The 118,252-nt window shown below is 52.7% G+C and overlaps 5 protein-coding genes and 1 pseudogene across 16 annotated transcripts; 4 read left to right on the top strand and 2 right to left on the bottom strand.

The window, feature by feature from the left end:
* The first annotated feature begins 15,899 nt into the window (after nt 1-15,899).
* Nucleotides 15,900-31,733, top strand: PLXNB3 (plexin B3). Of its 7 annotated transcripts, none has more exons than XM_087860333.1 (36): nt 15,901-16,035; nt 17,457-17,580; nt 19,142-20,185; nt 20,388-20,567; nt 21,228-21,356; nt 21,445-21,545; nt 22,034-22,163; nt 22,349-22,505; nt 22,601-22,709; nt 22,788-22,902; nt 23,012-23,137; nt 23,209-23,325; nt 23,630-23,723; nt 23,807-23,976; nt 24,199-24,350; nt 24,631-24,736; nt 25,340-25,470; nt 25,735-25,911; nt 26,017-26,212; nt 26,340-26,579; nt 26,665-26,826; nt 26,913-27,064; nt 27,229-27,329; nt 27,409-27,632; nt 27,773-27,951; nt 28,247-28,313; nt 28,602-28,884; nt 29,004-29,107; nt 29,182-29,275; nt 29,603-29,781; nt 29,973-30,133; nt 30,251-30,398; nt 30,620-30,684; nt 30,752-30,827; nt 30,946-31,020; nt 31,311-31,733. In XM_087860333.1, exons 2-36 carry the CDS (start codon nt 17,521-17,523, stop codon nt 31,413-31,415), a joined length of 5,709 nt encoding a protein of 1,902 aa, XP_087716459.1. In that variant the 5' UTR covers nt 15,901-16,035; nt 17,457-17,520; the 3' UTR covers nt 31,416-31,733. The 7 variants fall into 7 exon arrangements, 6 of the variants coding, with proteins under 6 accessions (XP_087716459.1, XP_045658381.2, XP_045658378.2 ...); XM_045802425.2 differs by having other exon boundaries at nt 28,557-28,884; nt 30,946-31,007; XM_045802422.2 differs by having other exon boundaries at nt 28,557-28,884.
* Nucleotides 31,734-33,272: 1,539 nt separating this feature from the next.
* On the top strand, nt 33,273-37,997 carry SRPK3 (SRSF protein kinase 3). Of its 2 annotated transcripts, XM_045802426.2 has the most exons (15): nt 33,273-33,409; nt 33,480-33,610; nt 33,775-33,883; nt 34,013-34,100; nt 34,302-34,389; nt 34,797-34,903; nt 34,984-35,149; nt 35,252-35,277; nt 35,916-36,045; nt 36,140-36,379; nt 36,499-36,599; nt 36,973-37,080; nt 37,150-37,219; nt 37,300-37,392; nt 37,534-37,997. In XM_045802426.2, exons 1-15 carry the CDS (start codon nt 33,273-33,275, stop codon nt 37,716-37,718), a joined length of 1,779 nt encoding a protein of 592 aa, XP_045658382.2. In that variant the 3' UTR covers nt 37,719-37,997. The 2 variants fall into 2 exon arrangements, with proteins under 2 accessions (XP_045658382.2, XP_087716274.1); XM_087860148.1 differs by having other exon boundaries at nt 37,150-37,392.
* A 31-nt stretch (nt 37,998-38,028) lies between these two features.
* IDH3G (isocitrate dehydrogenase (NAD(+)) 3 non-catalytic subunit gamma) lies at nt 38,029-47,584 on the bottom strand. Of its 2 annotated transcripts, XM_045802427.2 has the most exons (13): nt 47,377-47,584; nt 43,676-43,714; nt 43,309-43,320; nt 42,983-43,080; nt 42,212-42,324; nt 40,907-40,967; nt 40,676-40,808; nt 40,402-40,535; nt 39,974-40,076; nt 39,738-39,884; nt 38,680-38,774; nt 38,537-38,597; nt 38,029-38,228 (listed from the first exon to the last, which is right to left on the bottom strand). In XM_045802427.2, exons 1-13 carry the CDS (start codon nt 47,569-47,571, stop codon nt 38,127-38,129), a joined length of 1,293 nt encoding a protein of 430 aa, XP_045658383.2. In that variant the 5' UTR covers nt 47,572-47,584; the 3' UTR covers nt 38,029-38,126. The 2 variants fall into 2 exon arrangements, with proteins under 2 accessions (XP_045658383.2, XP_087716275.1); XM_087860149.1 differs by lacking the exon at nt 43,309-43,320 and having other exon boundaries at nt 47,377-47,583.
* Nucleotides 47,585-47,712: 128 nt separating this feature from the next.
* SSR4 (signal sequence receptor subunit 4) lies at nt 47,713-51,771 on the top strand. Of its 2 annotated transcripts, none has more exons than XM_045802429.2 (6): nt 47,713-47,901; nt 49,821-49,936; nt 50,678-50,752; nt 50,947-51,036; nt 51,344-51,409; nt 51,602-51,771. In XM_045802429.2, the coding sequence occupies exons 1-6, from the start codon at nt 47,835-47,837 to the stop codon at nt 51,704-51,706; spliced, it is 519 nt and encodes a 172-aa protein (XP_045658385.1). In that variant the 5' UTR covers nt 47,713-47,834; the 3' UTR covers nt 51,707-51,771. The 2 variants fall into 2 exon arrangements, with proteins under 2 accessions (XP_045658385.1, XP_045658384.1); XM_045802428.2 differs by having other exon boundaries at nt 47,720-47,901; nt 49,818-49,936.
* A 3,109-nt stretch (nt 51,772-54,880) lies between these two features.
* Nucleotides 54,881-83,545, bottom strand: PDZD4 (PDZ domain containing 4). 3 transcript variants are annotated; one of them, XM_045802430.2, is made up of 8 exons: nt 83,171-83,545; nt 60,593-60,846; nt 59,526-59,616; nt 58,931-59,029; nt 58,048-58,110; nt 57,496-57,597; nt 57,093-57,203; nt 54,881-56,942 (listed from the first exon to the last, which is right to left on the bottom strand). In XM_045802430.2, the coding sequence occupies exons 1-8, from the start codon at nt 83,228-83,230 to the stop codon at nt 55,425-55,427; spliced, it is 2,298 nt and encodes a 765-aa protein (XP_045658386.1). In that variant the 5' UTR covers nt 83,231-83,545; the 3' UTR covers nt 54,881-55,424. The 3 variants fall into 3 exon arrangements, with proteins under 3 accessions (XP_045658386.1, XP_087715525.1, XP_087715526.1); XM_087859399.1 differs by having other exon boundaries at nt 60,611-60,846; XM_087859400.1 differs by lacking the exons at nt 59,526-59,616; nt 60,593-60,846 and having other exon boundaries at nt 83,171-83,541.
* Nucleotides 83,546-89,313: 5,768 nt separating this feature from the next.
* On the top strand, nt 89,314-89,477 carry LOC123795572 (small ribosomal subunit protein uS14 pseudogene; annotated as a pseudogene).
* The last annotated feature ends 28,775 nt before the right edge of the window (nt 89,478-118,252 follow it).

Below are 118,252 nucleotides of genomic sequence, written 5' to 3'. Positions count from 1 at the left end.
AGAGAGACACTGTGGGAAAAGCAGCGAGCTGCGAAGTGGGCTGGGGAGCGGCCACAGAGGATGAGTCCCGACCCTGTGGGGTAAAGAGGAACAGGGAAGAAGTAGTTCTAGACCTTCTGCGAAGAGGGATCACTTGCACAAAAGCCCAGAAGTGAACCAGGAGCAAGACACAAGATGTCAGTGTAGTGCAGAGGGCAGAGGAAGGGAGGTACCAGGGCCATGCCAAGGAGCCCGAACTGACTGCAGAGGCAGCGATGGAAACAACGTGCAGTTATGCCTGTGGCAGGCAGTGTGGAGGGTTGTTTGGAGGCTCCTTGTCCACGGGACCCAGCACGTCACTCCTGGGCTTGAACCCAAGAAAACTGAAAACAGGTGTTCAATCAAAAACTTAGACGTGAATGTTCGTAGCAGGGCTGTTGGTGATCATCAAAAAACAAAAACAATCCAGAAGTCCATCAGCATGAATGGGTAAACCAGATGTGGTCTCTCTATACAACGGAATGCTATTTGGCTAAAACGAGAGTGAGGTTCTGACCCCTGCTGCAACGTGGATGAACTGTAAGAACGTGACACTGAGTGAGAGAAGCCAGACACGGAAGACCACATACTGTGTGATTTCATTGGTAGGAAACGTCCAGAAGAGGCAAATCTATAGAGACACAAAGCAGATGAGTTGTTGGCAGGGGCTGGGTTTCCTTTTGGGGAGATGTTCTGGAACTGTAGCGGTGATAGTTACACGACATGATGGCTGTAATAAATATCACCAAATTGTGCCCTTTAAAAGGGTTAATTTGATGTTATGTGACTTTCACCTCAAAAAATAGATCTATAGATAGTAGATGACAGGTACATTGATTGAGTGAGTGAGTGATGATAGCTAGATGATACATGACTGATACATAATAAAGAGATGATATATAAAGAGAGATGACAGGTGATAGAGGCGGAGCAGCCCAGGCAAGATGTCTGAGGCTCAAAATCCCAGGTGTATTAGAGAAAGACTAGAAGAAAGTCAGGAGGGGGGGGTTCAGATTCTGGGGGGAGTGGAGATGGGTGTCAAGGTGACCCTTGGGCTCTGGCTTAGGTGGCCAGGTGGGCAATGGCACCCTTGGCTGGAGGAGGGGCAGCTGGTGGTTGAAGATACAAGGAGACAAGCTAAGGAGGAGGTGCCTGGCATTTCATCTGGGGGATGGGAAGTAGCCTACATTTTACTTAAATTTGGGGGTTAGGATTTCTTCTTGATCCCAGGAGAGGTGTCAAATTCAGAGGGCTAGGAACTGTTTCTCCTTTTCTTCCCAAGATTGTTGAAGTTGTCCCTACCTGATGATAAATCCTTTTTTTTTTTTTTGACTTACATAGTTAGGGTGGTTCTGTGGTCTGCCACCAAACCGTAATTGATACATATGGAAAGATATAGCCGGCAAATACTGTCCACAAGGAAGTTAGTGGAGAGAAATTAACATCAGACAAAGTAGACCTCAGGGCACAAATGATTATGAGGAATAAAAGAGGCCACTGCATAATGATTAAAGAAATAATTCATTCGAAAACATTAGCCATTGACGTGTGCACCTGCCTAATGGTAGAACCTCAAATGTATATCAAACAAAAAAGTAGCAGTAAAAAGAAAAATTAATTAGTACATTTGCCACAATAAATTACAGCGCTTCTCAATGCACATGGTAGCTCAAGAAGACAAAGCTTCATTAATGGACATCCCCAAATTAGAGACTACAGATTCTTTTCAAGTTCACCTTGAACATTTAAGAAAACTCACTATGTCCTAGGCCACAAAACAAATATCAACAAATACTGAAAGAATTGGTATTGTACAAAATCATGTTCTCAAACTGTGATAGAATAAAATCCTAAGTCAATGATAAAACTAAAATTAAGTCCCCTCATACGTTTGGAAATTTTAATGTACAAACGTAAATTTTAAAATACACTTCCAAATAACTGGTGCAAGAAGAATTATATTACAATGAAAACACTACATATGAAAACAAATAGGGGCGCCTGGGTGGCTCAGTCGGTGAAGCGTCTGCCTTCGGCTCAGGTCATGATCCCGGGATCCTGGAATTGAGCCCCACATTGGGCTCCCTGCTCCACTGGGAGCCTGCTTCTCTCTCTCCCTCTGCTCCTCCCCCGCCCACTCGTGCTCTCCCCTTCTCACTCTTCTCTCTCTCTCTCTCTCTCTCTAATAAAATCTTAAAAAAAAACATATAGGACATAGCTCAAGCAGTGCTTAGGTCGAAATGTATAGCCTTAAAAAGAATAAGATGAGCACCAATTCAGGAAAAAAAACCACAGCAGAATAAACCCGGAGAAAGTAGAAAAAAGGAAATCACAAAGACAGCATAAATTAATGAAATGGAAAAAAGAAAGATCAATAAAGCCAAAAGTTTGTTCTCTGAAATTAGCAAAATAAACCAGTCTCTGGCAAGAATGAAAGGAGAGAATGTACAGCTAAGCGATCCTGGGATGGAAAAGAGGGATATAGCCACAGATACAACAGCCACGTCAAGTACAGTGTAAAGCAGGGGAGCTTGAACATCTGTGCAGTCCTTGCTTCTAAAAGCACCATGAAAATGACAGCAAGGGGATGACAAGTGTAAAAAGGAACAAGTTCACCACAGAAAATAAGAGGAGTGCCTACCGAGAATGTTTTAGAAGGTGGGAAAGAGGTGGAGGAGCACTAAGTGATGTAGGAGACCAGAGCAGGGGCGCCTGGGTGGCTCAGCCGTTACGCATCTGCCTTTGGCTCAGGGCATGATCCCGGAGTCCTGGGATCAAGCCCCACATCGGGGTCGCTGCTCCACAGGGAGCCTGCTTCCTCCTCTCCCACTCCCTCTGCTTGTGTTCCCTCTCTCGCTGGCTGTCTCTATCTCTGTCAAATAAATAAATAAAATCTTAAAAAAAAAAAAAAAAGACCAGAGCAAACTTTCCAACAGCAGGGAGGAGGCAGCCAGGAGCAGGGGCTAGCTTGCACAAGAGCTGGAAGCACCGGATATCTCCAGAGAAAATATGTACGTATGGTGGTGGGGGTGCACAGGAGGATTGATGGAAAATCTGTGTAAGAAGCTGCTAGATCACACACACACACACACACAAAGAAGCTGCTAGATGTTCACATCTCTGCCCCACCTCTTGTAGAAGACCAGACCTTACTGTCCATCAAGTTAGAACAGAAGTTCTGTGGAACTGCAGGGGCACCTGGGCGGAGCGGTTGGTTAAGCACCTGACTCTTGGTTCCGGCTCAGATTGTGATCTCAGGATCATGGGATCGAGCCCTGTGTCGGACTCCACGATCAGTGCAGAGTCTGCTTAAACTTCTCCTTCCCCGTCTGCCCCTTCCTCTCTATCTCTCTCTATATGTAATAAAGAAATCTTTTAAGAAGAAGAAGAAGGAGAAGGAGAAGGAGAAGGAGAAGGAGAAGGAGAAGGAGAAGAAGGAGGTCTGTGGAAATGTAAATCAAAGTCAAGGTGAAATATCCTTTTATTCCCAGTGATTGGCAGAAATGAAAAAGTCTGACGATCCTGAGGATTGGCAGTGATATGGAGCAGCAGGAACTCATACACAGCAGGGGAGGGGGCAGTACTCTGGAAACTGGTATAACCACTTTGGAAAACAATCTGGCATTATCTAGTAGAGTCGAAGATGTACATGTTTATGACCTAACAGTGTCACTCCTGGGCACATCCTAGAGAAGGTCGTTTACAAATAAACCAGATCACATGTACAAATAATTCACGGCAGCATTGTTTACAATGCACCAGAGGCAAAAACAAGCCATCTTCTCTGTATAATTCCAATTCTAGTACATGGGCTGCCGAAGCAAGCACGCCACAATTAAGAGTGGGTAACGTATGGCTGAACGCATCAACTTGGATTATGGCACAAATATAATGTGGAATGAAAGCAACAAGTTAGAGGAACATATATCTGCTTTGATCATTTATATAAAGTTCAAAGGATGCAAAACTAACTAACATTGTTTAGGGATAATGCATATTTGGGAAGAGTATAAAGAAAAACAAGGAAAGGGTAGCTGTGGCCTCTGTTGAGGGGGAAGGAGGGGACACAGGGACTCCAGAGGCTTTGGAGTGCGGTCGTCCAGCTGATGGCAGGAACACAGGTGTAGTGCTTTATGGTCATTATCTAGACAATTCGTCAAACCGCTGTGTGCTCTCATGTATGCATGTGGTTGAATCAGATGAACCTGCCATTTTTATGGGTCAAAATAGCTGGCGACTAAGCAGTGTCATCTGCCTTTTGGCCAACCGAATTTCCCAGTGAAACAAAACCAAAGACTTTATGCTAATAAGTGTAAACTGTGATGAAATAGGCATGCTCCTAAGAAAATATTGTTAAAAACTAACCAAAGGTTGGGGCGCCTGGGTGCCACAGCAGTTAAGCGTCTGCCTTCGGCTCAGGGCGTGATCCTGGCGTTGTGGGATCGAGCCCCACATCAGGCTCCTCTGCTATGAGCCTGCTTCTTCCTCTCCCACTCCCCCTGCTTGTGTTCCCTCTCTCGCTGGCTGACTCTATCTCTGTCAAATAAATAAATAAAATCTTTAAAAAAAATAAACTAACTAAAGGACACCTGGGTGGCTCAGTCAGTTGAACGTCTGCCTTTGGCTCAGGTCATGATCCTGGGGTCCTGGGATGGAGTCCTGAGCTGGGCTCCTTGCTCGGCGGAGAGCCTGCTTCTCTCTCTGCCGGCCGCTCCCCCTGCTTGTGCTCTCTCTCCCTCTCTCCCTGACAAATAAAATCTTTAAAAAAAAAAAAACTAACTCAAACTAGAAAAACTCATCCAAAGATTCATATGGAATCTCAAGGGACCCCAAATAACCAAAACAATTCTGAAAAGGAAGCACAAATTTGGAGAAGTCACACTTCTGAATTTCAAAACCTGTTGCAAAGCTACAGGAACCAAGACAGTGTGGTACCGGCATGAAGACAGACAAACAGACCTATAGAACAGAGTAGAAACCCAGAAATAAATCCCGATGTATATGGTCAAATGACCTTTGACAAGGGTGCCAAGACCATTCAATGGGGAAAGGACAGTCTTCGCAACAAATGGTGTTGGGACAACTGGACAGCCACATGCAAAAGAGTGGAATTGGACCGCTATCTTACATCATATACAAAAATCAACTCAACACCACTTAAAGGCCTAAACATAAGACCTAAAACTATAAAACTCCTAGAAGAAAACATAGGGGGGAAAGCATCATGACATTGGACTTGGCGATGACTTCTTGGAAGTGACACCAAAAACACAGGCAACAAAAGCAAAAAGTAGACAAATGAGAACCTTCAGTGCATCCAAGGACCATGCAATCAGCAGTGCAAGACCCCCTATGGGATGGGAGAAAATATCTGCAAATCATACAGCTGAGAAGGGCTTAACATCCAGAATACATAAAGAACTCCTATAACTCAACAACAACAAAATCAAATTGCCCAATTTTTAATTGGGCAAAGGGCTGGAGTAGACTTTACTCCAGAGATGACATACAAATGGCCAAAAAGTATATGCAAAGACGCTCAACATCACTAATCATCAAGAAATGTAAATCAAAACCACAATAAGATATCGCTTCCCACCATTAGGATGATTACTATTTAAAAGAACAGAAAGGGGGGCGCCTGGGTGGCACAGTGGTTAAGCGTCTGCCTTCGGCTCAGGGCGTGATCCCAGCGTTCTGGGATCGAGCCCCACATCGGGCTCCTTCGCTATGAGCCTGCTTCTTCCTCTCCCACTCCCCTGCTTGTGTTCCCTCTCTCGCTGGCTGTCTCTATCTCTGTCGAATAAATAAATAAAATAAAATCTTAAAAAAAAAAGAAAAGAACAGAAAGGGGGGCTCTGCGTGGTGCATTCAGTTGAACATCTGACTCTTGGTTTCAGCTCAGGTCATGATCCCAGGGCTGTGAGGGAGTCTGCTTGAGGATTCTCTCTCTCTGCCCCATGCATGCTCGCTCTCACTCTCTCTCACATAAATAAATAAATCTCAAAAAAAAAAAAACAGAAAATATCACATGTTGGCAAGGATGTAACGAAGTTGGAAACTTGTGCAGTGTTGGGAATGATAAAACGGTGCAAGTGTCACGGAAACAGTATGGAGGTTCCTGAAAACACTTAAAATACAACTACCTTATCGTCCAGCAATCCTACTTATGGGAGATATATATATATATATATATATATCCAAAAGAATTGAAAGTAGAGATATTTGTGGGTTTTTTTGGGTTTTTTAGATTTTTACTTAAATTTAGTTAATTAACATGCAGTGTATCATTAGTTTCAGGGGTAGAATTTAGTGATTCATCAGTTGCATATAACACCCAGTGTTCATGAATATCACGTGCCCTCCTTAATGTCCATCACCCAGTTATCCTATCCTCCCACCCACCTCCCTTCCAGCAGCCCTCATTTTGTTTCCTAGAGTTAAGAGTCTCTTATGGGGGATGCCTGGGTGGCTCAGTCAATTCAGCCATTGCCTTCAGCTCAGGTCATGATCCCAGGGTCTTGGGCTTAAGTCCTGAATCAGGCTCCTTGCTCAGTGGGGAGCCTGCTTCTCCCTCTGCCTGCTGCTCCCCTGCTTGTGCTCTCTCTCTCTCTGACAAATAAAATCTTTAAAAAAAAAAAAAGAGTCTCTTATGGTTTGTTTCCCTCTCTGATTTCATCTTATTTTATTTTTCCCTCCCTTCCCTTATGATTCTGTTTTGTTTCTTAAATTCCACATGAGTGAAATCATATAATTGACTTTCTCTGATTGACTTATTTCGCTTAGCATAATACCCTCTACTTCCATCCGCATCCTTGCAAGCGGCAAGATGTCATTTGTTGATGGCTGAGTAGTATTCCATTCTGTGTGTGTGTGTGTGTGTGTGTGTGTGTGTGTGTGTGTGTGTGTACCACACCTTCTTTATCCATTCATCTGTCGATGGACATCTGGGCTCTTTCCATAGTTTGATTATTGTGCACATTGCTGCTATAAACATTGGGGCGCAGGTGCCCCTTCAGATCACTATGTTTGTCTCTTTGCGGTAAATACCCAGTAGTGCAATTGCTGAATGGTAGGGTAGTTCTATTTTTAACTTTTTGAGGAACTGCCATACTGTTTTCCAGAGTGGCTGCACCGGCTTGCATTCCCACCAACAGTGTAAGAGGGCTCCCCTTTCTCTGCATCCTCGCCAACATCTGTTGTTTCCTAAGTTGTTGATTTTAGCCATTCTGACTTGTGTGAGGTAGTATCTCATTGTGGTTTTGATTTGTATTTCCCTGATGCCCAGGTATGTTGAGCATTTTCTCATGTGTCTGTTGGCCCTTTGTAGGTCTTCTTTGGAGAAATGTCTGTTCATGTCTTCTGACCATTTCTTGACTGGATTATTTGTTTTTTGGGTGTTGAGTTTGATAAGTTCTTTATAGATTTTGGATACTAGCCCTTTATCTGATAAGATATTTGCAAATATGTTCTCGCATTCTGTCGGTTGTCTTTTGGTTTTGTTGACTGTTTCCTTTGCTGTGCAGAAGCTTTTTATCTTGATGAAGTCCCAATAGTTCATTTTTGCCTTTGTTTTCCTTGCCTTTGAAGACGTGTCTGGCCAGAAGTAGCTGTGGCCGAGGTCACAGAGGTTGCTGCCTGTGTTCTGCTCTAGGTTTTGGATGGATTCCTGTCTCACATTTAGGTCTTTCACCCATTTGGGTTTATTTTTGTGTATGGTGTAAGAAAGTGATACAGTTTCATTCTTCTGCATGTGGCTGTCTAAATTTCCTAACAGCATTTGTTAAAGAGACTGTCTTTTTTTCCATTTGATATTCTTTCCTGCTTGGTCAAAGAGTAGTTGACCGTAGAGCCGAGGGTTCATTTCTGGCTTCTCTATTCTGTTCCATTGATCTATGTATCTGTTTTTGTGCCAGTACCATGCGGTCTTGATGACTACAGCTTTGTAATATAGCTTGAAGTCCGGAATTTGATGCCACCAGCTTTGATTTTCTTTTTCAACATTCCTTTGGCTGTTTTTTATTCCAGCTCTGTGAAAACTGCTGATGCTATTTTGACAGGGATTGCATTGAACATGTAGATTGAAAGCAGAGATACTTGTATATCAGTTCACAGCAGCAATATTCACAATAGCCAACCCGAGCATCCATCGACTGATGAATGGTTGAACAAAATGTGGTCTATCCATATAATGGAATATTATTCTTTCTGGAAAAGCAAGGAAATCCTGCCATTTGCTGCTACAACATGGATGACCCCCGAGGACATTATGCCAAGTGAAAGAAGCCAGTCACAAATGACAAATACTGTATGATTCCACTTCTCTGTAGTATCTAAAGTTGTCAAATTCATAAAAATGGAAAGTAAAATGATAGGTGCCAAGGGCTGGAGGGAGGGGCCAAAGACGAAAGTTTCGCAAGGCGAAAGTTCTGAAGATCTGTTTCATAACAGTATAAGCATACTTAACACTACTGAACTGTACACTTAAAAAGGTCAGGATGGGAAATTGTATGTGATGAATTTCTTACCACAAAAAAAATTGACTCAAGAAAAAACAGAAAACCTGAACAGTCCCATAATTATTAAAGAAATTGGATCAGTAGTTTAAAATGTATGGATAGGGGCGCCTGGGTGGCACAGCGGTTAAGCGTCTGCCTTTGGCTCAGGGCGTGATCCCGGCGTTATGGGATCGAGCCCCACATCAGGCTCCTCTGCTATGAGCCTGCTTCTTCCTCTCCCACTCCCCCTGCTTGTGTTCCCTCTCTCCCTGGCTGTCTCTATCTCTGTTGAATAAATAAATAAAATCTTTAAAAAAAATAAATAAAATGTATGGATAGAGTGGCAAGAGACTGAAAACCAAGGTTTGTAGATGAATTCTATCAGATCTTCAAGAAATGAATAACCCCTCTGTCGGATAAATTGTTCCAAGGAACAGAAAAAGAAAAAAACACTCTCTCAACACATTTTATGATGTCTCTATTCCAAAACTCAGCAAGGGTAATACAAGGCAGAAAGAAAGAGAGGGGAGGGAAGGGAGGAAAGAAGGGAGGAAAGAAGGGAGGGAGAAGGGAGGGAGGGAAGGAGAAGAAAGAAAGAAAGAAAGAAAGAAAGAAAGAAAGAAAGAAAGAAAGAAAGAAAGAAAGGAAGGAAAGAAGGAAGGAAGGAAGGAAGGAAGGAAGGAAGGAAGGAAGGAAGGAAGGAAGGAAGGGTGGAAGGAAGGAAGGAAGAAAAGAAGAAAAAAAGGCAAGCCAATCCAGAACTATATATGAAGAAAATGCGCCATGACAAGGTTAAGTTTAGCCCAGAAAATGCAAAGGTGGTTTAACATTAAAAAATCAATTAATGTAATTTGCCATATTAATGGATGAGAGGAAGAAACTCCTGTCACCATCTCAGTGCACTGGGGAAAATTATTTGATAAAATTCCACACATAGCAAACTGGGACTGACAGGGAACGTCCTTACTCTCATAAATGTGTCTACCAAACACCGCCCCGCAAACACTATACTTAACGGGTAAACATTGAGAACATTCCCTTTGCTTTTTTTTTTTTTTTTTTTTTGCCTTTTTAAAAAGCTTATTTATTGATTTGAGAAAGAAAGCTCGCGCACGAGGTGGGGGAGGGAGAAGCAGACCCCCCTCTGAGCAGGGAGCCCATAATGACGACAACGACTCGGGGCTCAATCTCAGGACCCCAGGATCGTGACCTGAGTTGAAAGCAGACGTTGAATTCACTGAGCCACCCAGGCGCCCCTCCCTTTGCTCTCTTTCAGTGTTGTACTATCCAGGAAAGTAAAGTGAAAAAAAAAAACAAACAACTGTGGCTAAGTTCATCAGAGATATTGGTCTGTCATTCTCCTTTTTGATGGGCTCTTTGTCTGGTTTTGGGATCAGGGTAATCCTGGCCTCATAGAATGAGTTTGGAAGTTTTCCTTCCATTTCTATTTTTTTAAACAGTTTCAGAAGAATAGGTATTAATTCTTCTTTAAATGTTTAATAGAATTCTGCTGGGAGGCCACCTGACCCTGGACTCTTGTTTTTTGGGAGGTTTTTGGTTACCGTTTCAATTTCCTTGCTGGCTATTGGTCCTTCAGATTGTCTATTTCTTCCTGTTTCAGTCTTGGTAGTTTATAAGTGTCCAGGAAGGCATCCATTTCTTCCAGATTGCCTAGTTTATTGGCATATAGCTGTTGGTAATACATTCTAATAATTGCTTCTATTTCCTTGGTATTGGTTGTGATTTCTCCCCTTTCATTCATGATTTTATTAATTTGGGTCCTTTCTCTTTTTTCTTTTGGGTAAGTCTGGCCACAGGTTTGTCGATCTTATTAACTCTTTCAAAGAACCAGCTTCTAGTTTCATTGATCTGTTCTACTGTTCTTCTAGTTTTTATTTCATTGATTTCTGCTCTAACCTTTATTATTTCTCTTCTCTTGCTTGGTTTAGGCTTTATTTGCTGTTCCTTCTCCAGATCCTTTAGGTGTAAGGTTAGCTTTTGCATTTGGGATTTTTCTAAGTTTTTGAGAGAGTCTTGGATGGCTATGTACTTCCCTCTAAGGAGAGACTTTGCAGTATCCCATAGGTTCTGAACCGATGTGTTTTCATTTTCATAGGTTTGCATAAACTGTTTAAGCTCCTCTTTAATTTCCTGGTTGACCCATTCATTCTTCAGCAGGATGCTTTTTTAACCTCCAAGTGTTTGGGTTCTTTTCAAATTTCTCCTTGTGGTTTAGTTCCAGTTTCAATGCATTGTGGTCTGAAAATACGCAGGGAATAATCTCAACCTTTTGGTATCAGTTGAGACCTGATTTATGACACGGTATGTGATCTAGTCTGGAGAAAGTTCTGTGTGCACTTGAGAAGAATGAATATTCTGTTGTTTTAGGATGGAATGTTCTGTATATATCTACGAAGTCCATCTGGTCCAATGTGTTCTTCGAAGCTCTTCTTTCTTTGTTGATCTTCTGCTTAGATGATCTGTCTACTGCTGTGAGTGGAGTGTTGAAGTCTCCTACTATTAATGTATTACTATCAATATGATTTTTTATTTTGGTTATTAGTTGGTTTATGTAGTTGGCTGCTCCCATGTTGGGGGCAGAGATATTTACAATTGTTAGATTTTCTTGTTGGATAGACCCTGTAAGTATGATATAGTATCCCTCTACATCTCTTACTACAGTCTTCGGTTTAAAATCTAATCTGTCTGATACGAGAATTGCTACCCCAGCTTTCTTTTGAGGTCCGTTGGCATGATAAATGGTTCTCCATCCCTTCACTTTCAGTCTGTAGGTTCTTTAGTTTCAAAATGAGTCTCTTGTAGACAGCATATGGATGGGTCCTGCTTTTTTATCCAATTTGAAACCTTGTGCCTTTTGATGGGAGCATTCAGCCCATTCACATTGAGAGTAGCTATACACAAAGATAAACTCCAAATGGATGAAAGACCTAAACGTGAGACAGGAATCCATCAAAATCCTAGACAAGAACATAGGCAGTAACCTCTTTGACATTGGCCACAGCAATTTCTTTCAAGACATGTCTCTAAAGGCAAGGGAAACAAAAGCAAAAATGAACTTCTGGGACTTCATCAAGAAAAAAAGCTTCTGCACAGCAAAGGAAACAGTCAACAAAACTAAGAGGCAACCCATGGAATGGGGGAAGATATTTGCAAATGACATTACGGATAAAGGGCTAGTATCCAAGATCTATAAAGAACTTCTCAAACTCAACACCCAAAAAACAAATAATCCAGTCAAGAAATGGTCAGGAGACATGAACAGACACTTCTCCAAAGAAGACATACAAATGGCTAACAGACACATGAAAGAATGTTCAATATCACTGGACATCAGGGAAATACAAATCAAAACCACAATAAGATACCACCTTATGCCAGTTAGAATGGCAAAAATGAACAAGACAGGAAAAAACAAGTGTTGTTGCCAAAGATGCAGAGAAAGGGGAGCCCTCTTACACTGTTGGTGGGAATAAAAACTGGTGCAGCCACTCTGGAAAACAGTATGGAGGTTCCTCAAGACATTAAAAATAGAGCTACCCTACAACCCAGCAATTGCACTACTAGGTATTTACTCAAAAGTACAGATGTAGTGAAAAGAAGGGGCACATGCACCACAATGTTCATAGCAGCATTGTCCACCATAGCCAAACTGTGGAGGGACCTGAGATGCCCTTCAACAGATGACTGGATTAAGAAGATGTGGTTTATATATACAATGGACTATTACTCAGCCATCAGAAAGGATGATTTCCCAACATTTGCATCAATTTGGATGGAACTGGAGGGGATTATGCTAAGTGAAATAAGTCAAGCAGAGAAAGACAATTATCATATGGTTTCACTCATATGTGGAACATAAAGAATAGTGCGGAGGACCACAGGGAAAGGGAGGGAAAACTGAATGGGAAGAAATCAGAGAGGGAGACAAACCATAAAAGACTCTGGACTCTGGAAAACAAACTGAAGATTACAGAAGGGCAGGGGGTGGGGGGAGGTATAATCAGGTGGTGGGTATTAAGGAGGGTACATGTGGTGATGAGCACTGGGTGTTATCCACAACAAATGAATCATTGAATACTACATAAAAAACTAATGATGTATTATATGTCAGCTAATTGAACATAATAAGAAAAAAAGAAACTAGATAAAAGGATGGAAAAGAAGAAACAGAATAGTCATTGGTGGCAGATGAGATGATTGTGTAAGTAGAAAAAGGGACATAGGGTCTCCTGAGTGGCTCAGTCGGTTAAGCATCTACCTTTGGCTCAGGTCATGATCCCAGGGTCCTGGGATCGAGCCCTACATTGGGCTCCCTGCTCAGCGGGGAGTCTGCTTCTCCCTCTGCCTGCTACTCCCCCTGCTTGTGCTCTCTCTCTCTATCAAATGAATAAATAAATAATCTTTAAAAAAGAGAGAGAGAGAGAAAGGAAGAGAATCCACAAAAGGAATCCAAAAAGAATCATTAGACTTTATACCAGTGACACAGTCGGAAAGTCATGGAGAAAGAAGACAGACAGCATTTATCGTAAGTACAACAAATGAGGTGCCAGTCCTCTAGGGAAACAATGTATATAAAGGATCTTAATAAAGAGAGAAACACATTATGTTCATAGATGGGAAACAATATTTTAGAGATAGGTAGTCTCCAAAATGATTCAGAATTCAACAAAACCTCTATTTACCCCTTCAAAGAAATCCCAACAGACTTTCCCAGAACTTGACAAGCTGTTTCTTAAATTTTTAAGGAAAACTAAAGGCCCTAGAATAGGCAAGATAATTTTTGAAAGATTATGAGAAGGAGAAACAAACCAAGGGGGAAAGCAAGGAGAAGGAAAAGGAGAAAGAGAAGAAAATTAAGCTTTAAAGCTTTCGTAAGTGTAGCAGGGGCATACAAAGACACCAAAGGGACCCAGAAGAGAGAGCTGCCTGGCCTCCTACGCCTGGGACAGGGCACGTGACCAAGGGCTCAGCGCACCTCAGTGACTGGATAGGCTGACCACTAGGGCTAGGATGACAGCCCCTCACGTGGAAAAGGAGAAAACATAACCCCTACCTCACATCACCCGCGCACAAACCCATTCCAGATGGATCGAAGAGTCCTCGAACATGAAAACCTATTAAAAATATTTAGAAAAGAGACCCAGGAGACAATTTCTATGGTCTCGGGTAGGGGAGGATTTCTAAAGCAAGACAAAAAAAGGACAAAGCATAAAAAAGAAGAATGATAAACGCAGTTATATCTAAATTAAGACTTGTTTCCCAAACGACGCCATAAGCAAACTGAGAAGACAAGTCACGGGCATGGAGAACACATAACACACCGAACACTGGTATCCAGGACATATAAAGAATCCCTCAAGATAGTAGGGAAAAGACAACCTAAATCAAAAAATTGGCCAAGACCTGTTTAGGCATTTTGCAGAAAAGGAAACATGAAGCTCGACTCGAAACATAAAGAAGTTCCCTGCTGGTAGTCAGGGGACGCCATTTGTTAAAAGCCCAGCAAGGCATCGCCATCTCAAACCCACAGTATCGACAGGAAGGACTAAGGCAAAGCCCTAAGTGTAAGTGTCGGTGAAGTTGCGGAGAGCAGAAATAAATGTCTGTACGGCGGTTCCTGTGGGACACCAGCTTGGCAAACGATTCCTCCACGCCCGGCAGACTCAAAGTGCACATGGCCGGTGACCCAGTGAGCCTCTTTCCAGCATCTAGGACCCTTGCACTCAGTAAGCAGTCAGTGTCAGCACAGCACCCCTGGGTGTTCAGGCCAGCAGAGGCCGCCTCCCCACCTCTTCCAAGGACACTGATAAGTGGGTGATCTGTGAGCATCGGTGTGAGTACATCTCCAAAGGGCTGTGGTAAGGGGAATAATTTATTTTCTTCTGTGGAAAGGTAGGAAAAATGTTCTCACTGATGAGCTTGAAGATGTCTGTCTTTCCTGAGGTTGCCAGGGACATATGTGTGTGTTAGCTGTAGAGGTGGACGGACGGATAGGGTTGGGGAGACAGGGTCAGCTGCCTATGGGGTTGCTAAGGGACAGTCCTTCCAGTCCTATTGTCCAGAGTCCTCCACCACCCCTCCCCCACATTGTGCCACCCCAACAACCTGCCCCTCCTGGAGCTTCTAGATCCCTCCCTGGCCCCTTCTTGGCCCCTTGAAGGGTACATGGATGGAGGCAGTCACATCTATATTCACATCTCCTGGGCCTTCAGGCGCTGGGTCGCTCACCTCCCTGGACACCGCTGGTCTCCCTTTCAAGCCCCCTCTAGCGGCCCACACCGGTCCCAGTGCTCCAGCCACCCTGGGCGGAGCCTCTCACACTAAGACCCCAACAACTCCATTGGCCGTCTCCTCTATCCTTATGGACCTCTCAGTCCTCCCATCCTTCCCTGCACTCCCCACCCCTCCACTGGCACCCCTGCCCTGCAGGGAGCGATGCCCCAGCAGAAAGGGCCCAGGAGTCTCCTGGATTCTCTTGCCTCCATTGCCTCCACCCCACCCAACACGAGGTCTCCAGGATTCTGCCCCCTTCACCCAGGGCCACCAGCTTACACTTGTCCAAATTCAAAGCTATTTACAAGGTCATGGTGACATAAGTTCAGGTTCTCCCTGATTTGCTCACCTCCGCACCCACCTCAACCAAGTCTGTGCTCCAGGCAGGAGAAAACACCTGTGGGCATGTCACCTGCAGGCCATCTCCCCTCCTGCCCAGTGCCTGCCTTGGTTCATAGTTCAGGGCCACGTGGCCTGATGGTTAAGTGCAGGGGCCCTGCAGTTGACTCTTAGCCTGGCCACTAACTGGCCATGCAATTTTGTGCAGGTTTCCTAACCTCCCGTGCCTCAGTTTCCCCACCTGTGAACTGCAGGAAATAACTATAACCTCTCCGGGGTCATCCGAAGGAGTGAACAAGTTAACATGCACAGAACACTTAGACCAGCCTTGGTTGTCAGGAAGATACCAGTAGAGGCAGAACTGTGTGGTTCAAGGTCAGCTTAAATATGCCTTTCTCTGTGAAGCTCTCCCCGAGACTTGGCTCCCCTCCTTGGTGCCTCACTGTGTCCTTTGGAGATGGGCTCTTCTGGCAGTGGAGCCTCATCTGTTGGCAAATAGTTCCGCCCCTGAGGCCCCGGAGACTCTTGGATCAGGTGGCTGTGGGCTTTGTCTCTGAATGGCGCCACCGCAAGGCACTTAGCGGAAGGCTACGGAATGTCCCCCTACCTACCCAATGGGAGGGCACGCCCCGCTCTCACCTGCTCCAGCCAGGTGCCCACGGCCAGCCCTCCGGCGTGCCCACCATGGCCGGCAGAGGGCAGCAGCGCCCGGCCCTGCACCATCAGGCAAATGGGCGGGCGGGGAGGGGCTGGGCAGCCCGGCCGGCCCCGCCAGGATAAGTCGGGTTGGGCGCGATTGCATTGTGGGGAGGGAGGCCGGGGCTCTGCTGGGACGCACTTCTGGCACTGCCAGCTGCTCTTCAGCCCCGGCCAGCGGCCCACCCAGGTAGGCAGGAACTGGGGCTGGTGAGGGTGCGGGGTGCAAGGGCCGCTGGGCCGTGGGGCACCGCCTTGGGGCGTGCTGGGACCTGGGAGAAGCCAAGGGTCTGCAGAGCCACCTAGCCCGATAGGGCAAAGGCCCTCAGGCACCAGTCCAGGCCCTGAGACAACAGCTCCTGATGCCTTAGGGACGTGCTACCCCCTGAGGCCATGGCCCCGGAGCTGGGAGGGAGGACCCCAGGTTTCTAACCCCAAATGGGAAGAAAGCTGGGGGGGCTGGGGGCAGGGCTCAGGGTAGGGAAGAGGCCCGCCTGGCTCCCCACCCCCACAGCCACCCAACCGGCCCAGCCAGGTGGCAGTGAGCCCCACTGCTGCCACCTTGCCCTGGAGCCAGGAGCCTGCCGCTGGAGCCTGCTGCAGCCTGCTGCCACGGTGCACGATGGAGAAAGCGGGAACCCCCAACCCGAGTGCACCTGCCCCTGCCCCACAGGCCGGGGCCCCAGCTCTGCCAGCTTCGCATGCAGATGGTGCCCTGTGAGGCTGGCAGGAGAGCCAGCTGCCAGTTGCCACTCCTTCCCCCCCCCCCCCGTCAGCACCCCATGCACGGAGGGGAGCCCCAGGCCCATCGTAGGGTGGTGTTTCCCTGGACGAGGAGGAAGGGAACAGCCGGCAACCAGTTGCCCCACCCCGTCCTGTGCATCCTCAGCAGCACCCTCCCCTGGCACCTCCCATGGCCATCAGGCTGTACCTGGCACGACTTTACGACCCCTGGGGTGGGGCTGGATGGAGACAGGTCGCTTGCTCTCTGGCCAGTCTTATTCCAGGCCAAGGGGGGTGGAGGGGTAGAAGGTCTCCCGGACGGGCTGTCTTTGTCAGCACCTCCCTGCCCCCAGTCTGGACAAAGGCAGGCATTGAGGGCCAGGACTGGCACTTCAGCCGGGCACCAAGGCTACTAAGGCTGAGGCTGGCTTTGCAGGGGCTCAGCACCCTGACCTTCCCGTGGGGGCTCAGCGGCCTACCCTGTGCCCTTCACAGGGACCCGGGAGGGGGAGGACACAGAGAGGAGCCCGCTGGCTGGCACGGGGTGGGAGTGGGGTGGGGCTGGCTGTGTGGGTCTCATTTTTCTGGCTAGAAGAAACCCTGTCCTTTGTCCCCAGGTCCTAGGGGGTGTCTCTCTGGGGGTGGGGAGTGGCAGGGAGCCCCCTGGCCAGAACAGCCCGGGTGGGGGTAAGAGCACCAGATAGTGAGTCCCTGGCCGGGGCCTGTGGACAGAGAGGACATTGTTGGGGTGGAGGCAGGGCTGCCTTGGCCCAGCCACTACTGACAAAGCTGCCAGCTGTGGCAGAGCCCAGCCTCCAGGCCCTTGCCCCCCGCCCCGGCCTCCCTCCTCCCCCGGGGCCAAGGCTCAACGGTCTCCCTCCCACTCAGGACAATGCCCCCCATAGCCGTCTTGTGCCCGTCGCCACTGCCCTGGGCCAGCTGAACAGAGGAGATGTGCTTCCCTCGGTGCCACACTGCCCAGGAGACCCCTCTGTTGCTCCCCTCCGAGGCGGTAAGTGCCCGGGGCCCCCATCTACAGAGATGTCCCCAGGAAGGGCAAGGCAAGGCAAGCCAAGCAGTCCAGGGGAGCCTGGGCCTGGGGCCCCAGATGCTGTCCCTCTACCCCCTCAGCCACACCCCCCAGACATTGCTGCTGATATCCTGGGTCTAGAGGAAATGCCCCTGTCCCCAAGCCAGGCCTGACCTTCCTGTCTGTGTCCCTGAGATAAGGGGCTTGGCGGCCTTCCTTGGGGCTCTGCCTCCAGCTGGCACACCCGCCACGGCCCAGCCTGGCGTCTCCGCTGCCAAGCTGCAGGCACCGAGGGACAGTGGGCCTGCTCCTGGCTGGCACGTGCCCACATGCCGGGCTGCGTAAGACCCTAGCTCAACCGAGGGCCTGGCTTCTGTCCCCTTCTCTGCCCGGTGTGGGGTCTCTTTCTGTGCCTCTCTCGCCTGATCACGTCGGTAGCCAGCTGGGGCCCGAGGTTGCTGAGAGGTGGGGTGGGGACATGCAGCAGGGGCCCCACTCGAGCCTTTTCTGGAGGCTTAGGGCCCCCACCTGGCCCATGGCAGATAACTGTAGTCTGAGCTCTGAATGGCTGCATGTGGGTAGGTCGGGGTGCCCATGCCTTGCTTCCTCCCCGACTGCCCTCTCCTCAGTCAGGCTCTCTTTTCTCTCATGCCTCCCCTTCAACACCCCCAGGGGCTGGGGCCCACAGACCAGGGAACAGACCTCCCCCTCCCCACCCCCACACCTTGTGTTGTCTCTTGGTGCCCCCCCACTGCCTCCCCCAACCCCCACTCTGTCTGGCTTTCGGGTCTCCCCCAGCCCCTGCTCTGACCACCTCCCAGCCCTCTGCGACCTGCCCTCTACTCTTCTGCCCTGCAGTTCTCTGGCTGCCTCAGTTTCTCCCTGGCTTTCTCTCCCTCCCCAGCACTCCTTCTCCCTTCTGCCAGGGGTCCCTCTTTACAGCTGGCCCTGCCTGCCCGGGGCGAGTTTTCTCCCCCTGCCCTTGATGTCCCTTGTGCTATGGGTGTCCCCCCTTGCCTTGCACGGTGGCCTTGTGTCTCTTCATCGTTGGGTGGCAGGCACAGGATCCCCGTGACATGGCTTCCACCAGCGTCCCTTCTCCTACCTCCTTGTCTTCGTCCTTGTCCTTGCCCCCCTTCCCCCTCACCTGGGTGCTGCCCATCCCACTGCCTCCCCCCCATCTCCCCCCATCAGCACCACCTGCTTCTCCCCTGCATGGCCCTCCTCTCCTGCCCTTTCCTGTCTCTGTCACTGCTCCTCCTTCAACAATCTAGACACATAAAAAGTAGGAGATGAAAGCAATTCTCTCCTTGGGCACACATGTGTGCCCCCCACCCCACCTTCTCCCCATCCCTTGGATACTCTCTCTCTCTCTGTGTCTCTGCTTCTTTTCTCTCTGTCTCCCTCTGTCTCTTTCTCTGTCCTCTCCCTCCCTTTCTATCTGTCGCTCTTCTGGATTCTTCCCTCCCTCCCCTCCCTCCGGTGCTCTCTCTCCACCCCCTCTTCTCTTGGGCCTCACTTGGCTCTGTTCCCCCCACCCCAGGTGCCCGTGATGGCTCCCCGGTGCCCCTTCAGTCCCCGCCTCCTGCCCATGCTGCTGCTGCTGTGCCTGCCGCTGCCCCTGACTCGGGCCCATCGCTTCTCCGCACCCAACACCACCTTCAACCACTTGGCTCTGGAGCCGGGCCGTGGCACGCTCTTCGTCGGGGCGGTGAACCGTCTCTTCCAGCTCAGCCCCGAGCTCCGGCTCGAGGCAGTGGCTGTCACCGGCCCTGTCTTCGACAGTCCCGACTGCGTGCCCTTCCGGGACCCGGACGACTGCCCGCAGGCCCGGCTCACCGACAACACCAATCAGCTGCTCCTGGTGAGCCCCCAGACCCGGGAGCTCGTGGCCTGCGGGCAGGCGCGCCAGGGCGTGTGCGAGAAGCGGTGCCTCGAGGACGTGGCGCAGGTGCTGTACCAGGCCGAGGAGCCCGGGGACGGGCAGTTCGTGGCCGCCAACGCCCCGGGAGTTGCCACGGTGGGCCTGGTGGTGCAGGCGCCGGGCCGGGACCTCCTGCTGGTGGCCAGAGGCCTGGCGGGCAAGCTGTCGGGCGGGGTGCCACCCCTGACCGTGCGCCAACTGGCCGGGCCGCAGCCCTTCTCCAGCGAGGGCCTGGGCCGCCTCGTGGTGGGCGACTTCTCCGACTACAACAACAGCTACGTGGGGGCCTTCGCCAGCACCCGCTCCGCCTACTTCGTCTTCCGCCGCCGCGGGGCCCGGGCGCAGGCCGAGTACCGCTCCTACGTGGCCCGGGTCTGCCTGGGGGACCCCAACCTGTACTCCTACGTGGAGGTGCCCCTCGCCTGCCGGGGCCAGGGCCTCATCCGGGCCGCCTTCCTCACGCCAAGCGCGTTGCTGGGGGCGTTCGCCGCAGGCCCCGGCGGGGCCCGGGCGGCGCTGTGCGCCTTTCCCCTGGCTGAGCTGGACGGGAGCATGGAGCACGCACGGCGCCTTTGCTACACAGCCGGCGGCCGGGGCCCGGGTGGCGTGGAGGAAGCCGCCGTGGAGTACGGAGTCACGTCGCGCTGCGTCGCCCTGCCCGCTGTGAGTGGCCCCTCGCCCCCTCGGCTTTGCCAGCCACGATCCTGAGGCGGCTCCTGCCGTCCCTCTCGTCCCTCTGACCACTCTGCCCTGGGCCCCCCAGGGCTCTCTGGCCCTGCCCTCCAGCCTCGACTCGCTCTGGGCCCCCAGGGAAAGTACCTCCCACCTCTCGCTGGGACTGATTCTCCCCTCCCTGCCCATCCAGGACTCCCCGGAGTCATACCCCTGCGGTGATGAGCACACCCCCAGCCCCATTGCGGGCCGCCAGCCCCTGGTGGCCGAGCCCGTGCTGCAGCTGAGACAGCCCATCAGTGCCGTGGCCAGCCTCCAGGCGGATGGGCACACAATCGCTTTCCTGGGGGACACCCAGGGTCAGCTGCATAAGGTAAGGTGAAGGGGCTGCCCTGGTCCTGGACCCCTGACACCTAGGTGTCTATGCTGCGGGGCACGGCCCAGCCTTGCTGGCTTGACTGGGTGTGGGCCTGCCTTGCTGCGGCTCGGGAAGCCCCAGGTACCTTCCACCTCTCGGGCTGTGTCCCGCTGGCAGGTTGAAAGGCCGTGTCGCACACGGATGGCTGGCCAGGTGCCAGCTCCTGGGGCTCCTAGTCGCATGACTTAGGATGACTTCCCAGGAGGCTCCCGGGCAGCCCCAATTTCTCCAGCCAATAGCGGAAGCTGACGGTCAAGGTGGGCAGGAATGCCACGGGGTAGGGGTGGGCAGTGCCTGGTCCCCAGAGCCAGCCTGGCCCCAGAAGTCTTTCCGAGGCAAAGTCTTGCCTCCTCCTGACCTGCTTGTCTCCCTGCAGCTGCCCTCCTGCCCAGAGTGGCTGGGTAACGGTGAATGGGGGAGGGGAGGGGAGCAAAGCAGGATGCCCAGGGGCCTGCCCCACCCTCCATGGCATGGCACGGCCTCCCTGGTCCAGCAGGAAGGAGAGCTGGCTCTATGGGACAGGATGTTCCCTGGGAGTCCCAACCAAGAGGATGGCACGTGCCCTGAATTGTCGGCCTGTGGCCATCTTGACAGCAGGCCTTGTCGTCCCTCCAGGTCTTTCTCAATGGCTCCCAAGGCCAGGTGTACCACTCCCAGCAAGTGGGGCCTCTGGGCTCAGCCATCAGCCCAGACCTGCTAGTAGACAGCAGTGGCAGCCACCTCTATGTCCTGACTGCCCAGCAGGTGAGGCTTGTCCCCAGGGGTGGGAGTGGGGGTCACATGAGACCCGAGTCCCTGCACCCACTGCGTCTGTCCCTCACTGCCCATCCAGGTGGATCGGGTACCCGTGGCAGCCTGTCCCCAGTTTCCTGACTGTACCAGCTGCCTTCAGGCCCAGGACCCACTGTGTGGCTGGTGCGTCCTCCAGGGCAGGTGAGCACAGGACCTGTGCCCAGACTTCGGCCAACAGGTGGTGTGTGCAGGGAGGGCGCACCTGAAAGCAGTCCTGGGCCTGCCGGGAGGCCAGCTCGGCAGCTTCCTGACGTGGAGGTGCAGGCCCGCCATGGAGTCCCTCCACCCCGCCCCACTAGGCCCAGGCTGCTCCCTTCTCATTTCCCAGCCCCACCCCCGGTCAGGCCACGGTCGCCTCTCCCAGGTGTTCCCTGGCCCACTTCAGCTCCAGGAACCCCTTATGGCAACCCTCCCCTCCGCAGCAGTGGCCCCCCTCTTACAGTCAAGGCCAAAGCCCGCACTTTGGCCACTAAGCCCTATCTGCTTGGCCCCTTCCTCTCGAGCACGGTCCCTTTCCCTCCTCCATCCCCACCCCCACGCCAGCTGGGCCATCCTCCCAACCCTCTTGCCACCAATCACCTGGGGAGCCTGAGACCCGCATGGTGACCCAATGGGCCCCTGCCCCACAGGTGTACCCGCAAGGGCCAATGTGGGCGGGCAGCCCAGGCGAACCAGTGGCTGTGGAGCTATGAGGACAGCCACTGCCCACATGTCCAGAGCTTGCTGCCGGCCCACCGCCCCCGCCAGGAGCAGGGCCAGGTGAGCTGCCTGCCACTGCCTGCCCATGGGGGCTGCCCATAAGCTGCTCCCTGTCCTTTCCCTCCTCTCCTGCTGCCTCTGCTCCTACCCCACTCTGCCCAAGCTCCATCTCCTTTGCTGAGACATACCACATCCCCCCTACCAAGAAGCCCCTGCCTGCTCTGTTTTCCTTGCATGTGTCCCAGGTCACCTTGTCTGTCCCCCGGCTGCCCACCCTGGCCATGGATGAATACTTCCATTGTGCCTTTGGGGACTACGACAGCTTGGCTCACGTGGAAGGGCCCCACGTATCCTGTGTCACCCCTCCCCAAGACCAGCTGCCGCTTAACCCTCCAGGCACAGGTGAGGGGCCCCTGGGGCAGGGGGCTGGGGGCTGGAGCGGGAGCTGGAGAGGCAGGAGCCATGTGACCCGCCCTGCCACCGCCATCTCCTCCCAGACCACATCACGTTGCCCCTGGCCCTTATGTTTGAGGATGTGGCTGTGGCTGCCACCAACTTCTCCTTCTACGACTGCAGTGCTGTCCAGGCCTTAGCGGTGGCTGCCCCGTGAGTGCTGGGCCTGGCTGCTGGGTAGGGGTGGCAACCCCCGATGGTACCCAGCCTGAGCCGCCCCTGCCCCTCCAGGTGCCGCGCTTGTGTGGGCAGCCTCTGGCGGTGCCACTGGTGTCCCCAGAGCAGCCGCTGTGTGTACGGGGAGCACTGCCCAGAGGGCGAGGGGACTGTCTACAGCACCCAGGAGGTGGGTGGGCCCGCCCCCCCCCCCCCAACCGCTGCTGCAGACCCGCCCCACGCTATACCCTGCCCAGGCCCCTCAACTTCTGAAGGGCTAAAGGGTCTCCTCTCCCCAGGTGGATGTCCAGGTGCGTGGCCCAGGGGCTTGTCCCCAGGTGGAGGGCCTGGCAGGTCCGCTCCTGGTGCCCGTGGGCTGGGAGAGCCGTTTGGCCCTGCGTGTGAGGAATCTTCAGCATTTTGGAGTAAGCAGGGGATGGGGATGGTGGGGGGTGTGGCTGACTGCGTCCAGGGTCCTGATGGCGTCCACTCCCAGAGCCCGCCTGCCTCCTACTACTGCTGGCTGGAGTTGCCCGGAGAACTTCGAAGGCTGCCGGCCTCTCTGGAAGAGATGGCCGGGGACGTGGGCCTCGTCTACTGCCAGGCCCAGCAGGTATGTGCCCACCCCACATCCTCACCTGCCACCAGATGCTTTCCGCAGCTTTCAGATGCCCCCCACACTCCTTGCCTCCCGGGTTGTTCTAAGCCATTAGTGTCCTGTCATCACTCACAAGGCAGGCAGGCCCCGGGCATGCAGCAGGAACATGGCACCCCCAGTCTCTGCCCTAGGTTTGCAGTCTGGTGGGAGACGTGGGCACTGAACAATGGTACCCATTCTGGGAGGAGTGGCCTGGTGGAGACAGGGGTCAGGGTTGTCCTGAGTTGGGCCCGGCCTGACCCCCACCCTCCACCCACAGTTCCGCCCCTCCAAGGCCCAGCAGGAGATCCCAGTGCCCATCTACGTCACCCGGGGCAAGGGTCAGCGGCTGGACAATGCGCACACTCTCTATGGTGAGCTTGGGGGCGGCAGGGCAGGTAGGACAGGGCGTGTGGCAGAGGGGAGGTGCCTCAGCGCCCTGCCTGACCTTCCCTAGTGACCCTGTACGACTGCGCCATGGGCCACCCCGACTGCAGCCACTGCCAGGCCGCCAATGGGAGCCTGGGCTGTGTGTGGTGCAGCCACGGCCAGCCTACCTGTCGCTATGGTCCTCTGTGCCCCCCCGGGGCCGTGGAGCTGCTGTGTCCCACTCCCAGCATTGACACAGTGAGCCCCCAGCCCTCCCTCATGGCCCAGCCTCCCACTTCCTCCCCATCTGCCCTGCCCCCCCCCACCCTGTCCTAACCTCACCTACGTCAGACCAGCCCTGCTCAGGCCCCCAAGCCCTAGCAGTTCTGTCCCATCTCAGGCTGGTCGGCTGGTTGGGTCACGCCACTACAGAGTGGATGTGGGTTTGGGAGACTCCATCATCATCCTTCCCTGCTGCAGATCGAGCCCCTGACTGGGCCCCCTGAGGGTGGCTTGGCCCTCACCATCTGGGGCTCCGACCTGGGCAGGGACTTTGCTGAGGTTCAAGATGCCGTGAAGGTGGCCGGCCGCCCCTGCAACCCTGAGCCCTCTCTCTACCGCACCTCTGCCCGGTGAGGCATCCGAGCTGCCAGGGGCTGAGGGATGCCCTCCCAGGGAAGTCCTCGGAGAATGGCTACCCAGAGACAAGGGGGGCTTGCAGCCAAGAAATGCGGGCCGGGTCAGAAGCGCCAAAGGAAGACAAGCCAGGGGAGGGAAAGAGAATGAAGCTGGCAGCGAGAGGGGTGGGGGGTGGGGGTTCTGGGCAGTGGCTGGCAGGTGGCCCATAGCTCCTACTGAAGACGGGCCTGGTCCACGGGAGCCCTGAGCAGCTCCTGGGCCTCCATTCCCCAGGATTGTGTGCGTGACATCCCCCGCCCCCAACGGCACCACAGGGCCAATCCAAGTAGCCATTAAGAATCGGCCACCAGGCATCTCAACCCAGCATTTCACCTACCAGGTCAGTGCCCACCCCAGGGTGGTCCCCATGCAGGGTATAGTAGGAGGGAGGGGCAGGAGGGAAACCTAGGTGAGGATTTCAAAGTTGGCCTAGGGGTAGCAGGAAGAGCTGCCACAGGTACAGGAGGAAAACCATGTGATCTGAGTGATCATCCCGGCGGCCGAGTGGAGGATGGACTAGGGGCAGCAGAACGACCGTGGAAGGAAGCGGGAGGAGGGCGGTGGAAGCAGCCAGTGCGGCAGGCTGGCAAGGGTGGGGACTGAGGGAGAGCAGGGACGCCTCCAGGCACTAGCCGAAGCCAGGAAGCAGTGGGAGGCAGGGGCAAGGTAGCATCAGAAGTCCTGCAGCACCCCAAGTTGGCGACTGGATCTCAGGGTTTAGAGCTCAGGGGGCCTGGGAGGTGTAAGCCGTGACGGAGGAGGAGGCCGTCCTGAGGGGCAGAGAGGCAGTGAGGAGAGAAGAGCCCCCTCGCAGGGCAGAGGAGAGCTGTGAGGCTTCCGGGAGGAAGGTGTGGTCCTCTGTGGCCCATGGGATCAAACCCCGGTGCCTCACTGGAGGCACCGGAACCTAGGTGAGTAAGTGCCAGACTGCTCTGTCCCTCAGGACCCCATCCTGCTGAGCCTGAGTCCCCGGTGGGGCCCCCAGGCAGGGGGTACCCCCCTCACTATACACGGGCAGCACCTCCAGACAGGAGGCAACATCAGTGCCTTTGTGGGTGGACAGCCCTGTCCTATGTGAGTATCTCTCCTCCCGGTCCCAAGCTGCTGGCTGTCAGCTGGGGGTAGCCCCTGTGGGCCTCGTTATCCCCTCGTGTACGGGGGGGGGGGCAGGGGGAGTGGACTCGGCTCCCGAAGGCCCCCATCCAAGTCCGAGAGAAATGGTCCCTGTGCCCGCCCCTACTGGTCCTTGCCCTCGTGGAGGGAGGCAGCGTGGGTCCCTGGTGTGGTAGCCAGGCCCAGGCTAGAGCCCAAGATGCCAGACCCCTCCCCACCCCGCAGCCGGGAGCCGGTGTGTCCTGAGGCCATTGTGTGCCACACCATGTCCCAGGCCAGCCCTGGAGAAGCTGTGGTTCGGGTGGTCTTCGGCCACGCCCAGCGCACGCTGCTCGGCAGCCCCTTCCGGTACACTGCCAACCCCCAGCTGGTGGAGGCGGAGCCCAGTGTCAGCTTCCGGGGGTGAGGACCTAGGCCGCTCCGGGCGGCCCGTGCTCCCGGCTGGGGAGGGGGGCTGGGCCCGGCTGCCTGCTACCCCCGCCGCGGCTCACCGCTATCCCGACGCAGGGGCGGGCGGCTGATCCGGGTCAGGGGCACGGGCCTGGACGTGGTGCGGCAGCCCCTGCTGTCTGTGTGGCTGGAGGCCGCGGCCGACATGCGGGCGGCGGGGGCCCAGCCCCAGGACCCAACCCCGAGGAGGAGCTGTGGGGCCCCTGCCGCAGCCCCCCGGGCTTGTATCCCGCTCGAGGGGGGCTTGCTGCAGGTGAGCGCCCCACTGGTAGGCGGCAGGGCCGGTCGTGCCCAGTGGGGGGCGGGGCCCTTTGTCCCCTGGGAGCGAGCGAGGAAGCCCCAGCTCACCCCTCCTTGTCCCGGCTCCTGCTGCCTCGCAGTGCTCCACCGTCTGTTCCGTCAACTCGTCCAGCCTCCTCCTGTGCCACAGCCCTGCTGTGCCAGACGGGGCGCGCCCGCAGCGGGTCTTCTTCACTCTAGACAACGTGCATGTAGACTTTGCCAGCGCCAATGGGGGCCAGGACTTCGTGTACCAGCCCAACCCCCGTCTGGCCCCCCTCAGCCGTAAGGAGCCCACCCGCCCCTACCGCCTCAAGCCGGGCAACGTCCTGGACGTGGAGGTGAGGGCTTCTGCCGGCTGGCTCTGTGCAGGGACCGTACACGCAGGCCAGGTGTCCCAGCTCAGGCCCCTGGTCTCTCTTCCAGGGTCAGGGCCTCAACCTGGGCATCAGCAAGGAGGAAGTGCGCGTGCGTATCGGCAATGGCGAGTGCCTGGTGAAGACGCTCACGCTCACCCACCTGTACTGTGAGCCGCCCTCCAGGGCCCCACAGCCCGCTAACGGCTCCAGTACCCTGCTGCAGTTCGTGGTGAGGCGGGGCTCCGGGCGCAGACGAGGCTGGGCAGGCAGAGCCCGGAAGGCCCGCACTCAGGAGCCCTGCCCGCCTCCCCCCAGGTTCAAATGGGCAATGTGCACCTGGCCCTGGGCCCCGTCCTGTACGAGACTGAGCCCACTCTGTCTGCCTTCCCCGTGGAGGCCCAGGTGGGCCTGGGCATGGGCGCTGCCGTGCTGATTGCCGCTGTCGTCCTCCTCACCCTCATGTACAGGTGAGAGGCTCCTCCCAGGCATGCACGCGCCTACGCAAACTTCCCTCTTTGCTTTTGCAAAGGTGCCCCATGGCAGGCCTCCAGGCAGCTGGCCATCCTGGCTTGGCGGCCTCAGGCCCCAGCAGGCTCGGACCTGTGGCTAACACCTGGTCCCTGGGCTGCAGGCACAAGAGCAAGCAGGCCCTGCGGGACTATCAGAAGGTTCTGGTGCAGCTGGAGAACCTGGAGATTGGTGTGGGCGACCAGTGCCGCAAGGAGTTCACAGGTGGGGAGAGGGCGGTGGGGAGGAGGACAGAGGGCCCACCTGGGCCCGAGCCCACACGTCAGTGTCTCCTGGCCTGCAGACCTGATGACCGAGATGACCGACCTCAGCAGCGACCTGGAGGCCAGTGGGATCCCCTTCCTGGACTACCACACCTATGCCGAGCGAGTCTTCTTCCCAGGGCATGGCGGCTGCCCACTGCAGCCGTCACTCGAGGGGCCTGGGGAAGAGGGCCACCGTGCCCCCGTGCACCAGGGCCTCACGCAGCTCTCCAACCTGCTGAACAGCAAGCTCTTCCTCCTCACAGTGAGGGCCGCGGGGGCGAGCAGGGGGCCCAGACGGGCATGGAGGTGGGGCTGGGCGCAGGCAGGGCCGGGCAGCAGGTGTGGGCACAGAGGTGGGACGATGCTCGGGGCTCCCCTGAGTGCTGGCGCCCGTCCCCCCAGCTCATCCACACCCTGGAGGAGCAGCCCAGCTTCTCCCAGCGGGACCGCTGCCACGTGGCTTCTCTGCTGTCCCTGGCGCTGCACGGCAAGCTGGAGTACCTGACGGACATCGTGAGGACGCTGCTGAGTGACCTGGCTGCCCATTACGTGTGCAAGAACCCCAAGCTCATGCTGCGCAGGTCGGTCTGGGCCCGACCACGGGCCCAGAAGCGAGGGTGCTGGCTCCACACTGAGCTGCACCCCTCCCCACCTCTGCCCAGTCCCGGGGTAGGCAGGGCCAGGAATGCCCAGGAGGTGGGCTAGGACAGAAGCCACTGGGAGGGAAGTAGACGGGCCTCCTTACCAGGGACGTGGGCACGAAGGGCTGACAGGTCGAAAAGCTCTGCCTTCCCTCCTTTGCCCAGCTCAGCCCAGGGACGGGGGCGGGGGCGGCCCGCAGCACCACCTCTCTGACCTGGGGCTGGCTCCCCACAGGACAGAGACCATGGTGGAGAAGCTGCTGACCAACTGGCTGTCCATCTGTCTCTATGCCTTCCTGAGGGTGAGCGGCCACCCTGGCCGATACCTCCTCCCTTCACCTCGTTTCAAGGGTGCTGCCTGTGGCCTCACTGACCTGGGCGGGCCCACATTTCCCCAGAGGCCCCGGCGTATGAGGGCTTGGAAAGGGGAAGGCTGGGTGTGAGGCGGAGGCTGGCTGTCCTTGTCCTCCCTCCATGCAACTGACTGCCCCTCCCTGCCCCGTCGCACCCGCGGCGCCGACACCGGCCCATCCCGACGGTTGCAGGAGGTGGCTGGTGAGCCCCTGTACATGCTTCTCCGGGCCATACAGTACCAAGTGGACAAGGGCCCCGTGGACGCCGTGACTGGCAAGGCGAAGCGGACCCTGAATGACAGCCGCCTGCTGCGGGAGGACGTGGAGTTCCGGCCCCTGACGCTGATGGTGTTGGTGGGCCCCAGGGCCACTGGGGCGGCAGGGAGCAGTGCTGCGCAGCACGTGCCCACCCGAGTGCTCGACACAGACACTATCACCCAGGTCAAAGAGAAGGTGTTGGACCAAGTCTACAAGGGCACCCCGTTTTCCCAGAGGCCATCAGTACACGCCCTAGATCTCGGTGAGAGAACCTCCCTGCCCGTCCGTGTGTGGGACTGTCCCCACTGGCAGATCCTCAGCCCTGCCGTGCAGACTCGGGTAACAGGCTGCAGGCTAACCGGCTTCCCTGGGTGTCCCCAGAGTGGCGCTCGGGCCTTGCTGGCCACCTAACCCTGTCAGATGAGGACCTGACCTCGGTGACCCAGAAGCACTGGAAGAGACTCAACACTCTACAACATTACAAGGTGCCGGGCGGGCCAGGGCTGGGGGGCGGGCTCAGCCAGGGAAGGGGCCCAGCCACTGCTCACCTTCCCACCAGGTCCCGGATGGAGCCACTGTGCGGCTCATCCCCCAGCTGCACAACGGAGGTGCTGTCTCCCAGAGCCTGGCCCAGAACTGCCCCTTGGGGGAGAGTGAGTCCTGTGGCCCCAGAGCTCGAAGCGGGCGGGCAGGAGTCCCAGTCACGCCGTCTGCCTCGCCTGGGTGTCCCCCACACCTTGTCAGGGGGCAAGCCCAACCTCTAGGCCGGGCCGAGGACCTGGGGTGGAGGAGGGCAGCAGTTCGTCCTGGTCGGGGAGCTCTGGGACCATGGGGTGTTGGGCTGAGCTCTTTTCCCCTGCTCTCCTCGGCTCCCGCCACCCTGCCCCACCGGGCCCGGTGAGCAGGCTGGGCGTCCCCAGCCAGTGGTGTGGGATAGGGGCCAGGGGTGTAGGCCTGAGGCCAGACTTCTGGGCCCTCAGACATTCCCATGTTGGAAGATGGTGAGGAGGGTGGGGTCCACCTCTGGCACCTGGTGAAAGCCACCGAAGAGCCAGAAGGAGCTAAGGCACGGCGCAGCAGCCTGAGGGAGCGGGAACGGGAGCGGGCCCGGGCCAAGGCGATTCCGGAAATCTACCTCACCCGCCTGCTCTCCATGAAGGTTGGTGTGGCTGCGGAGCTGCGCCCCAGGGGAGCCACCTGGCTGGGAAGGCCCACTGTGGGGGGGGGGCTCCATGACTGAGCTGGGGGAGGGGGTGGTCCTGAGAGGTAGAGAAGTTGCCAGAGCCCCTGATGGAGCATGGCCCTGGCCCACACCTGCCTCCCACACAGCCCCCCCTCCCTGCCTTCCAGGGCACGCTGCAGAAGTTTGTGGATGACACCTTCCAGGCCATCCTCAGTGTGAACAGGCCCGTGCCCATTGCTATCAAGTACCTGTTTGACTTCCTGGACGAGCTGGCAGAGAAGCACGGCATTGAAGACCCGGAGACCTTGCACATCTGGAAGACTAACAGGTACCTTGCCTGCTGGCCCCCACCCCATGCAGATGAGATGCGGAGTCCCAGCGGGATAGGGGCATGGCCCGGGGCAGGGACCCAAGCTCCCTGTGGGACTCGGGCCTGTGCCCCCAGCTTGCTGTTGCGGTTCTGGGTGAACGCCCTGAAGAACCCACAGCTCATCTTTGACGTGCGGGTGTCCGACAACGTGGATGCCGTCCTCGCCGTCATCGCCCAAACCTTCATCGACTCCTGCACTGTCTCCGAGCATAAAGTGGGCAGGGTAAGGGCAGAGCTGGCATCTGCAGCAGCCAGAGGGATGAGGAGGAAGGGCTTTTGGGGGAAGCCACAGAGGCTCAGGGCGGAGCCCCGAGTGGAACTGAGAGGGGTGGCACATAATGAGGGCCGGGACGCTGGAGGGAGGGGGCACTGGTGGTGCATTCGGGGTGACAGGGCCGGAGCTCCCCCCGCCTCCCTGCTCAGACCCACTCCTACCCGGAGCAGGATTCCCCAGTGAACAAACTGCTTTATGCCCGGGAGATCCCTCGCTACAAGCAGATGGTGGAGAGGTAGGTGCTGGGGCATCAGGGCTGGGGGGTGGGGGCTGCCCACCCCTCACTACGTCTCCTCTGCCAGATACTACTCCGACATCCGCCAGAGCTGTCCAGCCAGCTATCAGGAGATGAACTCGGCTCTGGCCGAGCTCTCTGGGGTGAGGCATGGCCCAGGGGGCACACCCCTCCACCTTTGGGTGGGTGCAGGGGGGAGGGGGGAGGTTCAGGGTTAAAAGGTCCAGGCTGGAGCCTCACCCCTCCATGTGCGGTCCCCAGAACTACACCTCTGCTCCCCACTGCCTGGAAGCTCTCCAAGAACTCTACAAGCACATCCACAGGTATTATGACCAGGTGAGGCCCAGGGTCCTCCAGGGGGGAGGGGCACGCCCCCGTGGCCCAGAGGGAGGCCCCAGGAATCTCCCTGGGGATGGAAGGAGGTGTCTCGGCCAATCTGGGCAGTGGGTAGGAAGGACCCAGGTTGGGCAAGAGGCGTGGCTTCTGTCCAGATGCCTCAGGGAGGCCTGGGGCGGCCCCTGCCGGGTCCCCAAGCTGCCGCTGAGATGGACCCCGGGCTGGACGGCCCTGGGCTAAGGGGCAGAGGGCAGAGGCCTCAGGCAGGGCACCCTCCTCTACCCTGGCAGATCATCAGCGCCCTGGAGGAGGACCCTGTAGGTCAGAAGATGCAGCTGGCCTGCCGTCTGCAGCAGGTAGCAGCCCTGGTGGAGAACAAGGTGACTGACCTGTGAGCTTGGGCCCCCACAGACGCCCAAGGCCCGCCAGCCAGGAGAGGAGCAAGCAGGACCTCCCGCCGCAGTGGCTTAGGACCCCGGATGGAGCCAGCAACGGAGGAGGGGCTGGCTGAGAGCGGAAGGGGGTTGTGGCCACCAGGGGGCTCCCTGCCGCCTCTCCCACCACCTGCCCTTCGCCCTGCGTTCCCCTACCTGGGCTTTCTAATTTATAGTAATCCTCACCTCTTCCCCCACCTGCCCCACTGTATTTATTTGCTTGCTGGAGAATCACATTTGGAAATAAAATAGAAATACATCTTTTTAGAAAAAGCCCAATCCCCAGCCCTTGCCTTTCCCTGTGAGTCTACTCAGTGCTCCCTTGCTTGGCCCTCCCCTTGGCCCCATGGCTGTGACTTCTGCCTGAAGAAGAGGGGTCATCAGGCACCCCCAGGCCTTGATTTCCTCTCTCCCCTCGCCTCCCCTGGCCCACCTGCCCCCATCTATGCCCACCCTGCCCTACCAATTCTTTCCTGGCCCAGGGACAACAGGACCAAGTGTCTCCCATCTTGAGCTAATCACAATCACTGCCGAGTCCCGTCTGCTTCTGACTCCCCTACGGTCCCCAGCTGGTCTCCCGGCTTCACACATGTCCCCTCCGTTCCCTCCTGGTCGCAGCCAGAGTGATCTTTCTAAAGAGCAAAAGTGCCCCTCGGCCTCCGTGGGAATCTCACACTAGTGCCCACGGGTTCAGAGTAGGACACTTAGCTGCCCAAGGCCACCCCGCCTCTCTCCCACCCCCAACCACTCTGTGACCAAAGACGTCTCCAGTCCATCCAGCTGTAGGCCTCACCCCAGCCAGGCCCTGCACCACCCCAGAAGCTTACCCACCCACCCCTTTTTGGGGAGTCAACTCTTCCTGGTCCCTTGGATGCAGCCCCAAAGTCAGGCTCCGGAGGGCTCTGTCTGACCCGGACGTCAGTCTGTCACCATCCTGTTAGAGCTGTAGGCTTGTTTGGTCCCCACTAAAGGAGGACCCCTGAGGACAGGACCAGGATGGATGGTTCCCTGTGCCTCCCATAAGGAGCTGGGAGGGAGGCCACACGGTGTCAGTGTTAGAGTCCTGAGCAGGCAGCCTCCCAGGGTCTGACACCGTCCAGGCACCTCCAGTGCAACAAGTCGTCTTCAGCTCATGCCCCTGACTCATTCATCCAGAATCCACAATGACACCATGTTCAGGGAGAAGGGGGCTCCTGCCTAAGGGGTCAATGAGCCACGAGAAAAGTGAGAACCCCAGTGAGAGGGGGCAGGGAATGGGGTACCCATGGGAATGGGAAGGGTCATCTTTGGAAAGGCTACCACGAGGGCCAAGCAGGAAGCCAGAAACTGTTCCAAAAGTGTTACTGGGGACGGGGTGGGGCGGGGGGTGCTCGACGTAAGGACCAGGTTGTCCACTGGCCCCCTCAGCTGACTCCAGCTCTGGAGTGTGGGGACTCAGCCCGGGAAGCAGGTCGCTGACACGTCCCCACTCAGTGGGCCCCCTCTGCCACCCCTGGGGCACAGGGACTTAGCCTCGGGACTGGATTGCTGCATCCTCGCAGGGGTGTCCCCCTTGGTATGGGGCCCACCTTGGGACCATGGGGGGTCTCCCTTGTTGCGGGGACTTAGCGTGGAAGCTGGGTCGCGCCACATCCCCACTGTGGCCCCCTATGCCAGCCCTGGGGCGGGGGTGGGTGGGGGCGGCTGGTCCCGGGGGCCAGGCTCTCCTGGGCCACCGTGGCCTCACCGCCTCCTCCCCGCCGCCGCATACCTTGCCCACAGCTGAGCAGCTGGGAGGCTATTTATAAAGGCGGGTGAGATCAGCGGCCGAGGCTATAAATGCGCGGGCCGCAGTCAGGCCCCACAGGAGCAGCCGCCTGGGGCGCAGGAGCTGTGGGCCGCGGGGCTGGGATGAGCGCCAGCGCGGGTGGCGGCGGGGACAGCGGCGGCGGCGGGGACAGCGGGAGCAGCAGCAGGTAGGGCTCGGCCCGGGAGGGGGGGGTGCCGGCCCCGCGGCCGCTCACTGCCCGCTCACCCCACCCGCAGCTCGCAGGCCTCCTGCGGGCCCGAGTCCTCCGGCTCCGAACTCGCCCCCGCCGCGCCAGCGCCGCGGATGCTGCAGGGGCTGCTGGGCTCCGATGACGAGGAGCAGGAGGACCCCAAGGACTACTGCAAGGGTGAGGCCTGGCCTCAGCGCGGGCGGCCAGGTGGAGGCGGCGGGACACAGGGCAACCGGGAAGGAGGAGGGTGCCGAGGCTGGCCCACGTGGGCCAGGGGCCCCCAAGGCAGGCGACGCTGCCCACTGTGCCGCCCACCGTGCCGTCTGGGCTCCCTTCCCCAGGCGGCTACTACCCTGTGAAGATCGGCGACCTGTTCAATGGGCGATACCATGTGGTGCGCAAGCTGGGCTGGGGCCACTTCTCCACCGTCTGGCTCTGCTGGGACATCCAGTAAGTGCCCCCTCCGTCCCCCCAGGGCCCAGGGCCAGCTGGGAGCCTGCCCCTGGGCTTGGTTGGGGCCACCACGATGCCCCCATGGGTCGGGCTGGGCGGCAGCTGACGCAGGGCTTGGTGCTGCAGGCGCAAGCGCTTCGTGGCCCTGAAAGTGGTGAAGAGCGCGGGGCATTACACCGAGACCGCCGTGGATGAGATCAAGCTCCTGAAATGTGTGAGGCGCCTCCCTCCCGGCTCCCAGCTCCCGGGCAGGGCGGAGTTCCCGCAGGGGCAGGCTCCAGCTGGCTCTGCCCCCAGGGAGAACCTGAGGAACAGGCCGGGGAGGGGCAGAGGGGGGGCCAGAGGTGCCCCCGGGGACCGAAGGGAGCAGCCAGGGTGGGGCAGGTTGGAGCCATTCATGGTCCCTTTGCTCCAGGTCCGAGACAGTGACCCCAGTGATCCCAAGAGAGAGACCATCGTCCAGCTCATCGATGACTTCAGGATCTCAGGGGTGAATGGAGTCCGTATCCTTCGTAGGACGAGCCAAGCAGTGTGGCAGTAGCCGCGCCAGCTCCTGCCATCCCAGCTGCTAGGTCCTCAGTCTCCTGATCTGCACGATGGGGGCTTACCCCTCCTGGGGACACTAGTCTACACACTAGTCCAACCGCTTTGGGGGTTTGTGTCTATGGGACAGAGGTGGGGGGGCAGTGGATGACCAGGTTGACACTGGTTACCCGTGGGCATTGCTGAGTTACCCTCAAACAGCAGGGGCCGCCTCTGTGGCAGTGCCCTCTCTCAGGAATGAGCACAGAAAGTACCATCCCAACCGGCACACCTGAGAGGGACAGGGACAGTGTAATGACACCAGAACCTGGGGGGGGGGCGTGCCCCATCTGTGTGCCCGCTGGCCACCCTTCACTCGCAGCCCCAGATGTGTGCATGGTGCTGGAAGTCCTAGGCCACCAGCTCCTTAAGTGGATCATCAAGTCCAACTACCAGGGCCTGCCCGTGCCGTGCGTGAAGAGCATCGTGAGGCAGGTGAGCGTCCTGGGTTCTGCACGAGCAGGGCGGGAGGGAGACGGGACAGGCCCGTTAAGGGCAGGAGCGGCTCTCCACAGGTGCTGCATGGCCTGGACTACCTCCACACCAAGTGCAAGATCATCCACACAGACATCAAGCCTGAGAACATCCTGCTGTGTGTGGGTGATGCCTACATCCGACGCCTGGCCACCGAGGCCACAGAGTGGCAGCAGTCAGGGGCACCACCCCCATCCCGCTCCACAGGTAGCAAGAGCCTGCATGGGCCCAGGGTGGGGCCTGTGGGCCTCAGCCCCTCCCTGAGTCTCTGTTCCTTTCTCTCCCCCAATGCCCCACCTGCCCCCTCAGTCAGCACTGCTCCCCAGGAGGTCTTGGTAAGTTGGGGTGCCCCTCTATTCCTGGGCCTCATCTCCGCATCTCCTCATAGCCCCCTCCCCACCTCCCCGCCCACCCCCAGGGATGAGGGTGATATGCAGGGTGGGTCACATGCCCTAAACTGCCCTTGGTGGCTGCGGGGCTTGCCACTGCCTCAGGGGAAGGCCACTGAGTCTAGGGCCAGGAGGCAGGCCCATCAGCTCCTCCCCAAACTCGAGCTTTGGAGAGCGAGGAGGGGAGGGAGACAGGAGGCAGGTGAAGGGCTAGTGCCCAAGGGTGGGGGGGAGCTGGGGCGGCACCACGTTTACTCATCCAAAGTCGCCCTGGAGGGGGCGCCTGGGTGGCTTAGTCAGTTAAGCATCTGCCTTCGGCTTGGGCCTTGATCTTGGGATGGAGTCCCGCGTTGTCGGGCTCCCTGCTCAGCGGGAAGCCTCCTTCTCCCTCTGCCACTCCCCCTGCTTGAGATCTCTCTCTGTCAAATAAATAAAGTCTTTAAAAACAAACAAAAAACCCCACAAAGTAACCCTGGGACCCGGAGGCCCTGGCCCCCATGAGGTGTGCAGGTCACAGGTAGAGGCTTGGGCTGCTCAGAGGATGGGCAACGGGAACCCGGGGGTGACCCTGGCTCTAACGGCAGACCGGCAAGCTGTCGAAAAACAAGAGGAAGAAGATGCGGCGTAAACGGAAGCAACAGAAGCGGCTGCTGGAGGAGCGGCTGCGGGACCTGCAGAGGCTGGAGGCCATGGAGGCCGCCGCCCAGGCTGAGGGTGAGGGGCTGGAGTGCGCGCCCAGCGAGACAGGCCACGGGGAACAGGCCGCTGGGGCCGCCTGCTCACACACCGCCTCTGCCCATCTCCCCAGACGCCGGCTCGAGGCTAGAGGGGGGCAGCGGCTCCACCTCTTCTTCTGGCTGCCACCCTGGGGGGGCCAGGGCTGGCCCCTCCCCTGCCTCCTCTTCCCCTGCTGCAGGGGGCGAGCGCAGCCTCAGCCCAAGCTCCCAGACCTCAGGCTTCTCGGGCTCCCTTTTCTCTCCTGCCTCGTGCTCCATCCTCTCAGGCTCCTCCAACCAGCGGGAGACTGGGGGCCTCCTGTCACCCAGCAGTAAGTTGGGCAGGGTCTGCGGGTGGGTTTGGTGGGTGGGTGGCAGGCAGCTGGCAGGCAGGACTGGGGGGATGGGGCCCGGCCAGCTCAGTCTCTCCCCCCTTCTCTTCCTTTTCCAGCACCGTTTGGTGCCTCGAACCTCCTGGTGAACCCCCTAGAGCCCCAAAATGCAGACAAGATCAAGATCAAGATCGCAGACCTGGGCAACGCCTGCTGGGTGGTATGAGTTGGCCTGGAGAGCAGAGCTGGGCACCCTGCTGTGAGGGCAGGGGCGCGGGCCCGCTCCCGAGGAGCCCGATGGGGCCTGCAGTGCCACTCGACCAGACTCCAGGGTCTGCCTCATGACGCAGACCCAGGACTGAGCCCAGACCAGCACCGGTCCTTCCCAATCAGTGAACTGGACCCACTGCAAGGGGCAGGGACCACTGGGAAGAGGCAGGTCCTCTCGGGACCTCTGGGGAACCCTAAGGCTCAGAGCAAACCCCACTGAGCTCCTTGGGTACATGGCCCAGAGGAGGTGGGAGATGGTGGGGGCCGGTGGGGGTTGGCTGGCTGTGGCCCCAGCTCCTCCCCAGGGCTCCCCTTGCCTCCAGCACAAGCACTTCACCGAGGACATCCAGACTCGCCAGTACCGGGCAGTGGAAGTGCTGATCGGAGCGGAGTACGGGCCCCCGGCCGACATCTGGAGCACAGCGTGCATGGTATGCCCCAGCTGCTCCAGCCTCAGGCCGGCACTGCTGGCTGGCAGCCTCACGTTCTCCCCCTTCCAGGCCTTCGAGCTGGCCACCGGCGACTACCTATTCGAGCCTCACTCTGGAGAAGACTACAGTCGTGACGAGGGTAGGCGGAGGCCAGCCCTGGGCTCAGCTTCGGGGCCTCCCAGCCGCCCAGCTGCCTCCCAGCTCCCTCTCTGTCCACAGACCACATCGCCCACATTGTGGAGCTGCTGGGAGACATCCCCCCAGCCTTCGCCCTCTCGGGCCGCTATTCCCGGGAGTTCTTCAACCGGAGAGGTAGGGCCGAGCAGGCTCGGTTTGCCTGGATGGGGAGGGTAGGGCACAGAGCACAGATTCCAAAGCAGGGGGAACACTGCCTCCCAGAGCCAGAGGCCTTCCTGGCAGAGCCTAACCTCTTGCCCGCGGACCCGCCCCCAGGAGAGCTGCGGCACATCCACAACCTCAAGCACTGGGGCCTGTACGAGGTGCTCATGGAGAAGTACGAGTGGCCCCTGGAGCAGGCCACGCAGTTCAGCGCCTTCCTGCTGCCCATGATGGAATACATCCCTGAAAAGCGGGCCAGCGCGGCCGACTGTCTCCAGCACCCTTGGCTCAACCCCTAGGCCCCACGGGCACTTTGTGCAGCTTGAGGCGGGCCTGGCTCACCCTCAAGCCCCTCCCAGTGCCTTCGGGGAAAGCAGGATGCCTTCTGCCATCAGGCAGGAGCTGCCCTCCTACCCCCTACTGGGTGCCAGCTTCCTCACAGCCCGTGGAGGGGCAGAGAGATGTTGGAGCCTGGCCCACTGTTTAGAATTCATTCTGCCCCCAACCCTCACAAAGGGCCCTGAGTGGGAAGTGTGCGTATTTCTTTTCTTAATAAAGTGTGAACTGAAACGTCGGCATCCTGGAGTGACAGCAGCACACCTGCCGAGATCTGGGGCAGAAGCTGATTTATTCTGGGGCCGCCCACCAAACTCGCTGGTGCACTGGGAACGGGAAGGGGGAGTGCTTTGAGGCGGTCCCGGGACGGCCTAGGCCTCCATTGCGCGGCCATTGATGATGCGGATGTGGCGGATGATGTCCTGGATGGCTTCCGATGTCGTACCTTGGCCCCCGATGTCTGGGGTATGCATCTGTGGGGGACGAGAAGACCTGAGCACACGCCAGGGGCCTGCCACCACCTGGCTCCTACCCTGCAGGCGGCCCGGGGCTGCCCATGATCTCCCACGGCTTGCAGGGGCTGGAAGTGACGGCAGGAAGGCAGTGGTCACAGCTAAAGCCCAGAAAGCCCTACCCACCCGGGTCCCACCCTCTCCTCGGGGGTGGCAGGAAGAGCCAGGTCACCACCTCCAGGCCCTCAGGTGGCACAGCAGCTCAACCCCTACTGGGGGAGGGGGTTGGGCAGAAGGCAGGGAAGAGGAGGGGAGCAGAGGAGCCTCACGTTTTCGTTGTCCATGGACGCCAACACGGCCTTGCGGATGGAGGTGGCGTAGGAATGGAGCCTAAGGAGGGAGAGCAGCTTTCAGGCCCTTCGGGCCTGGGAGCTGGCCGGGGGCGACAGCTGGGCATCAGGAAGTTGCTTACTTGAGGTGGTCGAGCATCATGCAACTTGCCAGCAGCGTGGCTGTGGGGTTGGCAATGTTCTTGTTGGCGATACTCTTGCCCGTGTTCCTTGTAGCCTAGAAGAGGCACGACAAAGGAAGGGGGTGGTGAAGGTAAGAATGTAGGGTATGTGATTCCACTGGTGTGAAGCATTCAGAACAGGCAAACCCACAGAGACAGAAAGCAGATCAGTGGGTGCCAGGGACGGGGGTAGGGAGTGCTTGCTAATGTGGCCGGGGTCACCTTTCAGGGTGCCAGAAATGTTCTGGAACCAGACAGAGGTGACACTTACACAATACTGTGCGTGCACTTAATACCCCTAAATTGCTCATTTTAAGTGGTTTTACTGGTATGTAAATTTTGCCTCACTTTTTAAAAAAACAGACTTAAAAACGGAAACTAAGAGATCAACAAAATGCGGTCTCTCCACACGGTGAGATATTATTCAGCCACAAAAAGGAACAAAGCCCTGAGCCGCGCTACAGTGTGGGTGAGCCTTAAAAAGACCACGCTAGACTTCAAACAAACAAACAAAAACAACTACGCCAAGGGAAAGAAGCCCACATGGTGTAAGACTCCACTCGTAGGGACACCCAGGTGGCTCAGTCCGTTAAGCGTCTGACTCTTGATTTTGACTCAGGTCAGGATCTCAGGGTCCTGAGCTGCAGCCCTCAGGCTCCATGCTCAGCGTGGAGTCTGCTTCCCCACTCCCTCTGCCCCCCCCAAGTGTGTGCTTACATTAAAATAAATAAGTCAGTCTAAAAAAAAAAAAAACACAAAACCTCCATTTATAGAAGATAGTCAGAAGAGGCCAACCACAGGGACAGAAAGCAGATGAGTGGTGGCCAGGGGCTGGGAGGAGGGGCATGGCAGTGACAACTAACAAGTACAGGATTTTGTTTTTGGGGGGATGACAACATTCTGGAATGAGATATGGCCGCACAACTCTGAATAATCTAAAACCACTGAATCTTTATACTTTCAGTGAACTGGATGATACACGAGTTACAGAGCACAAAGGGGCCACTGGCGCCACTCACCGTCTCAAACACAGCGTACACGTGGCCATAGTTGGCCCCAGCCACGAGGCCAGGGCCCCCAACCAGTCCTGCACAGACGTTGTTGACAATGTTACCATAGAGATTGGGCATCACCATGACATCAAACTGCTGGGGCCGGGACACCAGCTGCAGGACAAGGAGACAGACAGGAGCTTGAGCACGAGCAGCCCGCAGTGTCCGAGGCGGGCAGCCGGGGAGCCCAGCAGGCCAGCTACCTGCATGGTGGTGTTGTCCACGATCATATTCTCAAAGGTGATCTGGGGATAGCGGGCTGCCACCTCCTTGCAGCACTGGAGGAAGAGCCCATCCCCCAGTTTCCTAGGAGGGAGCATAAGACACCAGCTTGGCCATTGTAATAGTCAGTTGGAGGAATGGGGCGTGCAGATGGCCACAGAAGCTGGGTTCTAACCTCTAACCAGTCCCCTGTGTGTAAGACAAGCATAATCCCACTCTCCCTCCCCAAAGTGTGCACTGTGGTAAACCCACACCTGGCAAGAGGGCACACCCCTGAGCACGGCCCCTTGCTGGACGGCTGGGGTTCTGGGCCCCAAGTCCCTGAGAGCAGGCCCAAGGAGGGTGTTCAATTCAGCTGTTTCACAACTGCTTGCAGAACGGGCAGGAGCACTGCAGGGGTGGGGCGTACATGATGTTGGCCTTGTGCACAGCTGTCACTTTCTTGCGCCCGCTCTCCTGAGCCAGTTTGAAGGCATATTCGGCAATGCGCAGGGACTTGGCCTTCGTGATGATCTTCAGGCTCTCCACCACTCCAGCCACACTCTGGGACGGGGGCAGGGAGAAGAGACCCTCTGGCACAGGTTTCTCTTTCGGTCTGGCTTTCCTTACTGTAGACCCTGGCCGGGCTCGTCCCCAGTCCTCATGACCCAAGGGGATAAGGGGACAGTCCGGGTCTCACCCACCTCATGTTCTAGGCTGCTGTACTCGCCCTCTGTGTTTTCCCGGACAATGAGGATATCTATGTCCCTGTGCCGGGTCACCACTCCTGGCAGGCTCTTACAGTGGATGACATTGGCATAGAGGTCCAGGCTGGTGCTGGGGACACAAAGAGAAGAGGAGCCGGCCAATGCCACAACTGTCTGCTGGCACGCTCCACCTGCACTGAGCCTCGACCCTGTGTACCGGGTTCTCACCGAAGGATGTTATTTCGGGATTTGTGGGACGGTGGCAGATTATGGTTTGTTTCGATGTTGCCTGCAAGACAGAAAGAAGATAGGCTGGTGAGGGGGCCCCCAGGCTCAGCCACGCCATGCCACCATATTCCACTTCCTGAGCAAGGGAATGCGTGCCAAAGGCAGCTCCAACCTGGGGAGAAGACGGCTTTCAACAGCAGAAAGACCTCACAGAATGCCCGGGCGTCACTCCCACTGTAAGCCCTAGGAAGGCACGCGTTTGGTTCACTGATGGCTTCCGAGAACCTAGAACAGCACCTGGCATGTAGCAGGCACTTGATAAATACTGACTGAATGAACAAATGAATGGACAAGGGTTGGCCGCTAGCCAAGAGATCTTGCCAGACCCTGGGCAGGAAATGGCAAGATCAGGGTCTGGCTGGATAGAAAGTGACCACTCCTGCTTACTAACAGGCTGGCTAGCCAGGCTGGCGCCAGCAATGTGACCTTGGCCAGCGTCACTGTTAGGCCCCGCGTTGAGGTGCCACATGAGCCTGGGCTCAGGGGCAGGTGGGGGCTGCCTGGAAAAGACTATAGCTTGGCCTGGGATGGACCCAGGGCAAAAAGAAGAGGAGCAGCAGGGGGCCAGCAGTCGCCAGGAAAAGGCAGTCCATCAGAGAGTGCCAAGTAGAGCAGGCTTTTCTCAGGGCCCACTGGGGCCACCGCCCCCTCCGAGTCACACCATGCCTACACTGCCTTGACCCAGTGTCTTAGGCACCGTGCAGTTGCCACATCAGCCCCTCCTCTTGACTGCCAGGGCCTGGGACTCTAGCCGGATTCAGCTTTGCTCACACAGAGCAGGTGATGGGCTCTAATTTACAAGATGAGTAATACAAAGAGCTTAAGAACGTGTACCAAATCAAGGCAAGCACAGGAAGGGCTGGAACTCCTGTCTGTGACACCCGCAGCTGCGCTGGCTAGAGCCAAGGCGGCAGGCCCAGGGCTAAAACTGCATCTCTGTGACATCTGGTTTGTGAAAAAGGCTCTGAGGGCCAAAGCTGGCCCCAGCAGAGAGGGCTGCCCCAAGACAGAAGGGGGTGGGAGGAAGCCCTTTACTGAACAGGCTCCCACGCAGCCTACTGCCACCAAGATCTCAGAATCGCAGCACGGACAGGACCCCAGAAGCTTCTGTTCACTCTTCAAGCACAAGGGTCCTCCCTAGCCAGAAAAGCCCTGAAGTCAGAGTTGGGCAGCCCCAGGGACAAGCGTCAGCTTGGCAATGAAAGGAATCATGCATGCTGTCCCATACTGGCCCCCTGAACTCACCCTTCAGGGCCACACGGTTCCGACGGATGGCCATGATGGCGTTGCGGATGTCCTCTTCATCAGCATTGGAGCTCACATGCACCTCTTCAAAGTCCACCGGCACACACGCGTGCCTGGAGCGGAACTGGGTCAAGGTGGCTGGCCCCGAGCACCCCCCATGCCTCCTTTAGGAAGCCTGCCTGGACCACTGGATACAGAGGCCTCTCCACCACTGCTGCCCACCCTGACCTGACTGTGGCTGAGAGGAGACTGGGACCACCTGCGCCAACTAATGGGGAGATACTTGAACTCTACAACACTTAGCAGGACTGGCAGCACCTTCCCCACACCCAGGCCAGCCTGGCAAGATCATAGGCACTAGGACAAAAAGCCTGGGCTTACAGCCATCCTGCCACTGTCTTACTGGGTGCTAAGGCAAAAGCCCCAGCCAGTGGGCTTCTGGGCTTACGACCCCTCTTGGCACAGTTCTTTTTTTTTTTTTTTAAGATTTTATTTTATTTATTTGACAGAGAGAGAGACAGCCAGTGAGAGAGGGAACAAAAGCAGGGGGAGTGGGAGAGGAAGAAGCAGACTCCCCACTGAGCAGGGAGCCCGATGCGGGGCTCGATCCCAGGACCCTGGGATCACGCCCCGAGCCAAAGGCAGATGCTTAACAACTGAGCCACCCAGGCGCCCCCCTCTTGGCACAGTTCTTAAGCCACCCCACTCCCGGGTGGGCCCAGGGTACAACCTCCCCTAGGGGTACAGGAGGTGGGCCCAGGGGCTGTGTACCTGAACACAGACTTGACATGCAACATGAGCTCTGGCCCGATGCCATCCCCCGGGATCATGGTCACCGTGTGCCGCCCACCATACTTAGCCGATGGAGGCTAGAAGGAGGGGAGGGTGAAAGTTGGCCCGGTGGGCCAGGCAATCATGAGGCAATCAGCTCGGAGTATCTGACCCCAGCGCCCGGTCCCACCCCAGACAGGTCTGATCATGGGGGCCCCTTGTTCAGGACACCAGCAGAAGCAGTCCCCACCCCCGCCTGGACTTGGGTCAATCCCAAAGCAACTAAAAGCCCCAAAACTTAACAGGCAGATGAGAAGAATACTCACAATTGTCTGTTGCTAGAGGGGGAACAGGAGGGAAGAAGACACCAATCAGCCAAAGTTGGAGGAACAAGGTTGTGCCCAGAGCATGGGGCCTTTTCCCTGGGGGTACTGTGTAGTACAGTTCGGGTAGGGAGAAGGGGTGGGCTCCCTCTGGAGATCATGCCTCAGAGGGAAGGCCACGGAGGGCCAGGGAACAAAGCCACAACACACACACATACGCATATGCACACACATACACACCTCTATACACACACATATACCCACACGTACACACTACACGTGCACAGACGGGGCATACATGCGTAAACACAAGTATACATATGTGCAAGCACACACGGACACATCACACAACGCTCTGGCAGGCACTTACTGAGACGCTCCTCCGGGGGACCTCGTGGGCACCGAGAACCTGGCAAAGAGAACCCAGGTGCCAGCAGTTGTTGTCCAGCCCAGAAAGTCAATTTGGCGAAGACCAGCTGAAGTCTTGGCAGGGAAGAGAGACCATCCCCACCATACCCAGACAGGTCCCACGTGTCATCCCCTCACCTCCACCATGTACCAGCAACTGGTGAACAGCACACAGTACACGCCCACACAAATGGCTCCAGAGCCTCCATTTCCCAAGGACCAGCCAGGCAAAGCACCACAGAGGGTCGCCGCAACCCTTTATGCTTCCTTCAACCCCACAGTCAGTGGTTGAAGAAATGTCTGTCTCCCTCCCCCTCCTTTGTTGTTTGATTCTTTTCCAGCCAATTATTCCTGCTCAGTGATGTCTGCTGTCCATAACACGGAAACGTTGGCACAGTAAACATTGCACGATAGGGAAACCATTATAACAAACCACAGGACCATCACGACAATCATTTTATCATTTTTGAGATCTTTTTTTCCTTATTGCAAAAGCAGTATATAGTCCTAACACAGAGATCAGGAGAGAAAGACAGCACCCAGCCCCCTGTCCACCCAGAGACAATCACTGTTGGCATTCCGGGGAATGGCCCTTCAGAATCACAAGTCCAAAGCAAACACGGCACGGAAAACCCAACCATTCTTACAAGAATAACAGACACCAATCTCTTAGAAGGCATTCATAAAAAATTGCAAAACTGCTTTGTGACCTACATGGAAGATGAATGTCCCCAACCCCCTGACTCAGAAACAGCCACGTTTAGCCACACAAAAGCCATGTCTGACAGCTCCAGAGTAAAAGCCACCCGAGCCAAAAGGGACAGGTGTTGAGAAGTGATTCATCTGGAGTCCCCACATTATCCTGGAGGTAGAAGCCTGTGTCCCAGGCCCCACTGCAGGGGGGTTATGGGTCCTCCCTGCTATGCCCCACCTGGGAACACACCCAGGTATCCCTCAATCCAAAGAGGAAGGGACAGAGCCAAGGTCCTTCTTATCATTTGGAGATGCCCTGCCACCTGCCTACTGGGACAGCAGCGGAGTGTTCCATCCAATAGCATAGTCACCGTGGCCATTTTGCAAAGAGCCAGGCCTTCCTGCTAGAAGTCTAGAAAGCTCAGACAGAGACAGACCATCCCTTGGGGTCTCCCCGACTGGTATTCACAAGGCACCCAACTGCACAAGCTCTGGCAACACTGGTGTGCTGGTCACCCACCCAAGCCAGGGGCCAGGAGAGGGGTGACTACTAGGACAAAAGGCTCCAGCTGTTAGCTCATCCATGTGGCCCCTGGATCTGCAGCGACAGGCACACTTGTGGCTTTCCTATTTTTCTTTCCGGCACTTGTCAGTATCTGGATTCATCTTATTTGTAGGCTCTTGATAAAAAACTTGTGGAAGGAGGCTTCCACTGCCCTTCTTCTAGGAAGCCTTCCCTGATGCCTAAGGCTGCAGAACCATAGGTCCCCCTGGGCGCCCAAAGCCCTACCTACTCCCTCCCCCACCAACCACAATCTCCCTAGGCTGTCCCTAGCAACTGCCTCGCTCCCTCCCCAAACCCTAAACTCCTGAGAGCGGAAGCCATGTCTGCCCAGCTCCTTACTGTCCTCCCAAGACTTAACAGAATGCCTGGTCCAGAGCTTGGACATAAGAAACATTTCCCGAATTACTGAGCACATCAGAAAATGGAGGAAGGGATGGTGGGTTTGGGGGCCAGGGAGGCCTCGGTCCAAATCCACCATCTGCTATTTTTGGTAGCAAACAGCTTAACCTTGCTGAGCTTCCTGTCCTCACCTGAAACCCATGGACTAGAAATGCCCACTTTATGTGGCTGCTGGGAGGATGCAGCAAGCCATTTGGTCCCCAGCAGGGCATACCCACCCCTTCACCCCACCAGCTCCTTAGGCCAGTGTTCAGCACTTGGTAGACCCCTACGGCTCCCAGCAGTAATTCCTCCTGGGAGTCCACAGGCACTAGGCAAGTAACCCGGCCACAGTGGTGAGCCTCCACCTGCGCCTAGCTCTGTATCTGGGCAACCACCCCCAGCCCCCTCCCTTGGATCACACCACCACCTGAGCTAAACCTCTCCTTCATCTGGTCCCTATGCTAGAGGTTTCTTCAGGCTTTAGCCAAAGACCCAGAGAGCTCTCAAGATAGACTGACTTTCCTATCTTGCTCTGGACAGATACAGGCACGTTCTTCCTTCAGGGGGTCACAAAGTTCTGCCTCACACCTACACTGCCCTGTGAAGCCACCCATCAAAGAAGCCCAGTTTAAGGCAGGACAGGATATATGCACAGGCCTACTGCTCATTCATTAAGCAGGAGGGTAGACTATCAGTAATCCTTTGATAGTGCCACAGAAAGAAAGGAGTCCAGGGTGGTATGTGTTCCTGCCAAAGGATTCCCACACTCCAAATCTTAGTGAGGCTTCTTTCTTCAGCATGTTCTGTTAGATCAAGTGCCAATGGTGGCTGCATGTTTTCCCATAAGACCCCAATTGGTGGGACCAAACATCTGGGGTTCATCTCTAAAGCTTCCCATACCCAGGACAACCAGTATCAGGGCAAGGTACTGCCCAGCTACCAACTGTCCCCTGCTCACCCCCCCAACATGGACAGAAACACACACAGAAGAGGAAGTCAGGGAGGAGACAGAGACCAAGACCCCATGGGAGCCTAGCTGTCAGGACCTCTGGAAAGCCCCTCATCAGCAAGTTAGGAGAAATCAGAATTTCATAAAGCATAAGCTGTCACGGGGTAGCCTTCCTGAGGGGTCAGAGGGCAGAAGCCTATCAGAAGTGTCCACAAGGAGTGTCAGCAAAGTCACAGGATTCTGGAAGGTCAGGGTTGGCTAGATCCTTTGAGACAGAGGGGAAACTGGAGCCCAGAGACAGGAGGGTGGCCATACTGTCGGTCAGTGGGGGGAGCCAGGCCTGGAGGTCATACCTCTTGACCCCTAGAGCCAGTCCCAGCTCTCTGATGCTTCGGATGGCTTCCGACCCACCCTGGGACTAAATTATCCTCGCTTAAGTATGTAAAGGAAGAGGAATGAGACCCGAATAACCAAGATCCTAAACGGAGAACTGAGGAAGCAAAGCCCCCACACGGCGTCCCACCTCACCAGTCTCAGAAAATCTAGCTCCCTCCCATTCCAGAAGGCTGCAGGGAAAAGGCATCTGGGCCTATAAAAATGTCCGGGGGTGGCGTGTGGTTTCGGGAGTGCTGGCAAAGTCTGGTTCTCCAACTCCACTGGGACAAGTGACAAATTGGTCCGCAATAGAAAAACCCGAGGACGAAAGGGGGCTGGGAACCGGATTCCTAAGGCGGCAAGAACGAGGCGGGCCGGGGCACGTGACCGCCTCGGGAGGGCTCCCACAATGACACCAGGGAGGTGACACTCGGCCCGCTGCTGCCCACTCTCCCCGCCTGTCCGGAGCTCCCCCCGCCCGCCCTAGATGCAGACCCCTGGGGAAGCCGGGCAAGGGCCAACTTTACCCAAGCCTCTCACTGACAGAGGAGACAGCCAATCAACTCCAGCGCGTAGCCATCTCCCCGCCCCTCACGGGGCCCACAGCCAATCGGGCTCCAAGACGCTCCGCAAGCCAGCGGTCTCCGGATCGGCCCAGCAAGCGCTGCGGCTGTCCCCACGGCCCGCTGCCCCTTCTCACCTCCCAAGGACGGCAGAGGAGGGCCGGTCTGAGCGCCGCCTTCGCAGCGCCGCTGACGACCGCTGCCACCTTCAGCGCCATGACGGAAAGTGACAGCAGCCGCACGTCCAGACACGCAGATACCGCTCTCGCGATAGTTAGAGTGCGAAGTGAAGAAGTGGGCACGGACCCAGCAGTGCGCACGCGCACGCCCATGCCGGTTGCCGCGCCCCTTTCCGACGCCGAGAGCGCCGCCGCCCCCGCCGCCGCCGTCGCCGTCGCCGTCGCCATCTTGATGGGGCGGCCACCTGGGCCTCTGGTCTGGGGAGGGGACACGTCAGTGCCGCCAGCGACGTCACAGGCCCGCCTGGCCCGCCGGCGCCTGATTGGCTGCCACCGCTGCTTACGCGTCGCGCTTCCTCGTCTGCCCCTCGTGTTCAGGGGAGTCGCTCTCTTTTTCCCTCGGCAGAGAAGAGGCGATGGCGGCGCTGGCATCTCTCGGCGCCCTGGCGCTACTCCTGCTGTCCAGCCTCTCCTGCTGCTCAGGTAGCGGCCTGGCCGGAGCTCCTTTCTGGCGAGCCTCTCTCCCACGACTGGTGGTGCGTGGGGGGAGGAGGGGTGCGGGCGAAGCAGGGGTTCTGGGCCTTCTTTCTCTGAGAGGCAGGTGGCCTCGGGGCGCGGCGACCGAGGCCGCCACGCGCTCTTGCACCACACACGTTTACCCAGCAGCCGGGCTGCTGGAAGAAACAGCCAAAGCTTTCCTCTGTCTGTTCCCTCGAGGAAGAGTCCCCGAGTCTTCCCATGCGCCCGCTTCCCAGCTCCAGCAGGGAAAGTGACACGTCCCTGCTCCCCCTTCCAGAGCTCCCAGTTCCGGGGGGCTGACAAGACCAAAACTCTGCAGCGCAGGGCGATGGGAGTGAGAAACTAGGCTGGTGGGAGAGGAGCCACCTGGCCCGGTGAGGTGGGACCAGGCCTCTCCAGGCAGGGAGCTGTAAGTGAAGAGAGGAAGCAGGGATGGGCCAGGCAGAGGGGCCATGAACGTGGGCAAGTTAGACAGGAGCAGCAGAAGAGGGAAGAAAAGGTAAAAGGGGTTGGGGAGGGGAGGGCTTGGTTGCCAGGCCTGACTGTTGACTTTTTCCCTGAGGCCGTGGTGTATTCTTAAGGGGCTTTTCAGCAGAGCTGAGCCACAGATCAGTGAACATTCTTGAGAGATTCTTAACACCTGGTGGCAGGGTTGAGCTCAGACTGGAGTCCAGAAGTGTGTTTAGGAGGAGGTCTTTGCCAGAAGCAGCGCTAAGCTTGGAGGGCCTAGACAGGGTCCAGGATGCCTTCTACACATACACTTTACCTGCCCTGCTCAAGTCAGAGCCTTTGGTGCCTGAAGTGTTTCATCAGCCTAACTGGCTTTCCTGCCTGCACCCTCCTCACCTGCCCCTTGGGAATTACCCACGGTGTAGCCAGTGATGTCTGGAAAGGACAAACCTAGCTTTAAAACCCTTCGGTGCTCCACAGGGTCCGTAGGAAAATGGCCAAGCTTAGTGGGACACAGACGTGGCTCCTGAGAACCAGCCCCCACTGATGTTCCCAGGCACCTTCCTCCTGCTGCCCAGATCCAGAGCTTCTCCATCTCAGTCGAGTACATGGCTGTGCCAGGACACATTCAGAGGGCAGTTGGCTGAGAACTTTCCCACTGGTAGCATCTGCTTGGCACCCTGTGATTTAGGCAGTGCCCTTCCTATAACCTGTAGGAGTTAGGCCTCTAGCAGTGTGGAGGTGGCTGAGGCAGCATCTTTTCCAGGTAGCCCTGTTAAAGGGGACAAGCTGTGCCCATTTCCTTCCCTTGAGCAATGCTGGGTCCAGTCTTGGCCTTCTATCAACAGAGGCTGGAGGTATAGACCCCTTCATTCTCAAGTCCTCATGTATCAAAAGCAGCACAACGCTTGATGTCTGCAGAGGATGCCTTCAGTAAACTGCCCAGGGCCACGTATGGCTCTGAATTGAAGTTCGTCTGCCCCATAGGCTTCAGGGTGCTCCAGGGCAGGCTGCAGCCCCAGATCATTGCATGGCTTCCCTGTCCACAGGTCCAGGCACAGGTGCCGGTTGTGCAGTGAATCCATCCAGCTGCTGCTGCCCCTCCCCCCAACACACACGTACTTTTTGTCTCTCCCTCCCTCTCCCCTGTTCTTTTGTCCTCACATTTAGGTTCCAACTGTACAAAGCCTTTCTGTCCACTCCACCTCCCCAGCCTTCTTTCAAGGCCATCCCACCCTACCCCCCCCCTTACTGCTGCATTTCTGACTAAGCATTTGGATCTGTCTCCCGCATCCCATCTGATAGGTTGCAAAGGGCCCTGTGTGTCAGCTGACGAGGTCTGGGAGGTGGGTCTGGGTGGTCCCTTCTGCCCCCTAGCCCAGCACACACAAGTTGGGCTTTACATAGACATGTCTACCTCCTCCCCACAGCAGAGGCCTGCGTGGAGCCCCAGATCACCCCTTCCTACTACACCACCTCGGATGCCGTCATTTCCACTGAAACTGTTTTCATCGTGGAGATCTCCCTGACGTGCAAGAACAGGGTCCAGGTGAGGCAGTGGGGGTTCAGCCAGGAGCATGCTGGGGCAAGAGGCAAGCAGTGAGCCTGGGACCTGCGGCATCAGTTCCTCACTGGCAGTTAATGGGGTCAGACCCATGTACCCATGCAGACAGAATGAGGATGTTGACTTACAGCTATAGGAGAGAGGGGTCAGGGTACAGCCAGGCCAGACTGTTTAAAGCATGTGTTCCTAGTCTGCCTAGAATGTGAAAACGTAGACTTCTTGCTGTGCCTGATAAGAGCATATGCTGAAGTGAGAAACAGCAGGGTGTTAGCCCCCGGGCTCCTGTATCCCTTTGCTTGTTGCTCTCTGCCGAGGTGGCCTTTCTGGTCTGGGTACGACACTCCTTAGATGGCTCATTGGGCACCCCCTGACCCCAACACCCACTTCCAGGCTCAGAGGAATAACGAGTACACTTCAGTCATCCTGCTCACAGTTAACAGGCTTGCTGTGGCTAGGCCACAAGGGGGGATGTGCCCCCCCAGAGGGGAGACATGCAGAGAGGCAGTAACAACATCAATGGGGGTGGGCTTCCTGGCACAGCCCTGGTTTGTGGTAGGCTACCTCCATGGTTCTCACATGGTGCCCCCTGCGAGACACACTGCAGTCCCCAACTGTGTGTAGACTCCCTGCCCATAGGCCATGGATGCTGCTGTGAGCAGCACAATGGGACTTCTGCTGATCACCGGAGAGGGGAGAAGGTGACTCTCTTTTTGTCCCCTCCCCCAGAACATGGCTCTTTATGCTGATGTCAGTGGAAAACAATTTCCTGTCACCCGGGGCCAGGACGTGGGGCGTTATCAGGTAAGGGATGCTGCAGTTGTCATTTTGAGGGGAAGCCACCTGTTCACTGGTATGACTTTGAAGCCCTAGGGGTGGCCCAGTGGAGGAGGATTGAGGTTCTCTGACACGGGCGGCTGGTGGCAGTACTGTCAGCACTAGCCGGAGGTCTTGGTGTGTCCACTGCACCCAGCCCCTGCCAAACATCCCCAACCCAGGTATCCTGGAGCCTAGACCACAAGAGCGCCCACGCAGGTACCTATGAGGTCAGATTCTTCGATGAGGAGTCCTACAGCCTCCTGAGAAAGGTGAGGATCAGTCACCTGGAGCCCCGCCCAGGCCTCCAGGAGGGAGGGCACCCCCCACTTCCACAGCCGTCTCCAGCATGCAGCCCCTGTCACTGAAGCTCCAGGCCAGTAGGGGCCTCGCTTTCGCAGAGCAGAACAGGGCCGGGTCGGGACTTTCCGGACCACACGCCACACCTGTCCTTGCACCTCCCATGTTCCTCTCTTGCCTAGTTCTCCTCTTTTCCATGAGTCGGGCCAATGTTCCTGCGTGTCCAACCCCTCCCCACCCCACCTGGCAGCACCCCTGACCCCAGCATCTCCCTTGCAGGCTCAGAGAAATAACGAGGACATTTCCATCATCCCACCGCTGTTCACAGTCAGTGTGGACCATCGGGTGAGTGGGCTGAAGAGGCTGGCCCAGTCTCAGGGGAGGCAGGGAGCACACAGCAAGCCTCGCCCATTTTAAGGGGTGGGATTGGGCTGTAGTTCGCCGTTGTGTCTTTGTGCCCTGGAGGGAGAGCGATTGGGGCTGGCTGGCTCCTCGCCCGGCTCTCCCCTGAGCTGGCTTTGGTCTCCTTTCTTGCAGGGCACATGGAATGGGCCCTGGGTCTCCACCGAGGTGTTGGCCGCAGCCATTGGCCTAGTGATCTACTACCTGGCCTTCAGTGCCAAGAGTCACATCCAGGCCTGAAGGTGGCGCCCCTGGGCTATTGCTACTTTCAATAAACAGTTGCTGGCTATGACCGGGATTCAAAACATGGGCTCCTGACTTGCGTTGTCCTGCCTTCTACACATGGGCAGAGCCGGGCAGCCGGCGCCCATATCCACCTGGACAACGCGGGTACTGAGTGGGGTCGGGGCTGGAGCTCCCCAGCCTCTTGTGTTTGCTCCACGCTCTGCCATCGCAGGCTCTCTTTCTTTGGCCCCCAGTTCAGCCTTCGCTGCCTGCTGCCCCCTTTGCCTTCTGTCTCTCCCAGCTGCCTGCGCAGGTTTGGGTGGGGCGTGGGGTTGCCCTTCCAGCCCACACGTGCTGTCTTCTGGCAGAGAGGATTGCCTTGTTCTGTCCTGCCCTCACTCAGCTGCTCGGGCAAAGCGGCGTCTCTGTGGCCTGCTCAGGAGAGGGCCTCTGACCTCCTGCCGCTGGAAGGGCAACTACCCAGAGAAGGTCAGGCTGCTCCCAACTTCTCTGAAGTCCAGCAGTCACAACACATGTAGATGCAGCCCCAGCTGCCTTCAAAATGCCTTGTGTGGAGTCCTAGGCAGGAGTGATTACTCTGCTTGCTGTTCTGAAGAGCACCGTGCATCCCCCCAGCTCACTGACGTGTCCCCCTGGATCACTGACCTAGCTGTCGCTAAGCCTGGCAGCCAAGGGGTGCTCACACCCCGCCTCCTCTGTTGCCTCCCAAGTGTGTTCTCACTTCGCGGTGTCGGGTGGGACATGTGGAAGGCACAGGACGTTGGAAAGATGACATGGGCCCCCCCATCCCTGAGGAGCCAGCTGCCAGCCTTTTCCGGTTTGGCCTTGCACCTTCTCTCTGCCCCTCTTCCCTGAACACCTAGTGCTCTGCAGCAGAGGGGGGCTGGGCTTGTGACCCAGCACTGCCTGGGGACCTCTTCCAGACAAGGGCACACCAGCCTCTCCCTGTTCTTGTCTCTCAGTCCTCTGGAAATGGGTTGGGATGGAGAGACTGGCAGGAGTGGGAGGCCCTGGGGAAAAGCTGGCTCCTTACTCCCAAGGGCTGGGGCTACAGCAGACTTGGGGCTGAGTCCCCTGATGATTGGACCAGGCTAGGACTACTGGTGGTGGTGGGTGGACTTTCTGGATTTCGGAGAAAGACCCATGGTGGGAGTTCAAGGGGTGCCTGCTACTCCTCCTTACTGCCAAGGAGTGAAGGGAGATGAGTCCCCACGTTCTGCCAACAGCCTGTGCAGGGCAGGCAGGGTGGACAAAATGGCAGCTGTTGCCCGCTTAGTGGGTCTTGATTCTGCTCGATGGCAATAGGACCCAAATGTGAGCTCACTATTGCAGGGCAATCAGTCGCTAAGGGTTGCTAGCCCTCCTGGTACCACCTCTCCCAGAGTCCCAGTGTTGGCTTCTACGTGGCAAGGGACTCCAGTTTATGGGCCTGTCTTGGCCCACATCCCAAGAAAACTGGGCCTCCAGCACTCCCCTCTCCCCCAAGGCAAGAATGCAGTGCCTCTAGTACCGACCAAATGAGGCCCCCCCCAGCAACTGGAGAGGGACAACCAGGCAACAGCTGGCCTCGGTCTCCAACTGACCTCCACCCAGTTTCCTGCAGCAGGGACTGGGCGCTTGGAGCCCCATCCTCCACAAGGTCCACTTGTGGCCCAGGTATCCCCTCTAGAGGAAGAGATGTGTCCAGTGCTGGCCTCCAGAGGCCTTGGAGGGCAGAGGAAGACGACGCCTCCAGAACAACCGCAACCCCTCGGACTCCCATGTGCTCCTCACCCAGGAGCGCTGATGTTCCAGGCCTGCCTTGTGACTTGCTGGGCCTTCCCTCCCAGCTGCTCAGGCACCAGCTTACAGATGCAGCCAGCCCTCAGGCCCCAGCCTTCCCTGCAGAGCAGCTGGCTTCTGGGAACACTTGCTCGGATTTCTCAGCAAATTAGGGAAATTAATGAGAGGCCTATGTTGACGTCTCAATAGAATCTTAATGCATCCTTGCCCGCTTCAGCTGCTGGCAGCATCCCGTGTGTGTCAGGAGACTGAGCTCCTTCACCGCTGTACTTCCCACCCCAGGGAGTCTCTCTCTCTCTCTCTCTCACACACACACGCACGCACGCACGCGCACACACACACAGCGTGGTTCCCGACACTTAGCAGATAGATGTCCTGTAGTTTGCGGCACTAAATGGAACCTCGAGCATTTGGTTGCCCCTCTGGGGAACGTGGAAGGGTCCTCTGTGGCCACCCGGATGTTCATCCATCTGGCCAAAAGACATTTACTCGGCAATCTCCATGCTTGGCACCATGGGATTCCCCAAACAAGGAGGGTAGTTTGTGCCTTTCAGAAGTTCCCAGCCCCGTGCCTCTTCTAAGGCTCTTCCTGAGCTGGGAGGTGGAGGAGGGTAGAACCCACTTCTCAAGCTTCCCCTAGACAACTGTTGGCCTCATCCACATGGCAGAGGCCTGGCTTAGCACTGGTGGCAGGGCCTGCCTCTGGGCGTCACCCCTGTGACATCACACTTCTGAAACAATTCCAGTGACTGTCCTGCCTCCTCCCACAGTATAGACGGACTCCAGAAGACCTGGCTGTTCCTCAGTGACAGAGAAAGCACAGAGGTGCAGCTTTCAACTGACCCATGCCTTGTCCACCCCAGCCCTCCCACCTCTACCAACAACCTCTACCAACACCGACACCTCTCCTCCCAGCCCAATGAAAATGAACACACAAAGGCCAAGGGTCACCTCAAAAAGGCAGCTTGCTTTATTCTCTCAATGCCAATGGGGGGCAGGGGTGGGCAGCCTGTCTGCCTCCAGTCTGAGGCTCTCTGAGCTGGAAGGGCCCCGGGGTCTGGGCCTGGTCCACACTTGCAGAGTGGGGTGAGAGCATCTTCTCCCCAGTCAGCCCAGCTGGCCAGGCTGGGCTCTCTCAGGTCCAGGCCTCTCCCTCAGCTCGGCGTGGGTCTTGCCACCAAGGTCTTCCACTGCTACTTATGTCTTGGCTCTCCCTCGGTCATCGGGGAAGGAAGTGGCCCCCAGGGGGGGGCCCTCACAAGCCACAGCAGAGGCTCCCCATCCCCACACCTCAAAGTGGAGACCACCAAGAAAGCTGCTTCCCATTCTCCCCTTCTTCCCCAACCCTTCCCCTCCCCCTGCCCCAGCCCTCCCTCTCTTCCCCCCCCCCCCAACCTCCTTCCCAGCCATCAGTGGGGGTTCCACTTTTGTCAGACTGCCTAAAGGAGCTGCCAGCCCCCGGAGCAGGTCCACAAAACAAAAAAACAACAATTGGCAAGCACAGAAAGGGAGAAAAACCACAAAACTCAGGGTTGCCTTTGTCTACAAATAACCAAGGCTCCCGGCAGGGGGCGAGGCTGTGCTCAGCTTCAAAGCCAGGCGTTCTCTTGTGCTTAGGACAGTCCTTCTCCTCTCCTTTCCAGTTCGACTTTCCTGTCCCCAAGGACCCATGCTGAGAGCTCTGGAGGGGTGCACGTGTGTGTGCACGTACACGTGCGTGGGCCTGTGTTGCGCACACACAGCCTGCACAAAGCTGTACTTGGAGAGCAGGAAGTAGCCGACGGAGAGAAGTGCTTCTCTCTGGTTAAAGTCCTGTGCACACACTTACAGACACACACTAGTGATTCTATGGGCGAGCAGGGGACAGGGTCTTGGGAGGCTCACTGGAACTGGGCTGGGGCAGAGGGCCCGCCCCGGAGCACAGCGGGGCTCAGACGGTGGTGACGGAGAGCAGAGGGTTGTAGACCCGCTTGCCGTCAGCAGAGCGAGTGCCATGGGCCAGCATCTCCTGGATGGTGATCCAGTTGTCCAGGATCTTCTTGTTTCGCTTTTTCATGGTTTTGCGGTGGCTCAAGGCAATGATGTTGAGCTCAGCCTTGCTGTCGCCGTTCTGCTGCTCCCTCAGGCACTCCAGCCGGCTCTGCATCATGAACTCGCGCCGCTTCCGCTGCTCCCGGGCCCGGATCAGGTGCTGCTTCCGCTCCTCCTTGCTCCAGTAGCGGCCCATCTTCATCTCGCTCACCGCGTCATCATCCGTGGTCATGCCGCTGCGTTCCTCGCGGATCTTCAGGGCCCGGGCTTTGAGGAGGCGATCGCGCACCGGCCGCTTGGCCACGTACCGGGTCCCATCACTGCGTACCTTGACCTTCCACTCCATGCGGGGTGCTTCGGGGGCCACCGCTGCCCCGCCCACCCGAGGGCCACCAGCCAAACTCAGGGGGCCATGGCCCAGCTCCTCCAGGCCGCGCGGCGGGGCCAGCTGCACGCAGCTGTGGTAATGCTCGCTCTCCTGGCCCTGGCCACGGTGGCGCCGAGAGAGATACGGGCTGCCTTCGGGGCCCACGCGCTCCAGGGTCACGCCCGTCTTGGGGCCTCGGCGGACACGCTCCTCTGAGTGCTGCCTCCTGCCCACCTCGGGATCCCGGGAGAGAGATCGGAACTTGGCGGGGCTCCCCTGCGGGGGAGCTGCCTTGGGGTGGGTGGTGACCGTGGGGCCGGAAGGGGTCCGGTTCAAGTTGGAGTTGCCGGCAGCAGCCCGCCTCAGGGGGCTCTCTGGCAAGGGCTCGGCGAACAGCGGGGTGCTGCGGCAGCTCTCCCCCGTGTTGTAGGCGCTGGTGCTGTCCTTGTCCGACTTCTCGGGCAGCTCGGAGATGTCTGACAGCTCATGCTTCTTGGGCTCACCGGCCCCCAGGTCGTAGAGACTCTCGTCCTCCAGCAGCCAGGCCTTCATGCAGCGCTCCCGCAGCTGCTGCATCTTCTGCGCCCGCAGGATGTTGCGGCACTTGAACTCTAGGTGCCGCAGCTCCTCCTCCAGCATGGCCATCTCGTGGCCCAGGCTCTCGTTGCGGTTCACATCCAGGGCGCCGTTGCCGCCCGAGGCCCGGGGGAAGAGCAGGCCCAGCTGGTTGCCGTTCTCCAGGTGGCCCTTGATCTCCAGCAGCTCCCGGTAGCGCTCGTACTCCTCGTCGGTGAGGCCCGGGATGTCGCCACCCCCCAGCCCTGCCCCCTCTGCCAGCAGCGAGTCCATGCTGAAGTGGAGGTCCCGGCTCTTGCGCAGGGCTCCGGGTGTGTCGGCAGCACTGGCAGGCTCATCCCCCAGCAGGTCATGCTCCGAGCTCTCTTCGGTGCGCGTGCTCTCATCGGTGCGGCCCACCCCGCTGTCCAGCTCCTGGCTGTTGCTCAGACCCGTGCCTGCATCGGGGACCCCTTTCTCCTCTTCGTTGCCAAGCTGGGGCAGAAAGATGAGCCCCACTCAGTGTGGGTCCCGCCGGCCGGGGTCGGGAGCAGAAGGGCCTTCGGGTCCAGCCCATCTCCCACATGCCCCAGCGCCCTGACCTCCTGCTGGCCTCCCTACCGCCCACCCTGCCTCCTTCCTTACCTGCTGGGCAGGGGGGGATTTCAGCTTGCGTGCACGCAAGTCCCCCTCATGCTCAGAGCCAAAGTCATCCAGAAAGTCATCCCGGTCACTGTCCTTCCACCGCTTTGCCAGCTGCAGAGACAGAACTGTGCTGTCCCCACTGCTTTAAGGACCGCCCTGGACACCACCCCACCAGTGGCTTTTAGATCCCATACCCAGTCTCCTGGTCTCAATGAAGTTGAATAACCCAAGAGAGAGGGTGGCCTGGCACACTTGGCCATCAGAGGCCTGAAGGGGAAATGGGCCCCAAAGACACTAACCCACCCTCCATCAGTGCCAGGTTGTGACCTTGTCACAAACCAGCAGCTCCCACAGAAAGCCTGATGTCAGGGGTCCCAGAATATCCTGGCGGGCACACACATACCTGGCTCTCAGGCCGGGCCACTAGCAGGGAGATGTTGGTGTTCTCCTCCTGGCTCAGAATGGCCACCGCCTCCTCCCGGTTCTGGACGTCCACACCATTTATCTGTAACAAGCCAAGGGACCATCAAAAAGAATGCCAGGGCTGGCTCTGCTGTGGGCCCTGCACTGGTAGAAGTGCAGGTACCCCCTCGTAGGGAGCTCCAAGCAGAGTACCCTGGGCTAGGAAAGGCTCTTGAGCTCTGACCAGATAGAAACGAAGTGGAAGGTGCCCAGGGAGAGGACACATGCTCACGTCTGGGGCATGGAGGGAGAGGCTGGCAAGGTGCCAGAGCAGCACAGGCCCTCGATGCCAGCAGATCCCACAGGCACACGGGAGCCCCCCGGGGCAGTTGTACTGGAGAGAGAGGAAACCCAGCCCCGGTTTCAGGCACAGCAGGATGCCTGGCCATCAGGCGAGGCTCTTGGCAGGAGAGAGCTGGGACTGGCTAAGGAGAGGTCACTGGGCAGCCAGTGCAGTGGGGCCTTGGACAGGCCCGCCCTCTCCCCCACTCACCTGGATGATACGGTCTCCCTCGCGGATCCGGCCATCTTTGGCTGCAATGCTATTGGGGTTCACCTGCAAGGCACATGCATCATGGGGACCTGGCACCCTTCACTCAGATTCCCTTTCAGTAGCAAAGGGCAGCCTCACCTTGGGGGATCCCAAAGCAAACTAGTCTCCTTGCTTGCTCCCTCTTCAGCTCAGACTAGAAGCTTCTGAGCTCCAGGAGGCAGGGACAAAACAGTGGGTCTTGGGCTAGTCACCGCTCCCTAGCACGAGCCAGCCAAAAGCTCCCTCAGCCCCTGCCCACCATCCCCAGGCCCAGGCCCCCAGCTGGCACTCGTACACTCTTGTGCATGGAGACCTATTCTTTTCCACGTCAGAGGCTGGGTCAATGCAGGAAGCTGAACACTTTCCCACACTTTGCCCCCCCACCCCCGCCAACACAGCAGCCCTGGGGCTCGATGGGCAGTAATACATTCATACAAAGGCTGACTTGATGAGAGTGTGGGGGGCAGCTGGTGAGCCATCTGCCCTCCTGTGGACACACACACACACACGTCTGCCACGTACAGGTGGGGAAGAACCCTGTGGGTACCAGTAGGGGCTGGCTACAGGACGTGGGAGGGAGAGCAAAGCCTGGCCCGAATCTCAGCCTTGCTCACTGTCCCAGCCTGGGCACAGGTCTCCTGGGGAAGCAGCTAAGCAGGCCCAGCCCCGGGCAGCCTCGAAGCCCTGCGCAGCACGGAGAGGCCGCAGGGCTAGGACGGTGTGGGGACTCTCAGCACCTGCCGTACAGATGGACGCCACCCACGTCTGGCCTGGATGTCCTAGCCCACAAGGAGGAGCTCCACTGCCTCCTAGAAGACCCCATTCCCGCACCCCGCCTTCGTACCTCTCCAACATAGATGCCCAGGTCCTCCTCATCATCCGTGCGGTAGCAAACCATCAGGCCGAGCTTGTCCCGGTGGTTGGTCTTATACAGCTCCACCTCCTGCCACAGGGGGCGTGGGAGAAGCAAAGGAAGAAAGCCCCCAAACATGTGAGTGAGGAAGCATGCTACAGGGCTGGCAGCCACAGCCCAGCCCCAACCCCAGCAGCACACCACCGGAGCCAAGTTTTCAGCCTCCAACTTGGAGGGTCTCTCTTACCATCCCAAGTGGCGCATGTGTGCCGTGGTCTCCCCTGCCAGGAAATGCCCGAGACACACACGAGACACACGGGACACACAGGACACAGACATGCGTGGGACACAGACTCACTGACACAGACTGACTAAGGGACCTCACCCATACCCTCCCCGACTCAGCCCGATTTCACCCAACTTGGCCCGTGAGCCTGAGTTAGCAGCCGTGCATCGGCAAGGGCCACAAGACTCGGCCGCCTGGGGACAACAGTAGCCAGGCCTGAGCTGGGCTACAGCCAGCCATCACAGGGCTGGTTCCTGAAGCTGGCTGTGGGCCCTGCCCTGGCCTGGCCACCTGGCTCACCTCATACTCCAGCTCGTCCATACGATCTGCCTCCTGCGGGCCGCCCTCCATGAACTCCGCCGGGTCATAATACTCATGGCTGATGGGGGGGCTGCCCAGGAGAAGGGGGGTCAGGCCGGCCAACTGCTCCTCTAGTGCCCTAGCCCCAGCTCCCGGGCTGGCCGGTCCCGGTGAGCTCAGCATGGAGTCCCTCCTTCTGAGCTACATGCATCCATGCAAAGACCAGGAATGCTTCTTGAACGGGGGTGTGCGGGGTCTGCACTGAGGACACAGGCATGCCTAGCTCTCCCCACCCCATCCCGCCCTGTCGCCCAGCCCAGACCAGCCAGAAGGGTACCAACTTCTCTGAACTGCAGGTGCCCCTCCCACCCGGCACTGGCCCCGCCCATGCAACGCCCCCAGGAGTTATCCAGGCCCCAGAGGAGGACCCACTCTACCTCCAGGGGCAGCCTTCCTTGCCCCAAGGCTAAGCGTGGCTGCTGGTGGCCAGGGGCCTCACTCTCTGCAGAGGAGGAGATCCCAGGACCACCGCTCTGCAGCACGGGTTTAGATTAGCGGAATGAGCCACGAGGCCTGGATGAGAGGCCCTTCTTCAGACTGGGCCAGAAAGAAGCCGAAGAGATGGAGGAAGTTCAGAGCAGGGGGAGGGATGGGACAGACAAGGATGTGAGAAGATTCAAGGAGGGATGCTTGAGAGGCAGAAGACGATGGACGGCAGAGGAGAAGAGAGGATGCAGGAGGAGGAGCTGAGGCCCTCAACCTTCCAGGAGCAAGGTCCCAGGATGCTCCTCCCTTGGCCCTGGGGCGTAGATACCAAAGGGAGCCTGTGTGTGAAGCCTCCCCTGGGCCCTTCACTGGCTGGTGTCCAGCCTGAGGCTGCAGAGGCCTAGAGATTTCTGAGCCCTTGGATGCCACAGTCAGCTCTGGAGGCCAAGGAACCTGCTTCCTGCCTGAGAGGGCAGGCCAGTCGGGGTCTCCCTGCCACGCCCAGAGCTGCGGCAACGTAGCCTCCGGGTGGCGTGCCCTCTCTGGAGGCAGGGCCCGGGGCCCTCCTGAGGGCGACTCACAGCTCAGACAGGACGTACGGCTCCAGGATGACCATGGGCGGGGTGGGCGGGCGCAGCTTGCCCAGCGCCATGATATGCTCAAAGGTGATGTCGGTCTGAGTGCCACTGTCCACCAGCTGCAGGTCATGGCATGAGCTGTCCCCCCGGAGGCGGGGGCTGCGTCTCAGCACCTGGATCACTAGAGGCTCCTTGGAGGAGCGCAGGGCCTCCAGGGTTTGCTCCTGAGACAGCTTGGAGAGCTCCTTCCCGTTCACCTGTGGCAGAGACACGCCCCCGTGAGAACCCGCTGACCCACACCCCCGTCTCCTCAACCAGTGAGTGTGCTCTCCACCCTCATTCCCGGGTGAGCCCCACTTCTCAGCCCTACCGCTACACAGTGCTGTCTGGGGATGGGGGAGCCCCTGTGCTATGCCCCGGTCTGGGGGCTCTGCCCCCACCCTACAACATTCTTCAGCAGGAGCCACCCACGTTTCCATCCACCTCACTCCAGGACCTGCTTCTCTTTCAGGCAGCACTGAGGCCAGAGCTAGTGTCTAGAAAATCCGCGGAGAGTCCCCCTTGGCAATGACTGCACATCTGTTGTGCTCATCTGACATCGGGGCTGGAGGAAGACCTTGATTCCTCTCCCAGTGGGAGTCAGTCCATAAATGGGTTCAGGCAAGAGGGTTGAAAAGAGTACGCAGACACGACAGGATCTCTGTCCTCAAGGCAATGACAGAGTCGCTGAAGAGAAAAGGTGACACACACAGAGCCTCCTGACATGGCAAGACAACCTAAGGGAGGTGCCAAGGAAGTGACCCTTATAAGACCACCGCCATTTCTTGGGCGCCTGATGTGGGTCACCCCCAAATCCTGACCCCAACAACCCATTGTGCAGATGAGGAAACTGAAGTTCAGCAAAATGAAGGGAGTGAGTCAAGGTCACGAGCTGGACCCAGTTGCATAGTGGTCAGAGTTGGGGAGAAGGCTGGCCTGGTGAAGCCTCATGGGAAGAGAAGGACCAAAACGGGTGGAGCGTGGAAGGTGGAGTGCTTTCTGGGGCCAGCTGGGTGGAGCTGGGGGCACAAGGCTGGCCCCAGCCACTGATTTCTGCAGCAGCCTGTATGCACTGGGCCCTGGGATGGTCACCCCAGGCCATGACCTCAAGGTGCTCCTTGGTGTGGAGGCAAGTAGACTAAGGACCAGACAGACACAGCCAGAATTCAGGGCATGCGCCATGAGACCAGTGAGGGGCAGGAAGTAGGGGATCTCTTCTAATTCACTCAGCAGCTGGTGGAGGGGCTGTTCTGGGCCCACGGAAGACACACACCAGTGAGGATACTCCAAATGGCTACACCCCGTGGGTCACCACGGAACCAGACCTTTGAGAGACTGCTAAGGAAGCGGAGGGCCAGCCACACCCCATCCAGGAAGGGGGGAGGGAAGTTTCCCTGAGCATCGGGGAAGGGAGAGAGGGAGGCTTGTTTGCCAGTGGAAGCAGAGTCCCCCCCAGTCAGCACGGAGAGTTCAGGGCCCGCCAGGTTGTCCCAGTCTCTGAATTCCCACAGTGCCATCTACGTCCCTGGGAGTCTCAGGGGGATGGGAGTTCTGCAGAGAGATGCCCAATCCAACCGCAAAATCATGTCTTCCAGCTGCTATGTAACAGACCAACCCCTGGATGTCATTCCAGGGAGACAGCTGTCTTAGGAAAGCGAATAATTACCTATCTGCTACTTCATTCTGTCCTTGTAGATAAGAATCTCAGGACTGATGTCTCCCCTCTCCACAAACTTTCCCTGGTCAGAAAACATTTTTTTAACTAATCTGGTCTAATGATAAAAGAGACACAGGTTCATTGTAGAACATGTGAGAAATACAGAAAACCATAAGGAAGAACACAAAAATCAGCCAAGGAGGTATGAGTTTCCAACTAAAGGTGAGTGTGAGAATGTGGTCAGTACCGCCGGAGAGGTGGCAGTATAAAGGCGGGGGGGGGGAGGCTGAGTGCCCCGGAGAGGGGATGTGAGGAATGGCCTCCAAAACCTAGCAGAGGTGGTTGTGAAGCTGTCAGGAAATCTGGGAGCCAGCTGTTAAACAGGGCCCTTATTAACACTTCGATGGGATAATCTGACAACAGAATGAATTATGTTAAAAACAAAGGCGATAAGTACTCCAAGCTCATGATTTTCCAATGATTTTACTACAGTCTCCTGTTTGCACTGTTAGGGTGACTGTGCCTAGTGTGTCTGGAGACAGGTGATACTGTATAACGGTGTGTGCCTGTGCGTCTCTTCCCGTGCTAGTGAGGCCATGATGGGAGTATTTACACCATGGATGTAAGCAACTGCTCCGACCCAGGGCTCTTTGTATCACATTTACCAGCTCCCCACGGCCCTTAAGTCAAGGACTTCCCTCAAATGCAGAAGGGCTGGGCTGTCCTCAGGATCGCCAAGGGCTGGGTGTTCCCCTGAAACTGCCCAGGCAGGGCCACAAGTGTGCAACAGGAGGCTCAGGCCACCGTGAGAAATGCAGCAATGGCTTTCTCTCTCTGGAATCTGCTGGTTAGCCTGCAGCTGCGTTGCTATGGAAACCGGGCCCAGGCAGTAGGAAGGGGAATACAGGGTGGGCTGGGAGGCCAAGAGGACGCTGGTGCAGAGATGGGGTCATCACAGTGAGGCCTGGGATGCCCAGCAGCGCCCCCTTGACCCACGTGCTCCTTCAGCTTCCTCTCTCCTCTTCCTCAGTCAGCAGGTGCTCCCAAGCTAATGAAGTAAGTGGGGCAGAGACAAGCCGTGAGGAACTAGACACGAGCCCCTCCCCGAGCCGGCGAGGGCTAAGGGCAAGGTGCAGAAGTGTGCGGTGATGAGCAAAGTACCCCGGGGCCAGGCACACAGTACCGACCCAGTGCTCTGCCCACGCCTCCGCTCCGCTCGTCAGGCCTCGAGCCTGGCCCTCGGCCCGCCATCGTGAGTTACAGAAAAGACCACAGGCAGCTGCTCCAGGCTCAACACGTCTGAACCCAGGCCTGCTTGCCCTCAGATTCCCCACCTCAAGTCCCATGCAAATGTCTCCACAGGCCAGAGGCTCTCCCCACCAAAATACCCAAGACCCACTCCTGCTCACCACATCCCTCCCTTGCTGCCACCACTCCAAGCCCCTGACAAACAATCCCAAAAGGATCAAAGTCCTAAATGGACAAAGCAAAACTGCCTACCTTGGACGTGAGAGAACAATGTCCATGATGTTGGAATAGAGAATTCTTAAGATATAAACAATGGGCAAGCGTTATACGCACGTAATGAATCATGGTTTACATAAAAAACTAGGGATGTACTGTATGGTGACTAACATAATAGAATAAAATATTATTATAAAAAAAAGAATGGAAAAGGCATACATTTGACTATGTTAAAAGGTAAAACTTCCAAACACATTCCTACTGCACATTCCGAACAAAGGACAGAAACACAGTGAAAAGACAAGACAGGCTAAGAGAGGATCCTTACAATGCATAGAACTGATAAAGGATTATCCAGAATAGTCTATAAAAAATTCCAACAAAACACTAAGAAAATACAAACGACACAGTAGGAAAACCGGCGCTCACAGAAGCATCATCTTTGCAGCCAACACTGGAAACAGCGCAAGGACCCACCGTTGGCAGAATGCATTGAAAACTCGTGCTGTGTTCGTATGTGTGGTATACGGAAGCACTCCAGGAGCGCACGAGAAAACATGCGTCAGAATGACCAACCCAAATCCCTTCGGCGAGGAGAGGAAAGGAATGGGGCCAGGGATGGGTGGGCACGGGTGGCTTCAGATCTTTTTAAGGGAAAAATGCTGAGGCCAACAGGCCAAAATCGAGGTGGGTGGCAGTATGTGCCCGATGCCAAACTGATGAGCAATACTTTTATGTACTTGAGAAATATTTCAAAACAGTTGCACACGGAGGGCAGCCAGCGGCAGGGAGGCCAGCTGGGCAGCTCCTGCTGCCATCACCTACTTGGAGGGGGGACGGGATAAGCTCCCGGGCTGGGGGGCCAGGTCTGCGGGAGAAAGTGACCTTTGCAGTAACAGCAGCTCTGGCCGGCTCACCGGCCACTCCGCCAGGATGTGTTCCGAGCGCTCTGTGCAAGCATGTCACGCATTGAAGCAGAGGAAGTGGAGGCCCGGGAGGGTGAGGAACCCGCCCAGGCCCTCGGTGCTGAGTGGAGAGGCCAGGGCACGCCTTCTGTGGAGCAGCTGCGGGGGCCCTGAGGAGCCCGGTAGAAGAAACCCCCCCTTGCCATAGAAGCAAGGGTTGGGGATGTGGGAAGGGGGTGCCTATGAGGGTGGGAGGGGGTGAGGGCAGAGGGCATGCGAGTGTGGGCACGTGGGAACAGGCACAGAGGTGTGAGTAGAGTGTTGTGTGAGGGTGGCCTTTGTGCACGGGGTGGGGGTGGGGATGTGGGAGTGGGTGGCTTGTGTGGGTGGGTGGTAGGTCTTGGTGGTAATAGGACCGATTCTATGACCCTGTGTTGAACCCCCTTCTCCTTCTGGAGGGTCTTCTCTCCCCTCCCTCCCCCTGCCACCTTCCCACTTAAGCTCTAAGTGTCAGCCTATACCATGCCCTCTCATTTGTCCCCTCCCTCATGCATCCTTCTTTCCTCCCTCCATAGCTGCTCATCACTTCCTGCCCCCCTCCTGTCACCTCTACCCACTCAAGAACAGGTGCCCAGATGTATCCATCCCCGGCCAAAGAGTCACACTCGCTGGCAAGCGGACACATGCTCAGGAGCCATGAAAGGCCCAACGGACACCCAGGGAGAAAGCATGCAGCACACAGGGGACTCTGGCAGACCCAGCATGTGAGCAGGGCTTCACAGCCCTGAGACCGGACTCCCCTCAGGCTGCCCAAGAGGCTGGCTGCAGAACTCATTCACTTTCCCGCCTGAGAAGGCCTGAGAGGGCCCAGCAGAGGTCAAAGACTCCGCATGGGCCAGAGGGCAGAGAGCACATGCCCACGCTCAGCTTGGAGGGGAAGCCCGGGCCCCGAGGGGCCCCACCCGAGCTTCCAACGTGGCCCTCAGCTCTGCTTCTGTGTCTGTCTCTCCTGCCAGGCCAGGGTGCCTTCTTTTTCTTTTTTTTTTTTTTTAATTCTTTTTTTCATTAAAGAAACCTTTTTAAAGATGTATCTATTTATGAGAGAGAGAGAGAAAGAGCGAGCATGCACACTCGAGTGGGGGGAGGGGCAGAGGGAGATACTCTCCAAGCAGAGTCCGCACTGAGAGCATGGCAGGGGAGGCTCGATCCTAAGACCAGTGAGATCATAACCCAGGGCACCTTCTTATATCCAGAAGGAATCCAGAATTAGGATCACATTGGAAACGTCATTTCCAGTTCAGGGAGAGCAGTACCTTCTGGCCATGCCCATTGTCAGAAACTCTCATCATTAGAAGATGCTGCCTTCATCAAGTACAAACCTCCCTCCTTTGGAACAACCCAGAAGAAATCCACTTTCTCTTCCGACACTCCACATATGCCTGAAGCCCACCTGAAATGTCCCACAGCCCCCCGCCGCCCCAGTCCCTGATGACTTTCATCTTCTCTAGCACTCCGGAGCGGGCAGGCCTGGCCTTGTTATGTGCCAGGCATTACTCTTCACCTTAGCTGGAACCATCTTTCGGCAGCCAATCCTGTTGGTTTCATAGTGTGCTTGCAGAGCAAACAAACCCTCAAGCCCTACCTGGCCTGCGACAGACTTCATGCTCTCTAGTCAGGAACTCTGCGTGCACAAATCTATTTGCCCAGATGGGCCCAAGTGGGTTGACCTGAGACCCACAGCTCTAATCCAATCCCAGTTGAGCTGGAAGTCACTTCACTTTCACTGTGGGGAGAGGGGACCCAAGCCCTAGAGGCACCTCTTTGCTCAAATGTGGCCCAGGTGGCCCTGACACGGCCCTGGCAGATGGCCTGGTTCCTGTCTACACACTGGGAGAGCACTCACTGTCCTAGATCCCCAGGCAGTGAAGCACCTTGCCAGCCCAACCTCCACAGGCCCCAAGGGCAGTGGCCACCTCCAGACCCCAGGCTGCTAAGCAGCCTTTACCCTGGCCGACCCTGTCACCCAGTCACACACTCTTGGTCTGAACCTTTGGCACTGTAAAATGATAAACTTTCTGGAAGAATTTGTCAATAACTATGAAGAAGCTTGCAAATGTTTATCATACCCCCTCTGACCCAATACATTTGCTCTAAGTAATAGACCCTAAATAATAACAACAGATACTACGTGAATTACAAGGATGTCCAGAGCAGCTTTTTTGTGCTGGTAAAATACACCTAACATGAAATTGGCCATTTGACCATCAGATGGTCAGTGGCATTTAGCTCCTTCACGCTGTTCTCAGCCATCACCTCCGTCTCATTCTGGGACATTTTCGTCCCCACAAAAGGTGACCCCTACCCATTCTCTCCACATTACCCCAAGCCCCAACCCACACCACTCTCTTTTCTGTCCAGATATAAACAGAATCGTACAGTATGTGGTCTGATGTGTTTGGCATCACTCCTTAACATGTTTTCTAGGTTCGTCCATATTGCAAGCATTAGTACTTCATTCCCTCTATGGCTGAATAACATTGCATTGTATCCCATAATATTCCTTCATATGGATGGAGCACATTTTGTTTACCCATTCATCTGTCAATAGACATTGGATTGTTTCCACTTTTTGGCCGCTGTGAATAATGCTGCCATGAATATTTGTGTGCAAGTTTTTGAGATCCTATTTTCAAGTCTTCGGGCTGTATACCCGGGAGTGGAAGTGCCGGGCCCTCTGCTCCTTCTATATTTAACTCAGTGAGGTACCAGCATTATTTTTAATGCCAACAACTTCATTAAAGCGTACAGCTGCCCCAGCAGTCTTCCAGTAACACGCCTGTGTCTCAACAAAGATATAACGGGCCACCTGCGGGGCTCAGTCGGTTGAGCGTCGGACTCTTAGTTTCGGCTCAGGTCATGATCTCAGGGTCCTGAGATCCAGCGCGGCATTGGGCTCCACTCTCAGCCTGCGTGAGACTCTCTCCCTCTGCCCCTCCCACCCTTCAAATAAATAAATCAATCTTATTTATTTTTGAGAGAGAGAGAGAGAGAGAGAGCACAAAAGCGGGAGGCACGGAGGGAGAGGGAGAGAAACTCAAGCAGACTCTGCGCTGAGCGGAGGGCCCGACGCAGTGCTCGATCTCACGACCCTGAGATCACGACCTGGGCCGAAACCAAGAGTCTGAGGCTTCACCGCCTGTGCCAACCATGCACTCCAATAAATAAATCTTTTTTAAAAAGATATAAAATGACATGTGAATTAGGATGATTACCATATAAAATATATGTTTATGGAAAAAGGCTGGGAAAGAATATATAAAAACACTGTGTGAGGGAAATCTGAGATTTTCTCCCCTTTTTCCCAAACTTTACATAACATGGCTGTACTGTTTTTTGAAAAAAAATGTTTATGAACCGGAAAAAAAAAAAAACACCATTGCTGGAAAATTCCCACAATAAAATATTAAGCAAAAAGACCTGCTTAGACCAGTGCAACGCCAATTCTGGGAGCATGGATCTGGGCGAGCGGGAGGCAGCCTGGCTCTGGGGCAGTAGTGGGGAAGGAGGGGAGCAGCTGGGACATCTTGCTAGCTCGGAGGGTGCATAGAGCTCACGGGGCTTTTGAAACAATTTTTCATGGATGCATACGTTACATATATTCATTCACTGCTCTGTGCGTATGGGTTCAACATCACACAATACTTTCTTTAAAGACTGGGAGGAAATTAATGAAGATGGAAAAGCGGTAGCAGTGGCTATCTCTGGGAGATAGTATTTACAGGTGACTTTTCTTACCTCTTGTTCTTTCTAGTATTTTCTCCAATGCACATTGCTTTTATAATCACAGAGAAAACATACAAAAACAACCTAGCCCGTGATATATTCTGAGCAGTTCTCAGTTTCCCCGAGGCTCCAGACTCTGTGGCAGGTGACTGGTTTGTGCTCCCAGCTCCAGGGCAGCCCAGGCTGGGACTGCAGCCTCCAGGCTCAGGCCCCTTGGGTGCCCATTAAAGGAGAGCAGCGGTAATGAAGCCACATCAGACTCCACATCCACAGCCTATCTGAGGAGACTCAGGAGAGGCACTGCTTTCTTCCTCTACTGCCTTCCACTTTCTGCCCGGCTGTCCCAAAAAAGGGGCCTGGAGTCCCAGAGGGAGTGAAGGAGGCCCCGGTGGGGGGGCGGGGGGAAGCTCAGGCTGTGGGCTCCAGGTGACAGGGGATGAATCACAGCCACCCACCCCCTAGAGGAGGTGGTCACGAGGGCCCCACGCACACCCCAGGGGCCACTGGGAGACTGGCCTGACCACGGGGCTGGCCACTTAGCGTCAATGGCCCTCAGGCCCGGGGGGTGGGGGGCAGGACTGAGCAGACACCCTCCCCATTCCCCCAGCACAGCGCCCCCTGCTGGCCCCCTACTGGCTCCCTCTAAGGAGGGATTTACAGAAGGCGTCCTGTGGGTGATCGAGGTGTGGGGCCCAGTGTCTGAGCAGAAGAGGACAAGAGGCCCCTGGAGTCGGGGGAGCACTGACCCCATAAGCACCAGCCAACGAGGCAGGGAGACAGAGCAGACAGGCCCCCAGGTCTGCCTTCAGAAGGAGCCTGGGGCCACCACACACACAAGGCCCACCCCAGCCCTTCAATGCAAGCCAGGTCGCAGGGATAGGAGCCCTCCCTCTCAGGGGGTAGACAGGTATAGGGTAGCCAATCAGGTAGGGGGGTGAGGAGACAACACACAAGCTAGGGCAGGGACCTACCTCAACCCAGGCTCTAAAAGAAGGTCGGGAGGGAGTTGCAATGGGGAAAGGACTTTCTCGCAATCAGGGGTGTTCGCGGTGAGCGAGGAAGGTGGGGGATGTCAGAGGCTGTAGTGGGGATGGATCTGGGTGACTGGGCTACTGCCCACTGGTCTCTCTCGTTCCAGGGGGCTGAAGACGGGACTCCTGGGACAGACCTGTGTGGTCTTGCATGCAGCTTCTCCAGGGAGCAGAGCGACAGTGGAGAATGAGCCCCGGAAGCAGGGAGGTCTCCCCTCTGCCGCAGGGCACCCTTCTGGAAGCTGAGAGGCAGACTGCTTCAAGCCTGGTTGGAAGGTGGGAGGGGGAGGGGGCAAAGCTGTATTTCAGAAGGTCGGTGGCAGGGAGTCCAGGAGATGAGGTCAGCACAGGGGTTATGGGTACACAAGTGACTCTCTGCATCCCTGGGCAGCTGGGAACCACTGGAAGGAAGAGGGCACACGTTCCTTCTCCCACCGAGCACTGGAAGAATGGGAAGAACAGCCATGAATAAATAAGACAGATATTATCCCTGTGCTCGGGGAGGCTAGTGCCAGGGGCGGGACCCAGGCCAGAAACAAGCAAATAAGGCCGTTTCAGATTGCATTCAGAGTGCTGAGTTATGTGGTAGAAACCGCTAAAGCGGGGATTGCTTTAGATCAAGTGTGCAGGGAACCAGCCTCCCCGGGGTACCTGACCTAAGACCTGAATGATGACAAGGAGCCAGGCACAGTAGGGACGTTGAAGAACATTCCAGCCAGTGCTAAGCCCTTGGTGCTCTCTGGAGAACAATATGCACACACAGGAGAGGCCACCCATCGCCCCAGCCTCTATGAGGAGCACGCAGGAGGGGACCACGTGGAGGCAGGGGAAAGAGCACCAGGCAACCACAGTGGCCCAGACCAGAGATCATGGTGGCTTGGCCTGGGATGGAGGTGACAGTGTAGAAGGGGACTGCCAGGACCTGCTGCTGGGCTAGGGACAAGGGCCAGGGAGGAAGGATGCCTGACAAACACAGGGTAGATGCCTGACATCACTCACCATCAGGAAAGTGCACGTCAAAAGCACAGTGCGATACCCCTCACGTCCGCTAGGACGGCTTGCATGACGAAGTGGAAGACAAGTGTTGATGTGCTTGCGGGGATGTCAAATCGGGCAGTGGATGTGGAAAAGTCTAGAGCTACCACATGACCCAGCAACGCCACAAGAATTGAAAACGGGCATCCACACAGGTGCACCCACCTGTTCATGGCAGCACTGTCCACAATAACCAGCACTTGCAAGCAACCTCAGTGTCCGCCAACAGATGGGTCAACACAATGTGGTAACATCCGTGAGGTGGATTATTCTACCGCATAAAGGGAAGAAGGCCTGACACATATTACATCATGCACGATAACAGTCTAGCCAAGTGAAAGACAGCAGGCCCAAAAAGCCACATACTGTGTGATTCCAAAACAGGCAAATCCATAGGGACAGAAAGCAGAGGAGTGGCTGCCAGGGACCAGGGGAAGGAAGAATGGGGAGCGCCTGCTTACTGGGTACGAAGTTCTCTATTGGGGTGATGAACATGTTCTGGAAATAAACTGGTGATGGTTGCACAACACTGCAAATGTACATGTCACTAATGGTTAACTTAATGTCACAGACTTTCCCACAATAAAAATATAAGACTGCCACCCAGATCCACAGAGACCACAAAGGTGAGGATCACTGTGGACGATGCAGGGGCTGGGGTAAACACGGGAAATGGCCATGTTTTATTAATGGAAATTTTTTTTCTCAGATTTGAAGTTCCTGAGACATGTGTCCCAAAGCATAAGATGGGGGGGGCACCTGGGTGGTGCAGCCAGTTGAGAGACCACTCTTGGTTTCGGGTCAGGTCTGATCTCAGGGTCATGAGATGGAGCTGCGTGTGGGCTCTGCTCTCAGCGGGGAGACTGCTTGGGTTTCTCTCTTTCTTCCTCTGCCCCCACCTTTCTCTTGAAAATAAATAAATAAATCTTAAAGAAAAAAAAAGCGGGACGCCTGGGTGGCTCAGTTGGATAAGCGTCTGCCTTTGGCTCAGGCCATGAACCCAGGGTCCTGGGATCAAGCCCCGCGTCGGGCTCCCTGCTCAGTGGGGAATCTGCTTCTACTTCTGCCCCTCTTCCCCACTCATGCTCTCTCTCGCTAACTCTTTCTAAAATAAATAATTTAAATCTTTAAAAAAAAAAAAAGGCACGAGAGGGGCTGCCTGGCCGACTCAGACAGTAGAGCATGCGACCCTTGATGTCAAGGTTGTGGGTTCAAGCCCCACGTTGGGCCTCGAGATTACTTCAAAATAGAAATAAATCATAAACAAAATCATGAGATGGAGGAGATGACTGGGGATTGAATGTAGACAAGAGAAGAGGCCCATGGAGGACCATGAGGCACATTTACATTAAGCAGTTGAAGAGAGAGACCTAGAATTTACAGTCAGCCAGAGAGAAGCTAAGGAGGAAAGCTGAACAAGACACTCCATCAAGGGGGAGGGAATGGCTGGCCCAGCAGCCCGAATGGCCCTGGACATCTGTTAAAAGGAGGTGGCTACCGCAGGGATGGCTTGAGTGGCTCAGTTGGTTAAGCGTCCACCTTTTGCTCAGGTTGTGATCCCAGGGTGCTGGAATCGAGCCCCGCGTCGGGCTCCCTGCTCAGTAGGGAACATGTTCCTCCCTCTCCCTCTGACAGATAAATAAAATCTATTAAAGAAAAAAAAAGAAGAAGAAGCGGACCACCGCAGAGTGGGACACCCAGCAGGCTGGGCGGGCGGTGAAGCTCCGCCTGTATAGACACAGCCTTTGGGAACTTTTGCAGAGAATGGGGTCAGAGGGGCTGGGGGAGAGCACTGCCTTTGGGTTTTATGAGGAGACACCTGAGCAGTCTGAATTCTGATGGGAGGTGCACAAGAGGGAAAGTTCGGGCCAAAGAGCTGGGCGAGGGTGGGGGCTGCAGGCACCAAGACCTTGGGGGACACTGGGAGTGGGCGCGGGGGAACACCGGGGAAGAGAAGAAACACCAGTGGCAGGTGAAGGAGGCATAGGGGCAACGAGGGGACACGAAGGCAGGAACAGCTACACGGGAAGCCCGGCAGCCCGGAGCGATCCGGCTGGGGCCAGCGGCCGGTGGGGAAGCCGCTCGGCCCCGCTCCGCCCCTCGACTGCGAAGCGGCCGCGCCCTGGGCGGCGGAGGGCGGGGCCCCGGCGCGCTCGCCGCGCCCCTCCTCGGCCCCGAGCCGGAGACAAAGAGGGCGGCGGCAGCGGGTCCGCGAGCTGGGCTGGCCGTCGTCTCCCGCAGGGGCCTTGGGCGCCAGTCCTCTCCCACCGTCGGCCGGAGCGAGTCTCCGGGCCCTGAGCTAGGGAGGCTGGCGCATTGGTGTGGGGGCTCCACGGGAGGCCCTCGCCATACTTCCCAGTTGCTGTGATGCGGCATCTCTGCGCGGGCGAGGAGGGAGGGTGGGAGGGAGAAAGGGGCTGAGAAAGGAGCCCTGACCTGGGTGCCGGGCGGGGCCTGCGACCCCAGGGAGGCCTGCGAAAGGCCCCTTTCACTCGTGGTAACACGGGGAGTAGGGAGTTACCTACATAAATGTCTAGTGGGGCCCAAGGCTGCTACAATGAGGACTCTCCTAACCCCACTCTGCGGATTGGGAAACAGACAAGGAGACAACAGAAACCGGAAGTTGCCCTTGCGCCCTGAGTCCTGATCGATGGCTCTCAGCTCTGCTGACAGGAGTGTCCCGGGCTCAGACAAGTGTTATGGGGACCCCCAAACCGACAGAGCATGGGGGAGAAAGAAAGCAGAGAAGGGAAGCCTGAGCCAAGGGCAGGATCTCTGCACTCCTGTCTTTTCAATGGCCCAGGACAAGTCCTCACTCCTATTTTCCCAACTCTGGATTTTGAAAATGGTCAACCCACAATGACGTTGCAACATCTGACAGTGGATACCTGCATTCTCCTCAGGCAGATCTCCCCCACAGTACACATTCCCACACCTGCTCTCTCCTTTCTACACACACATTTTGCAGCAAGATGCCAACACCAATGCTCCCATTCCAGGAGAAACCACACCACCCTTAATGTGCTCATGGATTTAGTACTGATGGAATCATCAGCCACCCCCACATCTCTACAAATGTACCACTAATGCCCTTACAGCTTGTTTGTTTTTGTTTCTGGACCCAGGATCCAATCAAGGACCACACACATTACATTTGGTTATGTCTTTAGTATCCTTTAATCTAGAATAATCTATCCACTTTTTCTTTAACTTTCATGGCATTGACTTCTTGTTAGAGTCCAGGGCAGCTGCCTTGAACAATGCCTGAGTCTGGATCTGCCCTCATTAGATTCAGCTTAAGTGCTTTGACAAATTGCTGGGTCCTACCCCCTCCCCACCAACAGCATCAGGAGGCACTGGGATCAGGCTTGATTTGGTTTAGTCACATGGTCAAAATCATGGCTGCCAGGTCTCTCCTTTTCCCTTCCTAATTTACAATACACCTGGGGTAATACCTTGAGACCCTGTGACCATCTTGTTCCCTGACAACCTTTATGTAATGGTTTTACCATCCGAGGATGATCCTTGCCTAAATGAATTCCATCAGTGGCTACAAAATGCCTTAATTTCTAAGAATTCTAGCAGGGCCACAGCAGTACATTCCATCATCACATGACTGTCCCAGAAAATGGCATGCCCCCAGTCGTGGCTGCCACCCAACCCCATAACTGTGCCCACCCCTTCTTGCCCAGGGGCAGGAGAAAGAAAAGGAAGCATGGGGGGGCTTCATCTCAAAAGCCTTTTTAGTAGTTTGGGAGTGGTGTGTATGTCTGGGAGCCCAGGTGAGCTGTCTGCGTGTTGGTGAGGATGTAGGAGATGGGAAAGCTGGCTTGCTTAGCCAGAACACAGTATGTCCCTTGGTAACCTCAATAGGGCAATGACCCCTGGAAACTGATTTGGTAGGTCTCAGGCGATGCCTTGCTTCTTATTTGTAACAAACTCACTTCTCAGACGATATTGATGAGATTCAGGGCTTCACTGATTTATCCCAAGTTCCTTCCTGAGGTCCTTGCTCTTGGTGTGGTTGGTCCAAGGACCAGCAGCATGGACGTGGCCTGGGAGCTTGTGAGAAATGCAGACTCTCAGGCCCTGGACCTGCGTCTATTCCTCATTTTAACAAGGTCCTTAGGGGGGAGCTGTGCTGGCCCAGAGCACCCCCTCAAGAAACCGGAAGGATGCACACATATGTGAATGGGGTTTGGACATCAGACAAGTGACTCAAAGTGTCTCTCCTTCCCTCTTCCCCCTTCCCTCCCCGAAGCTGCTGAGTGGATGGTGGTGCCCCCACAGGGTCTGCTGAAATCCATCTACCTTGGCCCCTCTGCCTTTCTAGGTGATAGCAGGTCTCTCAGGGCACCTCTGAAGTCCTGCCTGGAAAGAGTGGCTGGAAGGAAGGATACCCCAGATGCCTGTGTGAAAAATCAAAGCAATTCTTGAGGTCATCATCAAGATCAACCTTGCGGGGGGGGGGGGATGTGCCTGGGTGGTTCAGCTGGTTGAGCGGCTGCCTTCGGCTCAGGTCATGATCCCAGGGTCCTGGGATCTAGCCCTTGTCGCACTGAGCCCCATGATGCATCAGGCTTCCAGCTTCCTGCTTCTCCCTCTCCCTCTGCCACTCCCCCCCCCCCGCTTGCTCTTTCTCTGTCAAATACATAAAATCTTAAAATTAAAAAAAAAAAATCAACCTTCGGGTGTAAGCTCACAACAACTAAAAACACCTACCCGCCCACTTCTGGGCTAACCTGACTGGCCCAAGGGCATGATCCAAGTCTAGCAGTAATCAGAACGATATTCTCTATGAGACGCTCCTCATTTCCACTGCTCAAAGCAAGCATGAACAAGAGGCAGGCTGCACTACAAAGCCGCCGCTGAGCCCCAGCTTCTCAGTCTTTCCTCCTCTGGCTCCTCACTCATCTTAGGCCTTACACTTCACAACTTGGGGCTCCTCCTCCTGTGTGTTTTCTCTCCTTTCTTTCACATTACAGAAACCCTCAGAATAATACTGAACATTCTTCTGTCACTGGACATTAACTGTGTCATGTTCACGAGTTAGGCTGTCTCCATCCAACTGCCACGCCTTAACCACCGTCCAAATGGCCTGATGGCAGCAACTCCACCCCCTAGCCAAATGAGACCCCAGGGGACCCAGTGCCAGGAGTGAAGGTTGCTGATTTGCCCATGGCAATGACCCTGGGAGGCAGGCACTCTATTCCCTGAGGGGACCATGAAGTAGAAGGAAGGAAAGACCCACCCACCCCTACTAGGGCCCCATGCTGGGCTAAGTACTCCCATGTTTTTCCTTTGGTATGTGTGTGTTACAAGCATTTCTTGTTTTTAAAGCTTTAGTGAGGTATAATTGCCATCTGATCAAACGCACATATTTAGAGCGTAACACTTTAAAGTTCTGTAAATATGCACCTGTGAAACCATCATCAGAATCAAGATAGTGGACCATTTCCTCAAGTATCCTCATGCCTCCTTGTCATCCCTCCCTTCTGCCCATCCCTGCAAATGCTCATCTGCCTTCCTCACTGTAGATTAGTTTGCATTTTCTAAAATTTTCTACGCCGATGGCTCAGGCAGTCCTTGGAACTGAGGTAAGGGAGGAAGGGCATTTTTAAAATGTTGAGACAGGGGCGCCTGCGTGGCTTAGTTGTTGGGCGTCTGCCTTTGGCTCAGGTCATGATCCCAGGGTTCTGGGATCGAGCCCCACATCGGGCTCCCTGCTCATCGGGCTCCCTGCTCATCGGGAAGCCTGCTTCTCCCTCTTCCACTTCCCCGTTTGTGTTCCCCCCCTCTCTGTCAAATAAATAAATAAATCTTTTCAATAAATAAATAAAAAAAATTAAAATGTTGAGACAATGGAAAAACATGGTGACCCTGTGCAGATGACGGCCACTGGAATTCAGTGCCGCATTCATGCACTCCACAATTATTTCCAGAGGGCCTACTTCAGGACAGGCAGGGCACTCAGCAGCAATGCACAATGACAGAAACAAATCCTCCTCACAGGAAGCCCCCATTCAAGGGGCAGGGAGCATGTCAGGGTGAGGAGAGCAGCCAAAGAGGATGAAGGAAGATGGAGAGAGGGGACAGCTGTGGGCCCACTGCCCTCCACCCTGCTCTCACAGCACACTGGGCCCTTCTCTCCCCAACTGTTGCCTCTTTGTTCCCAGACAGTCTCTCCCATTACAAAAAGGCCCCAGGGGAGGGATGGAGGGAGGGAGGGGTCCGTGGACCCTCAGCACAAGGAACGATGGCTGGCACAGCCAGGGCTCCAAGAGCAGGAGGCGAAGGAAAGGAGATGTGGGGGCGGGGGGTCACAAGGAAACCTGGAGGGCTGTCGTTTGGCCTCTCTGGATGTGGACAGAGGGGAGACAATGGCGGTCCTGACTCACTCGGCCTCGAGGCTGAAAGAAGAGCAGAGGTCTGGCCAGGCCCTGTAGGGAATGGGTGCCGTGGGCCAGAGGCCAGTTTCCTTTGTCACATAGGACTCCTATGCACGGGGCCTGCCAGCAAGCATGTGATGGGGGGGGAGGGATCAAGATCTAGAAGACTGGGGTGGCAGGGGAAAGACAAAGAGGCAGATAGAAGCCCAACAGAGTGGGGCGTGATTAGATCCATGACAAAGGGGTCAAGGTGCCTGGAGAAGGACAGCGGCCACCAGCAAGCAAGGACACCAGGAAGGGCTCTCCTCAGGCAACATTTGCTTTTGTGCTGACACCACCTCCTCCCCACCTTCCACCCTCTGGAACCCGGTTCCTTCCTCTTCCTAACTCAACCGACCCCTCAGGATCTTTCTACCTTTTCCGAGCTTGTCCGTGTGTCGCACCCGGTTAAATACCGACAGGACGGCAGTGGGGCTACAGATCTGGCCTGCGAGGCTGCCTGGAGCTCACTGCTGCCCGCCTGCGCCAGGACCATCCAGGGCCCAAACCAGCCAGCATCTCAACAGCCACCCAGAAAACATTTGACAACGTCCAACGACACTTCATCATAAGAACACCCAAACTAGGAATAGAAGGGAACTTCCTTGACTTGATAAAGAGCATTTATGAGAACCCTACAGCTAACTTCTAACTCACTGTAAAGGGCCGGAAGCTTCCCCTCTTAAATCGGGAGCAAGGTAAAGATGTCTGCTCTCACCACTTCTAGTCAACATCGTACCGGAGGTTCCAGCCTGAGCAAATAGACAAGAACAAGAAATACAAGGCATCCGGACTGGAAAGGCAGACGTAAAAGTATCTCTATTTGCCCATGACATAATCCCACATATACAATATTCTGAAGAAACCACTAAGAAACAATGAGAGCTAATAAATGAGTTAGTAAGGTTGCAGCATACAGGATCCATGTATAAAAATCGACTGCATTTCTACACAGTGGCGATGAGAAAGATGAAAAGGAAGTTAAGAAAACAAATCCCAGGACGTCTGTGTGGCTCAGCTGGTTAAGCATCTGACTATTGGTTTTGGCTCAGGTCATGATCTCAGGGTCCTAGGATCGAGCCCCACATTGGGCTCCGTGCTCAGCACGGAGTCTGCTTCTCTCCCTCTCCTTTTGCCCCTTCTCCTTCATATAAACACATAAATCTTTAAAACAAATACCCAATTCCTGGCTGGCTCAGTCAGAAGAGCACGCGGCTCTTGATCTCGGGATGGTGAGTTTGAGCGCCACGGTGGGTGGAGAGATTGCTTAAATAAATGAACTTCAAAAAATTCCTTAGGGGCGCCTGGGTGGCTCAGTCAGTTAAGCATCTTCCTTCAGCTCAGGTCATGATCTCAGGGTCCTGGGATCGAGCCCGCATCGGGCTCCCTGCTCACCGGGAAGCCTGCTTCTTTCTCTCTCTGCTGTTTCCCCCTGGTTGAGCTCTCTCTATCAAATAAATAAATAAAATCTAATAAAAAATCTTTTAAAAAAGTAATAAAAAAGAAAACAATTCAATTCACAATAGCATCATAAAGAATAGAACAGCAGTAAACGAAACAACAGTGCAAAACATCATTTAAAGAAAATGAAGACCCATGTGGAAAGACATCCCATGTTCATGGGTAATACTCCATCCAAATCGATGTACAAATTCAATTCAGTTCCTACAAAACTGCAGCCGGCTTCTTTTTAGAAACTGGCAAGCTGATCTTAAAATTCATATAGAAACTTAAGAGACCCAGAATAACCAGAACACTCTTGAAGAGTACAAAATCAGAGGACTCACACTTGCTGATTTTAAAATTTACTTACAGGGGCACCTAGGTGGCTCGGTTGGTTAAAATGCTGGACTCTTGGTTTTGGCTCAGGTCACGATCTCAGGGTCATGAGATCGAGTCCTGCGTCAGAGCCCTGCGTCAGAGCCCTGTGTCAGAGCCCTGCGTCAGGCTCCTCGCCTAGCAGAGGATGCTTGGGATTCCTTCTCCCTCTCCCCCGCCCCTCCCCCTCCTCGTGCAGGCTCTCTCTCTCTCTCAAATAAATAAATCTTTTAAAAACTAAAAAAATAAAATTCATTTACAAAGCTATAGTAAAAGCAGAGTGGTACTGGCATAAAGATAGACATTTCTCCAGAAAAGACATACAAATGGCCAGTGGCACGTGAAAATCTAGATACTCAACATCACTCAGGAGCTGCAAATCAAAACCACAATGAGGGGCGCCTGGGTGGCACAGCGGTTAAGCGTCTGCCTTTGGCTCAGGGTGTGATCCCGGCGTTATGGGATCGAGACCCACATCAGGCTCCTCCACTGTGAGCCTGCTTCTTCCTCTCCCACTCCCCCTGCTTGTGTTCCCTCACTCGCTGGCTGTCTCTATCCTGTCGAATAAAAAAATAAAATCTTAAAAAAAAATTAAAAAACAAACAAACAAACAAAAAAAAAACCACAATGATACCACGTCACACGCAGTAGGATGGCTATGGTCAAAAACATGCGTTGGGGGGTGTGGAGCAAGCGGGACCCTCTTACATTCCTGGTAGGAACGTAACATGGCTCAGCCCCCCTGGAAAAGAGTCCGGCAGCTCCTCAAAAAATGACTCAGAATTACCATATGATCCAGCAATTCCATTTGGGGGTACATACCCAAAAGAATTAAAAGCAGGGACTGAGGGTGCCTGGCTGGCTCAGTCGATAGAGCGTGCGACTCGATCTCAGGGTTGTCGGTTTGAGCCCCACACTAGGTGTAGAGATTACTTAAAAGTAAGATCTTTTTAAAAAATAAAATAAAAGGGGGCACCTGGGTGGCTCAGATGGTTAAGCGTCTGCCTTCAGCTCAGGTCATGATCTCCATGTCCTGGGATCAAGACCCATGTTGGGCTCCCAGCTCAGTGGGGAGTCTGCTTCTCCTGCATCCCCCACTGCTTGTGCTCTCTCTCTCTCAAATAAAGAAGTGAAATCTTAAAAAAATAAAAATAAAATAAAAGCAGGGACTCGAACAGGTATTTCTACACCCACGTTCAGAGCAGCCCGGTGTCCATCGACGGGTAAATGGGTAACACTCCGTGGTGCAGCCGCACCCCGAGATACTATTCAGCAATAAAAAGACACTTGGGGCGCCTGGCTGGCTCAGTCAGAAGAGCGTGCAACTCTTCATTTCAGGTCATGGGTTTGAGCCCCACGTTGGGGGTAGAGATTACTTTAAAAAAAAATTAAAAAAACAAAACATGATAAATGAAAGAAGCCACACATAAAACAATCATATACTGTATGGTTCATATGGTTCATTAAAGTGAAATGTCTGGAACAGGCAAATCCATAAAGAGATGAATGGTTGCCAGGGGCTGGGAGGTGTTGGGAGCAATGGGTACATGACTGCTAAAGATGGGGTTTCTTTTTAAGGTGATGAGAATGTTCTGGAATGAGATAGTGGTGATGGCTGCAGAACTCTCTGAACATATTAAAAACCACCGACTGCACACTTTATCAGGGTATGCTCAATAAAGCTGTAGTTTGTTTTGTGCCTGTGAGACATCAGAAGAAAAGGGCCTGGAACTCAAGGCTAGGACTTGGGGTCCTTAACCTGGGGGTTCAAGAATCTAAGGCACAAAGAAGTGCCCTGGCAAGTGGTGTAGGTGTGCATGTGCATTTCTCTGGGCCGCACTGTGCCCCATCTGGGTCCCTTACTCTCATAAGGTGCAGAGGCCACCGGCAGGTACAGACTGGACAGGGAGAAGCACCATTGACACTAGGGGGGCACCAGTGTTTAGGGGAGTACAGGAGCCAGGCAAGAGGTCTGACTGGTCTTTGGGGACAAAAGCTTCTTTCTGCTCTGAGAAGAGGACCGGACTGGGCCAGGAAATGCTCTCCCTGCTGTGCCTGGGACCCCAGCCCCCAGAAATGGGATCATCTGGGACTACTAATGGTTTTGACTTGGTTTTCCCGGCTTTCCAGCTCCTTTTTATTCAATCTTCTTTTGTCTCCCCTTAATTTTATTTTATTTACTTATTTATTTTTAGAGGGGGGGAGGTGCAGAGGGAGAGACAGAGAGAGAATCTTAAGCAGGCTCCACACCCCACGCAGGAGCCCCACGCTGGGGCTTGATCTCACCACCCCGACATCAGGACCTAAGTCAAAATCAAGAGTCGGTGGCATAACAGACTGAGCCACCCCAGGCGCCCCTCCCCTTCGTTTTAAAGGATAGTTCCTCTTTTAAAACTGCATCCAGGCTCTGAGTCTGCCCAAACTTCTGCAGGAGCTTTAAAAGGGAGCAGTGCCCCCAGACACTGGTCTGTGATGGCTGCAACTCAGAGGAGGAAATTGCAGAGGGCAGCTGGCATGCGGGCCCCTCTTCCTGGGGACCTATCTCCCCAGGGCTTGGGGCTCTCTCTCAAGGAAAGCCTGGCTCTGAACTTTCCTGCCCAGGTTCATCTCAAGTCCTCCTCCAACATGGAGCCTCCCTGTGGGCAGTCCCAGCCCCAACTGTGGCAGCCTCCCCTCACTCACTGCCAGGGGGAGCCCCTCGACCCCGGGTCATTTCAAACCTGTATAGCAGCGCAGGTCGCTCTCTCCTTTCCACACACCCCCATAAGATCCGCCTTAAATTAAATACTACCTCAATCCCTCTCTGAGGAAGTCAAGAGCCAACAGCTTTGGAATTGCTTGCCATTTGGTGGAATCATTCCAAGAAAGGAAGGCGTGAGGGTGGGATTCCACCATGCCACCAACCAACCAGTGCAGCCCGACCTTCCGCCTGCAGCCCCGGTGCCCACCATTGGGATTCCAAGGGACTGCCTTCCTGTCCCAGCACGAGTTATTACCGAACCCGATTCCACGAGCGGGTAATGACAATGGCCAGGCAAGATTTCCAGACAGCAGGAACAAGAGAGGAACGGCCCGGAGGCGGACGGCGAGAATGGAAGAAAGGCAAGGGCCAGCGAGCGGGAAAAGCGGAGGGCCGCGCGCCCCGGGAGACAGGGCCTCAGAGAGGAGCGGAGTACAGGAGCCAGGGAAGAGCAAGATTCCCCGTCCTGCCCCTTCCCGCTCACAGTGGCCAGAACCAGGCTCACAGCACCAAAGCTGGGCTCCCGCGGCTTCCCCAATCCCCCGAGATGCCGATTCCTCCCCCACCCCCACACACACCGCGCCCCTGCGGATGCCTACAGGAGTTCCCCCTATTCTTCTAAGGAGACCCCATTCACCCAGCCAACACCGCACCGACCAGCGCTTGCTCCCCAGTCCTGACCCATAAACCCGGAGTTGAAGTGCATACCTGTCTGCGTCGAGTCTGCCCCTGGGTCCCGACTCCCTCCGACCTCGAACTCCCTCCACTTAGCCCCGGGGGCGTCTGAGGCCACACCATCCGGGACATTTCCCTAGACACCTCTCTGAGCGCACACAGAAAGTACACACACGCGGGGCCGGAGGAGCCTCCGCGCACACACAGACGGGGCACAAGCACACACTCACGAAGTCACGCCACGCACAAGCAAGGAAGCCCCGGTCCGGGCCACCGGGCTGGGCTTGGGTTCCGAGCGCGCGGCCGGGCATATCCCCTCCTGCCCAGTCGAGTACCTCCCGGTCCACGCCCCCCGCGGCTCTGGATCCGAGGCCCTGCAGGGCAGAGAGGGAGACGGACACCGCTGCCTGCAGACAGCCCTCCCCTCGCTGAGACCGCGGCACCCCAGCCTGGGAGCGCACCATTTGGGTAGGGCCAGGGCGAAAAGTGGGTGCCAGGATAAGCGCCCCAGCCCCAGACCGCCCGCGGACTCCTGCGCCCCTGGCACTCGGGGCCCTGGATTTGGCCGCCCCCCGCGCCGCGGGTGCCCATCTCCCTCCCCCGCCCTGGGTCCAGCCGGGCAAGCGTGTGCAGGGAACGGAGCCCGTTGCTATGCAACCTTCATCCAGCGCCGGCGCCGGCAGCACCGCGCCTCCCGGCTCCTGGGCCCGGGGTGCAAGCGCGCCGGACCTGGCTGAGCCCAACTTCCCAAGCCAGGCCGATCTGGACCCAGGGTTCACGTCCCCATCTACTCCGGGCGCCCAAGGGATGCGCCCTGCACCCCATCCCCACGCAGCTCCCCCCATCTGTGACTGGTTCCCACGGAGCGCCAACACCCAGCAGCCCCAGAAATTGAGGGCGGGAATGGCTCCCTACCTCTTCCTCTTCCAGCCCTTCAGCCCTCCCAGGTTTGCGACCAGCTTCTTCCCCAGGTGGCGCCCACGCCCCCCGCCCCAGCGGCCCCTACCTGAAGCATCACTTTGTACTGCTCCTCCGGTTTCTGAACCACGCACATATTACATCCCATGGTGCTGGCCAGCGAAGGGAGGAGGGCGGGAACGGGAAAACGCCTTTCACTGGCCGGAGTGCGGGACCTCGGGTCCCGGGCCCGGGCCGGGGGCCATACCCTAGCGCAAGGGGCGGGCCGCCTAGCGGGGGAGGGGAGGACACCCCCGGGGGAGGGGCAGCTCCACGCCCCTCGGGTTAACTCAGCTGGCTAAGGCCAGGCGCGGGCATGCTCCCTCGCACCCGGCCAGGAGAAAAAGGGCAGCGGGGGATGGGCGGGCGCGCCGGGCGTTGCTGGGCGACGGCCCCCCAGGAGGCGCGGGGGCGCGCCGGGCCGCCGGGGGCCGTCAGGGGCCGTGGGCCGCGCGCCTCCCCGCCCGCGGGGCCCGCCGCTGCCGCTGCCGCTGCCGCTGCCGCTGCCGCCTCCGGCTCCCACCCATGGCCACCGGTCCCCGGAGCCCGGCCCTCGCGCTCGGCGCCGCGGCCCGGCCCGCCGACTGGGGGGCGGCGGCACGGCGGCGGCCCCCGCCCGCGGCCAGGCCCGCGCCCACGCTCTCGCCTCGCCTGGCCGCGCTCACGGCGCTCCCGGAGCCCGCTCTCTGGCCCGCAGTCGGCCCCGCAGTCTCCGGCTCCCGCCCGGGACGACGGGCACGCGCGCGCGCCCGCGGCGGCGGCGGGGGTGGGGGGGGAGGGGCGCGGGGACGGGGCGCACGCGCGCGAGGGAGTGGAGCTGGGCGGGGTGGAAGCGCGAGCTGCGGGGGCCGCGGGAGCCGGCGCGGAAAGCCGGGGGGCGGGGCCTTGGCTGGGGTGGTAGGGGGTCCTGGCTCCCAGCTCCCGCCGGCGTCGGATCTCCGGGCTCTCCGCTCTGGACGCGCAGCCAACGCGGTGCAGGCCCAGGAGACAGGGGTCCTGTATGGAAAAGCGCCTCCCGGGATCCCCCAGAGAGCTCGGGGCCTTGGGAGGGGGGCGCGATCTCAGCCCAGTTCCCAGGGCCTCCACACTGCAGCCCGAATACCTCTACCCCTCCCTCCGACTTCCCTTTAATGACTGCTTCTTTCCTTCAACTCAGCCGTTCCCTCGCTGTCGTTTAAATGGACACCTTTGTTAAAATAAGATAAAAAGAAGGGGAAAAAAAGAGGTGGTGAAGAGCCCGCCACATGGCTTGGGATACTCTAGGGACCCTCGCACGCGCACAGGGGTGGCCCATCTGAGTCCGCTGCCTACCTGTGTCTCAGCCCCAGACCACGCTCAGGCACACCGCTTTGAGGTTCCCTCCATCTCTTCCTCTTCTCTCCCACAGCCTGCCCTGTCTTCTTGGACAAGCCTGGAGAGAGAAGGCCTTTGCCTGGAAAGCAGCATCGGATTGAGGGCTGGTTTCCCATGGGGTACCAGGGAGAATTGCTGAGCCCAAGCCCCCTGGCTGCAGAAGATCACTTGATTAAATTGCCGCACGCTTCATTTCCAGGCTTTGGCAAGTGACGGAATCATTAACCACACAGGCCCCTCCAAAGCCCTTCTTCCTCCCTGACTCCTAGGTCAGAGGCTAGGAATCAGGAATGGTGGGCCTGCTCGGAGTCTGGAGAAGAGATACTGAGTGTCTGGAGAAGCCGACCTTGAGACAAGGGCTGGTGTACAGGTTGCTTATGTTGGACAGTGGTCTCGGGATGAAAGCCAGTACAAGGCTACATTCTCAAGTTGGTGGGCACTCAGAGCCAGCAGGACTTGACCTTATTATGCTAGGAGGTGGATGGAGGGCATCTCAGAGTTGTCTGCCCCAAACCCAAAGAGGGTACTGCCATCCTATGAAGGACCACAAACCTGGTGGCTTAAAACAACAGAAATAGGGGAGCCTGGGTAGCACAGTCGTTAAGCGTCTGCCTTTGGCTCAGGGCGTGATTCCGGTGTTCCGGGAACGAGTCCCGCATCGGGCTCCCTGCTCAGCAGGAAGCCTGCTTCTCCCTCTCCCACTCCCCTGCTGTGTTCCCTATCTCGCTGGCTGTCTCTCTGTCACATAAATAAATAAAATCTTTTTAAAAATTTAAAAAAAAAACAGAAATGTGTTTTTTCACCGTTCTGGAGGCTCCATATCCACAACCAAGGTGTTGGTAGGGCCACGCTCCCTCTGAAGGCTCTGGGGGAGGGTCCTTCTCTGCCTCTTCCTAGCTTCTCGGGGGCTCCTGTCTTTGCTGTTCCTTGGCTTGTAGCTGCATCACTCCAGTTTTTGCATTTGTCCTCACATGGCCTTCTTCCCCTTGTGTCTCCTCTGTGTCTCCAACTTCTCCTTTAAGAAAAGGAAGACACCAGTCATTGGATTTAGGGCTCACCCTACTCCAGCATGACCTCCTCTTAACTTCATTACATCTCCAAGGACTCTAATTCCAAATAAGATCACATTCACAGAGACCAGAGATTGGGACTTGAACTTTTTGGAGGACATAATTCTACCCACCACACATAGCAAAGCCCAGATTCAAGGGCTGCATAGACTGCTTCTTGATGGGAGGAGCGACAAAGTCACATTGCATAGGAGTGTGAATGTCTGCGAATACACGAATGGGAAGACTTTGTGGCCATTTTACCATTGACCAAACCGCTGTCACCAGTTCTAGATTTCCCCCATCTCTGGAAAGCATCACTGCCAGTCTTGGTTTTTTTCCTGGAGGGTTCAACTGGATCTTCATTCTACATAGGTCTGAACCTTTCATTGCTTACCTCCTTGTCAGGCCACACTTGTGCAATTGTCTATTTATGGAACACAGAGACACCCTATTGAATGTCCTCAGTTGTAGACATTCTTCTTTCTCTCCTTAAAGAGCAGCAGTGCTGGCCCCTGATGTATGCAGGATCAGTTGCGCCACCATTATAACAATCTTTTCTTGGCTGGATGGTCCATGGGCATGAAGAGTCTATGTTGACCAGATGGTAACTTTTGTTTCAAGTTACCATGACCCCTGACAGAAACAGTGCCCCTATCCCAGGAACCAGGACCTCTAGCCCAGGAAGGCCTAAGGTTTCAGAAATGGGAAATACCAATTCCTCAAATGGGTCACTGGAAATGATGGGGAGGACAGCCAATCCTACTCCCACTCCTTGGTTCATAGCACCATGTATTGACTATTAATTCACTGCATTTGCCGCATTATGGAGTAACATCCCCCAACACCACAGGGTAATTTCCCGAGCCAGAATCTTTGCTGAGGCTTCAACAGGCTCAGGGTGCTTCTGGGTGATGCAGTGTAGGCCAGGGCCAGTGGCTCCCATGCACATGTGCTTATTCTCCCACCTCCTTTCTTGGAAAAAGAGTCCCTTGCTCTGAAGCATTGTTGTGTGGCATACCATGTCAATACATCAGGTGTTGTGTAAGCCCTCAGATAGATTGCTAGCAGAGATGCTGTGCATAGGGAAGGCAAATCCAAATCCGAAGTGTGACTAATTACTGCCCCCTCCCTCGTAGGAGGAATCCTGATGTAACCTTCCTGCTACCAAATGGCTGGCTGGTCCTTTTGAGAAATGGCATCATACCAAGAGCTCAGCATTGATCTCTGCTGCCAGTGGGTTGAGCATTCAATAGTGGCAGTATCGAGATCATCCTTGGTGAGAGAAAACCCCTCCTTCTGGGCCTGTGCAGAACTTCCAGCCCTTCCACCAAGACCACTGCCTTCATGGATCCATTGTACCATGGAGAGAAGCTGGCTGACCACCACAGGTTTCCCTCTATTTGCCTGGTGGTTGAGTTTGAGTTCCCATTCTGCTTGGGGTCATTGGCAGAGACACAGGAATCCATGTACCCTTCTTATGCACTCCCCTAGGTATATTAGACATCTCCACACAGCTCTCCTCCAAACCTTCTGGTCTCTATCACATTGTGATTTATAATGAAAAATGTATGTATTTGGTCTTTGTCCCTGTTTTTGGCCCAGAGCTCCTAAAACGCTTTGAATTTCCTGTGATGAGAGCAACAAAGGTGTCTTGTGTTATGTGAATGAGGTGATTTTGGGGCCACACCTAAGGATGGGGGCTGGTTGCCAGGAGAACCAACTGAATAATCAAATGGTTGGAACTTTCAGTCCTCCTTCCCTGACCTCCACAGGGTAAAGAGGGGATGGAGGTTGAATCAACAGCCAATGGCCAGTGATCTGATCAATCATGCCTTTGTAGGGGCACCTGGGTGGCTCAGTCAGTTAAGCATGTGCCCTCGGCTCAGCTCATGATTCTGGGGTCCTGGGATCGAGCCCCGCGGCAGGCTCTGTGCTTGGGGGCTGGGGGGGGTTGCTTCTCCCTCTCCCTCTGCCCCTGCTCTTGTGTGCTCTCTCTTGCTCACTCTCTCTCTCTCTCAAATAAATAAATAAAATCTTTTTTAAAAAATCATGCCTTTGTAATGAAGCCTCCTTTAAAACCCAAAAGGAACAGGGTTTGGAGACCCGGGTTGGAGGTACGGGAGAGTGGCATGCCTGGAAAGAACATGGAAGCTCTGTGCCTTTCCCCGTACCTTGTTAAGCAGGCTGTTCCTGAGTTACAATAACCTGGTGATCTAGGAAGTGTTTGAATCCTGTGAGCCGCTTCAGCAAACTAATCCTGCTCATTGGGGAGCCTGCTTCTCCTTCTCCCTCTGCCTCTCCCCCTGCTTGTGTGCTTTCTCTCTCTCTGTCAAATAAATGTATAAAATCTTAAAAAAAAAAAAAAGACTTGGATTTGAGACTGGTTTCTGAAGTGGGGTGAGGTCTTAAAAGAGTGAATGCTTATCTGGTGGGATCTGATGCTGTCTCCAAGTAGATACAATCAGAATTGAGCTAAATTATAGGACACCACATGGTGGACAAGAATTGCTTGGTGCTCTGGAAAAGCTCCCACCACGCATTGGAATTGGGTACAGAACGTTTTTTACTGACCTTCCAATCTTTTTCCTCCTGGGCCCCTGACCAATCTTCTAAGTCATTTTTCATGGACATCTTTACCTCAAGCCATCTCTCTCTCTCTCTCTACCAAGTGGAAAACCAAGTGTACTGCTCACCAGGAGGATTTCTCCTCATCACTGTCCCTTAAGGTCTCTCTGAGTGGAACTGTAGTTAGGCAGCAGTCTGTTTTTACTAATACCGACATAATAAGATGACCCACCAGTGAACCAGATCTAAGTGTTTCCCTGTCATCAGTCAGTCGTAGTGACTCCTGCCCCCACCACTCATCAGTTCATAGGTGTGAGCTAGCTGAGGGGGAGTACCAGTGTAATGGAGGCAGGTGACCTCGAGGCTGGACTACCAGTCCCCCTACCTGACTTGAGCCTCTGATTCCAGTTGGGCCTGGTCTTGAAGGTGCCATCTTCACTAACTTGCTTCTGTGCCTGCCTGGCCACATGACTTGGTGAGTCTGCCAATACTTAGTTCATGATGGGCAGGCAGCTCCAGTCACACAGGCACTTGGTGTCCCATGGTCAGCTTCTAAGTCTGTACCAAAACCCGGTAGTGTGACAGCAGCTGCGTTTTGAACAGTAAGTAGCTCTGCCACAGAAGACAGGGCCTTGCTCCAGACCTTTATGGATCTGTGCTTAGATCCTTCTATCGAGGCTTCCCACAGACTCTTCCCAGCATCATCATCTACCATGGACAGATCCTCTCGAGCCTTCAGGTTGGCTGTGTCTAACGGCTGTAACTGCAGAGCAGCTCACACTGCAGCCCAGACCTTCTGCAGGATCCTTTCCTGCTCCGGGCCCCACTCAAAACCGGTCATGCCTGTCCATCCCAGGACCTGCTTGATCAAACATTCCACCATTTCAGTGATCTACTCAGCATCAAGCCAAATACACCCCTTTTTCTTGCCTGAGTTAATGTCAGTTTCTTTTTGCAATCAGAAAATCCTCGGGGCGCTTGGATGCCTCAGTCGTTAACCGTCTGCCCTCGGCTAAGGTCATGATCCCGGGGTTCTGGGATCAGCTCCGCATCAGGCTCCCTGCTCAGCGGGAAGCCTGCTTCTCCCTCTCCCACTCCCCCTGCTGCTGTTCTCTCTCTCACTGTGTCTCTCTGTGTCCAATAAATAAATAAAATCTAAAAAAAAGAAAAAAAGAAAAAGAGAATCATAACAAGCTTTTTCCTCTTTGCATCCGAGAGCAAGATGGGACACCATCAACTCTACTGGAGCCATCTGAGGAAATCTGGCCATGGTCTTGCTGCGTCTGCTCAATCTGGCACGGTCTGATCTGGAAATACGGCCTCAATGTGTGCAGCCAGTGTTTCCAGCAGTATGAAAAGGATACAGGCCTCATTAAGCTGGATTAGGTGAACTTCCTTGAATGGGTCATCCAAGAGACCTACCTTAACTGCTGATATCCAAAATATCTACCTTCATGCTAACTCATTATACATAAAATAAAAATACTTCCATTAAAAAAAAAGAAAAGAAAATGTTAACAAATAGGAGTGTGGGGGAGGAAGAGATCAAGAGACAGTCAATTGATCCGGGGTAACTACTTTGATCTAAGCTCAGCAATGAGGAAGAGACTGGGAGACACCCCAGCATAGGAGGAGGGCTGTCGCCACCATGACTGTCATGGCCATTGTAGCATTCTTTAGCCTGAAGACAAATGCCAAGGTGAGACTTACCTGGGTTCTTTTTTTTTTTAAGATTTTATTTATTTATTTGAGAGTGTGTGTGTGCACACACACGTGCACGTGCACACACGTGCACACACACACGTGCACATGCACACACGTGCTCATGCCCCCGCATCAGCAGAGGGGAGGGGCAGAGGCAGAGGGAGAAGCAGGCTCCCAGCTGAGCAAGAAGCCCAATGCTGGACTCAATCCCAGGACCCCGGGATCATGACCTGAGACGAAGGCAGACATCCAACCGACTGAGCCACCCAGGCGCCCCAGCCCCTTAACTGGGTTCTTATGCGGACTGGTCCTGTCATGACTCTGCGTGGCTTTCTCTCCATGCCCTAAAGCTTGGATCTCCTGAGGACACTATATCACCCTATAGAAGGGTTCCACTTCAACTCACCCTTGATTGCACAAAGATGTCAGGAGCTCACTCTTTTATTTTTCCACTGGATATGATTCCTGGTCCACATCCCCACCATGCCAGATGCCCATCTGGGGAGCTCTGTTTCCCAGTAGTCGCTTGTGACCTTGCCTACTAGCTTCCCTGGCCAGACCCCTGCCCAGAAACCATCCAGCTTCTCTTCAAGTGATGACGTTGCCCTCTCCAAAGGCAACAGAAACTTTGTATCCAAAGAAGTCATCACCAAACCCAAGGTCATCTAGGTTTTCCCCTAGGTTACCATCTTCTGGGATTTTATAGGTTTGCATTCTATGTTTCAGTCTCTGATCTATTTTGAGTTAATTTTTGTGAAGTGTGTGAGGTCTGTGTCTAGATTCCATTTTTTTGCAAGTGGATGTCTAAGGTGTTCCCACACCATTTGTTGAACAGATTATCCTTTCTCCACTGAATTGCCTTTGTACCTTTGTCAAAGATCAGTTGACAGCATTTGTAAGGGACTATTCCTGCTATTCCATTTGGCAAAACTGAAAACCCTGTTGATGGCATGGAGGAAGCAAATGGGGGGCCCAGGGGGCTTCTCATGTTCTGTATGAGAACATATCCTGGCTCATGGGAACATGGTTATTTCCTTTTCTATTTTTTTTAATCCAGATGCACAGAATCAGATTATTCACTATCCATAAAATTTGTCCACTGAAGGCCCACTTACATTGTTTTTTATTTTAAAAATAAGCTCATTAACACCCATGAAGCTACCACCTGACTCTGGCATGGAATCACTACCAGAAACTTACATATACCATCATGACCCCACAGTGGCCAATAGCCTGCATTAAGATTTATCATTCTCTTCCTTTTGAAAATTGTGATAGAATATGTATAAGACAAAATTTGCCATTTTCACCATTTTTAAGTACAGTTCAGGTGCATTAAGTACATTCCTAATGCTCAACTGTCACCACTATTTCCAAAACCTTTTCATCACCCCAAACAGAAACTGTTTCCATTAAGCACTGGCTCCCCATTCCTCTCGTCCAGCTCCTGGTAACCTTTACCCACTTTCTGTCTGTGTGAATTTGCCCATTATAGATGTTTCATTTAGGTGGAATTATATAATAATTGTCATTTTATAACTGATTTCTCCCAATAATGTTTGCAACATGTTGTAGCATGGATCAGAACTGCATATATTTTATTTAATTTTTTAAAAGATGTTATTTATTTATTTATTTATTTGTCAGCGAGAGTGAGAGCACAAGCAGGGGGAGCGGCAGGCAGAGGGAGAAGCAGACTCCCTGCTGAGCAGGGAGCCTGCTGCCAGGGCTCCCTCCCAGGACCCCAGGACCGTGACCTGAGCCGAAGGCAGACAGTTAACCTACGGAGCCACCAAGGGGAGCCCCTATTTTTATTTTTTTAAAGAAATTTTTAAATTGCAGTATAGTGACATATAATGTTATATGCATTATATAACTTTTGGGTATACAACATGGCTATTTGACAATTCTATACATTATGCTATGCTCACTAAGTGTAGTTACCATGTATGTTATTACAATATTATTGACTGTATTCCCTATGTTGTACTTTTCATCCCTGTGATGTATTTATTTTATGATCAGAAGTTTGTACTTCTCAATCCCCTTCACCTGTTTTGCTCATCGCCCCAGCTCCTCGCTTCTGACAACCACTAGTTTGTTCTTTGTCTTTAGGAGTCTGATTTTGTTTGTCTGTTTTTTTTTTTTTTTAGATTCCACGCATAAGCGAAATTATATGGCATTTATATTTCTCTACCTTGTTTTTTTCAATAAAGCTTTAGCATATATTTCTTTTTTTAGAGAGAGAGTGAGTGAGCTGGGGGGGATAGGGAAAGAGAAAGGGAGAGAGAGAATCTCCAGCAGACTCCCTGCTGAGTGTGACTTGATCTCTCAATCCTGAGATCATGACCTGAGCCAAAACCAAGAATCAGATGCTTAACAGGTGGAGCCACCCAGGTGTCCCTAGGTTACCTTATTTTTGAACTTTATATAAAAAGAATTCTGTCTGTAGACTTCTGGGACTTGCTTTTCTCTCCTCAACATTATAGAATTAAGATTTTTATCCAGATTTTTATTTTTATTATAGAATTAAGATTTTTATCCAGAAAATATCCAGGATGTTTTTTGTAGCTGTAGTTCATTCATTTTTACTGATACGTAATTGTCCATATTTTATTTAACCAGTTTCCTGTTGAAGGGCATTTCAGTCGTTTCCAGTCTGTTGCCATTGCAGTGCTGTGAACATTGGTGTGCACATCTCATAGTTCAACATATGAAAGTTTTTCTCCCATACATGCCCAGGAATGGAAAATCTGCATGTGTTCAATTTAATAGGTGGGGCCTAATTGTTTCCCAAAGTGGCCTTACCAATTCGTACTCCTAGCGAGATACAAAAGATGCTTTGGAATCTATATCTTCTTCAACTCTTGCTATTTTCAGACTATTTTTGCCAGGTCAGTGGGTAGAAAAGGTCTCTCATTACAGTCTTGCATTTCCCTGATTACTAGGTGGATCTTTTCTTCAGTGGTTTCTTGGCCACATGCATTTTCCGTTCTGTGTTATACCTGGCTTTGTCTTCTGCCAGTTTTTGTATTTTTTCCCTTTTATTAATTTTTAGGAATTGCTATTTTTCGGGGCGCCTGGGTGGCACAGCGGTTAAGCGTCTGCCTTCGGCTCCGGGCGTGATCCCGGCGTTCTGGGATCGAGCCCCACATCAGGCTCCTCTGCTATGAGCCTGCTTCTTCCTCTCCCACTCCCCCTGCTTGTGTTCCCTCTCTCGCTGGCTGTCTCTATCTCTGTCGAATAAATAAATAAAATCTTAAAAAAAAAAAAGGAATTGCTTACATATTCTGAGTACTAATCCCTTGCCAGTTACATGTATTACAAATATTTTCTCTCAGTCTGTGGCTTGCCTTTTCACTTTCTTTAAGAGATCTTTGGTAAGCAGAAGTTCCCAAATCCAGTAGTTAAATCTACCAATTTCTTTTTCAGGGGATTACTACTCTTTGTGTCTGGTTTCAGAGATCTTCCTTACCCCAAGGTCAGGAAGATACTCGCCTACATTCACTTATACAAATTTTATAATTTTAAGATCACTCACGTTATTTCCTGGGCAAGCCTCTGTTCATCTTCTTCAGGAGTGTATTACCTAGTCTTTTTTCTTTTAAGTGTATGTATTTGTAAGTAATCTCTTCACCCAACATGGGGCTTGAACCCGCGAGCCGGAGAGCAAGAGTTGCACACCACACCCACTGAGCCAGCCGGGTGCCCTATGTATGACCTAGTCTTGACCTTTGCTCTTCCATAAAGCCGACAATAAACCTAATACCTAACCCTCCTTAACAGAGTACAGAACAGGGGCGCCTGAGTGGCTCAGCTGCTTGAGTGTCCAACTCTTGATTTCGACTCAAGTCATGATCTCAGGATCTTGGGATTGAGCCCCACGTCAGGCTCTGCACTCAGCATGGAGTCTGCTAGAGGATTCTTTCTCTCTCCCCCTCTGCTCCACCCCCCAAATAAAAATAAATAAATCTTTAAAAAGAGAGAGAGTATAGAAGAAAACCTATGGACAACTCTCACTTTTGAATACATGTACAAACATTCTAAAGTAAAGATAAGCAAGACTCCAACAATATAGCAAAAGAATAAGATACGATGTAGGACCAAGTAGGGTGTAGTCCATAAATACAAGGGTAGTTGAACATCAGGAAATCCTTTCACGAAAGTCATTACTCAGGAAATCAGAGGAAACTACTTGACCACATCAGTAGGTGCTGATAAGGCATTTGATAAAATTCAACATTCACTTTGTTAAAACTGAGTGCAAACGTATGAACATGGGGCTGAGAGACAGTGCCTCGACTCTTCTGGTGATCCCACAAAACCAGTGAGGTGCATGGAAACCCCCTACCAACTCCATTGTCAGCGAAATGGCCCCACGCAAAGTGTAAGGGTTTCCCAAAGCAGTTAGAATTTGCATGGAAGCCACACGGGACAGGTATGCAGAGTTAAGACGGGGCCTGCTTCATGATAGCATATCCCAGATAAGACCAGTGAACTTTGTCTAAGTACAGGGTTTACTGGGAAGTGGTAAACCTATATCCTTTGCACACAGCAAGAACTATAGGACTTCGGGAATATCGGGAGGAGATAGAACAGAAGCCGTTCAGGGGATACATTCAGTTGAAAGGCAAAGAACATAGCAAAGCAGGGGCGCCTGGATGGCTCAGTCGGCTAAGCGTCCAACTCTTGATTTCAGCACAGGTCATGATCTCAGTATCATGAGATCAAGCCCTGAGACAGGCTCCATGTGGGGCATGGAGCTTCCTTGGGATTCTCTCTCTCCCTCTGCCCCTCCCCGCTTCCCAAAAAAAAAAAAAAAAAGAACAAAGCAAAACTGCCAAGGGGCAAGACATCTCAGAAAACACCGGAAACAAAGAACACTTCTGTAGGTAAGGGACTCATCCTGAAGTGGTAATCCTCCATGTCTTGCATAAAACAGGAGCCTGGAGAACTGGGGCAAAGATAATGGGATGGAGTGGAATCCACACTGCAGGGTGTGTGGGGGGTACACTGAAGAATACCAAATTGATGTAGTGCTGGCAGAGCTCAGAAAACGCTAACTTATCTACATTTTCCCTATGGTTAGTGCTGTCAGTGTCTTAAGAAATCTTTCCCAACTCCAAGATCATGAAGATGTTCTCTCGCTGTCTTCTACACACTTTGTTGTTTTGTCTTTTATTTTTAGATTTTCAATACAATTGGAATTGATTTTGTGTATAGTGTCAGGCAGTAGTTAAGATTTTTTTTTCTAAGAAATAAAGGAAAGGAGAGAAAGACCTTTTTGTTGTTGTTTTAACAATTCCAGGAAGCTGACCAAAGTACTCCCTTCCTTTAAAAGGACATTGCAATGAGATGCAAGTCCCTTTGGGGACCTGGGGGCATTTGTGAATACGGATCAGTCTTAGGTACTTTTAAATTTTGTGGGAAACCCTTGGAAATTCTTAGGGTCAGATCACAATTCCCTTCAGGAATAAATGCAAACTAGGAGTTCCTGGGGAGGGGATATTGTCCATTCTCTCTCTCCACTCCTCTAAACTAAAGTTCATTGAAATGCAAGTCCCTTTAAGGGAAGAGGCATTTGCTTATCCATACCAGGTCTGGGCTACTTTTAAATTATAAGGGGGCTACTGGAAATTCTCAGAGCCGGATCACAGTTGGCTTCCTGAAACACGGGCATCCTGTGAGTTCCTGTGGAGTGCATATTGTGAATCGCTCACACTGACAGTTCTCAGGTGGGCCCCACCATCTCCGCACAACAATTTTCTGTATTTAGTTTCCACCCTGCTCACCCATCTTTCCTGGAGTTCCTGGAACGGGCTTTTGCAAATGCTGCTGTGTCCTTCGGAAGAGGTGGTGACCCAAATGGGGGTGGGTGTGTGTCTGGGATTCTCTTCTACTCCTTTGGGTCTCTAGCTGGGTCTAAGAATGAAACTGACATAAGACGGATGAACAGGAGAAAAGCACAGATTTTGTTGAATTTTTGCCGGTACACGGGGAAGCATGAAGACCTGAGGAAGTGACCAGAGCAGGCAGCTTTTCGACCTTTTATACGAAGAAACAATGAATCTGAAAAATTGACAAGACGGGATAAAGTTGAGTTTAACAAGGTGTGTTTGTAAAGATTTCTGGGCCCATAATTACCCACGTACTTTTGAAATTAGCACTCATTTTATTTTAAGATTTTACTTGTCAGTGAGAGAGCACAAGCCGGGGGAGTGGCAGGCAGAGGCAGAGGGAGAAGCAGCCTTCCCAGGAGCAGGGAGCCGATGGGGGACTTCATCCCAGGGCTCTGGGACCTGAGCGCACATGACCTGAGCCAAAGGAAGACGCTTAAGCGACTGAGCCACCCAGGTGTCCCCCAACATTCATTTTTAAATAAATTCATTTTACTCTTAGCCAGGTTGATCACACACTAAAATTCCCTTTCAAAGGTATGGTTCCACATCCTGATTTTACAGTTTTCTTTTTTTTTTTTTAGACCTTTAGAGTCTCAACATCAACAGTCACATGCTCTGCCACCAGAGCTAGTTGGGCACCCCTGTTTTTCTTCTTTAAACGATTAACCTCACTTTAGGACAAAATTATTTTCTTTTCTGTCAATAAAAAAATGCAACTCCATTCCTCATACCTTCTCTTACAAAAACACATCTAACCCTCCTGGCATTAAAAGCTGTTTCCCTTATTATTTCTTTTTTACTTCTTTTTTAAAAAAGATTTTATTTATTTATTTGACAGGGAGAGAGAGAGCACAAGCAGGGGGAGCTGCAGCAGAGGGAGAGGGAGAAGCAGACTCCCTGCTGAGCAAGGAGCCCAAGGTGGGGCTCGATCCGAGGACCCTGGGATCGTGACCTGAGCCAAAGGCAGACGCTTTGCTGACTGAGCCACCCAGGCGCCCCTCTCTTATTGTTTATAGTAGCTTTAATTACATATATTACTTAGAATTCTTAACCCTTAGGAACCTTAATTTCTAGTGAAAACTAGGAAGTATTATGAAAGATACCAGGATTCTTTTGATTTGTAAGCTTATGAGTACATTTTGTAATTTCTAGAAGCATTTATTTATTTATTTATTTATTTATTTATTTATTTATTTATTTGAGAGAGAGAGCGCGAGCGCACACAAGCGGGGGGAGGGGCAGAAGGAAATGGAGAGAATCTCAAGCAGACTCCTTGCTAAGCAGAGAGCCCGATGCAGGGCACAAGCTCACAACCCTGAGATCATGACCCAAGCCAAAATCGAGAGTCAGATGCTTAGGGGTGCCTGGGTGGTTCAGTCGGTTAAGTGCCAGCTCTTAGTTTCGGATCTGGTTGTGGTCTCAGGATCCTGGGATTAGCCCACCAAAGGCTCTGTGCTCCGTGGGGAGTCTGCTGGAGGATTTTTTTTTCTCTTTCCCTTTCCCCCTCCCCCCACTCGAGTGTGTGTGGTGCACACGCTCTCGCTCTCTCTCTAAAAAGGATAAATACATCTTTAAAAAACAAAAGAGTCGGTGGAGGGGAGCGCCTGGGTCGGTGAAGCATCAGCCTTCAGCTCAGGTCATGATCTCAGGGTCCTGGGATTGAGACCCGCTTCGGGCTCCCTGCTCTGCGGGGAGCCTGTTTCTCCCTCTCCCTCTGCGTGCCGCTCCTCGTACTTGTGCTCTCTCTCTCATAAATAAATAAAATCTGTATTTAAAAAAAAAAGAGTCCGACGCTTAACCAACGGAGCCACCCAGGCTCCCCGAAGCATATGCTCTTTTGAATAGCTATAAATTAAAAAGCAGTCGAGGCACAAGCACATCCAAATCTCTTTTCGTTTCTCTGTAATAAAAGGCCAAGAGCAGATTAACTGCCTTGAGGAAGAGCTCCAGCGGGCCTGACCAGCCAGACCAGTCTGAGCTCAACCCTGACTCAAACCTGTGCAGACAGACCACGGAGTGACCCAGCGAGTGACCAACAGCCACTTTACCTTAAACTCCCCGCCCAAGGAGGAGCGCGAGTGTCATTTACGGGGCGTAAGATGTATGCGCAGGCCCACGAGCAGCTTGTTTTTTGTTTTTTAGAGGCAGGGGGAGGGGCAGAGGGAGAGAGAGAATTTCAAGCAGGCTCCACGCTCAGTGCAAAGCCCCACACCAGGCTGGATCTCACAACCCTGAGATCATGACCTGAGCCAAAATCAAGAGTCCAACGCTCAACCAATGGAACCATCCAAGCGCCCCACAAGCAGCCTTTGTGCTTGCCTCTATCTAAATATTCCTCCTACCCCTAAACAGAAGGAACCTAGTCACCTCGCTCCAAAAGTCACGGCTCTGGAAGTGACTCCCCGTGATCTTATTTCCTGCCAGTACAGTTCACTTCGTGGGACAGCTCCACCTGGTGTATCTGTGACTCCCCAAAGAGTGAACTCAACGGTGATTTGGTTACAGAAAGACATACCTGTTTTAAAAAATGGCTCTTCATTGCCAGAGTTTTGCTGTCCTTGTAACATGGCAATGGTCTGCTCCTGAATCAAAAATTAAGATGGCTGCTTGGTGCTTCCTGGCCTCCTGACAAACCCCATTTTTTTTCGTTTTTGCCTTTGTTCACCCACCATAATCATTTAAGATGACTCAAATTATGAATAAACAGTGGTGGAAAGACTTCTATAAAGTTATAAAAACAATCTACCAGCATTGTCTGACCTGTTAGGTCCATAATCCTGGAAAAACTGGTTTTGCTCTCTGAGGCTTCAGACCTCCTTCTGGTTGCTTTAAACACCTGCAGCTGGACTTCATTCAACTGCCACTTAACATGGGTTTTCAATATGTTCTCATTATTATATATACGTTTTCAGGACAGACTGAAGCCTTCTCCTCCTGCAAAGCTCATGTCCTCATGGTGGCAAAGAAGCTGTTAGAGAATGTGTTTCCCAGTTGCTATAAGTCCTCTGGTCTCCAGTGATCAAGGAACCCACTTCACTGGGTAAATCACATGAGCTTTGATAAAAACCTGCAAACTTCTTGGAATTATCACTGTCTCTATCATCCTCAATCATCAGGCTAGGTCGAGAGAACTAATGGGTTCCTTAAACTTAAAACTTCTACACTTGGGGCACCTGGGTGGCTCAGTCAGTTAAGCATCCAACTCTTGATTTCAGCTCAGGCCATAGTCTCAGGGTTGTGAGATTGAGCCCCAGGTTGGGCTCCGAGCTGGGCATGGAGCCTGCTTGAGATTCTCTTTCTCCTTCTCCACTGCCCCTTGCCCTCCCTCTTTAAAAAAATAAAATAACTAAATTAATTAATTAAATAAAAATCAATAAATAAAACTTCTAAACTTGCCGAAACTACTGGACTTCCAAGCCAGGTATTGCTTTTAGTGTTGCTGACTGCTTGCAGTATTCCCTTCAGGAGACAAACTCATTCCACACAAGATAGTCAGCAACAAACCAAGGTATACTGATGCAACTTCCTACTGATCCCTTGTCTCACGCTAGTATGACCAGCGACTGGTAAACTCTAATGTCTGATGTTCAAGCCTATCACTGACAGGTGAAACAGGCCTTCCCAGCTCCCAATGCAAAGGATCCTGTCCGTCAGTGTACGGTATGGTGACGGGGTGTTTCAGAAATGTCATTGAGGGAAGACAGCCCCCCCACCTCTGGAAAAAGAGGAAGACAGCCCTCCAGCCTGCTTGAAAGGGACCTTGCCAAGTGCTCCTGACTGCTAACACTGCTGCAAAACTAGAAAACTCTACCTGACACCTGTTCCTGTGTCGATACTAGGGCCCTTCAAATCAAGTTAAAAGGAAGAATCAAATTCAAAGGAAGAGAAGTAGCTGACATGGGGGTAGATTCCTTCTATCCAATGTGACAGAACAAGACTTCATACTTTAAACATGAAACTCTTTTGGGGCACCTGGGTGGCTCGATTGGTTTAGTGCCTGGCTCTTGATTTCAGCTCAGGTCATAATCTCAGGGTCATGGGATGGAGCCCTTGCACTCAGGGCTCCAAAGTCAGCAGGGAGTCTGGTTGAGCTTTCTCTCCCTCTCCCTTAACCCCTCCCCCTCCCCACTTGTACAGGCACAGTCTCCCTCTCTCAAATAAATAAAGAAATCTGTTTAAAAAAAACCCATGGAAACCCTTTCTCCTTTTCCTTTCCTTTACTCTGGCGTTAGTGGGGAAAGGTAATGCCCTGATCTGTATCTCCCAGGTCATTGGTAAGTGGGAAATTCACTTCTGGAAATTAGACCAACCTTTTATTTCAGCCTAGGAGAAAATGTAACCACCCCAACTTTTCACAAGAAAACAAGAGATCTCATTGGTTGACTCCCCTGAATTTACACTGTTGAGTTAGAAAGGATCTACCAGGATTCATGAACCAGGATTCATTGCTTTGGTGCGTCCCAACTTTCCTGGTTAGGAATAAATGTAAACAAGGCTGTGATCAGGAATTTTTCCTTAATTCTTGAAATTATTGTCAAATCTACTGCTAAGGATCTCTAGCCCAAATAGTTGTTGATAATAGGATAGCCGTTCATTAGTTTTTAGGGGAGCAAGGAAGTGTCTGCATTGTGGCGCAAATCACCTGTTATGTCTGGATTAACACCTCCAGGCAAGCTGAAATTCAGTTACATATAATCACTGAGCAAGCCACTTGGCTTAAAAGGGTGACTCCTTCAGTGGGGTCTTTCATTGATTGGTTTGGGTTTTGCAGACCATGGCTCTGAAGTGCACTCCAAACATTAGGAATTATCCTTCTTATAGTTACCATAATTTCCCTGGAGTATTGCATCCTCTCAAAAGCTGTAAATGCCTGTCCACAGCTACTAACTACCAAGCAAATGATCTCCCTGAGACTGGGACTTCAGAGGAAAAGTGAAGAGAATGGCTGACTTAAGGGCGGTGGACCCGAAGTTGTGGCCTGTGAAGATCACAGGGATTTAGCCACAACCTGAACTTATGAGTGTCACGCAGAGGATCAGAATGAGCTATAAGAACTACAGAGCCAGAGTGGGAGCTGAAAGAGGCGCTAATGCTTTACATTTCAATCACGTCTCTCAGTTAAGCTAAGAGTCTAATCGAAAGGGGAGAATTGTCAAAAAGAAAACCACAGGTCCAAAACGGCATTACTTAGGCCAAGTCAAACCAGGGCTTAATACGTAACCTAACTGCAGTTTCAACCTCCCCCAGAAAGGTAAGTCTTAATGGTCAGTCAGGAATTTTCTGATCAGTGCCAATAAGGGAATCTGTCACATGGGCTTTCTCCATTCCCCAAAGGAAGATGAGGTAATCCACCTAATAAGACTCCTAAGGAAGGTCACCTTACCTGGAATAATCTTTCTCTTCTTTTGCTAATAATTTTTGGAGCCTACCTTCCTTCCTATAAAAACCTTCCATTTTGTACAGTTCCTTAGAGCGACCCTCTACTTGCTAAACAGGGTGCCACCTGAACCATGAATCACTTAATAAAGCCAGTTGTATCTTCAAATGTACTCAGTTGAATTTTTCTCTTTTTTTGTTTTTAAAGATTTTTATCTATTTATTTGAGAGAGAGAGAGCACAAGCAGGGGGAGGAGGAGGAGCAGAGGGAGAGGGAGAAGCAGACCCCCTGCTGAGCAGGGAGCCCCACGTGGGGCTCGATCCCAGGACTCCGGGATCATGACCTGAGCCGAAGGCAGACACACAACTGACTGGACTACACGGGTGCCCTGAATTTTTCTTCTTGAACAATATGTTGAAGCTCTAGTCCCCAGTGGGATGATATTTGGAGGTGGGGACATTGGGAGGTAACTAAGTTTAGATGAGGTCATGAGAGTGGGCCCTTAGAAGGGATTAATACTCTCAGGAGAAAAGGAAGAGAGGGATCCAGTCCTTTCCAGCTACAGGAAAGGCTGTGAGAGCACCCAGGAAGAAAGCAGCTATCTACAGGAAGTGGGGCTCTCGCTAGGGACCGAATCTGCCAGCACCTTGATCTTGGACTCCCAACATCCCAAACTGTGAGAAGCAAATATCTGTTGCTAAAACATCCTAGTCTTTCATATTTTGTCATAGCAGCCTGAGCTGACTAAGGCATCTTTCTCTTTTATTGGAAGTGTGAAAGTATTAGGGAGTGAGTGCCTTTTCAAAATTTTCTCTTGTTTTTCTAATTCTTTTATAAAAGGGTTTTATTTCTTCTATTTGACATTTTGACAAAGGATATTGCTTTACACATGATTATGGCTCATCTCTTCGGTGAACTATTTTTATTGCTTCTATATCTCAAATTTAACCACCATCTTTACTCTTTAGGGCCCAAAAGGATGTAACAATTTGTTTCAGCTTGGGAATCTTTTCCAGCATGGTGTGACATGGCCACTCTCTGACATTCCCTTATTCTTTCAGAGGGCACAGACTAGCCAAAGCAAGTGTCTTCCCCGAGAAGCTCTTCAGACATCCTCTCTGGGAGGAGAATAGGGCAGCCTTTCCCCAGCAGGTTTCTGGGCAATTTAGAAGAAAGTAAGAACACTCATCCCCAGTCAGAGAACCTATTGGTGTGGGAACCATGGAGGAAGAGGAACAGGAGAAAGCTAATTCAAGAAACCAGCAACCTGTACCTACCCAAAATGGCAAGTGTGGATTAGCCCTAGGAAACATTGTTGACATACAGATTCCTCAGTTCCCACCTCTGAGATTCCCTCAGCCTTTGAGTTTTGAGCTTTCTTTTTTTTCAGATTTTATTTTATTTTAAAGTTTTTATTTATTTGACAGAGAGAGAGAGCTCAAGAGCACAAGCAGGGGGAGCAGCAGGCAGAGGCAGAGGGAGAAGCAGGCTCCCTGCTGAGCAAGGATCCTGACATGGGGCTCAATCCCAGGACCCTGAGATCATGACCCAAGCCAAAGGCAGATGCTTCACTGACTGAGCCACCCAGGTGCCCCTAGATTTTATTTTTAAGTAATCTCTACACCCAACGTGGGGCTCAAACTCACAACCCCGAGATCAATGGTTGCATGATCCACCAACCGAGCCAGCCAGGTGCCCTGAGTTTTGAGCCTTTTTTATCCTAGCTGAGGGTTGTCCCTGTAGGCTCCTGATTCTCCTGTCTTTGTGATGCCTGCCTTCTCCAGCCTCTTTCCACAATCCCTCTTCCAGCATCCTAGTTTCTTCAGATAAGACCATACAGTGTCTTTCTTCCTTTCACCCCCCCTTAATAGGTTGGCTAAAGTAGACATCACTCTCTTTAGAAAAGAGTTCCAACTGAGCAACTAACACAGCAGTTTTTGGTTTCTCCTTTAGAGTCCCCAAAACAGGGCATCTGCTGTTCAGCTTGGGTAATAGTCAGTCCTGGCCAGCTTCCCAACTTCTCTTGAGTTTCAAGAGTCAAGACAGAGGTGGTCAGGGCCAGAGAGTGGTTTTGACCTACCCTTGGATCCATGGCAATAAATTTTGAGAGAGCACCTGGTGGCTCAGTCAGTTGGGCATCTGCCTTCGGCTTAGGTCAGGACCCCAGAGTCCTGGGATCAACCCTGTGTCAGGCTCCCTGCTCGGTGGGGAGAGTGCTTCTCCCTCTCCCTCTGCCCTTCCCCCCACTTGTGCGCGCTCTCTCTCTCTCAAATAAATAAATAAAATCTTTAAAACAAACAAGCAAACAAACAAACAAACAAACATCGATTTTAAGAGACAAAAATCCTCAACAAACCATGGCTGAAATAAATGAGGGACTCACTATCTTTTGAGTATGTGGTTGCAGCTTCTCTCAGCTCACCTTTACCTAAAGGTTTTGTGTATGGCTGTCAGCAACCCCTCTCAATGGGTCTCTGAATGCTTTTAGTTAATCCAGAGTTATAGGGGGTGGCTGCTAATTGGCTTCCACTGGTCACTGTACCCCTTGATGTGGTGTGTGGACGCCAACATGCTTGCTCCATCAAGTGAGCAAAATCTTCTGGTTGCAGAATTCCATGGGATTATAAATTTAAAACATTCTGTCAAGTGCTTCTGCAAACTTCTTTCTTTTCTTTTTTTTTTTTTTGAGAGAGAGAGAGAGCTAGAGGAGAGGAAGAGGGAAAGGGAGAGAGAGAATCTTAAGCAGGCTTCACACCCAGCATTGATCCCAATGCAGGGCTCAATCTCAAGACCCTGAGATCTTGATCTGAGCTGAAAACAAGAGTCAGATCTTAAGTGACTGAGCCCCCCAGGCGCCCCAAGGCTTGCTTTATTTATTTATTTATTTATTTATTTATTTATTTATTTATTGGGGGGAGGGGCAGAGGGAGAGGGAAAGAGAGATTCTCAAGCAGACTCCGTGCCCAGCACAGAGCCCGATGGGGGGCTCAATCTCACAACTCTGAGATCATGACCTGAGCCAAAATCAAGAGTCAGATCCCTAACCAACTGAACCACCCAGGTGGCCCCAGAAGAAAGCTTGAAATGGGTAATATCAGATGACAAAAAAAGGCAAGTGGATGACCTCACAGTCCCGATTAGCTTCTCAATGACATCAGCTTTCTGGCCATCCAAATAGGAAAGGCTGGTTTTCCTTGCATTGAGGCAAGAAAAAAGTAGGATTATATAGATTTTGGTCTCCTTTCCAGTATTGACACCCATCAGCTTAACACCTTGTTAATAACAGAAAGACAACAGGAAAATCTCCAAACACTTAAAAACAATCCATGGGTCAAAGAAGAAGTGTCAAAGGAAATTTTTTTAAATACACTGAACTGAATGAAAATGAAAATAAAGCATAGCAAAATGTGTGGGAGACAGCTAAAGCAGTGCTGAGAGGGAAATTTATACACTAAATGCATACATTAGAAAAAAGGATAAGTCTCAAATCAATAAACTGAGCTCCCACCTCAAGGAACTAGAAAAAGAAGAGCAGACTCAACCTAGAGCAAGCAGAAGGAAATAATAAAGATAAGAGGACATCCAGGGTGCCTGGCTGGCTTAGTTGGTTGAGCATGCAACTCTTGATCTCAGGATTGCAAGTTCAAGCCCCACATTGGGCATAGAGCTTAAAAAATCAAATGAAAAATGAAAAAAAGGACATTGAAAGCAGAAAAACAAGAGAAAATCAATAAAACACAGAGCTGGTTATTTGAAAAGATCAATAAAATTGACAACCCTCTAGAAGACTGACAAAAAGAAATGAAGATACAAATGACCAATATCAAGAATGAAATAAAGGATATTAACACAGACCCTCCAGGCATCAAAACCTATTCTATTTATCATAGTTGTGTTTTTGAAGAATGGGTCCATTTCTATTTTTGCTTTGACAACTACCATAACTCACCCAATACAAAATAGTTTGGGGACACCTAAGTGGCTTAGTAGTTTAGGCAGCTGCCTATACCTCTTAAGGAAATAGAGTTGATTTAACACTAACAGAAGAATAAATAACCATTCTACACAATCTTCCAGAAAATAGAAGAGGAGGGAACACTTCTCAATTCATTTTATGAAGCCAGTATTACCCTGATACAAAAACCAAAGTTTTAAAAAAAGCAAACTACAAACCAATATCTGTCATGAATATAAACATAGAAAATCTTTTTTTAAAGATTTTACTTATTTATTTGAGGAAGAGACAGAAAGAGCATGAGCAGGGGTAGGTGCAGAGGCAGAGGAAAAAGTAGACTCCCCAAATTGGGGCTTGACCCTGAGATCATGACCTGAGCTGAATGCAGACGCTTAACTGACTGAGCTACCCAGGTACCCCTAAACATACAAATTCTTTTTTTTCAAAGATTTTATTTATTCATTTGACAGAGAGAGAGCCAGCAAGAGCGGGAACGCCAGCAGGGGGAGTGGGAGAGGAAGAAGCAGGCTCATAGCAGAGGAGCCTGATGTGGGGCTCGATCCCATAATGCCAGGATCACGCCCTGAGCCAAAGGCAGACGCCCAACCACTGTGCCACCCAGGCGCCCCCTAAACATACGAATTCTTAATAAAATATTAGCTTATGGAATTCAGCAAAATATAAAATTATACACCAAAACCAAGGAGGGTCTATTCCAGGGATGCAAGCTGGTTCAATATTTGAAAATTAATCAATGCCATCCACCATATTAACAGCTTAAAAAAGAAGAATCACATAAAGGTATTAATTGATATAAAATATTTGACAAAATTCAACACCTGTTCATGATTAAAAACTCTCAGAAAAATAGGAATAGAAGGGGAACTTCCTCAACTTGATTACAAGCATCTACAAAAGTTCTACAGTTTACATTATATTTAAAGGTAAAAGACTGCTTTCCCCCTAAGATCTAGAAGAGACAAGTTAAGGATGTCTGCTCTCACTACTCTTTTTTTTTTAATTTTATTTATTTATTTGACAGAGATAGAGACAGCCAGCGAGAGAGGGAACACAAGCAGGGGGAGTGGGAGAGGAAGAAGCAGGCTCATAGCGGAGGAGCCTGATGTGGGGCTCAATCCCATAACGCCGGGATCACGCCCTGAGCAGAAGGCAGACGCTTAACCGCTGTGCCACCCAGGCTCCCCTGCTCTCACTACTCTTATTCAAAATAGTGCTAGAAGTTCTAGCCAATGCATTAAGACAAGAAAAGGAAATAAAAGGCATACAGATCAAAAAGGAAGAAATAAAACTGCATTTGTAGATGACATGATTGTCTATGTGAAAAATCCCAAAGAATGTGCAAAAATACTCCTAGCTAATAAAGGTATTCATCAAGGCTGCAGTATACAAGATCAGTATACAAAAATCAGTATACTACAAATGAACATATGAATTAAAATACAATATCATTTACAACAGCTCAAAAAATACTTAGGTGTAAACCTAACAAAATATGTATAGGACTTTTATGGTGAAAATTTCAAAGAGCTCAGGAAAGATCCAAATAAATATAGAAACGTAACCTATTCATGGATTGGAAGACAACATAGAAAAGATTAATTCCCCCCAAATTTACATGCAGATTTAATGCAATTCCTATAAAAATCCCAGCAAAATTTCTTATAGATATTGAGAATATTATTCTAAAATCTATATTGAGGGTGCCTGGGTGGCTTAAACATCTGCGTTCAGCTCAGGTCATGATCCCAGGGTCCTGGGATCAAGTTCCGCATCAGGCTTCCTGCTTAGTGGGGAGTCGGCTTCTCCTTCTCCCTCTGCCCCTCCCTCCTGCTCATGGGCACATGCTCTCTTTCTCTCTCATAAATAAAAATTATATAAAAAAATAAAATAAAGTCTATATTGAAAGGCAAAGAAATTAGAGTAACTAAAACAATTTTTTTAAAAAGAATAAAGTGGAAAGAATCAGTTTCCCCAATCTCAAGACTTATTACATAGTTATACTGACTGCGGTGGTTTGTTATTGGTAGAGGAAAGACACACAAAACAATGAAACAGAATAGAGAACCCAGAAACAGACCCACACAAATATACCCAACTGATATTTGATCAGGATGCAAAAGCAATTTCATGAAGTAAGGATAGACTTTCAAGGAATTGTCCTTGAGAAACTGGACACCCATAGGCCAAAAAATGAACCTTAACCTAAGTCTCACACCTTATGCAAAAATTAACTCAGGGCGCCTGGGCGGCTCCGTCGGTTAAGCATCTGCTTTTGGCTCTGGTCATGATCTCAGGGTCCTGGGATCGAGCCCCATGTCAGGCTCCCTGCTCAGTGGGGAGTCTGCTTCTCCCTCTGCTCCTCCCACCATTCATGCTCTCTCTCTTGCTCTCTCTCTCAAATACATAAATAAAATCTTTTTTTTAAGATTTTATTTATTTCAGAGAGAGGGGGAGACACTAACAGGGGAGACAGGCTGAGGGAAAGGGTTAGTGTTCTCCAGCCTTCGGACTGGGATTTACACCATTGGCTGCCCTGGTTCTTGACCTTTGAAGCCAGACTGGCTTTCCTGTGTCTCCAGCTTGCTGACTACAGATCATGGGATTTCTGAGCCTCTATAATTGCAGGAACCAATTTCTTATGATAAATCTTATGGTATATATAAAATCCCCTGTATTCTAGACACACTCTTTTTTACCTTCACTGTGGAGCAGCAGTCCAATTTCCCCTTGGTAGTCAGGATCAATCACGCCAGCCAGCACAGGAACCCCCTTCTTTGCCTGTTGATTCACAGGCATGAGGAGTCTAACGTGGCCAGGTGGCAGTCTTAACTTCCAGTTCAGTGGAATCAGTGTTGTACTTCCTGTTGGAAAGAAGACTTGCCTCCCTTTGGAACTAAGGCCTCTAGGACAGCAGAACATAAGGTCGCAGGAACAAGAAGCAGGAATGTTGCTGGTGGGTCACTAGGAGTCTTGGGGAGTTGGTGCCATTTCCACCCCTTGATTCCTGAACCCATGAATCCCGGCTATGGGAGAAAGAGCACCATTTGCTGGACGTTGACTCAGAGCATATACAGCTTTCTGGCAAACCTTGCTCCAGCCCTGCAAGGAATCGCCACCTAGCCAGCACTGTAACTGAGTCCTCAGAAGGCCATTCCACTGTTCTATCAGGGCAGCTGCTTCAGGATGTGGGGAACAGACATGGTAAGACCAGTGAATTTTGTGAGCACGGGCCCGTTGACACACTTCTTTTGCTGTAAAGTGAGTTCCCGGATCAGAAGCAATGCCGTGTGGAATGCCATGAGGGTGGATAAGGCACTCTGTAAGTCCACAGACGGTGGTTTGGATAGAAGCATTGTGTGCAGGGAAGGCAAGTCCAAGTCCTGAGTAAGTGCGTATTCTGGCAAGGACAAAATGCTGCCTTTTCCATGATGGAATAAATACCATATATACTAATCTTCTAAGTTTTAAAATTCGGAATATTATCTTGCTTCTTGCTTGTTATCTTATTGAATTGAGGTCAGATTGTTGAGAATTTACTCGCAAAGGATAATATATATTAATGTTTTATTTTTATTTTTTTCAAAGATTTTTATTTATTTGAGAGAGAGAGAAAGAGAGAATGAACAGGGGGAGGGGCAGAGGGAGAGGGAGAAGCAGACTTCCTACAGAGCAGGGAGCCTGAGGTGGGGTTCAATCCCAGGGTCTTGGGTTCATGACCTGAGCTGAAGGCAGATGCTTAACCGACTGAGCCACCCAGGTGCCCCGAATGTTTTATTTTTTAAAATGTCATGGCTTAAGAGACACTGAACTCTAGGAAACAAACTGAGGGTTGCTGGAAGGGAGATGGGTGGGGGAACGGGTAAATGGGTGACAGGCATTAAGGAGAGCACGTGATGGAATGAGCACTGGGTGTTATATGCAACTGATGAATCACTAATTTCTACCTTTGAAACTTATTAAAACAAAAACAAAACAAAATGTCATGGTAGAGGAACTATGATATATTGTCAGGAATGGAAAAGGAGTTTTTAAAGTTATTTTCATAAACTCAAGATATTCATTTTAAACTTTTACCTAAATTGAAGCAAGTGATGGTATATTTTCAACATTCATCTTCAATCCTTCACCAATAGCCAATTCCAACAAATTATCCTATAAAGTTATGGTCAAATTCAAATAGTCTTTTAATTAGATAAATAGATTTCAGATTTTATACACTTTAAGGTTTACAGTTGACAAAGTATGTTAAGACACACCTTGTAACTTGGTCCTGCTGTGCATACCTAACACACACTGTGTTCCACATGTGATTCACCACCAATTTGGACAACATCACAACTGAACTATATCCTATTCCACAAGGCAAGGCCACTGATTATGCTATTTAGATGTCTCAGCATTGTTCAATTGCTGTTAATGTTTCAAAAGCTTAGGACTTTCTTTGGTGAAGTTCTACTAACAAGAAATTCACTTGGGGGCGCCTGGGTGGCACAGTGGTTAAGCGTCTGCCTTCGGCTCAGGGCGTGATCCCGGCGTTATGGGATCGAGCCCCACATCAGGCTCCTCTGCTATGAGCCTGCTTCTTCCTCTCCCACTCCCCCTGCTTGTGTTCCCTCTCTCGCTGACTGTCTCTGTCAAATAAATAAATAAAATCTTTTTAAAAAATTCACTTGGGTTTTTTCTTCCTAAAAATGTCTATTTCACATCTTCCTCAAAGTTTATTTTATTTTTTAAAGATTTATTTATTTATTTATTTATTTATTTATTTATTTATTTATTTGATGGGGGAGGGGCGGAGGGGGAGACTCTTCTGGCAGACTCCCCATTGAGCACAGAGCCCAACTCAGGGCTCTATTTCAGGGCCCATGAGATCGTGACCTGAGCTAAAACCAAGAATCAGATGCTCAACCGACTGCCACCCAGGTACCCCTCAAAGTTTATTTTATCAGTTAGCTTTGCTACATAGTGAACCACCACCAAACAATGATTTATTCACTCACAATTATGTATGTCAGCAATTTAGGCCAGGCTCAACTGTGTGTTTCTTCTTTTGGTCTCACCTAGGCTCACTCATGTGGTTACTGTCAGCTGACAGGATGGCTGGAGTGATGGGGTGACTGGGGCCTGTGTCTCCAGTGGACAAGCCCAGGTATATTCACGTGGTAGTGGTCATAGTTAGTATTCCAGAGAGCAGCAAGGGAAAAAGTCCTGATGTACAAACAATTTTTAAGCTTCAGGCTTGTTTTTTTTTTAAGATTTTATTTATTTATTTGAAAGAGAGAGAGAACACAAGTAGGGGAAACAGTAGGCAGAGGGAGAGGGAGAAGCAGGCTCCCCGTTGAGCAGGGAGCCTGATGGGACTTGATCCCAGGACCCTGGGATCATGACCTGAACCAAAGGCAGTCACTTAACCAACTGAGCCACCCAGGCGCCCTATCTGCTGCTTTTGTAACTTTATTTTTATTATATTTTCTTCCCTCCCTACAGCCTAGTTGTTTTTAAGTGAGTGTTGGACATTGTATATGGAAAACTGCATAAATAAATTGAGGCCAAGGATGATGCAATCTTCCTCCAGAAAAGATTTATATTTGTTTCTGGCCAGCAGCCAGGACAATAGAAATCTTGGATTTCCTTAATCCAGTTTCCAGGTATTGAAATGGCTCAGATCTTGACTACAGTCCCTTAAGGGATAGGACTACAGTCCTTTTAGAGGGCTATTCTATTTATACTTTATGTTTACTCCTAGACCTTTGGGTTTTCAACCCAAAGCATGAGATGCCACCTTTTTGGTAGGCCCTGAACTCCAAGTCTTGGTCCCTTGGCACGTCGGTATGTCAACAGTTGTGCTCATCTTCTCATACTCTCAGCTGCCTCTTCTGGAGTCAGCAGCTGAGCTCACCTTTCTCTGTTTCCCCATTCTCCTACATCTTGGCCCCATAATGCTTCACTACCTGTTATCACTTGGACATTTTCTTTTTTTTTTTTAAGATTTTATTTACTTATTTGAGAGAGAGAGAGTGCAAGCAGAAGCAGGGGGAGTGGCAGGCAGAGGCAGGGGGAGAAGCATACTCAGACTCCACCCGGGTCTTGGGATCATGACCTGAGCTGAAGGCAGGCGCTTAACCAGCTGAGCCACCCAGGCACCCTTCTTCTCCTTCTTCTCCTTCTTCTCCTCCTCCTCCTCCTCCTCCTCCTCCTCCTCCTCCTCCTCCTCCTTCTTCTTCTTCTTCTTCTTCTTCTTCTTCTTCTTCTTCTTCTTCTTCTTCTTCTTTTAAGATTTTTAAAGTAATATCTACACCCTATGTGGGGCTTGAACTCACAAACCCAAGTTCAAGAGTCACATGCTCTGCCAACTGAGTCAGTCGGGTACCCCTATCACTTGGATATTTTCAAGCAAATGTCTTTTATATTTTGTTGAGCTTCTTTGGTTGGTCTCAGTGAGAACTATAATTCAAATTACTTACTCTGTCCTTACTGGCCACAGAAGTTATTCAGCACCATGCTTTTAGACTTTCTTTGTATTGCTGGATCTACATATAATCTTGCTTGCAAACACTGCATAGTGCTCCCTTATGTCCTATTTGCTTCCTCAGTGATGAAGGCCCAGATTGCTTGCCCTTCCCAGTCACCGCAAATAAAGCCGCAATGAGTTTTCTTACACATGCTTCCTTACGCCTTGTGTAAGAATTACTTTGTGATGTATACCTAAAAGCAGAATTACTGGACGTAGAAGCTAGGTATATGCTTAACTAAATACTCATAAGTTGTTCTCCAGAATGGCTGTGCCTGTCCATTCCCAGCAGCAGTATACAAGTGCTCCTATACCCCTATATCTCCACCAATGTTTGGTATGACCAAACGTTTCTAGGTGTGTATGTGTATTTGCCAACTAATGAGTGTAAAGTGATACCACATTGTTGCTTTAATTTGCATTTCTGTGATAATCAATGGGTTTGAGCATCTTTTTTTTTTTCTTGAGCATCTTCTTTATATGCCTCTTAGCATGTTGGGTTTTTCTTCTGTAAATCCCTTAGTCCTATGCTTTGCCCATTTTTCTTATTTTTCTTATTTTTTCTAGCTTTATTGAGATGTAATTGGCATATAACCATGAAAGTACACTCTAAGTCAGGATCCAGTCAGAAAAACAAAAGCTACACAAAGTATTTCAACAGAGTGGATTTAATATAGAGGCTTGATTATCCAAGCAGCTCCCACCTTTATGACTGGGAGAACAAAAGGAAAGTGCTGGGTTATGAACCTTGAAGCTCAGAGGAGGGGTTCTGCAGAGTTGGAAATCAGACTCTGAGGAGAGAGTGCTGGATGGGTGCTGCCTATACTGCTGAGGCTTAGGGGAAGGGCCACGTAGGTCTGGGACTTCGACCTCTGAGGAAGGGTGACCCTTGACTAGTTCTGAGAATGCTGAAATTAGGTGGAAATCCACTGATGCTCCCAGGCTGCGGACCAAGGCTACGTGACAGCAATAGGGCCAGAAAGTAAACAAGAAGGAACAAGATCTTCAATCAGCAATGGTGATAACTTTTTGTTTCTGCCTGACAAAATGGCAGCATTATTGATAAAAAATATGCTCACACCCTCTCCACAAGGCGGAGAGATACAAAGTTCCAACAGCCTTTGTAATCATTCCCAAATCACAGCCACAGTATTGATGATGTTAATTTCTCCTCTAAGTAAGTCATAGTCCCACTTGAATATTCTGTGACCCAGAGATTCAATCATAAAATTACTCATCAAAACAATTGCTATATATGGGGCACCTGGGTAGCTCAGTCTTTAAGCGTCTGCCTTCAGCTCGGGCAGTGATCCCAGCGTTCTGGGATTGAGCCCCACATCAGGCTCCCCGCTCAGCGGGAAGCCTGCTTCTCCCTCTCCCACTTCCCCTGTTTGTGTTCCTCCTCTCGCTGCCTCTCTATTTCTGTCAAATAAATAAATAAAATCTAAAAATAAATAAATAAAAAATAAAAATTGCTATATAAAGTACTAAAGGGAAAGGAGAGGAAGCAGAAAAGAGATTATATTATATTATTATATTATATTATATTATATTATATTATATTATATTATATTATATAAGAAGAAATTGTACACACCTGTTACACTTATTTCTATCGATGGTCAGTTCAAAATTGATTTTTAGAACGTCCTTCTTCTGCTGTCTTTTCCATATTTCTCTTACCATCCGCTCGCACTTTGGCTGGTTGGGGTTCTATACGTGGGGGAATTTCTCAAATTTTTATTCCTGAAGAGTCTGAACACCTTTTAAAGTGTTGTCTCCACCAGAGGTTGGCTGCTCTCCAAATGGTGCCATTGATGGGGCAGTGTGAGCGTCTGCTGTTGGTGGACTAGGCCTTCAGTGGCAGTGACAGCCAGCCTGGCCTTGGGGAGAGAGAGTCTATGTTGTTGAAGTCATATACATAAGCACCCCTGTCACCATGGCCACTTTGTTTATGGGGCCATTGAGAAAATACTGGGGTGGCTGGTATTCACAAAGCATGTCATTTTATCCATCTGGATATTGAGAGTCTCTCCTACCTCTTCTGAGAGGTCCATCCACATTCCTCTTCCCCAAACCTCTGTCACCAAACTTCCAACCCTATTCTTTCCAAGTCATGACCTTTCAGCCAAATCATCAGTAGGTTCCTGTGTATCGATGTGGACCCATACTTCTAGCCTCTCTCCAGCTGTCAGAATGAGCAACCAACTCCACCAAGGTAAACAGCTACCGCATGGGGCGCATGGCTGGCCCAGCTGGGACAGCATGTAAGTCTTGGTCTCAGGATTGTGCGTGTAAGCCACATGTTGGGCATGGAGTACAATTTAAATAAATAAATAAATAAATAAATAAATAGTGCACAGCAAAGGAAACAATCAATATGACCAAAAAGCAACCTGCAAAATAGAAAAGAATATTTGTAAACCATATATAAGATAAATCGTTAATATCCAAAATGTATTTTCTTGAAAAAAAAAACCTCCTACAACTCAATAGCAAAAAAACCCAAGGAATCCAATTTAAAAATGGGCAGAGGATCTGAATACACATTTTCTCTTTTTTTTTCTCTTTTCTTAAAAGATTTTATTCATTTATTTGTCAGAGAGAGAGAGTGAGTGAGCATAAGCAGGGGGAGAGGCAGGCAAAGGGAGAAGCAGGCTCCCTTCTAAGCAAGGAGTCCAATGCAGGACTCCATCCCGGGACCCCAGGATCATGACCTGAGCCGAAGGCAGGTTATTAACCAACTGAGCCACCCAGGTGTCTCCTGAATATACATTTTTCCAAAGAAGACATCCAGATGGCCAACAGACACGTGAAAAGATGCTCAACATCACTCAGCATCAGGCCAATGTAAATCAAAATCACAATGAGATATCACTCCACGCACGGTAGAATAGGTATCATCAGTAGGCACTTGGCTGGCTCAGTCAGAAAAGCATGAGACTCTTGATCTCAGGGTTGGGTGTAGAGATTACTGAAAAAAGTAAACTTTAAAAAAATAAAGAATAAGGGGTACCTGAGTAGTTCAGTTGGTTAAGCATCTGTCTTTGGCTCAGATGATGATCTCAGGGTCCTGCGATCGAGCTCCATATCAGGCTCCCCGCTCAGTGGTGAGTCTGCTTCATCCTCTCCCTCTGCCGCTCCCCCTTCCCATGCTCTCTCTCTCTCCCTCTCTGAAATAAATAAATAAAATCTTTTTAAAAAAGGATAGTATCATCAAAATGACAAGAGATAAGAAGTGTTGGCGAGGATGTAGAGAAAAGGGGACCCTCTTACACTGTTGGTGAGAATGCAAACAGGTGCAGCCACTGTGGAGAACAGTACGGAGTTTCCTCAAAAAATCACTATCTCAAAGAGACATCTATGCTCTCATGTTTGTTGCAGCACTATTCACAATAGCCAAGACATGGAAACAACCTGAGTGTGTGTTAATGAATGGATGGATAAAGATGATGTGGTGTATATATATGAATATATTCTTCAGCCATAAAAAAGAAGGAAATCCTGTCATTTCGGACAACATGGATGGACCTTGAAAGCATTATGCTAAGTGAAATAAGTCAGAGAAAGAAAAATACTGTAGAATCTAAAAAATTACATGTAGAATCTAAAAAAGCTGAACTCATAGAGGCAGAGAATAGAATGGTGGTTGTTAGGGGTTGGAGGGGTAATGAGATGTTAGTCAAAGCGTACAAACTTCCAATTAGAAGATAAATGAATTCTGGGACTCAAATGCACAGCATGGTGACTATAGTTAAAAATACTGTGTTGTATACTTAGAAGTTGCGACGAGGGTAGATTTTAAATGTTTTCATCATAACAACAACAAAATGGTAATTTTATGAAGTAAAGGGTATGTTAACTAACCTTACTGTGGTAAACATTTTGCAACATATACATGTACCAAATTATCACATCGTACACTTTAAATTTACACAATTGTATCCACATGTCAGTTATATCTCAATAAGCCTGGAAAGAATTATTTATTTATTTATTTATTTATTTATTTATTTATCTATTTATTTATTTTTGCCCCTTCCATCCCCTGGAAAACAATTTTTAAAAAAGAATGGACAATGTGCTCTACTGCTTAAGGGTCTGTCCATTTGGAGAATTGTCCTTTGCTACTGTCCTTAGGGTTCCCCATGAGAAGTGTAATGCTACAGCCATCTACTTCCAGCTGATTGTGCAAAGCCATCTATAAACCAGGTCTAAGTTACTTCCTCCTCAGTCAGCTGGTCATACAAAACATTTCAGGAAGTATAGACGCGGTCGAGGGAGAGGAAGCCATGCTTCTGGAGTTGGTGCCAAAGTACTTTCTGAAACCACCTGAGTCTGTGTCTCTAAAATTCCATTTCCACTCACTGCAAAATGCCGCTGCACATGCCCAGCCTACGGCTTGATGGGTCAGGCAACACCTAACTCCTGATAGAAAACTCAGGTCATGTGTCCCCCACAGTCCTAAGAGTTCATTCTCTACCATGGCCCAATAGCAAGCCAAATCTGTTTCTCTGAAGGACAGTGGTTATCAGAAAAAGGCATGGGCTTTCTTCAAAACCCTAGAGGTCTGCACAGTGATCCCCTATCGGTGTTTCCAGAGGCTCCATGCATTTCAACTATTATTAGATCTGCTGGGTCGCAAGATCCAGTTGGAAGAGTAGCTTGCACTGAAGCCTGGACTCACACGGAGTTATCTCTTGCTCGCCCACACACCACTGGTAGCCTTGAATTACACAGTAAATGGGTGAGCATATCACACCCATGTTTGTGTGGGTCGACGTATCACACTTATGTTTGGATTCCACAATCCAAAAGGGTCCACCAGACATTATTTTTAGAGGTAGTTGGTGTAGCATCCTGTCTTTGACCTTGAAGAGGATATCTTTACATGCTTTAGAGCACTGAACTTCCAGAAACTCCACTGAGGCTTTACTTCCCTAAATTTTCATGGGGTATATCTCCCACCTTCGAATTTGCCCATGTCCTACTAAGGCATCTATAGTATTTTCTGCTTCTTGCTCATCAGATTCGATCAGGATGATGTCATCAATGTACTGGACCAATGGATATTGTGAGAAATAGTAAGACAATCAAAGTCCCTAAGTACTATGTCAGAGAGGAGAGGTGATTTAGGCAAGACTGGGAAGGCGTACTTAATCCCCTTCACCTATTTCACCCATACCCCAGTCCCCTCCCCTCTGGTAACCATCACTTTGTTCTCTATAGTTAAGAGTTTGTTTCTTGGTTTGTCTCTCTTTTCCTTTGCTCATTTGTTTTGTTTCTTAAATTCCACATATGAGTGAAATCGTGTGGCATTTGTTTTTCCCTCACTTATTTCACTTAGCATTATACTCTCTAGCTCCATCCACATCATCGCAAATAGTAACATTTCATTCTTTTCTATGGCTGAATAAAATTCCATTGTGTATATATACCACATCTTCTTTATCCATTTATCCATTGATGGACACTAGGTTGCTTCTATAATTTGGCTATTGTAAATAATGCCACTATAAACATAGGGGTGCATGTATCCTTTTGAATTAGTGTTTTTGTATTTTTTGGGTAAATATCCAGCGATGCAATTACTGGATCATAGGGTAGTTCTATTTTTAACTTTTTTGAGTAACCTACACAATGTTTTCCAGAGTGGCTGCACCAGTTTGCATTCCCAACCAGAGTGCAAGAGGGTTCCTTTTTCTCCACGTCCTCGCCTACACTTGCTGTTTCTTATGTTTTTTATTTTAGCCATAGGTGTGAGGTGATACCTCATTGTAGTTTTGATTTGCATTTCCCTGATGATCAGTGATGTTGAGCATCTTTTCATGTGTCTGTTGGCCATCTGGATGTCTTCTTTGGAGAAATGTCTGTTCATGTCTTCTGTCCATTTTTTAATTGGATTATTTGTGTTTTGGGTGTTGAGTTTTATAAGTTCTTTATGTATTTTGGATATCAATCCTTTATCAGATATGTCATTTTCAAATATCTTCTCCCATCTGGTAAGTTGTCTTTTAGTTTTGTTTTTTGTTCTCCTCACTGTGCAGAAGCTGTTAATTTTGATGTAGTCCCAATAGTTTTTATTTTTGCTTTTATCTCCCTTGCCTCAGGAGACATATCTAGAAAAATATTGCTATGGCCAATGTCAGAAGTTACTGCTTGTGCTCTCTTCTAGGACTTTAATGGTTTCAGGTTTCACTTTTAGGTCTTTAATTCATTTTGAGTTTATTTTTGTTTATGGTGTAGGAAAGTGGTCTAATTTCACTCTTTTGCATGTAGCTGATCAGTTTTTCCAACATCATTTGTTGAAGAGACTGCCTTTTTCCATTGGATTTTCTTTCCTGCTTTGTCAAAGATTAGTTGACCATAGAGTTGTGGGTTTATTTCTGGGTTTTCTATTCTGTTCTATTGATCTGTGTGTCTATTTTTGTCCCAGTACCATACTGTTTTAATCACTCAGTTTTGTGATATAACTTGAAGTCTGGCATTGTGATGCCTCCAGCTTTGCTTTTCTTTTTCAAAATTGTTTTGGCTATTTAGGGTCTTTTGTGGTTCCACATCTTAGGATCATTTATTCTAGTTCTGTGAAAATTCTATTGGTATTTTGATAGGGATTGCATTAAATCTGTAGATTGCTTTTGGCAGTATGGACATTTTAACAATATTTGTTCTTCCAATCCATGAGCATGGACT

Source organism: Ursus americanus, chromosome X, assembly GCF_024610735.1.
Source record: "Ursus americanus isolate L20-20 chromosome X, mUrsAme1.1.p, whole genome shotgun sequence".
Classification (NCBI taxonomy): Eukaryota; Metazoa; Chordata; class Mammalia; order Carnivora; family Ursidae; genus Ursus; species Ursus americanus.
This window is presented reverse-complemented; position numbering and strand designations above follow the sequence as displayed.

What these genes read in the sequence shown, in the direction of transcription:
- PDZD4 (XM_045802430.2), bottom strand. Translation starts at nt 83,230, where the DNA reads ATGGGATGTAATATGTGCGTGGTTCAGAAACCGGAGGAGCAGTACAAA. An exon ending in TGGCCCGGCCTGAGAGCCAG is followed by an intron (nt 57,204 to 57,495) that starts GTATGTGTGTGC and finishes CTGTCTCTGCAG; the next exon opens with CTGGCAAAGCGGTGGAAGGA. An exon ending in AATCCCCCCCTGCCCAGCAG is followed by an intron (nt 56,943 to 57,092) that starts GTAAGGAAGGAG and finishes TTTCTGCCCCAG; the next exon opens with CTTGGCAACGAAGAGGAGAA.
- IDH3G (XM_045802427.2), bottom strand. Translation starts at nt 47,571, where the DNA reads ATGGGCGTGCGCGTGCGCACTGCTGGGTCCGTGCCCACTTCTTCACTT. An exon ending in TCCTCTGCCGTCCTTGGGAG is followed by an intron (nt 43,715 to 47,376) that starts GTGAGAAGGGGC and finishes TCTCTTTGCCAG; the next exon opens with GTTCTCGGTGCCCACGAGGT. An exon ending in CGTCCATGGACAACGAAAAC is followed by an intron (nt 38,229 to 38,536) that starts GTGAGGCTCCTC and finishes CGTCCCCCACAG; the next exon opens with ATGCATACCCCAGACATCGG.
- PLXNB3 (XM_045802422.2), top strand. Translation starts at nt 17,521, where the DNA reads ATGTGCTTCCCTCGGTGCCACACTGCCCAGGAGACCCCTCTGTTGCTC. An exon ending in GCCTTAGCGGTGGCTGCCCC is followed by an intron (nt 22,710 to 22,787) that starts GTGAGTGCTGGG and finishes CTGCCCCTCCAG; the next exon opens with GTGCCGCGCTTGTGTGGGCA. An exon ending in TCCACAGGTATTATGACCAG is followed by an intron (nt 31,021 to 31,310) that starts GTGAGGCCCAGG and finishes CTACCCTGGCAG; the next exon opens with ATCATCAGCGCCCTGGAGGA.
- SRPK3 (XM_087860148.1), top strand. Translation starts at nt 33,273, where the DNA reads ATGCGCGGGCCGCAGTCAGGCCCCACAGGAGCAGCCGCCTGGGGCGCA. An exon ending in AGATCAAGCTCCTGAAATGT is followed by an intron (nt 34,101 to 34,301) that starts GTGAGGCGCCTC and finishes CCTTTGCTCCAG; the next exon opens with GTCCGAGACAGTGACCCCAG. An exon ending in TCTGGAGCACAGCGTGCATG is followed by an intron (nt 37,081 to 37,149) that starts GTATGCCCCAGC and finishes TCCCCCTTCCAG; the next exon opens with GCCTTCGAGCTGGCCACCGG.
- SSR4 (XM_045802428.2), top strand. Translation starts at nt 47,835, where the DNA reads ATGGCGGCGCTGGCATCTCTCGGCGCCCTGGCGCTACTCCTGCTGTCC. An exon ending in CAGCCTCTCCTGCTGCTCAG is followed by an intron (nt 47,902 to 49,817) that starts GTAGCGGCCTGG and finishes TCCTCCCCACAG; the next exon opens with CAGAGGCCTGCGTGGAGCCC. An exon ending in CAGTCAGTGTGGACCATCGG is followed by an intron (nt 51,410 to 51,601) that starts GTGAGTGGGCTG and finishes CCTTTCTTGCAG; the next exon opens with GGCACATGGAATGGGCCCTG.